Source organism: Bos mutus, chromosome 3, assembly GCF_027580195.1.
Source record: "Bos mutus isolate GX-2022 chromosome 3, NWIPB_WYAK_1.1, whole genome shotgun sequence".
Taxonomy (NCBI): domain Eukaryota; kingdom Metazoa; phylum Chordata; class Mammalia; order Artiodactyla; family Bovidae; genus Bos; species Bos mutus.
The window spans coordinates 9,566,865-9,688,760 of record NC_091619.1 but is presented as its reverse complement, the minus strand read 5'-3'; the positions used below and the strand labels follow the sequence as shown (position 1 = coordinate 9,688,760).

The following is a 121,896-nucleotide window of genomic DNA, read 5'->3' as shown; positions in this document are numbered from 1 at the left end:
TAGCCTCACAGATCTTAAACATTCTAACCTAAATACCCCTGGACTATTAGGTAAGTTGTAAATAAATTTCTATTGTGTTCAAGCTATTACATTTTGGATTTGTTTCATAAACTAATTTAGCATACGCTTCCCCAACCTTGGGTCAGATGGTAAAGAATCTGCCTGCAATGCGGGAGACCCAGGTTGGATCCCTGGGTTGGGAAGATCCCCTGGAGAAGGGAATGACAACCCACTCTAGTATTCTTGCCTGGAAAATCCCATGGAAAAAGAACCTGTCAGGTTACAGCCCATGGGGTCGCAAAGAGTTGGACATGACTGAGCGACTAACACACAATAGAGAAATCAGTACTTTGAAGTGGAGTGATAAACACCTAGGGAATTCCCTGGCAGTCCAGTGGTTAGGACTCCTTGCTTTCATTGCCAAGGGCCAGGGTTTGATCCCTGATCAGGTAACTAAAATGGTATGAGCTGCGCTGGTGTGACATAAAATAGAAAAATAAAAGACGGGCATTGGCTTAATAGATGCATAGCAGGAAGTTAGAGACTGGCATCACTGCCTGAGAATACAGGGGTTCCTCTTCTGCCATGGCAAAGCTTTTGATAGAACTGATGCTATGATAACTTGAAAGGCAGACACACTCCTTACAGTGCCAGTAGTGTGAGGGAAGGTGGTTGGAATTGTAACACTGAGCCATAACACTAATTTGTCTAAGAGCTATAACATGGTCCATTAGAGACCTGAGAGCTATAACACGGTCTGTCCAAGACCCGAGAGCTGTGACACGCTGAGGGGGCTTTAATGTCCATCACTCCAAGTCTCTGTTGTGACGAGACAAGAGCTGAGGACCATACACTTGCCTGACAGAATGATCCAGAATGCATGAGTTGCCCAAAGGTTTTAAATTTTTAAAAACTTGGAGTGTAATTGATTTACAATGTTGCGTTAGTTTCAGGTGTACAACACAATGATTAGGTTATTTTTTTTTCAGATTCTTTTCACTTATGGTTATTACAAAATATTGACTCTAGTTCCTTATGCTATACAGTAGGTCCTTTTGGTTATCTATTCTTATGTATAGTAGGGTGTTAACGGTTAATTCAAGCTCCTAATTTATATCTCCCTGCCCCCCTTTTCTCTTTGGGAACCGTAAGTTTGTTATGTCTGTGGGTCTACTTCTGTTTTGTATATAAGTTCCTTTGTATCTTTTTTTCGGCTACAGTGTACAGCTTGTGGGATCTTAGTTCCCCAGCTAGGGAGTCAATCAGGCCCCCTAGAGTGGAAGAATTGCAGAATCCTAACCACTAGATCACCAGGGAATTCCCTCTTTTGTGTTTTTTTTTAGATTCTACACATAGTGATATCATAAATATATGATAATCTGTATATCCATCCATGTTGCTACAAATGGCATTAATTCATCATTCTTTTTATGGTTGAATAGTATTCCATCCTATAAACATACTGCATCTTCTTTATCCATCCATCTCTGGACTCATGTTAACATTTAGCTTTCTTCTGTTTCTTGGCTATTGTGGATAGTGCTGCAATGAACACTGGGGTGCATGTACCTTTTGAAATGGTGATTTTCTCCATATATATGTCCAGAAGTAGGATTGCTGAATCACGTGGTAGCTCTTTTTGTTAGTTTTTAAAGGAAACGCCATGCTGTTCTCCATAGTGCCTGCATTAATTTACATTCCCATCAACAGCATAGGAAAGTTCCTTTTTCTCAACACCCTCTCCAGCATTTATTATTTGTAATGCTGCTTCCTGTTTTTATCTAGGCGTTACAAAATAGAAATGTGCTCACACCAGAATCTACTGGTTTGCAGGCAGAATAAGGGAATAAAGAACCTAGAAATTTTGGACCTTGTAGATATTAATAAGCCAACTGCTTCAGAACCATAAATAGCAAGAGACAAGACTTGCTGCTTAGAAGCCACTCATTAAGACATCTAGTCAGACAAAAAGCTCATTTAAATTTGCAGTTCTTTCAGATGGTTTCAAGGCAACTACCATTAACTTGAGAAAAAGAAGCTTGGGGGCAAGGAAGCAACGTGCTGAAACAGATTAAGGACTCTAAGAACTCTGAGTATGGCCCCTGGGACATGGAACTGAATGAAAGCAGATAGATTAAATGCTTTGTAATAACAACACAAGAAATGACTGTACACATGGACATCACCAGATGGTCAATACCGAAATCAGATTGATTATTTTCTTTGCAGCGAAAGATGGAGAAGCTCTATAGAGTCAGCAAAAACAAGACCGGGAGCTGACTGTGACATGATTATGACTCAGATCATGAACTCCTTATTGAAAATTTAGACTTATATTGAAGAAAGTAGGGAAAACCACTAGACCATTCAGGTGTGACCTAAATCAAATCCCTTATGATTATACAATGGAAGTGAGAAATAGATTCAAGGCATTAAATCTGACAGACAGAGTGCCTGAAGAACTATGTGTTCAGTTCAGTTCAGTCACTCAGTCATGTCCGACTCTTTGCGAACCCATGAATCCCAGCACGCCAGGCCTCCCTGTCCATCACCAACTCCTGGAGTTCACTCAGACTCACGTCCATCGAGTCAGTGATGCCATCCAGCCATGTCATCCTCTGTTGTCCCCTTCTCCTCCTGCCCCCAATTCCTCCCAGCATCAGAGTCTTTTCCAATGAGTCAACTCTTTGTACAAGGTGGCCAAAGTACTGGAGTTTCAGCTTCAGCATCATTCCTTGCAAAGAAATACCAGGGCTGATCTCCTTCAGAATGGACTGGTTGGATCTCCTTGCAGTCCAAGGGACTCTCAACAGTCTTCTCCAACACCACAGTTCAAAAGCATCAATTCTTCGGTTCTCAGCCTTCTTCACAGTCCAACTCTCACATCCATACACGACCACAGGAAAAACCATAGCCTTGATTAGATGGACCTTTGTTGGCAAAGTAATGTCTCTGCTTTTCAATATGCTATCTAGGTTGGTCATAACTTTCCTTCCAAGGAGTAAGCGTCTTTTAATTTCATGGCTGCAGTCACCATCTGCAGTGATTTTGGAGCCCAGAAAAATAAAGCCTGATGCTGTTTCCACTGTTTCCCCATCTATTTCCCATGAAGTAATGGGACCGGATGCCATGGTGTTCATTTTCTGAAGGTTGGGCTTTAAGCCAACTTTTTCACTCTCCTCTTTCACTTTCATCAAGAGGCTTTTTAGTTCCTCTTCACTTTCTGCCATAAGGGTGGTGTCATCTGCATATCTGAGGTTATTGATATTTCTCCCGGCAATCTTGATTCTAGCTTGTGTTTCTTCCAGTCCAGCGTTTCTTATGATGTACTCTGCATAGAAGTTAAATAAGCAGGGTGATAATATACAGCCTTGATGTACTCCTTTTCCTATTTGGAACCAGTCTGTTGTTCCATGTCCATTTCTAACTGTTGCTTCCTGATCTGCATACAGATTTCTCAAGAGGCAGGTCAGGTGGTCTGGTATTTCCATTTCTTTCAGAATTTTCCACAGTTTATTGTGATTCACACAGTCAAAGGCTTTGGCATAGTCAATAAAGCAGAAATAGATGTTTTTCTGGAACTCTCTTGCTTTTTCCATGATCCAACAGATGTTGGCAATTTGATCTCTGGTTCCTCTGCCTTTTCTAAAACCAGCTTGAACATCAGGAAGTTCATGGTTCATGTATTGCTGAAGCCTGGCTTGGAGAATTTTGACCATTACTTTACTAGCATGTGAGATGAGTGCAATTGTGCAGTAGTTTGAGCATTCTTTGGCATTGCCTTTCTTTGGGAATGGAATGAAAACTGATCTTTTCCAGTCCGTGGCCACTGCTGACTTTTCCAAATTTGCTGGCATATTGAGTGTATCACTTTCACAGCATCATCTTTCAGGACTTGAAATAGCTCAACTGGAATTCCATCACCTCCACTAGCTTTGTTTGTAGTGATGCTTTTAAGGCCCACTTGACTTCACATTCCAGGATGTCTGGCTCTAGGTCAGTGATCACACCATCGTGATTATCTGGGTCGTGAAGATCTTTTTTGTACAGTCCTTCTGTGGATTCTTGCCACCTCTTCTTAATATCTTCTGCTTCTGTTAGGTCCATACCATTTCTGTCCTTTATCGAGCTCATCTTTGCATGAAATGTCCCCTTGGTATCTCTAATTTTCTTGAAGAGATCTCTAGTCTTTCCCATTCTGTTGTTTTCCTGTATTTCTTTGCATTGATCACTGAGGAAGGCTTTCTTATCTCTTCTTGCTATTCTTTGGAACTCTGTGTTCAGATGCTTATATCTTTCCTTTTCTCCTTTGCTTTTTGCTTCTCTTCTTTTCACAGCTATTTGTAAGGCCTCCTCAGACAGCCATTTTGCTTTTTTGCATTTCTTTTCCATGGGGATGGTCTTGATCCCTGTCTCCTGTACAATGTCACGAACCTCATTCCATTGTTCATCAGGCACTCTATCTATCAGATCTAGGCCCTTAAATCTATTTCTCACTTCCACTGTATAATCATAAGGGATTTGATTTAGGTCATACCTGAATGGTCTAGTGGTTGTCCCTACTTTCTTCAACTTAAGTCTGAATTTGGTAATAAGAAGTTCATGATCTGAGCCACAGTCAGCTCCTGGCTTGTTTTTGTTGACTGTATAGAGCTTCTCCATCTTTGGCTGCAAAGAATATAATCAATCTGATTTCAGTGTTGACCATCTGGTGATGTCCATGTGTAGACTGTTCTTTTGTGTTGTTGGAAGAGAGTGTTTGCTATGACCAGTGCATTTTCTTGGCAAAACTCTATTAGTCTTTGCCCTGCTTCATTCCATATTCCAAGGCCAAATTTGCCTGTTACTCCAGGTGTTTCTTGACATCCTACTTTTGCATTCCAGTCCCCTATAATGAAAAGGACATCTTTTTGGGGTGTTAGTTCTAAAAGGTCTTGTAGGTCTTCATAGAACCATTCAACTTCAGCTTCTTCAGCGTTACTGATTGGGGCATAGACTTGGATTACTGTGATATTGAATGGTTTGCCTTGGAAATGAACAGAGATCATTCTGTCGTTTTTGAGACTGCATCCAAGTACTGCATTTAGGACTCTTTTGTTGACCATGATGGCTACTCCATTTCTTCTGAGGGATTCCTGCCTATTCTACCTATATATTCTATATATAGGTATATATATATTCTATATATTCTACATACTCTAACTATGTGTTAGGTAGGTAAAATAGGGAAAAGGAGTCCAAAATGGAGATGGCTAAAAGACAAGGAAGGGAAAAGGCCGCAAAAATAGAACAAAAGAAGGTCCGAGGACCGGAGTGAGGACCTCAGGTAAAACAAACAACACTCCTGGCTGGCCCAATTTACATAGGACAGGCCCAGGGAGAGATAAACATATAAATAGAGAAGCAAACGCTCTCTCTCTCTCTCTCCCACACACTGGGGCACTCTTCTCCTCGTGTCTTTGGATCGACGTGCCCTCACACCTCGAAGATGGATTTTCCTGCTATCTTCTAAATAAAATAGAGCTGTAACACTGAGCTGTAACACTGATTTGTCTAAGGGCTATAACATGGTCCATTGGAGACCTGAGAGCTATAACACAGTCTATCCAAGACCTGAGAGCTGTGACACGCCGAGGGGGCTTCAATGTCCATCACTCCAAATCTTTGTTGTGATGAGACAAAGAACCGAGGAACATACACTCACATGACATATGGAAGGAGGTTCATGACATTTTATAAGAGGCCATGATCAAAACCATCCCCACAAAAAAGAAATGCAAAAGGGCAAAATAGTTGTCTGAGGAGGCCTCACAAATAGCTGAGAAAAGAAGAGAGGCGAAAGGCAAAGGAGAAAAGAAAAGATATACCCATATGAATGCAGAGTTCCAAAGAATAGCAAGAAGAGATAAGAAAGCCTTCCTCAGTGATCAGTGCAAAGAAATAGAGGAAAACAATAGAATGGGAAAGACTAAGATCTCTTCCTTAAGTCTTTCTTAAGATTAAGAAAATTACAGATACCAATGGAATATTTCCTGCAAAGATGGGCTCAATAAAGAACAGAAATGGTATGGACCTAACAGAAGCAGAAGATATTAAGAGGAGGTGGCAAGAATACACACAAGAACTATATAAAAAAGATCTTCATGACCCAGATAACTACAATGGTGTGATCACTCACCTAGAGCCAGACATCTTGAAGAGTGAAGCCAAGTGGGCCTTAGGAAGCATCACGACAAACAAAGCTAGTGGAGGTGATGAAATTCCAGTTGCGCTATTTCAAATCCTAAAAGATGATGCTGTAAAAGTGCTGCACTCAATATGTCAGCAAATTGGGAAAACTCAGCAGTGGCCACAGAACTGGAAAAGGTCAGTTTTCATTCCAGTCCCAAAGAAAGTCAGTGCCAAAGAATGTTCAGACTACCACACAATTGCACTCATCTCACATGCTAGTAAAGTAATGCTGAAAATTCTCCAAGCTAGGCTTCAACAGTACCTGAACCAAGAACTTCCAGACATTCAAGCTGGATTTAGAAAAGTCAGAGGAACCAGAGATCAAATTACCAACATCCACTGGATCATAGAGAAAGTAAGAGAATTCCAGAAAAACATCTACTTCTGCTTCATTGACTATGCTAAAGCCTTTGACTGTGTGGATCACAACAAACTGTGGATAATTCTTCAAGAGATGAAAATACCAGACCACCTTACCTGCCTACTGAGAAATCTGTAGCAGGTCAAGAAGCAATAGTTAGAACTGGACATGGAACAACAGACTGCTTCCAATTGGGAAAGGAGTATGTCAAGGCTGCATATTGTCACCCTGCTTATTTAACTTATATGCAGAGTACATCATGCAAAATGCTGGGCTGGATGAAGCACAAGCTAGAATCAAGATTGCCGGGAGAAATATCAATAACCTCAGATATGCAGATGACACCACCCTTATGGCAGAAAGCAAAGAGGAACTAAAGAGCCTCTTGAAAGTGAAAGAGCTGGCTTAAGACTCAATATTCCAAAAGCTAAGATTATGGCATCCAGTCCCATCACTTCATGGCAAATAGATGGGGCAACAATGGAAACAGTGAAAGACTTTATATGGGTTCCAAAATTACTGCAGATGGTGACTGCAGCCATGAAATTAAAAGATGCTTACTCCTTGGAAGAAAAGCTGTCACCAACCTAGACAGCATATTAAAAAGCAGAGATATTATTTTGCTGACAAAGATCCGTCTAGTCAAAGCTATGTTTTTTCAAGTAGTCGAGTATGGATGTAAGAGTTGGACTATAAAGAAAGCTGAGTGCTAAAGAATTGATGCTTTTGGACTGTGGTGCTAGAGAAGCCTCTTGAAAGTCCTTTGGACTGCAAGGAGATCGAACCAGTCAATCCTAAAGGAAATCAGTCCTGAATATTCTTTGGAAGGATTGATGCTGAACTGAAGCTCCAATACTTTGGCCACCTAATGCAAAAAACAGACTCATTGAAAAAGACCCTGATGCTGGGAAAGATTGAAGGCAGGAGGAGAAGGGGATGACAGAGGATGAGATGGTTGGATGGCATCACTGACTCCATGGACATGATTTTGAGCAAGCTCTGGGAATTGGTGATGGACAGGGAAGCCTGGCGTGCTACAGTCCATGGGGTTGCAAAGTGTCACACATGATTGAGTGACTGAACTGAAAATTGTGAAGTGAGAGAATCCTGAAGAAACTGTGGAAAGCCTGGCCTAAAAAAGTTTTGTTAAAATAAACCCTCGGCTCCCTGATTGTGAAATAAGGCTGCAAAAGCTGAATAATCCTCGAAGAAGGACTCTGTAACACCTATTTTAGAACTTGTACTTATCAGAGTTTCCTAGAATTTTAGTTAGGATGTGTGTTGATGTACTTTTATTAGTATTTCTTCTGTTAGAGCTTGATTGAACTTCTTGGATTGGAAAATTTATAATTTTCATGAAATTTAGAAAAATGTGGGACTTCTCACAAGTAAATAATCTGCCTACAATGCAGGAGCCACAAGGATGTGGGTTCAATCCCTGAGTAGGGAAGATCCCCTGGAAGAGGGAATGGCAACCCACTCCAGTATTCTTGCCTGGAGAATCGCTATGGACATAGGAGCCTGTTGTGCTATCGTCCATGGGATTGCAAAGAATCGGACACAACAGAAGCAACTTAGCACATACTGCACTCGAAGACTCCTTACTAGCTAAACTTTAAGTCTCATCTCCCAACTTGACTTCAAAACATTTTCCAAAGTGTTTATCAGTGGTCACTTGAAAAATCAGTGCTGCATTCAAATAAGATTGGGAAATCATAGGTTATTACATTGAACAAATTTGTTTCTTCAATTATTATTTTTTATTGAAGTACAATCAACTTAAAATATTACTTTAGCTTCAGGTATACAGCAGAGTGATTCGATATTTCCCTACATTATAAAATGATCACCACTTTAAGACTGGTTACCATACAAAGTTATTGCAATATTATTGATTGTATTCCCTGTGTTGTATATTATACCCCTGTGACTCTTTTATTTTATAACTGGAAGTTTGTACTTCTAATCTCCCTCACTTGTTTTGAACAGATTTTTTTACTGCAGCACTTACTTGAGCTCTAAATGTGCTAATAATTATTGTTAATTTCCAGAAGAAGGGTATATTAAATAGAATTTTTTTTTTTTTATAAGGAACATCTTACAAAATCAGTGTTCCAAGAGTCATAATTTGGAAACAAACTTAGTTGTTTTGAGTGTGGTCCAAGGACTACATGAGTCACCTGCATCAGAACTGTCTGGATGCTTTTTGTGACATACAAGATGGTAGCTATGTCTCCGTATGTCTGAAGCTCCTCTATGAGAAGATAAGGGAGAGCGGTCTTTGAAAGAACATGGAGAAATTAACATGTGAGACTGTCAGAGCAGAAGAACCAAGGGGGCCCCTTCCTAACACTTTAGGGCCACTGTATTATTGCTGCACTGTTTAGCATGTTCTATGATAGAGAAATAAATGTCTTTCTCACATAAGCATCTGCTATCTTTGCCTTTGATAATACAACCAAGCATGTTGCTGCTGCTGCTGCTGCTTAGTCGCTTCAGTCGAGTCTATCTCTGTGCAACCCCGTGGACTGTAGTCTGCTCTTTGTCATGGGAGAATCTGTCCATGGGATTCTCCAGGCAAGAATACTGGAGTGGGTTGCCATGCCCGCCTCCAGGGAATCTTCCTGATCCAGGGATCGAACTCTGGTCTTCTGCATTGCAGGCAGATTCTTTACCAGTGCCACCACGGAAGCCCAACCAAACATGAAAGCTAATTAATTCAGAGGTAAAGAGAATTAATTCAGAAGTAAAATTAATTCACAAAGTCACTTTGTGACTAATTATGGTGTGACTAACTCTATTGTTTATCATATGGAGTAGATTTCTCTGTTGTGCTTTCCTGCCAAAGTAAAAAAAAAAAAAAAACTTTCTTTTCAAAGTCTGTGTTACCTATTTGAACTTAAAACTCTTGTTTTAAACACTGATCTGGAAGAAGAAAGAAATGTAAACCTCATTATCTGTATAAAGTTTGACGTTTGGGAGATGTGTACCAGATAATCTAAGAAAGTTATAACATGCTCAGCTAGGAGATATTGATAAATAGATAAATAAATATATACTTCCCTGGTTGCTCAGACGGTAAACAATCTGCCTGCAATTTAGGAGAGCTGGGTTCCATCCCTGGGTTGGGAAGATCCCTTGGAGGAGGGAATGGCTACCCACTCCAGTATTCTTGCCTGAAAAATCCCATGGACAGAGAAGCCAGGCGGACTACAGTCCTTGGGGTCGCAGAGTCAGACAGGTCTGAGCAATTAACACTTTCACTTTCTTTCATTATATACACACACACACTCACACACGCCCTGGCATGGCATGTGTGATCTTTTGATCTTAGTTCCTTCATCAGGGGTTCAACGGTGTCTAGTGCAGTGGAAATGGGTAATCCTAATCACTGGATCTAATCCTCCCCTTTCCTTAGACCGAATGATCAGAAGACCCTAGGCTGATTACATGTAGTGATGTACCTGAAAACTCTTGTTATAAATACTGAGCTTCTCTGGTGGCTCAGACGGTAAAGCGTCTGCCGTAGTGCGGGAGGCCTGGGGTTCGACCCCTGGGTTGGGAAGATCCCCTGGAGAAGGAAATGGCAACCTACTCCAGTACTCTTGCCTGGAGAATCCCATGGACAGAGGAGCCTGGTGGGCTACAGTCCATGTCGGACACGACTGAGCGATTTCACTTTCACTTTCTGGAGACAGTGAGGGGGAGAAAGTGAGTGCGTGGGCGTGCGTGCGTTTATGTGTAAGACTGATGTGCCACCCAGCCTCTAGGCTAAGCGAGGAGCCGACCTGGACCACCGACTAGCCAACTGACTGCACGAAGTCTTGCAAACTCCGCCCCGGAAGGCGGGCCCTTGTCTGGAGGCCCCTCAACTCTAGTCCGGGCGCGCCCCTCCCTCAGCTCGCGTCTTGCCTCGGTCCCGCCCCTCCGCACTGCCCCAGCCCTCGCCCGGCCCCGCCCCTCAGGCTTGGCCCTCTCCGCGGCTCCTGCTCCCCATGTTTCTCCGAGCTGGCCTGGCTGCACTGTGTACGCTTTCCCGCACCCTCAGGCCAGCTTCTGCTCGGATCGCCGCCATGAGCACTGGCACCTTCGTCGTGTCGCAGCCGCTCAATTACCGTGGCGGGGCCCGCGTGGAACCAGTGGATGCCTCCGGCACCGAGAAGGCTTTTGAGCCAGCAACCGGTAACGGGTCGGAGGGACGGCGCTGGGGCCGGGTCGAGGGGGCCAGGGTAGGGGCGAAGCTGTGGCGCGGGTGACGCTCCCCCGCCCCAGGGGTGAAACCTATTCTAACTTCCTGAAGCTTCGAGTAGTGCAATGAACAGACGTTTACTGAGCACGGGTAAGTGATGGTGTAGAGTATAAAGTTATCTGTGTAGGCAGCTAAGGATGCTGCGCAAACACGGGAGCTTCTGGACCGGGGCAGGAACGAGTCGTAGAAAAGGGGAGCAGCTCGTGAGTTGCGCGGTGGGGTCAAGGTTAATTTCACAACAGCCTGAACAGAGTCCACAGAGCCCCGGTGGGTAAGGTAGTGTCTTTGTGTTAATTATTAAATTTTAAAGGTAGGATCTCAGTAATGTCTTCAACGGTGGACTTAGAAGAATTCTAGGACAGGGTGAAAAGAAATACTTGTGCCAAAATGGAGGAGCATGCACAGATGGTTGTAATGAGCGTGAATGATTACTTTGTTGCCATCCCCTAGTGTTAAAAGTGTTTCCGGACACGAACCAGAGCTGGGAAAGGGATATAAAAAATTCTGCTTTTATCCAGTATTTAATGTGTGCCAAGCACTGTGCCAGGCCTTGGGAAGTCCAAAGATCACAAAGCAAATGAGGAAGAAGTTTTTTGTTTTTATTTTGTTTTGCTAGGTTTAATGTTTGCGAGGAGAGAAATATAAATGTTTGTGCAAACCGAATAGTATATCCCCAGACGGATAAAACTGAATTTCAAGAAACTGGAGAATTTAGGTGTGATCAATTACAGAAAACCACAGAGCAGCGACTTGTCAGAGCAGGAAGGGCCCACAGCCACCATCAGGCTCTCCTTTAGGCCTCTTGATTTCCCACTCCCATATTGATACAAAAGACAGAAAAATTGCTCTTTATTTTAACTGCCTACAGTGTGTTCTGTGTGATTCTTAGCCACTACCTCTATCAATTGGCTACTCAAATTTATAATACAGGTTTGTGAAATCTCTGGAAAAAGCAGAGTCCCAGATGTTCTTGTGGGAGGGAAGACCCTTAACTGACATCCTAGAGATTTCTTTTTAGTAGTGTCAGTCACAACCCTTAGGATTTGGGTCTAGAAAAACTGATCATTTTATATTTTGCCCAGTGTAGGGAATAGGATTGAAGTAAGAAAATGAAATGGGCTTCCGAGGTGGCCCAGTGGTAAAGAATGCACCTGCCAACATAGGAGATGTGGGTTCGATCCCTGGGTCTGAAGATCCCCTGGAGTTGGAAATGGCAACCCACTCCAGAATTCTTGCCTGGAAAATCCCATGGACAAAGGAGCCTGGCAGGCTACAGCCCATGGGGTCACAAAAAGTCAGACGTGACTTAGTAACTGAACAACAAAAACAAGAAGAAAATGAGAGATTGGGATTTTTTTCCCTCATATTTGAGAAAAAAATTTTCTTGCTTTTAGTAATATCTTTTCTTGATCCTCTATTTATTAACCATGTTCATCAAGTATCAGTAGTATTATATGACTTACATAGAACACAGACCAGTGATTTAAAATCAGAGTTCATAACCCAGGAGAGTGAATACTTTGATTTTGCAAGACCTCTGAGATTATAAAATACTGTTAAAGAGCATTGTGAAATAATTGATAGGAAGTTAACCTTAGTAAACCCAAGTGTGAAATAGAGGAGGGCAGGAGTTCTTACCCCAGAGTTCAAGGTGTGCTAGGCAAGAGACACAGTACATTTTTCTGAAGACAAGTGTTCAACTTTTATTAGATTCTTTAAAAGATAAGCTGTTGCTTTAGGGGTAGTCACTAAATCAGACTATACTTAAGAACAGGAAGAGGATCACTGAAAGGAAAATGGATACACAATACTTTATTTAAAATATGTGGCAAACATTTGAAATTAACACTGACTTTCCCTGTATTTATAGGTAGGGTGATAGCTACTTTCACATGTTCAGGAGAAAAGGAAGTAAATTTGGCTGTTCAGGATGCAAAGGCTGCCTTTAAAATATGGAGTCAAAAATCTGGCATGGAGCGTTGCCGAATCCTTTTGGAGGCTGCCAGGATAATAAGGGTATGTTTTAATTTAATCTCTTCCAGAAAAGTCCTCTTGCATTGCTCTGTGATTTTTTTGTGTGTGTGATGATTTGCAGTTAGACTGGTGCATTATTAAGTGATACCTTTTTGATGAGATCCAAAAACATTTCCATATGCTCACTTTGATATGTACAACAAGCTTTCCTTCAGTGATTTCTTTCTGGCTCTAGGCTCCTTGTGAAATCTCCCTGGGCAGGCTTTCTTTTCCTTCTTTGTTGTAATGATAATGTATCCTTTGTAGCTTGTCTCCTTTTCTTTTTAACTATATGTTTACTCTTTCCTCTGATGACTCTGAAGTTGACTTTTCTTTTTCAGGTTAATTTTCTGCCTTAGTTGCCTAGAAGATTTCATAGATTCATTCCTGTTTCCCTCTTATGAAATAAAGTTTAGCTTTTTACAGTCTTAAAAGGCAAAAGTACTAGATTGTCTTTACAGAAAATTAGAGGATTCAGAGGATATACACCAAAATATAAATCAGGGATATCTCTCAGTGTAGGACTGTGATGACTTTTTTCCTTATTAGTGTGTTATGTCAGAAACTGGGGGTCTGAGAGTTACCCTTTTTGCAAGGTTATATGGGTATTCTGACAAGAAACATAAAGTTTTCTGGATTAGAGAGAGAGTTTATTACTCACAGCAAAATACTTTAGTACTAGTTTTCTGAGCCCCAGTCCCCATGGGGTGATGCAGTAAGAGCTAGATGTTATCCTGTTGCATACAGTGGGTTGCACTGTAGGAGAGGAACCCCAAAATTAAGAGACTCAACTTATAAGGGGCACATCTGCCCATTCTCTCCTTTGGTGAAAGGTTACTTGTTAAGGTTAATGAGATGTTACTCACTGAGCAGATCTCCAAGGTTAAGGGGAAAGGTATCACTAGATTTATTACCCTGGAATGTAAGCAGAAGTCTCCAAGAACTGGAAGTAGAGAGCTTTTTATCTCCACATCTTTTCAGAGACCTCCGTCTTTAGGGAGATGCTGTCATTGCCTTCCAAGGCCTTTGCTTTTCAGTCAGCTTGCCGGTGGCCTTTGCTGAAAGCCTACACCATGCAGTAATGTCAAAATATTCCTGGAGAATTTTCTCCCAACAAGGTGTTTTCTTTTATCAAAATTTATTTTTAATTTGGTAGATTAAAAGTTGTAACTCAAAGCTGATAATTTATTATTCTAACTTGCCTCTCACTTTTGCTTGTGCATAAGCATTTGGTTTGTTTTACCTTCTTAAGAACTGGCTCTTTTATTATTATAAAATTATTTTTAAAATCCTGAGTAGTACCTATTTTTTTTTTGCTCTGAAATCGACTGTCTAATGTTAATTTTCTTTTTCTTTAAACTCTTCATTCCGTTTTCTTTAATATTTTATATAATTTTTTACAGTCAAAAATATATTACTGTCTTTCTCGAAAGCTCTTGTCTGATGATCATGGCCTGAATCTACCTTTGCTGTTGTTGTTTTTGTTCAGTTACTGAGTCCTGTTTGACTTTTTGCAATCCCATGGACTTTAGCTCTCCAGGCTTCTCTGTCCGTGGGATTTCCCAGGCAAGAATTCTAGAGTGGGTTGCCATTTCCTTCTCAAGGGGACCTTCCAGACTGATGATCAAACCTGCGCCTCCTGCATTGGCATTCAGATTCTTTAGCCCTGAAACACCAGGGAAGCCCTGGATCCACCTTTACCTGAAATTATTCTATGACTGAACAGATCCCACCCCCTGACCACAACCTACAGTTTAGCCCCTGGTTGTTTTCTTTCAGTGATTTTTGAATTTAATCATGATCTATAGTTCCTTGCCCTTTCCATTTTTAAACTACGCACAATTATCTTCTATAAGATAAAAATATTTATATTTACTCACATTTTTAACATAACTAGTGTTCTTCATCCCTTTGGGAAGGCCCAGATTTCTATGTTACCATTTTTATTTCTGCTTGAAGAAATTTCCTTAGCATGTTTCATGTGCAGGTTTGCTAGAGATGTTCTTTTAGCTTTTGTATGTCTGAAGTCTTTATTTCACTTTCATTATTCCTTTATTTATATTAGTTTTACACTTTTTACTTATCTGTTTTTGGCTGTGCTGTCTTCGCTGCTGTGTGGGCTTTCTGGAGCTGCTGCAGGCAGGGGCTGCCCTCTAGTTGCAGTGTGCAGGCTTCTCATTGCCGTGGTTGCCTGTGTTGCAAATCACGGGCTCTAGGGCTTGCAGGCTTCAGTCGTTGCTGTCGTTAGGGCTCAGTACTCGAAGCCTGTGGGCTCTGGAGTGGCGCATGGGCTTAGTTGCCCCGAGGCATATGGAATCTTCCTGGACCAGGGATCAAAGCCATATCCCCTGAACTGCAGGCAGATCCTTTACCACTGGACCACCAGGGATGTCCTTGCTTTCATTTTCAAAAAGAGTTCTAGATAAATAATTCTAGATTGACAGTTTTTTCTTTCAGTGCTTTAAAGATGTTGCATTGCTGTCTTCTGACTTGTTTTGTTTCAGAAGAGAAGTCTGCTGTCATTCTTATTTTTGCTCCCTTCTATTAAATATTTGTTATCTCTCTGGCTGCTTTTAAGATTTTCTTCTTGTCATCAGTTTTAAACAAGTTCATTGTCTTTTGATGCAGTTTTCTTTATATTTCTTTTGTTTGGAGTTTCTCTTGAATTTGTACATATATAGTTACATTTGGAAAAATTATGGCTATTATTTCTTTAGATATTTCTTCTGCCCCCACTCTTCTATTTCCTCTTCTTCAGAGCCTCCAATTACATATACCTTGGGCTACTTGAAACTGTTCTACAGCTCACTAATGATCTGTTCATTTTTTTCCGCAGTTTTTTCTCTCTGTGTTTCATTTTGGGTAATTTGCATTGTTACACGTAAAGTTCACCTACCTTTTCATCCATAGTATCTGATCTGCTGTTAATCCCGTCTGGTGTATTTTTCATCTCTAGACGTGCAACGTGAGTCTTTTTTGTTGTTGTTCCATGTTGCTCCTTAACATGTTCATGTTTTCCTCTACTTTCCTGAACACATGGAATATAGTCATAATAACTTTTAATATCCCCCTCTACTAATTGTGACATCTACCAGCTCTGGATCTCTTTCTATTGGTTGACTTTTTCCTCCTCTTTAGGTGTTATATAACTTTCCTGTTTTGGATGACTGGTTTTTTTCCTCCTGGTTAAATGTTATATAACTTTCCTATCTTTTGCCTGTCTAGTAATTTGTTATCACTAAACATTGTGATTTTTATGTGTTGGATGCTGAATATTCTTGTACTTTAAAACATTAATGAGCTTTGTTCTGGGACACAGTGAAGTTACTTGGAATTAGTTTGATCCTTGCAAGACTTGTTCCTGTTCTTTGTTAGGTGTGATCAGAACAGCTTATTTTCCCCCACTATTGAATACCCTTCTGAATACCTAGCTTGATGCTCTGTGTACTAGTGAGGTTTTTCTTAACATGACTGGTGGGAACATGAATTGTTCATGCCCCTGTGTGAGTTCTGGGGATTTTTTTTTTTTTTCCTTTTCACCTTCTTGGTTAGTTTTTTCCTAGCCTTGGGTAGGGTCCTCACACTGACCAGTTCTCAGATGAAGACTTAAGGGGGATCTCTGGGATTCTTCTGTGCAGCTCTCTTCTCTCCTATCCCTAGAATGCATACTGTAGCCATCACATAGTCCTTGAATGCCCAACCTGTTTCCTTAACTCAGGGTATCTGTTGGGTCCCACCTAAGGCCCTCTTACTGGCTCTCTGATAGAGACTTTTTCCAGGAAGCAGGCAAGAACATATGTAGGGCCCACCTCATTTGTTTCCTTCTCTCAGGGATCACTGTCCTGAGCTGTCCAATGTCCAGTGTCTGAAAATTGTTGTTTTGTAAAAATTGTTGTTTTGTGTATTTTATCTGGTATTTTTAGTTGCTTGAGGATGGAGCCTAAATCTGATCCGTATTACTCTATCTTAGCTGGAAGCCTATGGACTCCTAGTGAAATGAACAGTTTTTGGTATGTGTTAGTTACACATACCATTGTATGTGATGGTTTCAAAAAAAAGGGAAAAAAGTTTCCCTTTTCACTTTGAATTTTTTGATGCTTTTTATCAAATTATAAAGATCTTAATGGTAGGCGCCAATCATTTCTAAGTTGGAGCCTCCTTAGGAAAGTCGCTGTCATTTGGCTTTAAAAGGAGAGAGAAATGTATTTTAAAACTATAATGTATTTTACCACTATTTACACATAGAAAAGAGTGCGTGTGTAGCTTATGTACTTGCCTTCAGCCGTTCTTTTGCTCAGCTCTGCCTCTTGAAGCAAGCAGGGGCTCAGGCTTATTAGAGTTGAATGGGCATGTCTTTGCTCATGCTGTTCTCTTATAAAAAAGCTAGACACTTAATGCTTGCTTGGCGGTTTGAAATGAAGGAGGGGGATGGGGCTTTTCTTCTTCCCTTTCATCCAGTGGACCCGTGGTCAGGTCACAAGAGAAGCGGGGCGGCCAAGAGAGGGATAGGGGTAGATATGAAGCACATGCTTCCCAAGAGATGCTCATCGCAGTGCGTTGTCATGGTGGACAGTTTTGTTTTATGGTGGCTCTTGGAGCTAGTAGGGGCAGGAAGCTTACATTGTTTTCCCCTTTCCCTTCTGCCCTCCTTATCCCAGGAGGGCAAAGGAATCCCATTTCCCTGAATGCAGTATTAAGTGTTAGAGATTCCCTTGGACTGCTTGATAGTTTTCATCAGTGTCTTTTTTATGATCCTTGTAAGGAGAAGGCAATGGCACCCTACTCCAGTACTCTTGCCTGGAGACTCCCATGGACAGAGGAGCCTGGTAGGCTGCAGTCCATGGGGTCGATAAGAGTCGGACACGACTGAGCGACTTCACTTTCACTTTTCACTTTCATGTGTTGGAGAAGGAAATGGCAACTCCCTCCAATGTTCCTGCCTGGACAATCCCAGGGACGGGGGAGCCTGGTGGGCTGCCGTCTATGGCGTCGCACAGAGTCGGACGTGACTGAAGTGAGTTAGCAGCAGTAGCAGCAGCAAGGTATGTCAAAAGGCCCCATAATGGCTTTTTAGAAATAACCTTTTGCATGAGGATAGAGGATGCTGGAATAAGACAAGAAAAATTTCAAAAGACCAGCCAATAGATTGAATTTTCTCTTTGAGTTGAAACCTTGAAATAGTCCTCAAAACTAATTGCCTGTCCATTCTTTACCCAAAAAAAAAAATCTTAATGAAACTTCCTTTCTTAGTAAATATTCCAAGGCTTTTCAGCAGTAGTCATAGATTAATTCTTGTCTGTTCATGCTTGTATTAATGTGGAAGACAACAGCATTTCATTTTTGTCAGTTTAATATTTCTTCATGTGTTTGAAGTGTAACATACTGATTTCATCAGTGTGTTTATGCTGATTAGTGAACTGGTGCCTACTTCCTCTTTAGGGACTAGTTCCCTGCCTTTTGAAAATGTGTTTTACATTGATCATACTCAACACATCAAGAAGTGGGATGATTCACACCTGGTTAAAGAACTGTTCAGTCAGTTCAGTTCAGTTCAGTCGCTCAGTCGTGTGTGACTCTTTGCGACCCCATGAATTGCAGCATGCCAGGCCTCCCTGTCCATCACCAACTCCCGGAGTTCACTCAGACTCACGTCCATCGAGTCAGTGATGCCATCCAGCCGTCTCATCCTCTGTCGTCCCCTTCTCCTGCCCACAATCCCTCTCAGCATCAGAGTCTTTTCCAGTGAGTCAACTCTTTGCATGAGGTGGCCAAAGTATTAAGAGTTTCAAGAGTACAAAGAGTTTCAGCTTTAGCATCATTCCTTCCAAAGAACACCCAGGGCTGATCTCCTTCAGAATGGACTGGTTGGATCTCCTCACAGTCTAAAGGACTCTCAAGAGTCTTCTCCAGCACCACAGTTCAAAAGCATCAATTCTTCGGCACTCAGCCTTCTTCACAGTCCAACTCTCACATCCATACATGACCACTGGCAAAACCATAGCCTTGACTAGACGGACCTTTGTTGGCAAAGTAATGTCTCTGCTTTTGAATATGCTATCTAGGTTGGTCATAACTTTCCTTCCAAGGAGTAAGTGTCTTTTAATTCAAGAACTGTTACATCAGAACTAATGGCTGTTGTCTTCCTAAGTACCCTCTTTCTAGTATCAGTAACTGGGAAAAATTAATTAATTGTTAAAAAATTGTTTTGGTGAGTATAGAATCAGGAAAGAGAAGGTAAATTGTTGGTTTGAAAGGCAGTTTAATTTAGACTATATTTGGATGTAAACAAATCATCCTTTCTGAAGAAACATGTCTATTCAGTAATTGCAGAATTTTGTTTAGCACTTACTAACTTCCTTTTTAAGAAGTGAGCTCCTTGAAGGAAGAGACTGGATCTGTCCTTTTTCTTAGTAAAGAGTGTGAAATGATTGTCTAGCTCCACTTCACTTGGTTGTTGTTCTGGGGTTTTCTCCTGTTACTTCATCTGGAACATGTTTCTCTACTGTCTCCTCTATCTAACTCTCTGTGTTTGTGGTCTCCATCCTGTAGGCCGCAGGGGAGTTATTCCTCTTGTTCCTGGTATCTGCTGCCTCATGGATGAGGCTGGTTTAGAGGCTTTTGCAGGCCTCCTGGAGGGAGGGGCTGGTTCCTGCCTACTGGTATGTGGGTCTGGGTCTTAGCCCTCTGGTGGGCAGGGCCATGTCAAGCGATGAGTCTAGACGTGGCTTTAGTCTTTAAGAAGACTTTAGGCAGCCTGTCTGCTGGTGGATGGGGCTGTGTTTCCGCCCTGTTGGTTGTTTGGCCCGAGGCATCCCAGCACTGGGGCCTGTAGGCTGTTGGGGGAGCCAGGTCTTGGTGCCAAAATATCAGCCTTCAGGAGAGCTCATGCCAGTGAGTATTCTGTGGTTCCTCTGCCACTGATGTCCTTGTCCTCACTGTAAACCAAAGCCAGCCACCCTCTGCCTTCTCAGGACACACTCAGAGACCAGCAGGTAGGTCTGACCCAGGCTCCTATGGAGTCACTTGCTGCTTTTTCCTGGGGTTCTGGTGTGCATGAGATCTTCTGTGCATCCTCCAAGAGTGAAGTTTTTATCTCTTCCACTCCTGTGGAGTCCCTATAATTAAGACCCGCTGGTCTTCAAAGCCAAATGCTCTGGGGGCTCCTCCTCCTGATGCCAGTATTCCAGGCTGGGGTGCCTGATGTGGGGCTCAGAACTCTCACTCCTGTGGAAGAACCTCTGCAATATAATTATCTTCCAATTTGTGGGTCACCTACCTGGTGAGTGTGGGATTTGACTAGATTAGCAGTGTACCGCCCCGCACCATCTTGTTGACTTCTTCTTTGTCTTTGGATGCAGAATAGCTTTTTTGGGAGGTTCTGGTCTTTCTTGTTGATGGCTGTTCAGCAGTTAGTTGTGATTTTGGTGTTTTGATGAAAGGAGCTGAGCTCAAGTCCTACTCTGTCATCTTTTCTGGAATCCAACAAATGTGGAATGAACGAATCAAAGCACTTCATACCTCCAGTCTTTGTAGAAATAGACCATGTCCAATTATCATGATCAAAGTGCCGTTTCCTGTATTTCATCCTTCCGTGCTTTCTGAGATCTGTACTTGGTAGCTCTTGTGTTAGACACTTGTGTTAATTTCTGTTAATTTCATTTTGCTTCTGGTCAGCCATACTGATTGTCAGTTTTAGTAAGAGATGCATCTTTCTTGTCAATTGTTCAATTCATGTTTTATGTACAGATTTTGACCACAGTGTTTTTTTTTTAATGAAAATCAGATCTGTAATAGCAAATACCTATTTCTTACATATTCAGATTTTCTAAATAATTTTATTTATTTTTGGCTGTGCTACGTCTTTGTTGCCATGAGGACTTTGCTCTAGTTGCGGCGAGCAGGGGCTACTCTGCGTTGCAGCATGCCGTCTTCTTATTTCAGTGGCTTCTCTTGTTGCAGAGCGTGGGCTCTAGAGCACATGGGCTTCAGTAGTTGTGGCACATGGACACAGTAGTTCCAGCTCCCCAGCTCTAGACCATAGGTCAATAGTTGTGGCTCATAGGCTTAGTTGCTTCATGTGGCATCTTCCCAGATCAGGGATCGAACCTGTGTCTAGGAGACACAGATTGGTGCCAAAGTAATTGCAGTTTTGCATTGTTGAACTTTGCCATTTGATCCTGGATTACGTTCTTAAATGTGGTTATGTTACACATCATTTTAATGCACATTTCTCTTTTTTTTGCTAATGACTTGTTGCTTGCTGTTTATTTTGTATTTATTTTAGACTATAGAAATGATGTTAGACAAAAAGCAAATTCGAATGACTTTTTTATTAGCATTCAAAATAGGTCATAAGGAAGTGCAGACAGCTTGCAACAATGTGTTTGGCCCAGGAACTGCTAATGAATATACAGTGCAGCAGTGGTTCAAGAGGTTTTGCAAAGGAGATGAGAGTCTTGAGGATGAGGAACATAGTGGCCGGCCATCAGAAGTTGACAGTGACCAATTAAGAGCCATTATCGAAGCTGATCCTCTTACAACTACATGAGAAATTGCACAAGAACTCAGAGTTGATCATTCTATGATCATTTGGCGTTTGAAGCAAATTGGAAAGGTGAAAACACTTGATGAGTGGGTGCCTCATGAGCTAACCAAAAATTTTAAAAATCATCGTTTTGGAGTATTGTCCTCCCATATTCTGTGCAACAACAAACCATTTCTTGATCAGGACATGATATGTAATGAAAAGTGGATTTTATATGACAACCAGCAACAACCAGCACAGTGGTTGGACCAAGAAGAAGCTCCAGAGCACTTCCCAAAGCCAAATTTGCACCAAAAAAAGGTCATGGTCATTGTTAGGTGGTCTGCTGCTGGTCTGATCCACTATAGCTTTCTAAATCCTGGCAAAACCATTACATCTGAGAAGTATGCACAGCAAGCTGATGAGATACACTGAAAACTTCAATGCCTGCAGCCAGTACTGGTCAACAGAAAGGGCCCAGTTCTCCACAACAATGCCCGACTGCACATTGTACAACCAAAAGTTGTACAAGCTTTACAAATTGAGAGGATTGGGCTACAAAGTTTTGCTTCATCTGCCATATTCCACCCGACCTCTTGCCAACTGACGACCACTTCTTCAAGCATCTTGACAACTGTTTGCAGGGAAAATGCTTTCATAACCAGCAGGAAGCAGAAAATGCTTTCCAGGAGTTTGTTGAATCCTGAAGCATGAATTTTTATGCTATAAGAATAAACAAACTTATTTCTTGTTGGCAAAAATGTGTTGATTGTCATAGTTCCTATTTTGATTTAAAAAAATGTATTTGAGCCTAGTTACAATGATTTAAAATGCACAGTCCAAAATTGCAATACTTTTGTAGCAACCACTGAGCCACCAGGGAAACCCCCATATTCAAGTTTTTCATCTCCTTTGGGGACATTATTTATTTTTTCAGGTCTGATTTCCAAGATCTTTTTGTTCGTTTTTGGCCATCTGTAGTACGTTTAAGTTGTGTAAACCACATCTGGAAACAGAATTTGAAAAGACAATTGATGAGTAATGAGCATTAGAAAATAATTATCTTGTGATTTTGGCATGCTGCATTTCTTTGGGTGAATTAAACCCATTTGTGTTGATGTGTATCTGGCTGTTTTGTACAGTTCTCCTAAGGACTCTTTGTTCTTACTGTATACATGCAGTGTGTTAGTCACTCAGTCTTGTCTGACTTTTTGCGACCCCATGGACTGCAGTCCTCCAGGCTCCTCTGTCCATGGAATTCTCCAGGCAAGAATACTGGAGTGGGTTTCCGTTCACTTCTCCAGGGGATCTTCCTGACCCAGGGATCGAACTCGGGTGTCCTGTGTTGCAGGCAGATTCTTTACTGTCTGAGCCACCAGGAAAACCTGATGCACAAATATCTGTACATATTTGGTGCATGTGTACATATATAATATTTCTCAGAACAGTCCTTTTCTAACTAATCTTGGAATGAGGTGTTGGTCTTGTATCTGTGACAGTTACTTGATGGGGAGGACAGGGTGCTGTTTAGCAACAACTTTCATCTCTTCCAGATGTCCAGCCATTCCTTTCTTTTGGAAGTTCAAGCTGTTTCTGTTTTGAAAAATTAGGCAATGTATTCTGTTTTGATTGTTGAATATGTTGAGGTGTATGGTGATTTGTCTTCAGTCTAGTTCTCTGCTTTGCCCAAAGGAACGGAGGGATGAAATTGCCACTATGGAGACTATCAACAATGGGAAGTCCATCTTTGAGGCCCGCTGGGACATTGACACTTCCTGGCAGTGCCTGGAGTACTATGCAGGCTTGGCGGGATCCATGGCTGGTAAGCCCACACCTCGCCTTCTGTGACCAGCTTATAGGAAGCAGGGGAGCAGAGCCTAGTGGAGTAGGGTACAGGTTTTGGAATTAAGACAGACCTGAGTTAAAATCTTGGACTTAACACTCTCTACTTGGGTGTCACTGAGAATTACTTATCTTTATTTAAACGGGAGATCGTCCCTATCTTATTGGTTATTAGAGGGATTAGATGAGATGATGTATTGGGTTGTAGTTTTTCCATAACATTGTATGGAAAAATCTGAATAAACTTTTTGCCCAGCCCAGTATATAAAGCCCCTAACCTTGTAGCTGAGGCATAGACAAGGTTGTGCAAAAACCAGTTCTTACAAGACTCAGTGAGTGCATCATATTTATTAGTTTTACTTACTCAGCAAAAAATTTTCTTTTACTGTCTAGGAAGTGTCCAACAGTTCACATGTTGGCTGGGTTGGCCAGGCCCAGGAGGTCAGTGGGGGTGAGAAGGCTGAGGTTCAGGGTCCTGGGACTGTTTAGCTGCCAAGCCTCTCCCCATTTCTGTTCCATTTCCTGTGAGTTATGTGGTGGATGCTTGGTAAATTTTTAGAGGATTATATTGAGTTGAATGAACGTTAGCTTGAAGGATAATAAGGATTCTTTATGTGGAGAGAACATGCAGAAGCAATGTACGAATAACTAGAATGAACAAAAGACCAGAGCCCAGTGGCTGGGGGTGGGTGGTCTGGCTGGAGTCCAGAGTGAGTCCAGGCACTGGCGGACTCTTGGGGCAGGCGGCCTACACTGTTCTCTACCCTCTCTGTCCTCTTAGGCGAACACATCCAGCTCCCGGGTGGATCCTTTGGTTACACCAGAAGGGAACCACTAGGGGTGTGTGTTGGAATAGGAGCGTGGAACTACCCCTTTCAGATCGCCTGCTGGAAGTCGGCTCCAGCTCTGGCTTGTGGTAAGTATGGATTATTCTTCCGCCTGGGAGCTACCCTTTCTCCCTGGCATGATTTCACCCCTGCCCTGCCCCCTAGGGAGCTTTGAGATTATACATTATTCCCATTTTTATTTATTTTTGTTTGTGGGAAGGAAGAAAGTTAATTTTGGTCTTGGAGATTTTATTATTATTATTATTACTGTCAAATGAATTAGATTTGTGCACTTGAAAGTTCTCTTCCTTTATGGACAAGAATTCTGAGCATTCGTTTCTGTGTAGCAGGTAGCACTTGGGAATTTCACTTCATTTAGGAAGCAGAAGACAAACTTAATTTGTGTCTTAAGAGAAATGAAAGGCAAGGTTTCCATTAGAGAAGCGTTGGTTGATTAATAAAAAGATTTCTTGCACTATTTAAAGCGAAGAATCTGTGGGAAAAGAAGACATTATGTCTTAGAAAAAACTCTCAGGTTAAAAGAGTCTAGTATTAAGACATTGTATTGAAATGCAGCTTTTTTCTTGTTGCTGCCTCATGTTCGTTTTGCCCATTTCTCTGTGATAGAGGAGAAATATAATTAAGTTACTAGCCTTGCAGACTCGCATCAAATTAATTAACCTTTCTTATCTTCAGTTTCAGCTTTTATAAAATGGGTCTAATCATACCTACTTCATACTGCTGTTGCAAATGTTAAATGAGGTTAATATATGTAAAAAGCTGTAGATACATAAGGCATTACTGGTTGAGACATTGCAAGTGTGTGGCTTGGTCTGTTTCATGAGAGAAACTAAGGAGGGAAGAACAAGATAAGTTTACTTATTAATAATAATTTTTGGCCTAGCATTTGATGGGGAACAGGAAACAATTAGAGTTGTTTTTTTTTAATTTTTAATTTTATATTGCGTATAGCTGATTAACAATGTTGTGACAGTTTCAGGTGAACAGTGAAGGGACTCAGCCAATCACATATACATGTATCCATTCTACCCCAAACTCCCCTCCCATCCAGGCTGCCATATAGCATTGAGTAGAGTTCTGTGTGCTCTGCAGTAGGTTCTTGTTGGTTATCAGTTTGAAATACAGCAGTGTGTACATGTTGATCCCAAACTCCCTAACTATCCCTGCCCTCCATCCTTCCCCACTGGCAACCATAAGTTAGTTTTCTAAGTCTGTGAGTCTGTATCTGTTATTTTATAAATAAGTTCATTTGTATCATTTCTTTTTAGATTCTGCATATAAGGGATGTCATACAGTGTTTCTCAACTGGAGTTGTTCTTGATGTGTCCTCCTTGTCCTGTCTTCAGAGGATCTTCAGTCTTAAAAAATCTTTCTGTATTTTTGTCTTGGTAATGCAGGTAACGCCATGGTCTTTAAACCTTCACCCTTCACGCCCGTGTCCGTGTTGCTGCTGGCTGAAATCTATACTGAGGCTGGAGTCCCTCCTGGGCTGTTCAACGTGGTGCAGGGAGGGGCTGCCACAGGCCAGTTCCTGTGTCAGCATCGTGATGTGGCCAAAGTCTCCTTCACTGGAAGCGTGCCCACCGGCTCAAAGGTGAGAGTGAAACAGTAGGGGCATCTGGTTATGACATCTCGGTGTGGCTCTGTCAGGCCTCCCCAGAGCGTGTGGTGGAGGCTTAGCCTCTGATTTTACCTAGCTTGTATTGGCAGGGAGGCTGTACAGATTACTGGGCCAAGGTCTGAAGTGTACTTGAGAAGTGTGAAGGAGTAGTTAGAGCAGCTCGGTGTGTTAGGCCCGCTGGGGACGGGAGTCGTCTTCTGCCTGTGTCTGGGAGGTCAGACCCTGGGCTGCCACTCGTATCCTTCAGTGACTTACCTCATCTGTAGCTGCCGCCTCTGAATAAAGGGTGTTTTCCCAGTTTGTTCAGATTCATCGATTTGACCTTAATTTGTGCTCTGAGTTCTGTCAGCCTGGAACACAGTTAGAGCAATACAAAAGAATTTCTGCCCATGACAGATGAATTGACAGGTTGTCTTAAATGAACTCCCTCTTAAGAATATGCAATTCTGTAGATTCTCTTCAGTGTTCTGGAAAAGACTATTTCAAGTAGACTAAGGACAGAGTATATTGAGAACAAGGCTGCAGGTCACACGTAGTTCAACATGACTTTTCAGGGTCACGGTCGAGTTAACCTATAACATGTAATCTCATTGGTGTTAAACTTCTCGATGCTTTTGTTCTTGTTCTGTAAGATCATGGAGATGTCTGCTAAAGGAATCAAACCTGTCACCCTGGAACTCGGAGGCAAGTCTCCACTTATCATCTTCTCAGACTGTGACATGAAGAATGCTGTGAAGGGGGCGCTGATGGCCAACTTCCTTACTCAAGGCGAGGTGTGTACCTGACCCTGAAAGAGGTTTAGAGGGAGTCTTCACTTTTCATGTCACAGCATGTTTTTTTTTTTTTTTTTTTTTTTGAAGGATAATTGCTTTACAGAATTCTGTTGTTTTCTGTCAAACCTCAACATGCATCAGCCATAGGTATACACATATCCCCTCCCTTTTGAACCTCCCACAGCTTGTTTTAAAGCTTGTTATTTTGAAATAATTTCAGACTTACAGAAAAGTTGCACAGATAATACAAAGAATTCTCATATACCTTTGAACCAGGTTCTTCAATGTTAACATTTTATCACATTTACCATTCTGTCTGTCTTTTCATGGGTTTCCCTGATGGTTCAGACAATAAAGAATCTGCCTGCAATACAGGAGACCTGGGTTCAATCCCTGGATCAGGAAGACCCCCTGGACAAGGGAATGGCAACCCACTCCAGTATTCTTTCGGAGAATGCCATGGCAGAGGATCTTTGTGGGCTACAGTCCCTGGGGTTGCAAAGAGTTGGACACGACTGAGCAGCTAACACTTTGACTTTTCACTTACTGTCTGTGCATGCATATGCATGTTACTGTATTTTTCTGAACTGTTTGAAAGTTGCAGACAGAAGATCCGTAACCTCTCCATTCATATGTGTATTTCTCAAAAAAAGTGAAAGTGAAGTCGCTCAGTCGTGTCCAGTTCTTTGCGACCCCATGGACTGTAGCCTACCAGGCTCCTCCGTCCATGGGATTTTCCAGGCAAGAGTACTGGAGTGGGCTGCCATTTCCTTTTCCAGAGGATCTTCCCAACCCAGGGATCGAACCTGGGTCTCCTGCATGGCAAACAGATGCTTTACCACTCTGAGCCACCAGGGAAGCCTATTGCCTTCTCTTAAATAAGCACAATGGTTAGTAGAATCCGTAACTTGGTGTTAATGTAGTACTGTTATCCAATCATAGCCCTTATTCAGATTTCTGCATTTGTTTGACTAATGTCCTTTTAGAAACAACTTCTTTTTTGCTGGCTCAAGATCTAATCCAGGAAGATGTGTTGCATTTACTTGTGGTGTCTCTTTAATCTCATTTAATCTGGAATAGTTCTAAAGTCATTCTGATCTTTCAGTACGTTGACATTTTAGAAGAACCAACCCATTTATTTTGTAAAATGTTCCTCATTTTGGGTCTGTTGAGTTGTTTTTTTTTTTTTTTAATTGGATTTAGTTTATGGATTTTTGGCAAAAAATGGTATTTTACAGTGGTGTCGCTGACTTTGATCACCCGCTTAAGGTAGGTCTTTATCTTGAAATTGCTGTTTTTTCCTCTGAGGTTAATGAGTGTCTTGTAGGAGATCAAGTGAGACTACCTTGTTCCTTATCAAACTTGGATCTGCTGGTTTTAGCACCCTTTGATGTCCCCTAGAACATCTTTTTCTGGTGGTCACCAAGTGGTGATTTTCCAATTCTGTTATTCCTTCTGCATTTATTTAGTTTACTGCCTATTGAAAGAAAGAACTTTTTCCCCATCTCCCTAGTTTGTTTTTCATTCATTTACTTTTATCAGCATGAACCCATGGATTCTTACCTCATTCTGTGAGTTACTATTACTATTTGTTTTGATGCTCAAATAATTGAAGATTCTGCTGGCGGGAGCCTCTTTCTATGGCTTTTTGATATGTCCCCATTATTCTTTGAGCACTGTTTTACTTCCTGGCATAGCAAGGTGTTCTAAACACATCTTGTGCTTTCTGTGGTGGAACTCTGGAATGAGCTATTTCTCTAAGAAAACTTGGTTCCATTTAATGGTAAACGGTTTTTAGAAATGAAGATCTGGGTGCCAGATGTACTTGTTTCTGCTGGAGTATTATCGCTTCTATGTCCTCTCAAGAGTCCAGAGCCAGGAAATACATATTGATATTTGGCATATGTGTATGTAAGCACACATATATCTATTTATATCTGTCTATATTAATAACTATAAGTTTATACAGATATTTCCCATCATTCCAGTGTTGCAAGGTTTATTTTAGCCTCCTCCCTTCCATGTTCATAATTTCCTTCTCTGATAGTGAAACATTTAGCATCCATTACTCACAATACATGTAATTGCTCAGTCCTAGAATATGTTTATAATAGTTTCAGATTTGCACTTGCATTACTGTGAAAAACAAACCTTCTGACTAGCTTGCAACCTTCTTTCTATAGTTCTTTTTGGTTTTAGCCTAAGGGTATATAGTTAAAATCTGTGTTCAGAAATTAATGGGTCAGTTCTTCTTTCACCACCCCCTTCAATATGGTTATGATATTCACTTTATTTTAAATTGAGATCTTATTTTTAAATTTATTATTTTATTTTTTTGGCTGCACCACACAGGATGTAGGATCTTACTTAGTTTCCTGACCAGAGATTGAACCTGGGGCCCAGCAGTGAAATGGGGTCCTAACCACTGGACCACCAGGGCATTCCTAATTATTTGTGATTTTAAAGACAAACATTGACTATGAAATGCTCTAGATTTTTATTAGACTCAGGATCTCAGTTCTTGATCTGTTTGTACTCTTCAATTCCTTCTACTCTTAACCTCAAAATATACAACCAAATTGAACACCTGAGGTGAGAAAATAGGAGAAGTCTTATGAGACATGTAGATCTATTAATTGCCTTAAGGAAATTTAAACAAAAACAAAGGCTTAACTTTTATTTCAAGGGGCAGAGAGTTTGTATGTAGGGTAGCATGCCTTCAATTACATGTGTGATCCTGTTCAGTATGGTGATAATTTTTTAGAAATGGAACTAACTTTTAAACACGGTATACTGTTTCTTTAATTTTTTTTTTTTTGGCTGCACAGGGTGTTAGCTGCTGCATGTGGGATCTAGTTCCCCAACCAGGGATGGAACCTGTGTCCCTGAATTGGGAGCACAGAGCCTTAGCCACTGGACCACCAGGAAGTCCCCTGTTTCTTTTAAATTTAAAGCTGCTGGATTTTTTTCCCTTTTCCTTTTTCCCCCCTTTGTGGTGTGCTCAGTCATGTCTGACTCTTTGTGACCGCATGGACTGTAGCCCACCAGGCTCCTCTGCCCTTGGGATTTCCCAGGCAAGAATACTGGAATGAGTTGCCATTTCTTCCTCCAGGGGATCTTCCTGACCCAGGGATTGAATCCATGTCTCCTGTGTCTCCTGCATTGCATACAGATTGTTTACTGCTGAGCCACTGGGGAAGCTTTTTACCCCTTACTTACATATAATTTGTGTCTGTTTTTTAGGTTTGTTGTAATGGTACAAGGGTATTTGTGCAAAAGGAAATTCTTGATCAATTTACAGAGGAAGTGGTGAAACAGACGCAAAGGATAAAAATTGGAGATCCCCTTCTGGAAGATACAAGGATGGGTCCCCTCATCAACCGACCACATCTGGAGCGAGTCCTTGGGTTTGTTAAAGTGGCAAAGGAGCAGGTAAGAAACAAGTAGAGATGCGATGAGATGAGGGGAAGGGTAATTCCTCCTGGGTTACTTGCTCTGCGCGCTTCCCTGTGGTCATGTCCATCTGGGAGCCGTATTCTGCACTGCACTTGCAGTAGAGTGACTAAGTGTCCATTCGTTCAGGACACAGGTAGCATTTCCAGAATGCATATTGAGGTTGTGTGTTTAACATAAAGTATGCATTCTTCCTTTCTTTTTTGGCAGGGTGCTAAAGTGTTATGTGGTGGAGACGTCTTTGTACCTGAAGACCCCAAATTAAAGGATGGGTATTACATGAGACCTTGTGTGTTAAGTATGTCCTCTTCTTGTTTGCTTTTAAACAGTTTGAATTAAATGTTAGACACAAAAAAAAATTTATAAACTGTACATATGGTGTAAGGCAAGGGTCGGAACTGTGTGTCGCCGCTACTCAGATGTGAGAAGTAGAAGTTCTCTGTTGCCATGGAAGCCTCCTGTTTGCCCCTCCTCTTCTTGGATGGTGTTATCAGTTACCTGGGACTTAACTAGGCACACACCTGTTGTTCTAGAACCAAAATGAAAATTCATGTTTGATTAAAACTTAAGTAGTGAATTTCTTTTCTCAAGCAACTTGGTAAAGAGTGTGTTTTACTTTGAACTTTTAGATCATCAATATAATAAAACCAATTTGTCAGACAGTATACTAATATTAAAACTTAACTGATATAATAATTGTTAGCATTTCCTTTCAGTCTGAACAGTCTCCGGGTTTCGACAGTCAAGTGTGTGGTCATCCTGCTGTTCTCATCCGTCTCCTCCCCTCCTGCCTGCGGGGGACACTGTTTTAGACGGTGGTGGTGTTAGTATCTACTGTAAAAATACTGCCAGTCTTCTTGGCTTTAAAAAACTATATATAGATGAAATAATGCAGTATAATTCCTTACACCTTATCTTGAAGATAGATTCAGCTGACTTTGTTCCTGAGGTTGATAGTGGTGCCACTTTTCAACACTTGGTATTTGACTTGATGCAGTTTAACCTTTAGCCCTTGCTAGAAAAGCAACTACTGAGGCTTAAAGGCTGTGCATTTAGCATCCATACCATGAACTAGCTTGTAGCTGTTAAAGAAGAAGGAAAACTTACATTATGTTTTTAAATAGCAAATATAGGTTAAGCAATAGTATATGTGGTATTATCCCAAATCTGAAAAACCAGATATGTGCATGGGACAAAGAAGGAGCAGAGAACATGCATCATAATATTGATAGTGGGTTTACTTCTCTAGATGCTTGGAGTAAAGGTGATTTTTGTTAAACTTCATGCATTGCTGAATATTACAGATTTTCTGTAGATTATGTTTGTTTATTTAGTTGAAGGATAATTGCTTTACAGTGTTGTGTTGGTTTCTGCTATACAGTGTGAATCAGCTATAAGTATAGATCCGTGCCTTCCCTCTTGAGCCTCCTTCCCACGCCCCCCACCCCACCCATCCTGGCCGGCTCACCTCCCTGTTACACAGCAGCTCCCCTCTCGCTGTCTGTTTACACATGGTGGGTCAACGCTGGTCTCCCAACTCGTCCCACCCTCTCCTTCCTGCCGACCCTCGCTCTGTGTCCGCAACTCTGTACGTAAAGATGCCTGCCTCTATTCTTGCCCTGCAAATAGGATCCTCAGTACCTTTTGTAGATTCCATAAATATGCATTAGTATATGATATTTGTTTTCCTCTTTCTGACTTACTTCACTCTGTGTAACAAGTTCTAGGTTGATCCCTCTCACTACAACAGACTTAAATTGAGAATGTGTATTTTGCAATTAGGAAAAAAACATTTTTTTAAGCTGTGAACCTATGTAAAGAACAGGGAGCTAACTGCCTCCACTTCATCCTAGTGATTCTGAAAGCCCAATTTGTGGTCCACAGTGTCAGTATCTTGGAAAACTGGTCGAGGCAGATTTCTGTCCTCTGCCCTAGACCCCCAAATGTAACTCTGAGGGGCTAGAACCTCAAGACCTGCGTTTTGGGAGAATGGATACATGTACATGTATGGTCGAGTCCTTTCGCTCTCCACCTGGAACTGCACAGCATCGTTAATCGGCTATACTCCAATACAAAATAAAAAGTTCAAAAGGGAAAGAAAGTTCTCGGTTTGTTTTTGTGCACATTAAAGTTTGAGACTGACTCCAGAGGCTCAATCTTTAGATTCATTTACTAGATTTGGGGCTGAAGTACAGTGCAGGGACCTCTCTTTTCTCACATATGAGCTGCTGCTTTATCCCCTCATCTCTTGACTCTGGTGTAGAGCATACTGCACACAGCGCCACACTCTGTTATCAGCCTGCATAAGACGAACTGTATTCTGGGACAGTTGGGTAATGAACTGTCATGAATCATTTACTATTCTGACTAACACTTTCCCTAAACATGGTATATGGACTAGCAGTTTTCAGAGATTTAGATCATAGTAAACTATCCTTGCAGAGAAGGCGATGGCACCCCACTCCAGTACTCTTGCCTGGAAAATCCCACGGATGGAGGAGCCTGGTAGGCTGCAGTCCATGGGGTTGCAAAGAGTTGCACACGAGTGAGCGACTTCACTTTCATTTCACTTTCAAACTATCCTTAATCACCACCTAAAATTATTAAATATACCTTTGTAGATAATTTCAGTGTCCCCAAAGTACACTGTTACATACAGAGGAACAAAGAGCTGTTTTTACTTTGTATATACAAGCTCTGATCTATCTCTGAGGAGATTTTGGAGTCCTCATCTTTATAGATATGTGAGTAGTTGGTTTTTAGCTTTGGCTGGTGTAAAGCTGGTATTTATAGTAGGGCTCTAAGGCTGTTTTCCTGCCTCAGCATTTACATATATCACACAGCCTTACGGACGCATATCTCACTCCTTGCAATGGTTGCCAGCGCTGAGATGAGCTGTTTCTCAGCCACAGTGAGATAAAAGCACCATTCTCTTGAAGGTCACTGGGGTTCACTGTTGCACATCTAAATATATGAGCTTCTTTAGGTATACATGTGTATTTTAAAAAGTCAAGTGTGAATTTAATCATTTTAGGGAGTTAATCACTTAAGTACATTTTCATATTAATTGAACACCCATTCAGTTATTTCTGTTTATGTTTGTACATTGTATTTTCTCTTTAAAAATACTGTTTCTCCTTCTACTATCACAGTTATTAAGAAAAAGTGAAAAAGTGTAAAAAATATTAATCTTGTATGACATTTTAACAGAAATTGGGATATATGTACAGTTTGTATTTTTTTCAGTGACTCTTCATCATAAGCATTTGCTTATTAAATTTTCTTCAAAAACATTACTTTTCGCGGCTTTATGGAAGTTCATCATTGGGGTGTGTTTTGTTCATATGACCATCCCATCGATTTTAGATGCCTTGCTTGTTGCTTCTCGTTTTCATTGTCACAGGAGTGTTGTGATGGAAGTCCTTGTACATATATCCTTGTCCACCTCATTACCTATGTCCTTGAAAAGTGAAAGTGTTAGTTGCTCAGTTGTGTCCGACTCTTTGAGACACCATGAACTGTAGCCCACCAGGCTCCTCTGTCCATGGAATTTTCCAGGCAAGAATACTGGCATGGGGAGCCATTCCCTTCTCCAGGGGACCATCCTGACCCAGGGATTAAACTCGGGTCTCCTGCAGGCAGATTCTTTACCATCTGAGCCATCAGGGAAGCCCTAACTATGTCTTTATGATGAATATAAAAAAAAGTAGATGTAGAATGAACACAAAGGCCATGACTCCTTAATATGCAGTGTTCATGATCATGCAGGAAGGATGCTCTGATTTATAATCACACTGGAAATGTTGCATTGAAATTTCTCTAAAGCTGTGTATTTCACTGTTTACTATGAACAAGGAATTTTAACATGCCAGCATGTTAAAAGGAATTCAGATAATTCCTTCACTGATGTTTGATTTTTAAAATAATGTTTGCAGCTAATTGCCGAGATGACATGACCTGTGTAAAAGAAGAAATCTTTGGACCAGTTATGTCCATTTTATCATTTGACACTGAAGCTGAGGTTCTGGAAAGAGCCAACGACACCACTTTTGGACTAGCTGCTGGTGTCTTCACCAGGTAGGTGGGGAAGGACACTCCACACAGCTTTGAAGGAAGGGGGCTGCTATGTCTCCTTAGATATTCATCTTATTCCTCCACTGGCGTTTGCCCTCGTTGCATTTGCATCAGCATGTTCTATCTGCTTCAGGTAGAGTCAGAAGATGCCAACGTAGCAGCACAGCCGGAACCCTACTGTTGAGTTTAAATTAAGCCATTAACTTTATTGATACATCCTATTCTTTTTTTTATTCATTCATTGAATAAGTATTTAAGTTTCTGATCTATGTAAAGCATTGTGTTAGGTCCCTATTAAAAAATACATGTCAAGGAATTTAGAAACCTGTAAGCATATAAATACTGGCAGTAGTTTTTAAAGACATGATTTTTAATAGCTTTATAGTAGTCCCTAAATTGGGATGCATTGTAACACATGTAGGCCTTCTAGTGTGTATTTAGGGTGCTGTTTCCAATTTTAACTATTGCAAGTAATGTGATTACTATCTTGGTACATAAACTTAAACCGCTGAAAAGCAAACAGTGATTTGGGAGTAAAATTCTTTGAAAATGATTGCAGATTGTTTGATTATATACAAACTCTGATTTGTCTTTGGCAATAGTAGGCAGTTTTCTAAGACTGCTTTACAATTGAGAATATGCTGTTTCTTTAGTTATATACAAGTTTGGGGTTTTTTTTGTAGTTTTGTGGTGAGGAACTTGGGGAGGAAGACCCAAGTCTCCCTTGAGGACCTGACGAGTTGAGTTGTGAAGGAAAGAACGAGGAGCTCCTTTTTGTTGTTGTTTCTAACAGACTTTGTTTTTTTAGAGCAGTTTTAGGTGCAATGCAAAATTGAGTGGAAAGTACAGAGATTTCCCAGTCTCTCCGCCCCAACATGTGCACAGCCTCCCCGTGATCGACATCGCCCACCAGAGTGGTACAGTTGTTAGAACTGATGAGCCTCCATGAACACGTCATTATCACCCAAAGACCATGGTTCACGTGAGGGCTCACTCTTGGTGTGCGTTCTGTGCATTTGCACACGTATAACGCGGACCCAGTGCTGTCGTGTCAAACAAAGCAGTCTCACTGTCCTAAAAGCCCTCTCTGAGGAGCTGCTTGTGTTGATGTGAGGAGAGAGTGGATTACGTCCTTCCTGCTACTTTGCCGCACCACCAAAATACAAAGGCCAGTTACAGAGGACGGTAACTCCTTTTTAAAAAAAAAAAGACAGCTTTGTTAGGATAATTCACCTACCAAATAATTCACTCATTTAAAGTATACAATTCAGTAGTTTTTAGTGTATTTATAGATTGTACAACCGTCATTATAATCTAACTTTAGAACATTTTTGTCATCCCAAGAACATTAACAGGTACTCTGCATTCTCCCTCCCCCCACCCATGGCAACCACTAATCTGCTTTCTGTCTTTATAGATTTGCATATTTTGAAAATTCTGCATAAATGAAATCGTACAGTACGTGACCTTTCATGACTAGCTTCTTTCACTTAGTTCATTTACTAGGTTCTTTTCAAAGTTCATTTACGTTGTAGTCTGTATCACTACTTTATTCCTTTCTGCTACTGTGTGTGTGAAAGTCGCTCAGTTATGTCTGACTCTTTGTGACCCAATGGACTGTAGCCCACCAAGCTTCTCTCTCCATGGGATTCTCCAGGCAAAAATACTGGAGTGGGTTGCCATGCCCTTCTCCAGGGGATCTTCCCAACCCAGGGATCGAATCCAGGTCTCCCACATTGCAGGCGGATTCTTTACCATCTGAGCCACCAGGGAAGCCCTTTTCTATACTGAGTAATATTCTGTTGTATGAATATATCACACTTTGTTTATTCATTCACAAATTGATAGACATTAGGGCTATTTCTACTTTTTGGCTGTTATGAATAGTGCTCCAATGAGCATTCATCTATGAGTTTTTGTGTGAAAATTTCTTTGTGTGCATGTTTCATTTTGCTTGGTATAAACCCAGGAGTAGAATTGCTGGATCATATGGAAACTCTCTGTTTAACTTTTTGAGGAAATGCCAAACTGTTTTCCAAAGTGGCAGCAGTACTTTACTTTCCCATCAGCAGTGTTTAAGGATTCCAGTTTCTCCACATCCTCACTAGCAACTGCTATTATCTGTTCTTTTGATTTTAGCCATCCTAGTGATGGCAACCCACTCCAGTGTTCTTGCCTGGAGAATCCCAGGGACGGCGGAGCCTGGTGGGCTGCCGTCTATGGGGTCACACAGAGTCAGACACGATTGAAGTGACTTAGCAGCAGCAGTGGATATGCAGCAGTGTCTTGTAGTTTTGATTTGCATTTCTGTGAGTTGCCTTCTTACTTTTCTGATAATCTCACTTGCGATACAAAATTGAAAAATTTTTATAGATCAAAATTATTCTATTTTTTTTAATCTGTTACTTTTGGTGTCTTGTCTAAGAAGGTTGTGTCTAATGGAAGGTCATGGAGATTTATTCCTGTATTCTTTGAAGAGTTTTATGGTTTTCAGTCTGATACTTTAGTTAAGTGATCCATGTGAGTTAATTTTTGTGCACTGTGTGAGAAGGGGCTGGCTCTTCATTCCTTTGCATGTGGACATCCGGTTGCTCCAGCATTGTTTGCTGAAAAGATTATTTTCCCCCATTGAATTGTTTTTAGCACCCTTGTTGCTGCTACATATTTTATAGATGCTTTTGGATGAGACTACAAAATTCAAATTCTTACCTATTTTGCCTGGATGGTATAAGATTTTAAAACACATTGTGAAGAAATAAGAATTTGTCAATGTTTTGAAACCCTTAGAAGTGACGGTCTCACTTTTCCTGTTAAAGTTGTAGCAAAAGAAACTACGACTAACCAATGCAATTTATTTCTTCATAGGGACATCCAGCGCGCCCACAGAGTGGTGGCGGAGCTCCAGGCTGGAATGTGCTTCATTAACAACTACAATGTCAGTCCAGTGGAGCTGCCGTTTGGTGGATATAAGAAGTCAGGTGAGGAGTTGGGAATTGTGAAAAATTCTTGTCTCTGGAAACACTGGTCATAACAGATCAGGTTCCTAAACTTGTATGTGTATCAGAATTACCAAAATGTATATGAATTCCTCGTCCTCCCCAGGCCCACTGTATCCATGAGAATGGAAGCCAAGCATCTTTATTTTTTCCAGAAGTTCTCCAGAAGGTTCTGATGTATAAGTTGGCTTGTGAACAGTAGCATTACTTTTTCCTCACAGTCGATAATTGCTGTAAGCATAAAACCACTCCGAGATGTCCTAAACATAGCAAGTTTATAGTAGTCTGTTAGGAGATTTGAGGCATCAGGAACATAGCCATTACTTTGAGGTTCTTTTCTTTGGCACTTGTTGCTAATTACACCAGTTTTGTGAAATGGGCTTCCCTGGTGGCTCAGATGGTAAAGAATCTGCCTGGAATGCAGGAGATCTGGGTTTAATCCTTAGGTCAGGAGGATCCCCTGGAGAAGGGAATGGCTATCACTCCAGTATTCTTGCCTGGAGAATTCCATGGACAGAGGAGCTTGGTGGGCTATAGTCCATGGGGAAGCTAAGAGTCGGACATGACTGAGCGACTAACACTGACTATATGAAAATCGGTTTGGACTTTGTAGACGTACCTTTCTAAGAGTCTGACCCCTAGTCTCTTGGCAGGTATTTATAGCCGTCGCAGTGTTGGCAAACACATAAATACCGACAAATAATGGTGAGATTGTGGGTGTTTATTTGACAGTTTTATTGGTATTGTGTTTGGTATCACCCTGGAATTCTCTACTCATACATCTCTAGATTCTTGTCCCTGTGGAATTACGCAGGGAAGGTGTCACACAGACTCAAATGCAGGGAAGGAATCAGGACTCTGTTTTGTTCATTCTTAACCCTCAGATTGTTTGGAATCTGTAGCTGTGGCCTCAGTGGGGCCTCTGCACCCAGCTCTCCCTTCCTAATCTGCATCTTTGCATCAGTGCCCATGGATAGTTCTACGTGAGATGAGAGGACAGAAAGCTGGCCTAACGTGCCTGGTGAGCTCCACGCTGAGAGGCTCTGAAAAGGAACAAAAGCTAGAGAAGGCCCTCCCGGCCTTTGAGTGTGTCGCCTTTGGAATGGTGCCCCCTGGAGACACGCAGTTTTGGAGGCTGGGCCTAGGCCTTAGGATGCAGAGCCTGCCTCAGCCTGGGGCAGGAGCACAAGGAAGGCTGTCCTTGTAGCACGCAGCCTCATCTACAAGTGATTGCGTGGTGTCTTGGCTTTGAGTAGCCTGAGGGCCTATAGGGTCCACTCCCCACATGAGTGGGCAGAGTCTAAATAGTTGGTGCTCCTAAAGATTCAATATAAGAGGAGGTTACTAAGTGTGTTATGTAGAGTTAGGTTTTAAGTTAGCACTGACCTTTAAAGGCATCAGGTTGATAATTGTAGAGAATGCTCTAATGTTTGATGAGGAAATCTGAACATTTTAGACCTTAGCCCAGAAAAGTAAATACTGGAAGTTAAGGTTCATACTGGTAAGAAATGAAGCCTAAGGGTTTCCCCGTCCCTGTCCTTGATGGCCAGCAGGTCACTTTCCACACGTCTGGCTCCACAACCACAGCCTGCGGGGAGGACGGGCTCCCGGAAGCTGTGCCACTGCGCTCTCCCCAGCCCGGGAGCAGGCCCTGCGCGTCTCTGCAGGCCGCCGTGGCTGGGGCCCGCCAGTGGCACATCCTCACCCTGTCTCTCTCTTTCAGGATTCGGCAGAGAGAACGGCCGGGTGACAATTGAGTACTATTCACAGCTGAAGACCGTGTGTGTGGAGATGGGTGACGTGGAGTCTGCTTTTTGAACACGCAGTGACACCAGTGAATAACGAGAGCCAGCTGCACGACTGTGGCAGTGCGGCCGCCTGCTGGTTCAGACCCAGAGTATTGGTCATTCAGGATAAGAAAATGGTTCAGTGATGCTCTTCATGGCTCAGTCATTTTCCTAAGTGAAAATGTGCTTAAGTGTCTTTTATATACTAATCAGGAAAGCTTGATTTTCCTCAAAGCTGATTTCTCTAAATAATCTTTGAGAGTCACTAACAACTTTCCAGAGAACAGGGGAGGACCAGGATTGTTCATCTTCCATGGAGCCCACCCACTCATGGGTTCATTTTAGCATACTTTAAAGAATACTTGCCTTTAGAGGTTCCTGGGCATATCAGAAGAGATTTCTGCTCCTTGGCGTTTTTAAGTCCACGGTCCCTTGTCATCCCACAGAGAAGGCTGATAGTGGGGACAGCGGGCTTGGCTAACAGGCGGATCAGTGGGGTGTGGACGCTGATTGGCCAGAGCCAGCGCTGTGGTGGTGGTGGTGGTGGTGGTGGTTGGGGAAGGGGGGAATCAGCTCCAATCCTTGAGTTACAGCTTGTTCTCTTACGATGGAAGGGTTTCCTTTTAAATGTACAGATCCTTTTTATGCCACTGCAGTATGCTAAAACTAAATAAATCACACCGACAGCCTTTTCAGTGTCGTGTTTTGAAGCTAAACACATCTTAGGGCTATAGAGGGACACAGGATAGGCTAAAGTTCAAAACAGAGGATTTGACATTCTTTGCAGTGAGTACACGCAGGCAGGCTTCTGCTGCTGTAACGAACTATCAATGGCCCACGCAGACTTCTGGGCTCCGTTTTCTTCCCAGCCCCAAAGAACAGGGCCTGCCTTTGAAGGGCTGTCAGTTCACAGTGACTGCTCAGACTGTTGCAGCAATCCTTACCTTGCTGCCTTACCAGCCTTTCAGGGGAGTAATTTAGGTTTAATAGTATTAGGGTTCTCCAGAGAAACAGAACCAATAGAGTAGAACAGGTGAGTGTAAGCAAAGATTTCTTACAGGAGTTGGCTCATGTGATTATTACGGCAGCTGAGAGAGAAGGCCCATGGTCTTCTGGCTGCAAGCTGGAACCCAGGAAAGATAGTGGTGTAATTCAGTCCATGTCCTGAGGCCTGAGAACCTGGAGTGCTGCCGGCGTCTAAGGGCAGAAGACGGACACTCGGCTCCAGCAGAGGCTGGATCTGCCGCTCTTCTGCCTTTGTTCTGGTTGGGGTGTTTAATGGTTGGATGAGGCCCACCCACAGTGGGGAGGGCCATCTGCTTTGCTTATTTATTAGTTCACCAGTTCAAACGCTGATCTCTTCTGGAAACACCCTCATAGACACATTGGGGCACCATATAGCCCAGTCTGATCGACACATAAACATCACAGTAGCTAATAGGCGAGGGATGATTCTTGTTACTGGGCCTGCATCTGTTTATGTACTGTGGTGGGCAAACACTGTAATTAGAGGATGAGAACAGTTGAATCAGCCTTTCTTGATAGATAATTGCACAGAGGGTCCTCTCGATGGATACTTGTACACAGGGTCCTCTCTTGACAGATACTTGCACAGAGGGTCCTCTCTTGGTGGATACTTGCACACAGGGTCCTCTCTGGGTGGATACTTGCACACAGGGTCCTCTCTTGGTGGATACTTACACACAGGGTCCTCTCTTGGTGCATACTTACACACGGGGTCCTCTCTTGATGGATACTTACACACGTGGTCCTCTCTTGGTGGATACTTACACACAGGGTCCTCTTTTGATGGATACTTGCACACAGGGTCATGGATACTGAGCAAGGCCAACAGGGATCTCACTCCATGTCTCGGGATCCTGGTGTGACTTCAGCAGTGGCAGCTGCCTGGATAAGACAGGTTTCTAGTAATCCCTTTGAAGAGAAAGCAGCTAGGGTGTTCTGTCTGCTACTTCCCTTCTCATCGAATACTCACACTGAACATGAGGAAGTTCTTAGCCCTAGTTTTTAGATGAAGAAACTCAGAATTGGAAAAGTCTTGACCACAGTCGAGTCATAGGTTGAGGAGCGGGGTTCCAACCCAGGAATGTGGGGTGGTTATTCTTGTGCTTTCTGCTCCTTCCACGCTTCCTAGTCCTTAGTTCTGTGTATTCATTTCCTATGACAGTTTACCACAAACGTGGGGACTTTAAAACAACACCTTTATTATTTCATGTTTCTGGAAGTCAGAAGTCCACAATGGTTTTACTGGGCAGATCAGGGTGTTGGCGGGGCCCAGCTCCCTCTGTAGGCTCTAGGAGAGACTCCTCCTGACTTTTCCAGTCTCCAGAGTGCATTCTGTGGCTCATGGCCCCTCTGTCTTCAGCACCAACAGCTTAGCATCAGGTCTCTCCCTGCTTCCCTTGCCCTCCTCTGTGTAGGCAGATCTCCCTCTGTTTCTGGACAATTATGACAGCATTGGGGACCGACCAGACGGTCCATAATTATCTCTCATCTCAAGACCCTTAACTTAGTCATATTGTAAAGACTCCTTTTGCCATATAAAGTAATATTCAAAGGTCCCAAAAATTAGGAAGTGGGCATACCTGATGAGGAGCATTATTCCAGCTGCCACCCCAGCCTTGTCCAATGTGTTCTGGACGTTAACAGCTATTGTATTTCACAAATTGGCCTGAACAAAGATTCTTAGCTGTTAATGAAGCATCTTAGGACAATAATATATATATATATATAAAATGCATTTAAGGAAACATGATTTAGCCTAGGGGCCAGGCCTTCCTTTGGTTTAGAAGAAGTTGTGTCATCTAGTTAAATTCTGGAATCTTTTTTTCTCCACTAGTATTTTGATTCACTTTTGAAAGTTAAGCAGAAGGTATCCTTCTTTCTCCCTCCTCCCATCTAATCTGATCTTCCGGAGGTAACTACTGTTAATGTTTGGGTGCATATCTTTCCCAAGATTTTCTTAGAAGTAATAACTATTAACCCTGTATCTTGATGAAGCCATGTGTAAATGTATTCAGCTCATGTTCCTTCGTATGCATTGTAGGATTTCTTTGGTTGACAAATTCCTGTGGGAAAGCATCATTTAACTGCTATTGATAGAAACTGTCTTGGTGTTGTATTGATGGGAAAGAGGAAAACCAAGACTCATGTTGGCTCACTCCTTTGCAGTAGCTCAGAGTGCTGATCTCTGGTCTGGCTTTTCATTCCATATAGAAGCAGTCTCTCACTTGGGCAGGTCTTTTTCAGATAAAAGGTAGCCACTGGGCCCCTTCTTTCCACCTGCTCCTCTATTTCTTACCTTGGAGTCTTTTGCTGCCTAAGGCAAGAATCTGGCAGAATGAAAGTTGGTTACAGTTTACTGACAGCAGCGTGGAAGCCATCCTACCAGGAGCTTCCAGAGATGGGGGTTTGGACAGCCCCGAGCCCTTGCTTGCTTCTTACAATGGCAGTTTCCACCTTGGCTTCTCCAAAGTGCCTAGTTCTGAATTTGGCTTTCATTTGAAGTGAATATAATTCCTTGGTTTTTTTTTAATACCTAAAGACCTATGTTTTTCTTTCTAGGGTATTGAGGGGAAAAAATCTGCAAAGGGGAAAAAGGAGACTAAGCCTTAGCAGTTAAGAGATGCTGTGAAAAACTATCAAGTCAGATCAGCAGTGAGCAGTCTCTCACTGTGAACTAGAGTTCCTCATGCTTTGCTTAAGGCCGACTGTGGCTTCAGTTAGAACACAATCCACGTTCCTTACTGTGTCCACCGTGTCCTGCGATCTCACTTCCTCTGTTCACCTGTGCGTTACTCTGCCAGACTCGTTCTTGCCTCAGGAACCTCATGTTCACTGTCCCTCTTCCCCAGAGAGCATGTTTTCCCAGATTTCCCATGGTCTCCCTATAAGCTGAAAGCCCAAAAGTAAACATTTACCTCCTTAAATCTACGGTACACACCCTCATCCCACTGTGCTATTTTATTTACTTCAAAACATTTATCACTATTTGAGATTACATGCTTGGCTAGAATGGAAACTCTAAAAGCCAGAACTGCCGTGCCACTGGGCTCACAGGAAGTACTCAGTGTTTGTTTAGGTGAACGGATTAGAAGGGTTGGGTAGAGCCCTGGTACACAGTATGGTCCCAGGGCAGCAGGCCTATGAATCAAGAGTCTGTATTTTCACAAGATCCTCAGGAGATTCTTATGCACAATAGTTTGCCAAACACTGTATTTAGAGCAGTGGTTCTCAACTTTGGCCACATGTCTGAAATACCCAGAGAAAGCTTTGAAAATAGATTCTAATTTAATTGATTTGGGATTTGGCCTAACTTGTCTGTATTCTTAAAATGTTCCTGCCAGGGTGAATTTAGGGGACAGTCAAGGTTGAGAGCCACTGCTCTACTGCTGTGCTATCACTAGCCACATGTAGCTATTTAAACACAAAACTAAATGCAAACTCAGCCTTTTAGTTGCTCTCACCGCATTTCAAGTATTCCATGGCACACGTGGGTCGTGGTTCCTGTAGTGGACAGTGGAGATGAATATTTCCATCATATCAGAAAGTTCTATTGGACAGCGCGGCTTAAGAGAGGAAACTGAGAGAGCTGTTTTCGATTGAGTTAGGAGAGCATCTTTGGAAACAAATGCTATAGCGGAGAAAAGGAAACGGGGCCAACTCTGGGTGGGTGGGGTCCTTGGAACACGAGTAGATACTCTGGTTGCTGACGTTTGATGAAGTTTCACCAGCAGGTGGCGCTCATGCTTTCTCCCGCACCTCGTGCTGGAGCCTGAGCTGGCCCTTAGCCCTGGTGGGGACAGAGCTGGGCACTGCACGCACCGTTGTTTGATTCTTCAGAGCCTCATACAGCAAGGGTGGGCAGAGGTCAAGATGATGGACCAGAAGGATGTGGCAGTCTCCTCCTCCCACAGATACATCTAAAACAGTCAACGTGTGGAACAGTTCTCATGGAATACCTGCTGAACGCTGGCAGATCTCATACAACCAGAGCTGTAGGAAAGATGGCTGGGTAGGACAAAAGAAAAATGTAACTGGGATGGGACATGTGGCCCTGGGAGGGAGCTGTGAGAGAGGAAATGTTCCCCCATTCTGGGAAGCCCCTTCAGTGGCTGGGGGATCAGCCAGGACACAAAGGGAGCTTCAGAGGCTTGGAGGAGAGTGCAGCGGCTGCACTGTGGCAGGCGGAACAGAGACCTGCACCGACGGTCCTGGCCATGGGCAAACTGAATAATGCAGAAGAGTGAATAAGTGATCTGGAAGATAAAATAATGGAACTCGCCCTATCAGAACATCAGACAAATTTTAAAAATGAAACCAATATTTGAGACCTATGGGAGAACATGAAGTGAGCCAATCTACACATAATAGGGATCCCAGAAGGAGAAGAGAAAAGGGGGTCAAACATGTATCTGAAAGAAATTAGCTGAAAACTTCCCAAACCTAAAGAAGGAAACACATATCCAAGTATAGGAAGCTGAGACAGTCCCAAACAAGATGAACCCAAACAGACCTCCCCCAAGACATAATTGAAATGACAAAAGTTAAAGTGAGGGTCCTAGAGGCAGCAAGAGAAAAGCAGTTACAAGGGATCCTCCGTAAGACTATCAGCCAGAAGGGAGTGGGAAGATATAAAGGTCCTGGAAGATAAAAATCTACAACCTACGATACTCTACCCAGTTAGAGTATCGCTTAGAAACATTGGGCAGCACCCCACGGGCCCACAAGCCCTGTACTTGCCCATCCTTGAGACCAAAAATGAGCCTGGAGTCAGTGACTGACATCGGTGGTTTAATGGATGGGGGATCTTACGTGTCTAAAGCAAGCTCCCACTGTGTACAGCAGTAAGGGGGCAGGACATGGTGGCAATCTTTGCTCCCGAGGGGAGGTTACCAGTTATGGGGGGATTGAGGTTAGGTTAGGTTGTCTTATCTGTTACCAGGGAAACTGGCAGAGGGTCATGCTCCTCACCGCTGCTTTGATAAGTGATCACAGAGGAGATACACTGATCTAAAGATTAGAACAGTCACTAGCTGATGTGGGGGCAAGTGTACAGGAAGGTCAGTCATGTGAGTAGGGTGCAGGCCCTTGTCAAGCAGGGGATGTACAGGAAGCAGGAGAACAGCCATCCTGGGGACCTGCTCGTACACTCACACCTACATCCCCTGCATGACCCTCACAGTCTTTGTCCACCTCTCTTCCATGATCCTGGGGACAGGTGTGTAGGGGGGCACTGCAACCAACCAAATACCACAAATAGAGATGGCAGCAGCCAAAGAGTATCAACAGTAAGATACCTCGTGTGCCAAGAACAATCATTTGCCAGAATGGGACAGATTTTGGAGCCAAGCACTAACTGGGTTAATAGAGAGGAAGCCAATAGGAGCAGCAATGCCCTGTCTGCTTACAAGGAAGGTAAGGCCACCCCTGGCATTCACAAACCCAGAGCCACCCGCATGGGGCAGGGAAGACCCTAGCTCTGAAGGAAACATTCTAGTGCTCTAGCCAGAAGTGTTTTGTTAGCAGTGCACACATTGCTGCTGCTGCTAAGTTGCGTCAGTCATGTCCGATTCTGCGCGATCCCATAGACGGCAGCCCAACAGGCTCCCCCGTCCCTGGGATTCTCCAGGCAAGAACACTGGAGTGGGTTGCCGTTTCCTTCTCCAATGCATGAAAGTGAAAAGTGAAAGTGAAGTCGCTCAGTCGTGTCTGACTCTTCGAAACCCCATGGACTGCAGCCTACCAGGCTTCTCCATCCATGGTATTTTCCAGGCAAGAGTACTGGAATGGGGTGCCATCGCCTTCTCCGAGCGCACACATTAGGTCTTCCCAAATGAAAAACAGTTAATTCTCCCAGTTGGACTTGTATGTGCAGCCCTATTCCAGCCCACAGAGCATAGCCTGGGATAAGGAGCTCATGGGCAGTCACCTGGCAAAGTGTGAGCGCTATTGTGTGGTAACGTTTGCTGACAGGTCCTTGTGGCATATTGGCATGTGGGAGCAGAAGCTGGTAAGAGTTTTTCCCCTCCCCCATGGTCAGTCCTCCCCTATGTGGTCTCATGAGCCAGATCAAGTTTTCACAGAAGTCCAGAGGAAGACAACAGTGGCCTCTTGCAATGCCCCTAGCAATCTGATTCATTTCTCAGTGAGGTTCTCAGACGTCCTCTGCTCAGGCTAGGGATGAAATGTAAGACGTCTGACAGGCACAGCGCTAGGAAAAGAGGACTGTTAAGCAAAACACAAGCAATGTCCACATTCTGAGAGGATACCACAGCTGTCCTGGTCTTTGCTGCGGTTCAGAAAACTCGGGTTTCCAGTAATATACAAGAACATGTCCAAAATCACATCTCCAATGGCCACCTAGCTTTACCTTAGATGTCTGAACCACAGCTCCTCCATCTGGACTTTCAAATGTATTCCCCTCCACAATGGCCAGAGCAGCTGTGCCATGCAGGTTCCTCCAGTCAGTAAAGTTTAAGTTAAACCATATGTTAAGTCAGAATGACTTCTCCATATATCTGTATGTGAAGATTTCCCCATCCTTTCCCTTTTTGATTGCAGTTTTTTGATAGATCAAAGTATATGTCCTTCAAAGCAAGGGCGAATGCTGCCTGCACTGTGTCCAGACCATGTTCCTCCAGCCAGGCTTCCTTTATATTTGCCTATTTTGCTACATTGTGGGAAAACTGATCAGACACTGTTGATAAGCTCTGAGGTATGTTAATGGGGAAATATTTTAGAGGCTACATACTTTGTCAGTTACACCAGATTGTTACAAACATGGTACATGTGCTTTTAGCAATAGAGGTAAAGCAAGCAGTGTTACATATCCTGAGTATTTATACTCCATGACAGCTTCACTAGAGAATTTTCATTTCCTCCTGAACATCAAGGCAAAAGTGTGGCTAACAGAGTAACTTTCATAAATCCAGACTTCAGTTAACAGTACTAGAATTTAGTATCCACTGAAACGTATTTTTCTCTCCAAAATTACCCTCATTTCCACTAAACACAGCCAAATCAAGACTGATTTGTCAATTGACTGCATAGGCCCCTCGAAACTGGCTGTGGTGGAACTCCTCAGGCGTCTCAGACTGAATTCCCAAAAGGCCTTTCGAGGCCAGGAAAGCCAAGCCAGGGTCCGCCATCAGTCTCTGCCTCAGTGGAATCCCCTCTTACAGCAGGCCCCCAAATACTGAGATTCCTGAACATGCCAAGAGAGAGTCTTACCCATTCACCTGATAAGGTTGCTTGGAACCCAAGAATCTCCAATTTCTAAAGGGACCAGGCAGAAAAGAAGAATGTTTCAGTTCTACCCACAGGTATAGTTTACCAAATTGCTGTTAAGTCATAATTAACTTCAAGGAAGGGCTTCTCTATATCTGGAAAACACAGATCATACTCCAGACCAAAAAAAAAAAACAAACCCAAAAAACAAAAAAAACACACAAAAATTATAACCATATTCACCAGTTAACTCAGCTACCAGTCCTTTCAACTTTTTATGAAGTCATCAGGTTTTCCATTAGCATTCTCTGGTTACTTACCCAGTTCAGCAATATGATTTGAGATTTAACAGAAACCTGTACTTGTCAAAAAGTCCTTCCTCTGAATCTTCTTGAAGTACTTTTTGCAAAAGCATCAGAGTACAACAATAACTGCCTGCAAATGACAGAAGACTTTAAAAGGCCCAGTTAAACTTGATTATAATGTAATCAATACAGAAACTCAGTTACAATAACTAGAATTATGACTGATTATAATCTTGTGCTTTAAAAACCTTAGTCTCTAGCAAAAACCAAGGATCAAGTAATTGTGAACTGTTTCTCATTCTAGAATTTCCTGATTGGAAAACTTATGCTTTAGTCTTCCTCTCCTAAGAAGGCAAAGGTAGGTAAACTTAGACCCAGCTAGCAATTAATGTTCCAAAACTTTTTCCTATTTGAAATGACCCTGATAGTTAATGAATTCTCTTCATTTAACTTAAATTGTCAAAACCTGGAGAGACTGTTTTAGATAGGCATTCACAAAACATAGTTATTCCTAGGGAGTTTATCCAAAAGCTCTTATCTCATGTACATTTCCTTAAAGTTTCATCATATTAAGTTGTCTTCCTTGCAGACAGATTTGCAACAGACATAATAAGGTCTTATTTGATCTCTAGTAAACCTAGGTATACAACAGAAGTGCAAGTATCACATTTATCATTGATGACTCTAAAGACTGCTGCTGCTAAGTCGCTTCAGTCGTGTCCAACTCTGTGCGACCCCATAGACGGCAGCCCACCAGGCTCCCCCGTCCCTGGGATTCTCCAGGCAAGAACACTGGAGTGGGTTGCCATTTCCTTCTCCAATGCATGAAAGTGAAAAGTGAAAGTGAAGTCACTCAGTCAGGTCCGACTCTTCGTGACCCCATGGACTGCAGCCCACCAGGCTCCTCCGTCCATTGGAGTTTCCAGGCAAGAGTACTGGAGTGGGGTGCCATTGCCTCCTCTGGACTCTAAAGACATATCTGTATTAATCAAACCAACAAGCTTAAGTAGCTTCAGTACCAGATATCGATTCAGTACTGAATATTTCCTAGGTCATGTGAACCTGAAACTGAAATTCATTCTAGCCAGTTTCTTTTATACTTTCTGAAAATTTATTTAAGTGCTTAATTTCTTTTAAGCCAGTTAAACAGAGCTCATCCAGAAACCAATCTCAGCCATGCCATTTGGAGACAAAGACATGCCAAAACCAGTTTTAGAATGTCAAGAGTCCCATCTTGGGCATCTTCAGGGTTTTTTCTCCCCCCTAGTTTCTAAACAGCCAATTCAGTTAAAACAAATAACAGTAATAATAATACATATCACTCACATTCAGGGCATCAGTTTCAGAGGAACATGAATCATCATTCAAGTTACTAGGACCTCCAACAAGGGTCAAAACCAGGGAGAGACAACAGGGCTTAGACTCAGGTACTGGGGACTCATGCACACACCCAAAGTGAAAACCAAACCAGTTACAAAAGGTTCAGTTGGATACAATAGCCGAGCCATTAGGGGCCATTACTCTCCATGCTCTCTTGGTGGCTCTCATTCATCAAAGACAGCCACTCCCAGGATTGCCCCACAACTTTCAGGATTACCCCCTGCAACTTTTGGTCCCCACACACTAGTGGACAGTCCCCCCAACTTTCCACCACTCATCCTTATCTCCCAATGTCTGTGTTCACGGGAGTTTCCTTGGTCTCCTTGCTGGCTCTGACACTTGTTGGGCTGTATTTTGCAGGCCTCCAAGCCCTACCTACCCATCCTGAGACTGAAGAAAGAGCCGGGAGTCAGCAACAGAGACCTCAGTGTCTTAATGGGTACGGGGATCTTACGTGTTTGAAGCAAGGTCCTGGAGTGATACCCCACTGTGTGTGGTAGATGGCAGGCAGGACATGGTGTCATGGGAAATTCTACCAGGCAAAAAAGAACTTATATCAATCCTTCTTAAACTCTTCCAAAAGACTGAAGAGGAGGGAAAATTCCCAGAGTCATTCTTTGAAGCCATCATCACCCTGATACCAAAACCAAACAAAGACACTACCAAAACAGAAAATTAGAGGCCAATATCTTTGATGAATATAGATGCACAAAACTCTCAACAAAATATTAGCAAACCATATCCAATAGTACATAAAAAGGACCACACACTGTGATCTAGCTGTATTAATCCCAGGGTCCCAAGGATGGCTCAACATGTGCAAATCAGTCCTTGTTTGATACACCACATCAACAAAAGACAAAAACTACATACCATTTCAATAGATGCAAAACAGCATTTGATAAAATTCAGCGTACATTTATGATAAAAACTCTTACCAAAGTGGGTATACAGGGAATATATCTCAACATAGTAAAAGCCATTTATGACAAACAGCTAACATGATACTCTAGTGAAAAGCTGAAAGCCTTCCTGCTAAAATATGGAACAAGGGAAGGATGCCTATTCTCACCATTTCTGTTCACAACAGTACTGGAAATCCTAGCCACAGCCATTAGAAAACAAAAGGTATCCAAATTGGAAGGTAAGAGGTAAATTTGTCATTATTTGCAAATGGTATGATAATAGATGTAGAAAATCCTAAAGATTCCACATGAAAAGTACTAGAACTGATAGATGAATTCAGCAAGGTAGCAGGACAGAAGATTAACATACAGAAATGAGTTGCATTTCTTTACAGCAACAGTGAAATAATAGAAAGTTTTTTTTTTTTAAACATCCCTCTTAAAATCACATTAAAAAAATAGTTGGAAATACATGTGACCAAGAAGGTGTAAGATTTATATGCTGAGAACTATAAAACATTGATAAAGGAAACTGAAGATGATTAAAAGAAATACAAAGATATCCCATGCTCTTGGATTGGAAGAATTAATATTGTTAAAACACTAGGCCATTGTACCCAAAGCAATCTACAGATTTAATGTGATACCTATCAAATTACCCATGATATTTTTCACAGAAATAGAACATATAATCCTATAATTTATATGGAACCACAAAAGACCCTGAATTGCTGAAGCAATCCTGAGGAAAAAGAACAAAGCTGGAGGGATAACCCTTTCAGCATTCAGACAATACTATAAAGCTACAATAATCAAGACAGTCAGACATCCTGGAGTGTACAGTCAAGTGGGCCTTAGGAAGAATCACTATGAACAAAGCTAGTGGAGGTGATAGAATTCCAGTTGAGCTATTTCAAACCCTAAAAGAAGATGCTGTGACAGTGCTGCATTCAATATGCCAGCACATTTGGAAAACTCAGCAGTGGCCACAGGACTGGAAAAGGTCAGTTTTCATTCCAATCCCAAAGAAAGGCAATGCCAAAGAATGCTCAAACTACCGCACAATTGTACTCTCTCACATGCTAGCAAAGTAATGCTCAAAATTCTTCAAGTGAGGATTAAACAGTACATGAACCAAGAACTTCCAGATGTTCAAGCTGGATTTTAAAAAGGCAGAAGAACCAGATATCAAATTGCCAACATCCGCTGCATCATAGGAAAAGCAAGTTCAGTTCAGTTCAGTTCATTTCAGTCACTCAGTCGTGTCCGACTCTTTATGACCCCGTGAACCGCAGCACACCAGGCCTCTCTGTCCATCACCAACTGCCAGAGTCGACCCAAATCCATATCCATTGAGTTGGTGATGCCATCCAATCATCTCATCCTCTGTCGTCCCCTTCTCCTGCCCTCAGTCTTCCCCAGCATCAGGGTCTTTTCAAATGAGTCAGCTCTTCGCATCAGGTGGCCAAAGGATTGGAGTTTCAGCTTCAACATCAGTCCTTCCAATGAACACCTAGGACTGGTTTCCTTTAGGATGGACTGGTTGGATCTCCTTACAGTCCAAGGGACTCTCAAGAGTCTTCTTCAACACCACAGTTCAAAAGCATCAATTCTTTGGCACTCAGCTTTCTTTATAGTCCAACTCTCACATCCATACATGACTACTGGAAAAACCATAGCCTTGTCTAGACAGTCCTTTGTTGACAAAGTAATGTCTCTACTTTTTAATATGCTGTTTAGGTTGGTCATAACTTTCCTTCCAAGGAATAAGTGTCTTTTAATTTCATGGCTGCAATCACCATCTGCAGTGATTTTGGAGCCCAGAAAAATAAAGTCAGCCACTGTTTGCACTGTCTCCCCTTCTATTTGCCATGAAGTAATGGGACTGGATGCCATGATCTTAGTTTTCTGAATGCTGAGCTTTAAGCCAAATTTTTACTCTCCTCTTTCATCAAGAGGCTGTTTATTTCTTCTTCACTTTCTGCCATAAGGGTGGTGTCATCTGCATATCTGAGGTTATTGATATTTCTCCCAGCAGTCTTGATCCAGCTTGTGCTTCCTCCAGCCCAGCATTTCTCATGATGTACTCTGCATAGAAGTTAAATAAGCAGGGTGACAATATACAGCCTTGACATACTCCTTTTCCTATTTGGAACCAGTCTGTTGTTCCATGTCCAGTTCTAACTGTTGCTTCCTGACCTGCATACAGATTTCTCAAGAGGCAGGTAAGGTGGTCTGATATTCCCATCTCTTTCAGAATTTTCTACAGTTTATTGTGATCCACACAGTCAAAGGCTTTGGCATAGTCAATGAAGCAGAAATAGATGTCTTTCTGGAACTCTCTTGCTTTTTCCATGATCCAGCAGATATTGGCAATTTGACCTCTGGTTCCTCTGCCTTTTCTAAAACCAGCTTGACCATCTGGAAGTTCATGGTTCACATATTGCTGAAGCCTGGCTTGGAGAATTTTGAGCATTACTTTACTAGCATGTGAGATGAGTGCAATTGTGCGGTAGTTTGAGCATTCTTTGGCATTGCTTTTCTTTGGGATTGGAATAAAAAATGCTGACACATTGAGTGCAGCACTTTCACAGCATCATCATTTAGGATTTGAAATAGCTCAACTGGAATTCCATCACCTCCACTAGCTTTGTTCGTAGTGATGCTTCCTAAGGCCCTTGACTTCACATTCCAGGATATCTGGCTCTGGGTGAGTATGATTAATCACAGCATTGTGATTATCTGAGTTGTGAAGATCTTTTTTTGTATAGTTCTTCTGTGTATTCTTGCCACCTCTTCTTAATATCTTCTGCTTCTCTTAGGTCCAAACCACTTCTGTCCTTTATTGAGCCCATCTTTGCATGAAGTGTTCCCTTGGTATCTCTAATTTTCTTGAAGAGATCTTTAGTCTTTCCTATTCTATTTTTTCCCTCTATTTCTTTGCATTGATCACTGAGGAAGGCTTTCTTATCTCTCCTTGCTGTTCTTTGGAACTCTCATTCAAACGGGTATATCTTTCCTTTTCTCCTTTGTTTTTCACTTCCCTTTTCATAGCTATTTGTAAGGCCTCCTCAGACAGCCATTTTGCTTTTTTGTATTTCTTTTTCTTGGGGATGGTCTTGATCCATCTCCTGTACAATGTCACAGATCTCTGTCCACATTTCACTAGGCACTCTGTCTATCAGATCTAGTCCCTTAAATCTATTTCTCATAAGGGATTTTATTTAGGTCATACCTGAATGGTCTAGTGGTTTTCCCCACTTTATTCAATTTAAGTCTGAATTTGGCAATAAGGAGTTCATGATCTGAGCCACAGTCAGCTCTTGGTCTTGTTTTTGCTGACTGTATAGAGCTTCTCCATCCTTGGTTGCAAAGGATATAATCAATCTGATTTTGGTGTTGACCATCTGGTGATGTCCATGCGTAGAGTCTTCTCTTGTGTTGTTGAAGAGTGTGTTTGCTATGACCAGTGTGTTCTCTTGGCAAAACTCTATTAGCCTTTGCCCTGCTTCATTCTGTACTCCAAGGCCAAATTTGCATGTTACTTCAGGTGTTTCTTGACTTCCTACTTTTGCATTCCAGTCCCCTATAATGAAAAGGACATCTTTTGGGGGTGTTCTAGAAAGTCTTGTAGGTCTTCATAGAACCAATCAAATTCAGCTTCTTCAGCATTACTGGTTGGGGCATGCTGCTTCTGCTGCTGCTAAGTCACTTCAGTTTTGTCCGACTCTGTGCAACCCCACAGATGGCAGCCCACCAGGCTCCCCGTCCCTGAGATTCTCAAGGCAAGAACACTGGAGTGGGTTGCCATCTCCTTCTCCAGTACATGAAAGTGAAAAGTGAAAGTGAAGTTGCTCAGTCGTGTCCAACTCTTAGCGACCCCATGGGTTGGGGCATAGACTTGGATTATTCTGATACTGAATGGTTTGCCTTGGAAACAAACAGAGATCATTCTGTCATTTTTGAGACTGCATCCAAGTACTGCATTTCGGACTCTTGTTGACTATGATGGCTATTCCATTTCTTCTAAGGGATTCCTGCCCGCAGTAGTAGATATCATGGTCATCTGAGTTAGATTCACCCATTCCAGTCCATGTTAGTTCGCTGATTCCTAGAATGTCGACATTCACTCTTGCCGCTTCTGTTTGACCACTTCCAGTTTGCCTTGATTCATGGACCTAACATTCCAGGTTTCTATGCAATATTGCTATTTACATCATCGGACCCTGCTTCTAACGCCAGTCCCATTCACAACTGAGTGTTGTTTTTGCTTTGGCTCCATCCCTTCATTCTTTCTGGAGTTATTGCTCCACTGATCTCCAGTAGCACGTTGGGCACGTCCAAGGTCAGGGGCAGCAGCCAAGAAGAGCTACCCCACCTCCAGGGTCAGGGGAGGCAGCCATGAAGAGATACCCCCCCCCCCTCCCCGTCTAAGGTAAGGAGCAGTGGCTGCGCTTTGCTGGAGCAGCCGTGAAGAGATACCCCATGTCCAAGGCAAGAGAAACCCAAGGCAGCAAAGCTGCTTAAGTCTACTGTATTTTTGTTGCTAAGGATGTCCTCCATTTGTACCTATGCAAGCAGATATTAGCATACACATGCAGAAAATTAGATTCATCTTTATTAACTTTCATAATCTTCAATTTAGTCTGTCACTTGGTGGTTCAGACTGTAAAGTGTCTGTCTACAACGTGAGAGACCCGGGTTCAATCCCTTGGTTGGGAAGATCTCCTGGAGAAGGAAATGGCACCCCACTCCAGTACTCTTGCCTGAAAAATCCCATGGATGGAGGAACCTGGTAGGCTACAGTCCATGGGGTCGCTAAGAGTAAGACATAACTGAGAAACTTCACTTTCAGTTTTTAACTATTAGAATCAGTCTTCAGTAGAGATTAAAAAAAAAAAAATCCTATTGTCATTCTATATATTAGCAAGTGATAAGAGAATCTCATATCCCAACTAGCACAAAAAGACTTTCCGTCAAGCCTCAGGTGTTTACTGCCATGGCATGATTGTGGGGGGCCTTCTTAGGTGGCTCAGTGGGCATGATTACAAATATTTTCACAATTAGACATTTTCTCAGTTCACACCTTAAGTAAAGATCCTCTGGCAGGGTAGAAGGGGTGCTTAATACCTGTGGCCCCTCACTCATGTAGTAGGAACAGGATACTTATATTTTAGATAAAGACTCAAAAAGAATTAAATGATAGAGTCAGGGTTAGGTATGAGGCTCACGCCAGCTAAGATTTTATTCAAGAAAAAAAATGTAACTGAAAATAAAAGTCACTCGAATGAGAGTTTCAAAAAACCCTATAATTCTTCAATGGCAGCTCTTGCACCCGCTGTTCAAGCCGGTTCTAACCCAACCAAGATGCTGGAAGGCAGAGCACACAGTGGTGCCCATCAGGCCAATGAGGGCGATGAAGCTCAGGGCTCCCCGCTGCCGCTTTCTGGGTTCTAAAAGAAAGAGGAAGGAACAGAAGTTACTGGGGACGCTCCACAATTACAATGCTGTCAACATCCACCAGCCATTCTATCAAGGCACTTGGGGTTGTACGTTAGACCATTTGGTCTTAAGAGGTCAGCCAACTCTTTAGCCTATGCTGGCAATTGTCAGATACTGCATGGGAAGTTGTGTGTCACAATAGTATTGGACTTTAAAGCAAATTATAGGATAATAATTAGAGCACCTTTGCTTTAGGATCTTTGGGAACTTCTTTCCTCTTCCAAAAGGTAAGCACAGCCAGAAGAGTCTCTTCCCCACTTGTCTCTCAGAAACACCATTTATAGTACAGCTGAGGAGCAGATCTGAAGTCTGACTGCCTGGGTTTGAATCCTGGCTTTCTAGTTTACACTTAGTAGCTCTGAGACCTGGAGTCTTAATCTTTCTAAGCCTCAGTTTCCTCATCTATATATTAATACTATCTATGTCATGGAACTGTTATAGGGTTAAACAACATATGCTGAGGTCTTAGAACAGCAATAGACACATTGAAAATGTTCAATAAACATGAGCTTTGTTATTAAATTCTATTCAAAGGTTAACAAAAGGAAAGACGATAACCAATCTTTTACCTTGGTTATCAAGTTACTTTGATAGCTACAACTGGGTTATCAAGTTACAGAAAGACAAAGTAAATTAAGTTACTTTGCTTTTTGAAAAGCCTTGCTAAACAGGAAAGTACAGTAGCAGAAGATTTTAAATTTGTTTCCTTGGCAGACAGCAGCGTGTCCTTACCTCCTGTGTAATAGCCGTAAGCATAAAGGACTCGTCCAACGATCCAGGCCAAGCCCAAGCCAGAAACTATACGCTAAAATAGAAGGGCTCTGTCAGTGTTTTCATTCAAGAAACAGGCAGATGTTTATTAACATCTAGGATTGATGACATACTTTAATAACAAGTTAACAATTTCATAGATATGGTAAAATACTCCCTACCAAATGAGGGTAGAATGAAATTGTTTTCAGTCAGGAAAATCAAAGCACTGTGATCCTTCTATGAACTGCTCGCAGACCTGAGAGGTGATTGCTGGCCTGCCTTCTCCTCGGGAGGTGGGATGGCAGGAACCGCCGGGCTTGCCTTGGAGGGGTCAGGGTGCTAGAGCACAGTGATTCTGCTCTGGGAGAGGCAGGCCTAGGGGTTGCAGAGCAACAGGAGAGGAAACCAATGGAAAGGCAGGACTGGGGGAGGAGCGCTGTGAGCAGTGGCCTGGGCATTCCGTGCTGAGGGCTGCTTCATCAGTGAGGGCCTCCAGAGGGCTCCGAGGGGCTACGCTGCGCCCTATGCCCAAGTGTGGGGCTCTCCCAGAAAAAGCCAGAGGGGGTGCTATGTTGTGAACCCCAGGATATGCAGTCTTGGGAGGGGACAGTCTCCCCGTTTCCAACACCCTTCAGAAGACAGAGGAAAAACTCATGTGAGATGGAAAAATCCTTCCATTTGGCCGCCCTCCTGGGGTGACAACCCCTCTGGTCCAAAGGAGGCCAGGGAGAAAGAGAGAGAAGAGGTGTGACGACGTGAGTCACGGAGTGCCACTGTCCTCGAGCATCTTTCCAACTCAGCACTGTCATCAGTGGGGTGAGGTTCCTACTTCAGGGTTTTTGTTTGTTTGTTTCCATGATTTTAGGGAGTGTTAAATATCGGTAGGGTATGAAACAACCATAAATAAACACCCAGGCACATATGTCTCTATCTAGGAGGTCTGTAGTCTCATTAGGTTGCTCTGTAAACCCAGGAGCTACGTTAGGTGCTTGTCCTCAGAGCAATCTTAGGGTATTTTTAAAGAACTAAGCTCAAGGAACGGGATCCCCGGGTGCGGGACAGAAGCAGGGTTTGGGTGCAGAGCAGAGGCTTATGGAAGTCTCAGAGCCCTAAATGTGAGGTACCAGTCCTCTGGTCACAACCCAATGGAGGGGAAATCTGGCCCCTTGAAAGGAAAGTTTCTGTCCAAAGCAAGACCCAAACAGCAACTAACCAGAGAACCTTGCTTTATGTAGGTAAGGTGCAGTGCAGACCAAATCCAGGGCTCACAGGGCCACAGCAGCCTACAAGGTGCCGAGGTGCCCCCTCGGCCCTGCCGTCACCCCCTGCCCACCACTGAAGCCATGCTGCTCACTGCACACCAGGCAGACCAGACAGGCTCCTGCTCCAGGGCCTCCCCTGCCCACCTCCCGCCCTGGGGGTGTCTGGAGGCATGTGCTCCCTACCAACTGCCCAAGTGTCTCCTTCGCAGCAGGGAACGCCTCCTGACTGCGCCCCTCAGCACTGGTCCCCCAGCATTCCCTTTCCATCGTGCCCACTTGTGTTTCCTCTGTGGGGTGCACCACTTTCTAACATACTACACGATGCATGAAGCTGAAACGCCAATACTTTGGCCACCTGATGTGAAGAACTGACTCATTGGAAAAGACCTGATGCTGGCAAAGATTGAAGGCGGGAGGAGAAGGGGATGACAGAGGATGAGATGGTTGGATGGCATCACCGACTCAATGGACATGGGTTTGGGTGGACTCTGGGAGTTGGTGATGGACAGGGAGGCCTGGCGTGCTGCGGTTCATGGAGTCGCAAAGAGTCGGACATGACTGAGCGACTGAATTGAATTGACATAATGTATTGGGTTGGCCAAAAAGTCTGTTAGGGATTTTCTATAAGACGTGGAAAAACACAAATGAACTCTTTGGCCAACCCAATACTTGCATTACTTTTTCATCTGTAACCCCAACTAAGAGTCAGTGCATGAGACCTGGAGTCTGTGCCTGTTTTGGTCACTGCAGTAACCTCAGGTGTCCAGGAAATTTCTGTTGCCTGAATAAATACAGCAAAGGAAAACTCGATAAACATGAGCCTTCTAGGAGCAGACAGTCCTGGGTTCAAATTATGACTTTTTTACTCTAGTTATTTGATCTTGAGAAAGTTATACAATATTCAAGAGGTTTTTTATCTGTTAAAAAAAAAAAAAAAAAACCAGGAAAAATTCTACCTGCTTTAAGAAACTGTAAGAAGTAACAGAATTTAATTCTTTAAAATATACGGTGCCTAGACATCAAAGATGTTCATTGAATGTTCATTTCCTCTTCCCTCCCCAAAGACTCAGTGAATTAAATCTATTAAATCTAATCAGATGCCTCCCTTCTCCACCCCCCCACCCCCCAAAAAAACCACTTGTGCTGTGCGTGCTCAGTACTTACTGGGTGGTAAACACCTCCGACAGCTAGAAAAAATAAGAAGGGAGGGTACACTTCCAACCTGGAATAGAAAGAAAACAACTTTTTTTTAAGAAAAGCACCCTACTTAAGTATGTCTCTGTAAAACTAAGAACTTTACATTCTTACTTGCCAAGTTAGAAATTTGAGAGTAAAAATAATCATTGAGTAGAGGTGGAAGGCCGGACCACTAAGATCATCCACCTTCTTTTGCTTTGCTTGGGATTAGAGGTAACTCAGAAGACAGTGAGTCCAAGACCTCAAAGCTAACAAAGTGAAGAGGTGAATTAGAGTCAACCTGCTTACAGAGCTCAAAGCCTCTCACCCCTAGGCTGGGACATTCAGCATCACTTTAGAGTGGACTTGTTGCAAATACTGCAGAAGAGTACCATAGCATTAAAGACATGTTGGGGGAGGGATGGAGTGGGAGGTTAGGGTTAGCAGATGTCAGCTATTATATGCAGAATGGATAAACAACAAGGTCCTATTATATAGCACAGGGAATTGTATTCAATAGCCTGTAAAAAAACTGTCATGAAAAAGAACATAAAAAAAGAATGTAGGTATAACTGAATCACTTTGCTGAAAGTAACACAGCAGAAATTAACACAAGGTAAATCAAGTTCAATTTAAAAAAAGAAATGGAAAGAAAAGGTTATCCAGTCTCTCACCATCCTAACAACTCTTAATTTTGGTTAATATTATTTTAATCTGTTCATAAACACATTTTACAATACTTTTAATGAGTATCCATGATCATCATCCCAATTACTCAGCAAACCAAGGGTTGAGGTGTAGGACAGAAAGCTCCCACTCTGCAGATGTCTCAGGGGCCCAGCAGGGCCAGCACTCACGTGTTCTGGTGAGCTCGCTGAATGCAGTTGAAGATGTGCCCGTTTTCAGGGTCAGTGCTGTACATGGTAGGATACTGTTAAAACAAAATGTGTGTGATCATATGGTTAAGTGTAGCATTCAATGTTGAGAGTTAAAATCAGCCCTAAAGACAATGTATCCCAAAGCATCTTCTGTCATAACTTTGGTAGATGATCATTCAATTTCTGCTTAAATACATGCAGTGAGAGAGGTCTCATTCTCAGAGGCAGATTCAATCTGGGTCTATTAATATCCAGAACAAGGACGTATGTCTGTGCCATTCAAGGGGTGGAGGCAGCGTGAGCCAAATTCAGCGCTCTTGTTGACATTATGCCGTCACTGGTGGCTTTGATATGCACTACGAGCAGTAATTGGGAAACAGCTCCGTCCCCAAGAGTCAATCAGATACCACAGCCTTTAAGGTTCCCTTACTGGGGGAATGGAAACTGTGTGTGAGAATGTTAATGGATGTGTGCATTGAAAAAAAGAAACTGGACATGAGAACTTTAAAAGGAGTTCTGCTTAGGGAGCCTAATTATAATTATTCAACAGAGTAGACATTTAAAATTGCTTGCCAGGGACAGCTTCAGTAATTATCCCTTCTAGATTAGCTGGAACTAAAGGAAGCACTCAGCAGACCTGCCCCCTACGTCTAATGTCCAAGCACGGGATAACTGTGGCACCACGTGCTTCTTTTCTACTAGGGAGACAGGAAAATCACCAGAAGACATCATTTTAAATGGGCACCCCAGAAAACAACTGCTATTTAACCCCCCCTTTTAAAATTTTATTTATCTTTGGCCACACCTCAAAGGTTGTGGGATCTTAGTTACCTAACCAGGGATTGAACCTGGGCCCTCAGCAGTGAAAGCATGGAGTCCTGACCACTGCTCCACCAGGGTGTTCCCTGTTTAACCTCCTTTAGAAAATAACTCTCTTCCCAGCAAAGAGCTCCAGACAAAAGCACACCTGGTTTTTCTACAGAAGAGACAAAAGAGAAACAAGACTGAAGAGACCCTCTAGCAGGGGCCTGTACTTCTTTCTCTCCTCCCCCAGACAGGGGCAGAGTTTCTAACAGGAACGTCACTAGCATCACTAGCATCTCACCTCTGCCTCTGTGGCTGAAAACGGGTTCCTGCCCCCGACACGCCTATAAGGGCACCATGTGTTCCCACTCACCTCCACTTTGTACTTCTTGCGGGCCTTAGAAACATTGATGGCTAGATGAGTTACCATCAAGAAGCTGGCAGCACCAGTTAGAATCACGAAACCATATTCCTTAGAGAGGACGGCCATCCTGACTCTGTGGGAGAAAGAACACATTAGGGTGCAGCCCGGCACTATGGGCGCTGTGCCACAGGAGGTCTCAGGAGTGCGATGCTCTGTAACCAGCAAGTGTATCCCTACAGATCAAAAAGAGGTGTGAGTGATCTGATGGTTCTAAGAGGTAGTCAGAGATGTTAACCACCCAACAGAATCTTTAAAAAAATGACTGAAGTCTGCAATATACGCACAGAAAAGTTCACGATCACATTCTCTTCTGTGCTGGAGTTCCTTTGATCAACACTGCATTTATGAGATTTATCTAAACCACTGCAGTGGTCATTGCCATAGGATGGTCTGGCCACTAAAAAACACAATTCAAATAAATATTTCATAAGGCAAAATGCTACAAGATTACCAGAAGGAGATGGACAGACAAAAAGGGAAAAACAGAAAGAGAGAGAGAAGAGGGTATAAACCAGTAAGTGCACAATGACTCCAGGCTTTCGTTTGTCTGGTGGCATGGGGGACACTGAGGGCAGGGACCTCTAGGCCTCGCTTGGACCCTGAGGCACGTGCTAGTGTGGCAGCAGGAACATGACACTGGAAGGGAAGGGATGGTTTTTAGTGCTTCGAAAGCAGAATGGGGCTCTGAGCAGCTCTTGGAGAACCCAAGCTGCTACTGCTGCTAAGTCGCTTCAGTCATGTCCGACTCTGCGACCCCATAGACGGCAGCCCACCAGGCTCCCCTACCCCTGGGATTCTCCAAGCAAGAACCCTGGAGTGGGTTGCTATTTCCTTCTCCATGAGAACCCAAGGTGTTCATCAAATCAATACTTCAAAACTAACCCCATGATGTGTCCTGGTGCCTGCAATGCCACTTACTTTGAAATGCATCAAAAATGATGATATAAGCTAATATAGCAAAATATTAATTCTAGAACCTGTGTTAAATATATATATGATAAATGTACAATTCTTTCAACTTTTCTGCATGTTTCAAAAATTTCTTAATAAAATGTTTGGAGAAAAAAAAAAGCTCATCTCAGCATTTTTCAGTGTTCGGCAGTTTCAGCTCTTTGAGTTCCTGTCCTGCCCCAGGAGGGAAAGAAGGAACGCCAAGGAGAAGAAAACTTGGTGGTTGTGAAGAAGCCCTAATAATCTCAAAGTAGTTAGTGCTGCCTCCAACCTCTCTGAGCTTTATCACCAGATGTCCAAAGAGCACAGCAACATAAAGAGAAATAGCTACAAGGCTTCCCGAGCTCTCAGCTGCTGGCCCGCCACATGCACGGATGCTGCAGGCCGACAGCTCATGTGTGTTCTGCCTTCAGCTTAGAGCTTCCATCCCTGCTAACTGTCTGGCTACATCTCTCCCGTAAGCCTGGGAGGGCTACCCTGCTCCAAAATGTTTCCAGTCATCCTCACTAACAACCCTACCAGATAGTATTCTCCCCATCTTCCAAAGAATGCCCAGAGGTTAAGTAATGTTCCAAAGGTCTAAAAGAGAAAGTAGCAGAGTTGGGATTTAAATTTAGATTCTGATTAGGTTCCGATGTCCCCTTTCAATTCCACTTGACGATTCAGAGCTGACTTGACACTGGAGTCACAGCATCTTTCTCAGTGTGGAATCTGGGGCCTGTAAACAGCTCAGCTCTTTAAAAGTTTAAGTTTCCCTTACATCTGCAAAATAACATTTGAAAACAAAATCCTAAAATCTGCTCACCCCTCACCATGTTTCACAATAATTTCCATCAGTTTCCCTTGCTATAGTCTTTCTTCACCTGGAGCTGCTCACTGAGGGGTACCCACCACACTCTTCTTTGGGACCGAGGACACATTCTGGAAAGGGCCATTCCCATGACTCAGCACCAAAGTCACCACCAGGTCAGCCTCTCCTGGGCCATCACGTGTGGCTGCAGAGAGCAAGGAGTCTCTGGTTCCCCTCCAAGCTCCCCTGCCCTCATTCTCTTCTACAGTTAGTCATTTTCAGAGTTTAGAAAATCAGCTTGGGGAGAAAGCTTTAGTAGTAGATAGCAAAACAAAAATACAGAGTGAATACCAAACACCTCTTTGAAAATTAAATAAACACGACTACCTAATTACCCTGGAGTTCAACACATCTAGGCCAAACAGGCTATTGAAAATGAAGCTGTCTCTGACTTTGCCAAAAGCTGCCTGTTTAAGAATTAAACGGTCAGGCTCAGCTGGTAAAGAATCCACCTGCAATGCGGGAGACCTAAGTTTGATCCCTGGGTTGGAAAGATCTCCTGGAGAAGGGAAAGGCTACCCATTCCAGTAATCTGGTCTATAGAATTGCATGGACTGTATAGTCCATGGGGTCGCAAAGAGCGACTTAATGACTTTTACTTCACTATCTGGTTTAGATCCAAGTTTCCAAGCTGAAAGTCCATTCAGACCTCAGCTTTGGACAGCAGGCTGGGCTCCCTCACAGCCTGGGGTCACCTGGTGACTTTTCAGCATGCTTGTAATCTTCCCCCAAATCCCGTAAGTTCCATTTTACAGAAAAGGAAATAGAGGCACAGGTAGCGAGGTGAAGGCAGAGCTAAGACCAGAACAGTCTATAGAACTTTCCCCCAAATACTCCAACTAGCCCTAGCAAAACATTAGAATTCGTGGCCAAGTCACTGGCCTCTGTTTTTCTGGCCTGTAAGGGTTTGGGTAGAAGAAGGTAGGTGGCAGGACAGAGAAGTGCCTTTTGAGGATATGTTTCTACTGCAGGCAATGAACTTGGAAAGGCAACTGCTCAAAAATCTGCAATTTTGGGCTTCCCTGGTGGTCCACTGGCTAAGACTCCATGCTCCTAGTGCAAGGGACCCAGGTTCGATCCCTGGTCAGGGAACTAGATTTCACATACTGCAACTAAGAGTTCTAATGCTGCAACTAAAGATCCTGTATGCCGCAACTAAGACTCAGTGCAGTCAAATAAATAACTAATACATGAATATTTAAGAAAATCTGCAATTAGAAATTAATGTTTACTACTGTGTTCCTCTTCCACAATATAAATGCAGTTTCGGAGGACATGCTCAGGCAGTCACACCCTAATGAAAATGTGTCTCCTCATACGCTGCTGTGGTGATAGGTACTGGGGGAAAAGGAATCGGGGTGGGGACAAGCAGAAGCAGGAGCAAGACCTTTGCAGGGCAGAGAAGTTACATGAAGGGGGACTTAGAGTCCGATGCTAAAGTAGGTGGTTTGCAAAAGATGGTGTAATGGGTCAGGAAACTGTAAATGTGCCAGGGGCAGGAAGAGAGAGGAGGCCTTCCCTGAGGCTCTCCCTGCAGGGGCCATGGACACGCCTGCACAAGTGCAGGAGCCAAGCCTGTTCAGCCCGCCCAGACGCCGCCATGCACTTTTACCCAGTGAGGAGTCCTGCTTCACAGGCACTGCAGCCAGCACTTCCCAGCTGGTGTGATCAGGGCTAGAATAGAGAGAGCGGCCAATTGTATCAGCTACTAAGCTCCCATGAGGGAGGGACCATGTTTGTCCAGCATCCTCCATGCCAAGCACAGAGTGTGTGCTTATAGAAAGCTGTAGAATAAACGAAACAAGCTGTAAGTCCAGGTGGCTTTCAAAATCATCCCTCCTCTTGGCACAGTGCCTGGCATAAAGTATGTGCCTAACCCATGTCAGTTTCCTTTTTATCCCCCTTAAGATATCTACTGAAACAATGGAAGCAATTGGGTGTATGAATTCCTGGAGAAAGAAATCAGAGCACAGAGAAAAGCTCTGTCACTATAGCTGATGAAGACACAAATCCCATGCGGATTGACAATGCTTACAGCTTGTCCTTTAAGAAAAGAATCCGTTTAATTCACTTAGGAGTCAAAAAAAAAATATCTTCATTTGACAAATCCCTATTTTCTGAGGAATCCAGGACAGAGAGCTGGACACTCCCAACCTGTCGTGGGTTTGGGTGTGTGCACTGGGAAAGGGGAGGCACTTCAGCTCACAGCAGCCACACCCAAGGCGGGGCCACCCGCAGCTAGTAGATAGGTCCCACGGCACAGGCTTGCGAAGCTGATATGTGGAACATAAACCTCTCTTTGACAGGAGCACTCATTCGGACTGCACACCATGGTTCGTTGATTACATACCTGCTCTGTGTCTCCAGCAACCCGTATATCCACCCAGCAAGATAAGGTTCTTGGGGTGGGAACTCTGCCCTAGACTTTGCCTTCTACATGGTGACAGACACATATCGGTCCTTTTGGAACTGAACTTTCACGACCAGTGTAGATTACTCTGTAACTATCTTGGTTGTACAATAGCACTTGTTAATTTTCATGCAGTTTTCAAGGTTAGTCACACACCAGCTGTAAAGATTAAAATTTATGATCTGTACAAATAAAAATTTATTTAGTTACTTCGCAGTGTTACATGCTTCTGGGGGACATGTAAAACAGAACCATCTGGAGAACAGCCTGAAAGCAAGGTAGTATACTTTATACTGTTCGTATTTTAAAAATGCTCAATAATTCTACTGGGAATCTATCCTAGGGTAGTAATCAGGAAGGCAAACAGATATGGTTCAAAGACTTCAGCACTGCTTATAACAGCAAAAACAGAAATGGTACAGATGTCCAAACAAAGAGGACTACCTAAATAAATAACATGGCCATAAAATAGAATAGAATAGAATCATCAAAAATAGTGAAATATTTCAGATGGTGAAACAGATTTAAAATATAGTGTTAGGTTAAAAAAAGACAACGAAGTGTATATCTTAGTTTTCTCAATGATAGAAAAAATTAAAGAAGAAAATATCAAAATCATAAGCATAGTTATTTTTAGATGGCTGAATTAGATTTTCCTTTGTACCTTCTAGAATGTCTAGCAGAGAAGGGAATGGCACCCCACTCCAGTACTCTTGCCTGGAAAATCCCATGGATGGAGGAGCCTGGTAGGCTGCAGTCCATGGGGTTGCTAAGAGTCAAACACGACTGAGTGACTTCACTTTCACTTTCATGCATTGGAGAAGGAAATGGCAACACACTCCAGTGTTCTTGCCTGGAGAATCCCAGGGATGGGGGAGCCTGGTGGGCTGCCGTCTATGCGGTTGCACAGAGTCGGACACGACTGAAGCGACTTAGCAGCAGCAGCAGAATGTCTAAAGTGAGCAAATATATGCCAAAAAGTTATATGAAAAATGGCCTAACAAAGACCTAAGCAGACATTTCTCCAAAGAAGACATACAGATGGCTAAGAAACACATGGAAAAATGCTCAATATCACTTATTAGAGAAATGCAAATCAAAACTACAATGAGGTTTCACTTCATACCGATCAGAATGGCCATGATCAAAAAATCTACAAACAATAAATGCTAGACAGAATGAGGATAAAAAAGGAACCCTCTTGTACTGTTCATGGGAATGTAAACTGATAAAGTCACTCACTATGGAGAACAGTATGGAGATTTCTTTAAAAACTAGGAAACTACCATATGACCCAGCAATCCCATTATTGGGCACATACCCTGAGAAAACCACAATTCTAACAGACACATGTACCCCAGCGTTCACTGCAGCACTGTTTACAATAGCCAGGACACGGAAGCAGCCTAGATGTCCATCGGCAGAGGAATGGCTAAGAAAGCTGTGGTACATATACACAGTGGAATATTACTCAGCCATAAGAATGAACAAATCTGAGTCAGTTCTAGTGAGGTAAATGAACCTAGAGCCTGTTATACAGAGTGAGGTAAGTCAGAAAGAGAAAAATATCATGTATTCGTGAATATATATGGAATCTAGAAAAATGGTACTGATGAATCTATATGTAGGGCAGCAACAGAGATGCAGATGTAGAGAATATGCTTGTGGACTCAGTGCGGGAAGGATAGGGTGGAATGAACTGAGGAAGTAGCACTAAAACATATACATTGCCATATGTAAAAGGGATAGGCAGCGGGACTCTGCTGGCTGGCGCAGGGAGCTCGACCGGTGCCCTGTGACAACCTAGAGGGGTGGGGTGGGGAGGTTCACGATGGGGGGGGACATATGTATACCTATAGCTGATTCATGTTGATGTATAGCAGAAACCAACACAACATTGTAAAGAAATTATCTTCCAGTTAAAAATAAGTAAATTAAAAAAAGAAACCAGCAAAAAAAAACGGCTGACAATAATTAGTAATTGAGGAGACAGAGGAACAGGCAGTATGTTATAATGGAGCCAAAGAGTCAGACCTGACTTTTAGCTTGAACCCTGTTACTCACCCACTGAGTGCAGTACACAGCCTTGCAGGTAAGGGTGCAGTTCTGAAATCAAATTGGCTGGGTTTGGAACCTGGATCTCATACCCCTAGCTGTGGGTCCTCAAGAAAATTACTCAGTGTTTTTCAGCAGCCTCGACCTCCTCACCTGTTAACTGGAGATGATCATGGCACCTACCCCACATCATATAATAGTTGTAAAGCTAAATAGGGACACTGTCTCTAAACACCCATCAAGCTACCTGCCACACAGTAAGTACTCAGTGAATGTTATTTATCAGGTCACATTGTGTGTGCTAATGTTCCGTTAACTGTCTTTACCCTGATTCAGTGATAAAAGGCGATGTTTGAATATATGATGATAGGATACATTTAAGAATTTATAATTTTAAACTACCATTTTAAGAGAGCAAACATAGCTTATAGCTACACACATGCCCCTTTTCCCCAAACTCTTACTAGCCAGCATGTTATAACAGGTCATCTGACAAGCAGGAGTATCCAGAAGGAAGCAGGCTTCTAGTACAGACCATGGAAATCAGCAAACTCTAGTCCTGCAAGCCCTCCCTGTAGCCAGACGCCCTCATACTGCACGGGGCTGAGTGCGTGTTCATTTACTTGTCGGGTATATTGCGTGCCTACTACGGCTGCTCCATGGGCTGGTGTAAGAGAGAAGATGATAAGCTGGATTTGGCCCGTGCCCTCAGGAAGCTCATGTTCTATTGCAGGAAGTAGGCAAATAAGAAAACAAATAGTCAATTCCAGATTTTTCCTTCATAGCAATGGTCAGAAGCCAAGTACAAAAACTGCCCACCAGGGACGTCCCTGGTGGTCCGTTGGTTAAGAATCTACCTCTCAATCAATGGGATGTGGGTTTGATCCCTGGCTGGGGAACTAAGATCCCACATGCCGAGGGGCACCTAAGCCCGCACTACAACAAAAGATGCTATAACTAGGACCTGATGCAGCCAAAACAAATATTTTTAAAAACTCCTCTCAAAAATGAAACTAAACGGGTTGGGGAAAGGCAGAAATAGGACAGAAGTGTTTCTATTCTCTCCTCACTTAGTAACTATAGAGGTATTTGTTTCTAGTTAACTACTTCCTGGCACACTTAAGTCAAAACAGTTGAGAGAACATTAAACTGAAGGTTTAAAAAGAATTAGTTTTTCTTTTTATTTACAAAATTCTTGTCTCTTATTTAATTGCAGAAATCCTTTTGGGAATGTTTTTATTCCTAGCAGACTTGAATACCGTTTATGATTTGTCTTCTGCCATGGGAAAATCTAAGGAAGCACAGACAGTGAGAATTCTGGAGATAAACTCATGTTCAGACCCCACCTCTGGGAGCTTGTAAATGTCATTTAATTTCTCTGCCAAATTGGAGAATACTATTTACTTCACAGGATGGTTTGAGGAGTTAAATGAGATAAGCTAGACTAAGCATCTGGTACAAACACTTATTAAATGCTGATCCAAACACAAAGACATATTGTACATCCTGGCAAGTACACGTATCTGTCCATCTATGTGAATACCTCCTAAATAAGGAGGATATTGACTTTTCTACAAATCAGTTATGTGCTCTGACTTAGGAATTAATTCTGATAGTTTGGGATAGATTCAAATTCGGCAAAAGGGCGGGTCTATTAGATTCCGGATGTGGACAGCATACTGACAGAAGAACTTAATTTCCTAGTGTGGACAGCATGAGAACATTTAATTCATTTATTCAACCACGATATACAAAGTGTCTACTCTATGCCAGGCACTGCTTAGGTGTGCGAATATAGCAGTGGACAAGATGCAGTCCCTGATCTCAACGCACGGACATTCTAATGTCAGAAGACTGACAAGAAATATGCCAAGTCAATCTGAGCGAGCAATGACTTTGTGTGTGTGTGTGTGCGTGGGGCTGCATCAGGTCAGAGTTGCATCATGCAGGATCCTTCATTGTGGTGCACAGATTCTCTAGTTGCGGCATGCAGGCTTAGCTGCTCCATAGCATGTGGGATCTTAGTTCCCCAACCAGGAATTGAACCTGCATCACCTGCACTGCAAAGCAGATTCTTAACCACTGGACCGCCAGGGAAGTCCTCAGGAATGACGATTATGGAGAACATACAAGGCAGTGGTGAAAGGGGATGGGTAGGGGAGGGGGCTACTACAGCAGGATCGTCTGGGAAAGGTCGCTTTTCTGCAGCCAACATCTGCACTGACAGATGGATGTAGAAGAAACAGCCATGCAACACTGAGGAAAAGAACATTCCAGTCAGAGGCAAAAGCAAGTGCGAAGAAAGGCTCTGGGTGAGGAAAGGCCTGGACTCCAGTGAATGGTGAGAGTGCTGCTTCTCCTGCTTCTCCCTCAAGGGACTAAAATGAGATGAGCAGAAGAAAGGGTATGGAATTGTTAAGTGTTAGCAGAGGAAGCATCACTTTCCAAAGGGAAAGGTGTTTGATTAAGCAAACATGACCATCTTTAACCACGTGAGCCTTGGGGCGGATTCAACTCCAACACATGGAAAGAGTTTTCCAGGTATGAAAATGGAGCAGGAGTAGTACAGACCCTAAAGGTAAGGAAGAAAGAATTCTGAAAAGAAGTGGACCCCTCTGTGAAGAATCATGAACAGAATATGCTCTTGGCTTTGGTGAGGGGGACCCTGTGCAGCCAGGCTTTAGGGGAATAGTAGAAAGTGGAGTCCATGTGTCGAAGGTCAAGAGACAAGTGGGCTGTAAGGGAATACATCTCGGGCAGCGCTCCCTCCTGAATTCACTCCCACTGTCCAATCCCACCAATACGGCCTGTGCGAGTCCTACCCCTTCCCAGGCAGCTGTTCTTCCCCACGGACCCTCACCAGCCTCAGGTTCTACCTTTGGATGTTTGCATATTTTGAGAATACCTTAGAAACCAAATTAATCCTGTAATATACATATTGAAACAGCAGAATTTCTGCTTGTAACTTTTTTATTTATCAAAATGTTTATTACTGGCCAAACACAACTTTCTGAGCACATATCAGGTTGGAGGGAAAAAAACTAGGAAGCGTAGCTAAGCAGGTGGGGCATGGGACCAGACCAGTGGGTTTCTAGGGGGAGATCAGAAAGCACTGGTGCCCTGGTGACTGGTGGGGCCTTGAAGTCTGCGGTGGAAGGAGCAGTACTTGGAGCAACAGGTCTTTGGTACAGCCAGTGAATAGGCAGTGGATTTTTAAAAAGCCACAAGGCACCACTGTCAAGTCTCACTTTAGGAGTGATCAAGCTTGGACTTAAAATGAGGCTGTGTTGTCTCACCCCTAGAAGATATGCTCTTCTGCAGTGCCTGAGTTCATGGGGTTCATTATGCTATCTGGCTAAGGCACTCTCCTCCAGGAATGACTGACTGATTCTCCTAGAAACACCACCACTGAAGTCCTTTACTTCACTTACTATTTCCTCCGATTCCCGCTTCTGCCACCACTCCCCTTATCTCACTGGGGCAGGGGTTCCTTCAGTTACAAAAGGATTAATCAGAGAACTTCCTGAACTACACCCAGCAGAGTACTCCTGGGGTAAAGCTCTCCTTCACTATTCACTGCACTCCCTCTGAGCTGCCAATAGACATTCCCCAGGCACAATCAGCAGTGCACAAAGGGAGCAAAAGGCAAGCTGGAGCACTGGGCAACGGTCTCAAATAATTTATGACTTTTGAGCCATGAAGTTAAAACAACTTATCTTTTACTAAATGTAAATCAAGCAAATATTTCAAGGGAGAGAGGATTTCAACTTTCAACTCTCTCTCTGCCCTCAAACAAATAAATAAAAGCCAGAGTGGGCAATGGTAACCCCTACTTCCATTTGCAAGATTGCTCTTCTCCATCGGTACAGCAATTTCTCCACAGCTTTATTATTATTATTATTATTGTTAATGCATCAGGACTGGGACAAGGCTAGAGCACTGACAGCTGACTTGGCGCCATTCCCCAGTATTTCATTAAAATCCTTATTTGGCTGCCTGTGCTATTAATCCAATCTTCCTTACTTTACATTTTACATGGTATTTTTTCATGAGAATACTACAAAGATGGTAACTTAAAGGGCTTCATCTGACCATATCAAATGGACTTCTATGAGTACCCAGCACTGGGAGGTGGTTCCAAAAACTCGGAAGTTGTGGCAGAGGTCTACTCAGCCTATACCCTTTCAATGAAGTAGTTGTCCAGCCTCGTTTCTGCCTCCAAATATATCTACAAAGGAAAAGGCCTCAAAATTACTTCCAGGCAAGATAGCTGTGCCCATATAAAGCTACATGGAGAAAGTTAAGAGCCTGGAGAGAAGTAGCACAAAAGTAATTCCCTATTTCCATGATGGGAGAGGAAAAAAAGAGAGTTTCTTTGGGCTCATCCTACATTTTCGAAATGCCAGTCTGGTAACTTCTATGCTAAACAGATGGTAAAATCTGTTTGAGAGTCAACATTTCAAATGGCAGCTACATTTTAAAAGGAAGACATGGACAGTTAAGAGAAGGAAAGCAAAACTATTCTCCACAATTGCTTTGCATATTCAGTAGACATTTCTCCAAGGGCTAAAAATGAAAAGTCAGTTGAATAGGCAGGCCATCACATCTCCAGCCTCAATTATTAATTCAAGTGAGGCAAACAGCAGAGGCAGATCACAAAGTGGTTCTCTCCCAGTTTCTCACATTCTTTAATTCCTCATCAACACTGCTAGCAGAACACTCAGAAGGTGGACGTCAGCTGTCAGGGGAATGGAAGAGCTGTCTTTTTAAGACATACATGTCCTACAATCCAAATCTATTCCATTGAAGATTAAGTAGCCAGAGCTTGGAATATAAAATATTCAAGTTCCACATGTCACTAAAAACCAAAATACTTATTTATCTTTTTTAGCTGTGCTGGTCTTCGTTGCTCTGCAGGCTTTCCCTAGTTGTGGCAGGCAGGGGGCTACGCTATAGTTGCAGTGTACAGACTTCTCGTTGCAGTGACTTCTCTTGTTGAGGAGCATCAACAGTTACGACATGTGGGCTCAGTAGCTGCAGCTCCTGGGCTCTAGAGCTCAGGCTCAGTAGTTGTGGGGCAGTGGGTTTAGTTGCTCTGCAGTCATGTGGGATCCTCCTGGATCAGGGATCGAACCCATGTTTCCTGCATTGGCAGGCAGATTCTTTACCGCTGGGCCATAAGGAAGCCTCACATATGTCATTTTAATTCCAATGTTTTGGTGAACTGTCAGTGCTGAGGACAAATGGCTATACCACTATATTCGCTGGGAGCAGGAGAGGGGCTGGTGAAGGACCAGCTTGATGCTGACGCCTGAGTGAATGCTTCCTGGTTATGTTGGATGAGCCTGCACTGACAGTCATACTCTGTTAAGGTCAAAGCAAATTACTTGCTCTCTTCTTCTCTGGACTCTGACTTCAGCGTGAAAACACACTGAACACACATGCCGAGTGGAATTGCTCTTGGGAAGAACCGCTAAGTCAGCTCTTCAGGAATCGAAAATACTAGATTGTAAGACTGAACAAATCCTGGGTTCCCTTGTTTGTGCAATGATGAGTTCTCCCAAACAGAGTCTTGACCCAAGAATTCTTGACCCTATGGGTGAGAGTTCCTTGATGCGCTGACCTAGAGGCCTTGAGCCACCATGGACCATCTGGAGCCCAGCCTCCAGGGAGGCGTGATCCCAGGGAGAGGCTGCAGAACACGTCCCATGGTCTAAGGGCACCAACCTCAGAGGACAGGGGGAGAACAGGGAGAACGCAGAAGAGAATAAAACTCTTGTAACAACGCATTCCCCTGATGCTGGGAGAGGCAAAGAGAGAAGAGGGCGGCAGAGGATGAGATGGTTAGATAGAATCACTGACTCAATGGACATGAACTTGAGAAAACTTCAGGAGATAGTGGAGGACAGGGAGACCTGGTGTGCTGCAGTCCATGGGGTTACAAAGACTGAACAACAACAATTCATTCAAGGGGGCTGATTTGATACAATCTATTCAGAACAAACCATTTCATCAGATGGAATGCTCACTTTAACGAAGGCCACACCTACCACCTTCCTCAGTATGGCCTCAAGATGAGGCCTTCCCCGTGTTATCCCCTACTGAATGCTGGGTAGCACGTGCAGTGCAGGATCACAGTGGTCATCAAGACAGAAAAAGGAGGTCCTGACATGCCAGAAAATGGAGTCAAAAGGAGGAAGACAACTTGGGAGGACCATAGAACAGGAGGGGAAGAGACTGAACTAAGGTCTCTGAAGGATGTGATGTGAGATGTGAGAACATAGTAGAGAAAACAGCAAGTACACAGGCACAAAGGAAAGGGCTTCACTTGTATAAGGGAGAAAAAGGAGACCAGTGTTGGCTGGAGGGTAGTGATATAGACTAGATGAAGAGTGGTAGGAAAAATCAACGATTATTAATAACAGTATTAGTAGTACATATATTATTTACTATGTGTCAAACACGGTTCTAAGTGGTTCATCAGTATTAACTCATCTAAATCCTTACAGCATCCCTATGATATATTATTATTCCATTTTGCAGATGAGGAAACTGAACATGAGAAGGTTAAGTCATTTGCCCAGGACACGCAGCTATCACGGAGAAAGCCTGGATTCACACACAGCCAGGCAGTCTGGCTTGAGAGTCGTGCTCTAAACCCTTGACTATATATCCTTTCTCAACAAGGTTGGGGAGCAAGTTTGATCACACTTAACCTCTTCAGAACTTTGCTACTTCCCCAGACCCTCTCCTGAGGATAAACTATATTAACGAGAATAGAAAGCTAATAATTAACTCCAAGCCTGTGACTGATTAAAGCCCAAGAGCTTTCTAATTGGAAGAAGAAAAAAACTTGGAAAAGGTCCAAGTTTGGGGGTTTTTTTTTCCTTTCTTTTTAATGAGTGTTAGCACTGCAGTTGGAGAAGGCAATGGCACCCCACTCTAGTACTCTTGCCTGGAAAATCCCATGGACCGAGGAGCTTGGTAGGCTCCAGTCCATGGGGTCGCTAAGAGTCAGACACGACTGAGTGACTTCATTTTGACTTTTCACTTTCATGCATTGGAGAAGGAAATGGCAACCCACTCCAGTGTTCTTGCTTGGAGAATCCCAGGGACTCGGGAGCCTGGTGGGCTGCCGTCTATGGGGTCGCACAAAGTCGGACACGACTGAAGCAACTTAGCAGCAGCAGCAACTATGTATGACAAGAGAGATATTACATAAAACAAAAAACAAAAAAAAACAAACCTCTAATCTTTCAGGTGTACAGGTTTGTAAGGAGCAAAGCAGCACAGAAATTAGCACTTCTTTTTTATATCATGATTCCCATACAACCTGTCCCTTAATTAGCATTATATAGGAATGGAGGGGCAGAATGAAACTAAACTCTGACTTCCTGAAGAGGAAAAAAAAAAACCTCTAATGAGTCACACTGACACCACTTGGACTTTCCATCACAAGAAATGTGGGTGGACTGTAGTTAATTCTTAGTAGCTGCTGAGTTCCCGTGAGTCTCCATTCAGAGTGATTCTGAATGGAGGAACCGCACAGGCGGCAGCGCTTGTCTGAAACAAGAGTCTAACTCTTCAGGCCTGTCTGTACTTAGAAGGAAGCTGTGTCACAATCCTTCACATTTCTTAGGCTGGAGAAGTAAAAAAAGCATATAGATAAAAATAAATTTCTTTGGCTGTTAAATAAAACAGATTGAATTAAGGCACCAAAATATTAGAATACAAGTTCCAGTTAATGAGTAGGTGGACTCAAGAAAGAACTCAGAGGGTAACAGAGGATTGATGATTCTAAATGCTGAAATCCTTAAAGGTATTTGCAAATATATTTGGAAGGTAGTATAACTTCCCCATGGAAAATAGGTAGACAACATAAGAGACAGGGCAATACAAAAATTCTATTTTACATAGTAGTAACCTACCTGGTAACTTCTGAATTCTTCTTTTTCAAAAGGATGGTATACTCATAGGTAGTATTATAAGTATACTCATAAGTAGTATTAATGAAACCAGTTGCAAAAAACCATAGCAGTATATTCTTTTAAACAAATATTGCTTTAAAAAAAGGTAAATGGTTCATGATCAATTGTGCTTGGCCAGGCTGTTCTGAATACAGATTCAGAATATTTAAATAGAAATAAAGGTTCCAAAAAGGACAAGGAGTACGTCAAGGCTGTATATTGTCACTCTGCTTATTTAACTTCTATGCAGAGTACACCATGAGAAACGCTGGGCTGGAAGAAGCACAAGCTGGAATCAAGATTGCCGGAAGAAATATCAATAACCTCAGATATGCAGATGACACCATGCTTATGGCAGAAAGTGAAGAGGAACTAAAAAGCCTCTTGATGAAAGTGGAGAGTGAAAAAGTTGGCTTAAAGCTCAACATTCAGAAAACGAAGATCATGGCATCTGGTCCCATCACTTCATGGGAAATAGACGGGGAAACAGTGTCAGACTTTTTTGGGGGGGGGGCTCCAAAATCACTGCAGATGGTGACTGCAGCCATGAAATTAAAAGACGCTTACTCCTTGGAAGAAAAGTTATGACCAACCTAGATAGCATATTCAAAAGCAGAGATATTCCTTTGCCAACAAAGGTCCATCTAGTCAAGGCTATGGTTTTTCCTGTGGTCATGTATGGATGTGAGAGTTGGACTGTGAAGAAGGCTGAGTGCTGAAGAATTGATGCTTTGAACTGTGGTGTAGGAGAAGACTCTTGAGAGTCCCTTGGACTGCAAGGAGATCCAACCACTCCATTCTAAAGGAGATCAGCCCTGGGTGTTCTTTGGAAGGAATGATGCTAAAGCTGAAACTCCAATACTTTGGCCACCTCATGTGAAGAGTTGATTCATTGGAAAAGACTCTGATGCTGGGAGGGATTGGGGGCAGGAGGAGAAGGGGACGACAGAGGATGAGATGGCTGGATGGCATCACCGACTCGATGGACATGAGTTTAAGTGAACTGTGGGAGTTGGTGATGGACAGGGAGGCCTGGGGTGCTGTGATTCATGAGGTCGCAAAGAGTCGGACAGGACTGAGTGACTGAACTGAACTGAACTGATAGGGAATATAGATTCCCTGGTGGCTCAGATGGTAAAGTGTCTGCCTGCAAAAGGGGAGACCCGGGTTCGATCCCTGGGTTGGGAAGATCTCCTGGAGAAGGAAATGGCAACCCACTCCAGTATTCCTGCCTGGAGAATCCCAGGGACGGAGGAGCCTGGTAGGCTACAGTCCATGGGGTCGCAAAGAGTCAGACACAACTGAGCGACTTGACTTCACTTCATAGGGAATATATTTAGATATTGCTATCTGTGCAGCTAGCACTAAATGACTTTTTCACAGATTGATTTGTCATTCACTTCATTCCAGATTTCCCCAGGTAGGTTCAGCTCCTTTACTATTCTCCAGCTTAAGAGGTTCTCCTTCACGGACTGCATCTCTGCAGAACCCTAAACTGGCAGGATTAAGTCTAAATAAGGGGTAAGACTGCCCTTCTCCAGTTTTGTTCCTTATGTATGGAAAGTGAAGTGAAGTGAAGTGAAGTTGCTCAGTCGTGTTGGACTCTTTGCGACCCTATGGACTGTAGCCTACCAGGCTCCTCCCTCCATGGGATTCTCCAGGCAAGAGTACTGGAGTGGGTGGGTTGCCATTTCCTTCTCCAGGGGATCTTCCCGACCCAGGGATCGAACCCAGGTCTCCCTCATTTCAGGCAAACGCTTTAACCTCTGAGCCACCAGGGAAGCCCCAAAGGGTGTGTTGCCTCCCCGTCGCGGAATCGAATCCTGGTCTCCCGCGTGACAGGCGGGGATATTCACCACTATACTAACGAGGACGGCGGCTATGTAAGCCCCCGAAATGCGGTTTCTATGATTAGACACAGTACCTCTACCAGTATCTGTTTTATATATAGTAACATCATTTGGGAGTGGGGTGGGGAATGGCTTGACAAAGTTTTCTATTTCTGTAACACTGTGTCAGGAGGGAAGCTTAACAGAATGTCTTCTCTGGCAGAAAGCATTTGTTTGGATTTTAGATATAAACGTATTAAATTCAGTTAAATTTAACTCCTGTGAGAATAAACAATTCCCTGACTCGGGTACTATATGCTCATTACTGAATTGGTTGACTTAAATTAAGCACAGACTGTAATTTTGACCAGTAACCTTGGGTGCTTCCCAGAAACTGTAGACTCCCAATGATCTACAGATTTCCCATGGGGTGCCCTTGCTTCAGCTCCCACGGACAGAGAAATCTAACATCTGCGGCAATTCCACACGACCACGCCCAGGTCTACAGCACCTGCAAAGAGCCACACATCTGCAGGGCAGTTGGGAGTCCTTCCCTCCAGAACCCCTTTTCTCTGTTAGGGGATTAAAGCCACAAGCCCGAGGCTCTTCTCCTACCCACCCTCTTTGTCTCTGCTTTTCTTTCATCTCCTTTCCCACACTCTGGTCCCCGAAGCGGTAAACTTCGTGAGGAAAGTGTTAGCAGAAGCCCGAACATCGGGGAATAAGCTACCAATCAGCCCCCAGCCCCTTCCACCGCCCTGCAGCTGCCCCACCGCTGGGGCCCTAGGGCTCCCTGCAGCCACATCAGATGAAGGGCTCCTCTGAAATTCAAGACAGAATCTAAACGAAGATTCCGCCTCCACTCTTGCTTTAAGGCGGCGGTAGGAAGTGACCCACTCGTAGGTTCCAATACAAACATACGGAAAAACGTTTCTATGAGGCCGGAGGAAAATAAACACAATTCCCTTGGAGGCCCTCCCGGAAACTTCCTAGCAACACATGCACATCCGCAGCTGGCGCAGCGCTCTCAGGCCACTTTAAAAACCTGTGTCACCCATCAGGCCTGCACTGCCAGCTGCTCCTGCAGTGCCCTGCGCGCCCATCCTGTGCACCAGAGATGCAGTTGGCAAGGTCGGGTGGGCTCCGGAAGGCAGAAAGAAAGCGCCCGGGGTCCACACAGCTCAGGGAACGGGGGAGAGAAAAGGAAGTAACCGAGGAAGCGTTGACCTTGAGAATCTCCCTGAGTTTTAGATAGCGAGGCTAGTCTGACTTAGACGCTCCAAACTCACTACATCATAGGGAGGATGGAGGGCAAAGGGGATGCAAAGGTAGAAAAAAGAAGGGAGCCAGCGAGCGAGCTTCTATTCAGCTAGGGATGGCAGAGATATGGGCAGTGCCCAGAGCAGAAGCTTAAGTGCCCCCGAGGCCCACCCTCTTCGCTGCCCACAAGGGCCGGGACTCACCTGGATCACCTTCGCTCGCCCGGTGCAGAACGCAGTGCGCAGCGGAAGTGTAGGTGCGGCGTCCTTGGCCTCTATCAGAGTGGGGCGTGGCCCGGGGCAGTCCCGCCCCAACCCCGGGCAGCACGAGGCCACACCCCCAAGGCAGGGCTCTGGGTGCCCGAGAGGGACTTCAGAGTACCACCCCCGGGCCCCAGGTTTTGAGCCAGAGTCTAAATTTTCTTCCTCCTTACTGTTGTCTTCCTCTGTCCATGGAATTTTCCAGGCAAGAATACTGGAATGGACTGCCATTTCATTCTCCAGGGAGATTTAACCCTCCCACCCCCAAATACATTTATCTGTTTCTGCAAATGCCATCGTGGCCGCCTCCCTAAACTCTCCCAGCCAGTTCATATTTCTCGGGTTGCATTTGCTGCATGAAGTGAAGTGAAGTCGCTCAGTTGTGTTCGACTCTTTGCGACTCCATGGAGTGTAGCCTACTGGGCTCCTCTGTCCATGGGATATTCCAGGCAAGAATATTGGAGTGGGTTGCCATTTTCTTTTCCAGGGGAACTTCCCGACCCAGGCTGCACGGTAGGACCTTGATAATTTATCCCCAGCAGAGCCACCGTAGTCCGCTTCTAGGCGCTCTGCGGTGAGGGCGGAACCACAGGTTTGCACGGCGCCTGCGCGAAGTGGGAGGACACCCAAGCAGAGGTTGCCCGGGAGGGGTGCGTGTGTTCTGGCCGCGTTTAGTTTGGTGTAGACGCTCACGGTCCCAGATTGCTGCATTCACCAGATGAAGGGTTTAGGGATGTTCGAGCCTGTGTGTTTCTCTAATATTGTTAGGTTTTCCAAAATCCGGCACCTAGCACTTCGAGCGTGATGGCCGCACCCATTCGCCCCCATCTTCACACACGCTGCCCGCTCGCCCGCTCCAGCTCTCCGGAAACGAGACCGCACTGCCTCAGGGACCCATAGATCCTTGATAGCGAATTTCTGCCCCAGTTAGGCCCTCTAGTCTAGGCATGGTGCGGTGAGATTTTAAGTGAGGGTTGCAGGCTGGGTCAAGCTGGAAAGAATGGAATTTACTTATAAGTGTTGTAAGCTCAGCTCCGGAACAGTCCACTGCAGAAAGCACCAGAGTTTCCAGTTTTCACGTATCTTTTTTTATTATTATTATTATTCTTATCTAGTTTTCACGTATCTTAAGTGGGCCCGTCACCCCTTTACTCTGGACACTCCACATCCTACTAGGGATCACCGCATGTGGGCCAACCCTAGTGTCTCTTATGTAGGGGTACTTCCTCTCTCAATGAGAGCCTGTGCTTCTAGGTCGAGGTGTAGAAAGGTTGGAATCTTGATCTTGGAAAGGCTCTGCTGCTGCTGCTAGGTCACTTCAGTCGTGTCCGACTCTGTGCGACCCCATAGACGGCAGCCCACCAGGCTCCCGAGTCCCTGGGATTCTCCAGGCAAGAACACTGGAGTGGGTTGCCATTTCCTTCTCCAATGCGTGAAAGTGAAAATGAAAGTGAAGTGGCTCAGCGACCCCATGGACTGCAGCCTACCAGGCTCCTCCATCTATGGGATTTTCTGGGCAAGAGTACTCGAGTGGTGTGCCATTGCCTTCTCCGTGGAAAGGCTCTAGGGTGGGTGTTTTAGTAATTTGTCGTATTCACGTACCTGGAAGTATTTTGAGACCCCATGGACTCATGTCCATCGAGTCAGTGATGCCATCCAACCATTCATGAGGGTGGGCCCTGCACAAATGGGATAAATGTCCCTGTAAAAGAGACCCCAGAGCGCTCCCTTGGCCCTTCTGTTGTGTGAGGACACAGCCAAGACAGCCGTCTATGAACCAGGAAGAAGGTTCTCATCAGACACTAAATCTTCTAGCACCTTGATCTTCACCTTCCCAGGCTCCAGAATTTAGAGAAATAAATGTTCACTGTTTAAGTCACGCATACTATGGTATTTTGGTTATTGCAGCAGACCAGCAGTAAGACACTTAGTGACTGTTCTATATGAGAAGGCAGCCTGAGGTGGTAGAAGGAATGACTGAAGAGTCGAGAGTAATTCTGGCCATTCCTTTCCCAGTTATCCCTGTTGGACACAAATACGTACTTAATCACACAGATTGTTGTTGTTCAATTGCTAAGTTGTGTCTGACTCTTAGAGACCCCATGGACTGCAGGACCCCCCAGGCTCCTTTGTCCTCCAGTATCTCCCAGAGTTTGCTCAAATTTATGTCCATTGAATCAGTGATGGTATCTATATATCTCATCCTCTGTTCCCTTCTTATCCTTTTGCCTTCAATCTTTCCCATCATTGGGGTCTTTTTTCCAATGAATTGGCTCTTTGCGTCAGGTGGCCAAAGTATTGTAACTTTAGCAGCAGTCCTTCCAATGAATATTCAGGGTTGATTTCCTTTAGGATTAACTGGTTTGATCTCCTTGCAGTCCAAGGGACTCTCCAGCACCATAATTCAAAGGCATCAATTCTTCCATCCTCAACCTTCTTTATGGTCCAACTCTCACATCCATACATAACTACTGGAAAAACCATAGCTTTGACTAAATGGACCTTTGTTGGCAAAGTAATGTCTCTGTATTTTAATATGCTGTCTTGGTTTGTCATAACTTTTTTTCCAAGGAGCAAGTATCTTTTAATTTCATTGCTGCAGTCACCATCTGCAGTGATTTTGGAGCCCCCCAAAATAAAGTCTATCACTGTTTCCATTGTTTCCCCATCTTTTTGCCATTAAGTGATGGGACCGGATGCCATGATTTTGGTTTTTTTGAATGTTGAGTTCTAAGCCAGCTTTTTCACTCTCCTCTTTGACTTTGATTGAGAGGCTCTTTAGTTCCTCTTTGCTTTCTGTCATAAGGGTGGTGTCATCTGCATATCTGGGGTTATTGAAATTTCTCCCTGCAGTCTTGATTCCAGCTTGTGCTTCATCCAGTATGGCATTTTGGATGATGTATTCTGCATATAAGTTAAATAAGCAAGATGACAATATACAGCCTTGAAATACTCCTTTCTCAATTTGGAACCAGTCCATTGTTTCATGTCCAGTTGCTGTTTCAGCAACAGTTCTAACTGATGCTTATTGACCTGCATACAGATTTCTCATGAGGAAGGTAAGGTGGTCTGCTATTCCCATATCTTTAAGAATTTCCCACAGTTTGTTGTGATTCACACAGTCAAAGGCTTTAGCATAGTCAATGAAGCAGAACTAGATGTTTTTCTGGAATTCGCTTGATTTTTTATATGATCCAGTGGATGTTGGCAATTTGATCTCTGGTTCCTCTGCCTTTTCTAAATCCAGCTTGATCATCTGGAAGTTAGTTCATGTACCGTTGAAGCCTGGCTTGGAGAATTTTGAGCATTACTTTGCTAGTGTGTGAGATGAGTACAATCGTGTGGTAGTTTGAACATTCTTTGGCATTGCATTTCTTTGGGATTGGAATGAAAATTGACCTTTTCCAGTCCTGTGGCCACTGCTGAGTTTTCCCAATTTGCTGGCATATTGAGTGCAGCACTTTAACAGCATTATCTTTGAGGACTTGAAATAGCTCAGCTGGAATTCCATCACCTCCACTAGCGTTGTTCATAGTGATGCTTCCTAAGTCCCATTTGACTTTGAATTCCAGGATGTCTGGCTCTAGGTGAGCAATCACACCATCATGGTTATCTGGGTCATTAAGATCTTTATTGTATAGTTCTTCTGTGTATTCTTGACACCTCTTATTAATATATTCTGCTTCTGTTAGGTCCATAGTGTTTCTGTCCTTTATTTTGCCCATTTTTGCCTGAAATATTCCCTTGGTATCTCTAATTTTCTTGGAGAGATCTGTATTAACAGTATATATAAACAATATTTGTTTTATGAAAGTAGTATTTGTTTATTGCAGACATTTTGGAAAATGTGGCAGGAAACCATAAGAAGCAAAAATGGAATCATACTCTATATACTTTTTGTTGTCTCTGCTTTTTCTGCTTCATAAATTGTAAACCATTTCCTCTTTTTTTTCTTGAATAGTTCATTCTTCAACATTCATTTGGTACTGACTGCACGTTATTTCACAGCATGGACATACCAATCCCCTCGTGTTGGAACTAGCTTGTTTTCAATTCTTTACTATTACAGCCAGTGTACAACCTTGTAGATAAATCTGTGTGCATGCTTTTGATTATTCCTTTTGGCTAAATTCCTTTAAAGAGGAAGGGTCAGAAAATACATGCGTTTAAGGTCTTTTGCTATCTATTGACAAGATGTACTCCAGGAAAAGGTTTATAATCTCCAACACTGGGTATTCGATATCATTTTCCTCCATCTCCAAGTGAGGATAAGCTCTTTCTCACAAGGTTACTGTGAAGTTCAGTGAAGTGAGGGCAGAAGTCCTACACTCCTTTTGACACAGGATAGTGTAATTTTCAAGTTCCTTTACAGCAGCATGAATTATGGAACACTTTGGTTCAGAGGTTACTTTATCCCCATTTCATTCACTGTTGGTTCTTTTCTCCATTTACAGTGTCTTCTTCCAAGCTTCTCCATAAGGTTGCCTTTGACCTCTCAAGCTCTCTGTCATTGGATTCTCAAACACTGCTCCCTCCAGATGCTTTTCTTCCTGCTTTCCTTTACTGGTTCCTCTTCATCAACTTGAATCTTAAAACTTATCCAGGATTCTCTAAAGCACTGTCCTTTATTTCATTCTCATTCTTCTCTTTGACGAATCTCATCTTTGACTCTGCCTTATTGATTACATCCACTCCTGTGGTTATTTGGGTGGTTTAGAGTCCAAATCCTCTTCTCTTTGGGGAAAAGCTCTCATTTTCTGTATGTTCTTTGGAGATAGTGCTTATTAAAATATTGGAGTTGAAGGGCAATTCTTCCTCTGCCTCATTTCAGAGGAGCTAAGCTCAACATTCAGAAAACAAAGATCATGGCATCTGGTCCCATCACTTCATGGGAAATAGATGGGAAACAGTGGAAACAGTGTCAGACTTTATTTTTTTGGGGTTCCAAAATCACTGCAGATGGTGACTTTAGCCATGAAATTAAAAGACGCTTACTCCTTGGAAGAAAAGTTATGACCAACCTAGATAGCATATTGAAAAGCAGAGACGTTACTTTGCCAACAAAGGTCCGTCTGGTCAAGGCTATGGTTTTTCCAATGGTCATGTATGGACGTGAGAGTTGGACTGTGAAGAAAGCTGAGCACCGAAGAATTGATGCTTTTGAACTGTGGTGTTGGAGAAGACTCTTGAGAGTCCCTTGGACTGCAAGGGGATCCAACCAGTCCATTCTGAAGGAGATCAGCCCTGGGATTTCTTTGGAAGGAATGATGCTAAAGCTGAAACTCCAGTACTTTGGCCACCTCATGCGAAGAGTTGACTCATTGGAAAAGACTCTGATGCTGGGAGGGATTGGGGGAAGGAGGAGAAGGGGACGACAGAGGATGAGATGGCTGGATGGCATCACCGACTCGATGGATGTGAGTCTGAGTGAACTCCGGGAGTTGGTGATGGACAGGGATGCCTGGCGTGCTGTGATTCATGGGGTCGCAAAGAGTCGGACATGACTGAGCGACTGAACTGAACTGAACTGAAGGGGTTGGGCACATGTCTTCATCTCTGCCAGTCAAATATTACTCTAAGACTCTGACACTCAAGAGAATGAGCAGCAACAAGGGGACACTTGGAATTCTCATTCATTCATGTGTCTGTAGCAGTGGATGGACCAGAACTCTTGGAGAGGTTTTTCTGACCACTCCATTGAAAACTGCAACTTCTCTCTCCTCATGGCACTCTTTATCCCCCTTCCTTGTTTTATTTTCTACCATCTGACATATTTTTGGATTTAATCAATTGCTTTATTTATGACCCAAGTCCCTCATTTGAATGAAAATTGCATGAAGGTGAGGATGCTTCTGGAATTTTCGCAGCTGTGTCCCCAGGGCTCTGAGGTGCCTGATACGGGGTACTCACTCAATAACCATCTGTTTCATGAATATATAGATGGCTAGTTCTTGTTGCCTCATTGTCTGGAACTCCCTGGGTTCATGACATTTTCATGGAGCCTGTGCCTCCAGCCTACCACTGATTCTGTGAGTCCCCATAGCCTTTCAGGAAATATCCTGGTCAGTGAGTTAACAAGAGTCAGTTTCTGTTTCAGGCAGAACAGTTTACTGTATCACAGGCTTCTAAGCTACAGGGTAGCCAAAACCACGCTCATTACCTTCCCAGCAAACTTGTATGTATATTAGCAAAGGACATCATCTGAACAATTATCTTGGCTGGATAACTGTCTTCCACTCCTTGTCCTTGGAAATCAGATACTCCTGCAATGGAATTCCAGAATAGTGTTTTATTTAGCAGTGTGATTCTGGGTGGGGTGGGGGGGGGATTGTATAAGTTCTCTGAAGCTTTTTTTTTTTTTAATGCAAAGTTAGCATACTAATAACTATTTTGCTTGGCTCCTGTAAAGATAGCATGAAGCCTGAGCCTACTAAGGGCACTTAACTAATGCTATTACTAACTGATTTTTGTTGATGACACCTCAAAGCAGTCACCTTTCTAATCCCTCTGCCCTAGTTTAGGCTTCAAGTCTCCTCTAATCTAGACAATGACTGTAACCTTTTAACTGGATTCTTTTTAAACATTCATCACCCAGAAACCATTATAGTTACCTTTTCAAAGCAGACCTCTCCTTTGGTGACTGATGTATAGCTTTAGAATGAAGTCCAGACTTTCCTACACAATATTCCAAGATTCTTTAATAGTCTAGCCTTAAACTGCTTTTCCAGAATCTTCTCATTTAACATTAGTTTCGTAAGCATTCGTTGAGTATCTACTAGATGCCAGGAAGTAATAGCCAGTAAAAACAAGATAAGTCACAGATTGTGACTGAGATTTTAATCTGAAGCTTTAGGAGGCAGGAACAACTTCTGTTGTCTCTTTTGTGCTTCTGTCATCCACCATGAAAAGAACATTTTTCAGGAAGCATTGCTTCTTCACTCAGAGTCCCAGAATGGGATACATGGCTTGCAGACCCAAACCTGATTTGCAATATGGAGCCAAACTTGGCTGAAAACAAACAAGGTCAGCCAAGCCTAGCACAAGCACAACCAGCTTGCCAACTTCTGCATGAGACATAAATATTTACTGTATCTCGCTGCAAGTCTGAGTTTGTAAGTTACTTCAGCAAAACTGGAATAATACAGAGATAGAACCAAGAGAGCTTGCTTGTAGGCTGGATGTGTGGATAAGGAAAAGGAAGAAATCAAGGCTTTTGTCTTGCAGCAGAATGGAGAAAGAAATCAATTATCCAGGAATTATCAAGTTGGTAGGGGAAAGAATTTGGGTAAGGGAGTCAAGCTCAGCTTTTGACATCTCTAATAGTCTGGGTAAGCTAATTGCTGTTGAACAAGTAACCTCCAAATAGCAATGGCAGAACACAATAGATTTTTCTTTTCTTGTTGATAAAACAGTTCAATGTGGGTATTCAGTGGGTAATGTTTTGTGTACTGACTCATGAATCTAAGCTCTATCTTGTGACCCTGTCCTGCTCTAGAGCTACATCTGGCTGCACGGGAAGCTAGGAAATGCTTGGCTGGGAGCTCAAGGGACTTCCCTGGTGGTCCAGTGGCTAAGACGCCACGCTCCCAGTGCAGGGGGCCCAGGTTTGTTTCCTCATCAGGGAAGTAGATCCACATGCCACAACTAAAAATCCCACCTGCCACAGCAAAGATGGGAGATCCTACATGCTGCAACTAAGGCCTGGTGCAGCCAATAAATAAACACGTATTAAAAAGGACTTGGTGACCAACCAGCTGATCCCTTCCACTGCATCTTACTTTAAGATACCTCTTAGATATCCAGGAGAAGATAGTTACCATAAGAGTCTGGCTCCCAGTCTGAGCTTGAGGCACACTTTAGAAGTGAAAGACACGTGGATGGTATTTAAAGTCACACATGGATGGAATAGAATGGGGTCAGGATAGAGATCCCTACTGTTGGGCTCCTCAGCATTTGGAGGTTGGTCAAGCAGGAAGAACTGGCATAGGAAAACAAGGAGGTAAGAGTTCATTACCAATGAGGTCAGAGGGAAACCAGGAGAGAATGACATTACCAAGATGAGAGAGAGGAGGAAGGAGTGGTCAGCTGGCAAATATCGCCAAGAGGTCAAGTAAAGTTTGGAAAGAGAAGTGACATGAATAAGGACAGCTTCAGAGGAGAGATGGGGAAGGAAGGAAGTTTGACTGAAGGTAGATTGAAAAGAGAATTGCAGATGAGGAAGCAGAGATAACAGTGTATAGACAACTCTTTGATAATGTTTGGCTGTGAGGGGAAGTAGGAAAATAAAGGGGCACAGGCTCTTCGTTATAAAAAGAAAAATATGTATGTAAATGTATATAATTTATTATAAAAATGAGGAGAAAATCTGATGCTGTAAGAAATGGTATGACTAAAGAAGGCAATCTTTGGCCAGCCAGGGGTAGATGGAAGAAGTGGAGAGACTGTTTAATATACATATATATAAACAAGAAGGGAGATAAAAAATGAAAATGATATCTTTTACTAGGGAAATAGTACTAGGAAAGCACATCTATCTCCATGCTCCTTTCCTTCCAGGTGGAGAGAGCTCGACTACTGCAACTCCTGGCTCCCCTCTTTGCCCCTGCGCGTGCTCTCCCCAGGGAGGTAGAATGACTTAACCTGGTTGGTGACTCTGGGAAGAATAAACTGAACACAGCTGGCTCAACTTCTCTCTTCTTTCTCTTGGGAAAGAGGAAAAATATGTATTTATCAGTCAGGCAAATAAATGTGAGTGACCTCCCATATTTTTATGTGTTTATATATGTAAATATATATTTATATGATCTCTTTGGACTGCTGCAACAAAATACCACAGACTGGTGCCTTACATAAACAACAGAAATTTAGTTCTCACCATTCTGGAGGCTAGATGTCCAAACTCAAGGTGCCAGCATGGTCGGGGAGGGCTCTCTTCTGGGTCTCAGATTTCTCACTTTATTCTTTCTGCCCTCATGACCTAATCACTTCCCAAAGGCCCCATCACCTAATACCATCAACTTGGAGTGAAAATTTCAACCCATGAATTTGAAGTTCAGTTCAGTTGCTCAGTTGTGTCCAACTCTTTGTGACCCCATGAACTGCAGCACGCCAGGCCTCCCTGTCCATCACCAACTCCCAGAGTTCACCCAAACCCATGTCCATCCAGTAGGTGATGCCATCTCATCCTCTGTCGTCCCCTTCTCTTCCTGCCCTCAATCTTTCCCAGCATCAGGGTCTTTTCAAATGAGTCAGCTCTTCGCATCAAGTGGCCAAAGTATTGGAGTTTCAGCTTCAGCATCAGTCCTTCCAATGAAAACCCAGGACTGATCTCCTTTAGGATGGACTGGTTGGATCTCCTTGCAGTCCAAGGGACTTTCAAGAGTCTTCTCCAACACCACAGTTCAAAAGCATCAATTCTTCAGTGCTTAGCTTTCTTTATAGTCCAACTCTCACACCCATACATGACCAGCGGAAAAACCGTAGCCTTGACTATATGGACCTTTGTTGGCAAAGCAATGTTTCTGCTTTTTAACATGGTGCCTAGGCTGGTCATAACTTTCCTTCCAAGGAGTAAGTGTCTTTTAATTTCATGGCTGCAATCACCATCTGCAGTGATTTTGGAGCCCAGAAAAATAAAGTCAGCCACTGTTTCCACTGTTTCCCCATCTGTTTGCCATGAAGTGATGGGACCAGATGCCATGATCTTAGTTTTCTGAATGTTGAGCTTTAAGCCAACATTTTCACTCTCCTCTTTCACTTTCATGAAAAGGCTCTTTAGTTCTTCTTCACTTTCTGCCATAAGTAGAAAGTGTCATAAGTAGTGTCATCTGCCTATCTGAGGTAATTGATATTTCTCCCGGCAATCTTGATTCCAGCTTGTGCTTCCTCCAGCCCAGCATTTCTCATGATGTACTCTGCATATAAGTTAAATAAGCAGGGTGAATTTGAGGAGGGTACCCAAATATTCAGATCATAGTATATGTGTGTATGTATATAAATATATATATACAAATATTTATAACTTTGTCTGCTGAAAGGGTAATGACATCTAAGTAGCAAGGAACACAACTAGGACCCAGATCTTGATTACTTTGATTTCTAAATACCATTCCTGGGCTTTTCTGGTGGTACAGTGGATAAGAATTCACTTGCGAATGCAGGGGACATGGGTTCGATCCCTGATACAGGAAGATTCTGTGCACCATGGAGCAGCTAAGCCCATGCGCCGCAGCTGCTGAACCCCTGATCTAGAGCTGGAGAGCCAGACCTTCTGAGCCCACGCGCTGCATTTAAAGAAGCCCCTGAGCCCTAGAGCCTGCGTTCCACAGCCGCTGAGCCCCTGCACCTAGAGTCTGTGCTCTGCAACTAGAGAAAGCCTCTGCCTAGCAACCAAGACCTGGTGCAGCCAAAAAGAAATTAAATACATAAATGCCATTCCCCACAGGGAGAACCCAGGGATTCTTGGGAAAATGGCTGAAAACCAGGGCCGCCTAGAAAATTTTTGTTGTGCTAAAAAGTAAAGATGTGGTAAGAAATTTTGATTTTTAACATAAATAAAGACAGTAATAAGCTACAGTTCATTAAATAAGACTGTGAGCGATACTGATAATATATAGATAATATGTAATATATACTTATATATGTACATAGGAGGCATATGGGAGTTCTCTGTAATATTCTTAAAACTTTTCTGTAAGTTTGGAATTGTTATAAATTTAAAGTTGGAAAAAATGCAACTACCATTATCCTTACCCTGTTAAAAATATTTTTTAAATATAAAATTTATATATGTACATTCAAATAAGTATAACTCCCATCTTATCCCCGCTAACACTTTTCAACATCTATCACACTCTGTAATTCATATATTCATCATGTCATTTGTTATTGTTTGTCTTCCCTCCCCTACTGTTTCTTTAAGAACGCAAGCTCCACTGCTCACTGACACACACTGGAGGGCCTGGAGCATAGTCTGGCGTGCAGTAGGTGCTCAATACATACCTGTTGAATGAATGAAGAGGTTAGGACTCTCTGGGTCTGGTAGGTCATTATGGCTGACTCTCTGTGGGCCTTTCTCCTGGCTTCTCCAGCAGCATCTCTGCTGGCTCTTCTCATGATACAGGTTATGTACATCATTCTCTCAGCCTCTGGTTTTCCTGTGGTGTCTTTGGTCAGCCTTTCAGTAGGCTTCCCACCATCCTTCGAGGAGACCCTTGCTAGTCAGAATTCAGATGGGCTGCAGCTCCCTGTGGTGGCCTCCATGTGGTCCTCAGCAGCGCTCGTTCACCATTTACCCTCATCAGGGAGGCAAGCTGGCTTCCAGTGCAATCTGCTCTTTCATCTATTCAACTTATCGCTCTCCACACCAATAAACACACAGCCCTCCCTCCAGGGAACCTCTAATAAGCTCTTAAAGCAGTGTCCTTAAAGGTGCTCCCACCATGCTTGAGGTACACGGAAGCACCACTCGCTTATACATACCCCTTGGGGTAGGCTGGAACTTCAGTACAGAAGCCTTTCCCTAAGTCCTTTCTGATCTTCAACCCCTCAAACCCTTTTGTACCTTTGATAGGCATTACTCATTTAATTGGGTTTTGGAAGCCTGCTCACACCTTTCTGCACGATATTCTGTCTCTCTTTTTACTTTGGTATCTCATACATGGTGTCTCAATCAAAACTTCCAGTTTAGCATCTTATTGCACATGTAAATCTATGACCCATCATGGCTTCAAGTTGTGTTGCTACCAAATAAATAACTCATTAGTCAAAAAGCAATTTCAAAATTATTCAGGTTCTTTTTTGCATTTTTCCTGAATACCACAAAGTGGACTTAAGTTTACAGTGTGACTCTGAAAAGCTTCATTTCCAACTGTGTTTATATTCCTTATATGTCACAGATGTTCGCATTCATTCCTCTCTTCCAGATTTCTCCCAAATTCTTCCCCTGGCCTTCTTCCCTTCCCCAGGGATCACTAGCCCCTCCTTTTCCATTTCTGCCATATTTTGCATCCCTAAAAATCCCAAAGAATAACCTAGCCAAGCTCATCCTTGGCTAGAACAGGTGTGATCAGGAATGTTTGGTTGTACATAAATGGTAGCCGGCAAAGATTGTCCAGCTCCTTTTAATTTATTTTTATTTATTTTTTGGCCATGCCATGTGGTCTGTGGGATCTTAGTCCCCCGACCATGGATTAAACTCATGCCCTTGACAGTGAAAGCACAGCGTCCTGACTACCGGGCCACCAGGGAATTCCCTGTACTTCATTTCTTAATCTCTCTTGTAGGCAGGTGTGGCTGTGTGAGTAATGCAGTGTAAACAAAAGTGGAGGTCTGCTGTTTCCAGACCTGACCCAGAAGACTACTTGCACTTTCCTTTCTCGCTTCTCCTGAGATAGAATGGCAATGACCAGAGTAGCCTTGGATGGTAGAGCTGCTATCAGCCTTGGGCCCTGCGTGATTCTATGAAGAGAGCTGCTTGCCAACCTGGAATAGCTTTCCCAGGATGTTACATGAGTGAGAAATAATGGTTTATTTTGATTAAGCCATTTCACTTTGGTATTCTATTTTATTGCAGCAGTTCAGACTACTCTAAAAATATAGAAATTAGAATTAGGAGGAGGTGCTGCTGTAATAAAAGTCAAAAATATGTAGCACTGACTTAGCAGTTTGGGAGCATGCAGTGAGGGAATGGAGAGCTTTAGATCATTGTCATCTGAGGGAAATGCAGTTGGTACAACACTTTCTGATATAACCCGGAAGGCAGTTACAGGTTTCTCCTGAGCCTGTAGTTATGGAAGAAGCAGTTGGAAAGAGCCAGAATTTTAGGGTGAGTTGGCTGCCACTTGCTCCTTTTAGCAAAGTGTAGATCTACAAACTTTGGAGCCAGATGTGTTTGAGAATTCAGAATTTTTTGAAGTTTAGAAAGTTAGTAGTACATGTATTGTGTAGTATAAAACACCCTAGCAGAGTTGGGGGCAGCACCCCATAATCAAATACATTTCTAGTTCTGCAGTTAGATGTATGATCATTCATGTTAAGCAGGATAAATAAAAACTGTATATAATCTACATCAATTTAGGTCAAGTTTCACCATTATAAAGTTATAGAAATGAGCCATAGAAAACCTTGGTTTTCAGAGTTTTTTTGGTTTCAGAATTGTGAATGAGACATTATGGACTAAATGATAAGAAAGATGGGACTTTGGGATAAGACGGTAGAGCAGGACTTGAGCTCACCTCTGCTCATAAGCTCATCAAAATTACAATTAACTGCTGGATAACCATTGATAAAAAGACTGGAACTTACCAGAAAAGGTATTCTACCCCCAAAGATATATAATAGAGACCACACGAGATGGTAAATAGGGGTGCACTTGTGATATAACCAGAATGCCGTAACACCCAGGCGGGCAACCCACAAACTAGAGAATAGTTAAAGTACAGAAGTTCTCCATGGGAGTGAGAGTTCTAAGGACCATGTTAGGCTCTGCAGCCTGGAGGTCCAGCATCAGAAGGAGCCACCAGCACATTTGGTTTTGAAGGTCAGTGGGGCTTGAGCACAGGAGCTCCATAGGACTGGGGGAATAGAGATTCCACTCCTGGAGGGTGCGTATATGGTCTTGTGTGCATCAGGACCTAAGGCAAAAGCAGTGACTTCATAGGAACCTGGATCAGACCTCCTTCTGTTCTTGGAGGGTCTCCTGAGGAGGCAGAGGGTGACTATCATGTACCCTTGGGACATGGGCACTGATGATGGAGATGTTACAAAGTGTTCATCTGCCTAAGCTATCATGGAAGCAGACATCTTGTGGGACATTAGCACCAAGACCTGGCCCCAGCCATCAGCAGACAGTCTACCTAAAGAATTCTGGAGCCCACAGCCACCTATAGACTTGCTCCTTGACACAGCCCTGCCCACCAGAGGGCCAAGACCCAGCTTCACCCACCAATGGGCAGGCACCAACCTATCACACCGGAAAGCCTGCAGAAGCCTCTGGACCAGGGCCAGATACCAGAAGCAAGAGAACTAGGACCTTACAGCCTGAGTAATGAGTCCACAAACACAGGTCTGAACTTACCCAGATCAGCTGGTCCTTGGCCCTTGGGTGATGAGAGGGGAGTGTATTGCTGAGATAGATAGAACATCCCCATACAGAGGGCCACTTCTTCAAGGTTGGGTAATGTAACTAACCTACCACATACATGAAAATATAACTAGAAATTTAAAGCAAATGAGATGGCAAAAGAATATGTTCCAAATGAAGGAACAAGATAAAACCCGGGAATAACAAGAAATCTACCTAAGAAAAAGTTCAGAATAATGATCATAAAGATGAGCCACAATTTTAGGAGAAGAATAGATGCACAGAGCAAAAATTTACAAGAAGTTTTTTAGCAAAGAATTAGAAAATGTAAAGAACAATCAAATAGAGTTGAACAATATAACTGAAATGATAAACACTAGAAGGAATCAATAGCAGAATAAATGAAGCAGCAAAATGGATCAGTGAGCTGGAAGAGTGGTGGAAATCATTGCCATGGAATAGAATAAAGAAAAAAGGAATAAATAGATATAAAGGCAGTTTAAGAGACCTCTGGAACAACATCAAATGGCCCCAAATTCACATTATACACATCTCAGAAAGAGAAGAAAGAAGGGGCCTAGGAAAGTGTTTGATGAGATAATAGCTGGAAACTTCCCCAACATGGAAAGGAAACAGTCACCCAAGTCTCACACAGGATTAACACAGTGTCCCATACAGAATTAAGCCAAAGAGAAACACACCAAGACACATAGTAATCAAGTTTATAAAAATTAAAGATAGAGAAAACACTAAAAAATAAAAAGAGAAATGCAATGAATAACATACAAGAAAATCCCTATAAAGCTATCAGCTGAGTTTTTCAGTAGAAATTCTGCAGATCAGAAGGCACTGGCATGATATATTTAACGTGATTAAAGGGGAAAACCTTCAATGAAGAAAACTCTAAGAGTAAGGTCTTTCAGATTTGATGGGGAAATAGAAAGTTTTACAGACAAGTAAAAGCAAAAGAATTCAGCATCATCAAATTAACTTTATGACAAATGCTAATGGAAATTTCTAAGCAGAAAAAAAGGCCACAGCTGGAAACAAAAAAAAAAATTACAAAATGGAAAAGCTCACCAGTAAAGGCAAACCTACATACAGTAAAGGTAGGAAATCAACACTCACAACCTAGTAGAGAGGTTCAGAGGCAAAAGTAGTAGAAACCACCTGTATCCACAGTAAGCAGTAAAGGGACACAAAACAATTAGATGTAAAATATGATATCAGGACCAGTAATCATGTGGGGTTGTTGTTTAGTCACTAAGCCATGTCTGCTGCTGCTGCTGCTGCTGCTGCTGCATCGCTTCAGTCATGTCCAACTCTGTGTGACCCCATAGACGGCAGCCTACCAGGCTCCCTGTCCCTGGGATTCTCCAGGCAAGAACACTAGAGCAGGTTGCCATTTCCTTCTCCAATGCATGAAAGTGAAAAGTGAAAGTGAAGTCACTCAGTCATGTCCAACTCTTAGAAACCCCATGGACTGCAGCCTACCAGGCTCCTTCCTCCACGGGATTTTCCATGCAAGAGTACTTGCATGGAAAAGGAGTGGGTTGCCATTGCCTTCTCCAAGTCATGTCTGACTCTTTGCAAACTCATGGACTACAGCACACCAGGCTTCCTGTCCTTCACTGTCTCCCAGAATTTGCTCAAACTCATGTCGGTTGAGTTGGTGATGCCATCCAAACAACTCATCCTCTGTGGCCCCCTTCTCCTCCTGCCCTCAATCTATCCCAGCATCAGGATCTTTTCCAATGAATTGTTTCTTTGCATTAGGTAGGAGGGTACAAATGCAGGATATTTAAAATGCATTTGAAATTTGAAGATCAGCAACTTAAAACAATCATGCGTGTGTGTGTGTTTGTGTGTGTACAAATAGATTGCTATAACCAAACCTCATGGTTTTGCAAACCAAAAATTTATAGTAGATACACATATACTCTCTTGAGAGTCTCTTGGACAGTGAAAAGATCAAGTCCTAAAGGAAATCTCTTGAGAGTCTCTGGGACAGTAAAAAGATCAAATCCTAAAGGAAATCAGCCCTGGATATTCGTTGGAAGGACTGATACTGAAGGTGAAGCTCCAGTACATTGCCCACCTGATATGAACAGCTGACTCACTGGAAAAGATCCTGGTGCTAGGAAACATTGAAGGCGGGAGGAGAAGGGGATGACAGAGGATAAGATGTTTGGATGACATCGCTAACTCAGTGGACATGAATTTGAGCAAACTCTGGGAGACAGATAAGGACAGGGAAGCCTGGCATGCTGCAGTCCATGGGGTCACAAAGAGTCGGACATGACTGAGTGACTAAACAACAACAACAATAACAACAACAACACACACAAAAGGATTTCAAACACTAAAGATTATCATCAAATCAGAAGAGAAGAGAACAAAAGAGGAAAGCGGGGGCGGGGGGGGGAAAGACCTAAAGAATCCTAAGCAATTAACAAAATGATAATAGAAACATACATATCAATAATTACCTCAAATGTAAATGGATTCAACGGTCCAGTGAAAATACACAGACAGGATGAATGAATACAAAAGCAAGACCTGTATATTTGCTATCTATGAGACCTGCTTTAGATCTAGAGACACACACAGAAACTAAAGGGATGGGATATGGTACTCCACATAACGGAAAACAAAAGAAAGCAGGAGTAGCAATTCTTATACCAGAAAAAAACAGACTTTAGGGTAAAGACGGCTAAAAGAGATAAGAAAGACACTACAAAATGATCATGAGATTAATCCAAAAAGATGCAAATTGTAACACTGTAACTCATTGTAACTGACTGTAACTCACTGTAACTCATTGTAACACTGTAACACTGTAACTCATTCACTGAGGCCACCATCACTCTGATACCAAACCAGACAAGGATATCACAAAAAAGAAAATTACAGGCCAATGTCATTGATGAACACAGATACAAAAATCCTCAACAAAATGCTAGGAAACTGAATCCAAAATGCATTAAAAGAATCATATACCATGATCAAGGGTGATATATCCCAGGGATCCAAGGATTTTTCAATATCCACAAATCAATCAGTGTGATTCCCTACATTAACAAATTAAAGAATAAAAACCATATGGTCATCTCAATTGATGCAGAAAAGTCTTTTGATAAAATTCCACATACATTTATGATAAAAACTCTACAGAAAGTAGGCACAGAGGGAACATACCTCAACATAATAAAAGCCATATAAACCAAACCCAAAGCTAACATCATACTCAACAATGAAAAGGTTAAAGCATTTTCTCTGAGATCAGGAACAAGACAAGGGTATTTACTCTCACCACTATTATTCAACATAGTTTTGGAAGTCCTAGCCACAGCAATCAGAGAAGAAAAAGAGATAAGAGGAATTCAGATTGGAAAAGAATAAGTAGATCTCTCGCCATTTTCAGACAACATGATACTATACCTATAAAATCCTAAAGATGCTATAAGAAAACTACTAGAGCTCACCAATGAAATCGGTAAAGTTTCAGGATACAAGATTAATGCACAGAAATTAGTGACATTTCTATACAGTAACAATGAAAGATGAGAAAGAGAAATTAAAGAAACAATCCCATTCACCACCACATCAAAAAGAATAAAATACCTAGGAACAAAACTACCTAAGGAGGCAAGAGACCTACCGTTACTCGGAAAACTATAAGAAACTGATGAAAGAAACTGAAGACGACACAAACAGATGAAAAGATATAACATGTTCCTGGATGAGAAGAATCAATATCTTAAAAATGGCTATTTATCCCAAGGTTCAGTCACTCAGTCATGTCTGGTTTTTTGTGACTCCATGGACTGCAGCGCTCCAGGCTTCCCTGTCCTTCACTATCTCCCAGAGATCACTCAAACTCATGCCCATTGAGTTGATGATGCCATCCAACTAGCTCATCCTCTGTCATTCCCTTCTCCTCCTGCCTTCAATCTTTCCCAGCATCAGGGTTTTGTCCAATGAGTTGGCTCTTTGCACCAGGTGGCCAAAGTATTAGAGCTTCAGCTTCAGCATCAGTCCTTCCAATGAATATTCAAGGTTGATTTTCTTTAGGATTCACTGGTTTGATCTCCTTGCAGACTGAGGGACTCTCAAGAATCTTCTTCAGCACCACAGTTTGAAAGCATCAATTCTTCAGTGCTCAGCTTTCTTTATGGTCCAACTCTCACATTCATACACGACTACTGGAAAAACCATAGCTTTGACTGCTGCTGCTGCTAATTCGCTTCAGTCGTGTCTGACTCTGTGCAACCCCATAGATGGCAGCCCACCAGGCTTCCCTGTCCCTGGGATTCTCCAGGCAAGAACACTGGAGTGGGTTGCCATTTCCTTCTCCAATGCATGAAAGTGAAAAGTGAAAGTGAAGTCACTCAGTCGTGTCCGACCCTTAGCGACCCCATGGACTGCAGCCTACCAGGTTCTTCTGTCCATGGGAGTTTCCAGGCAAGAGTACTGGAGTGGGGTGCCATTTCCTTCTCCATAGCTTTGACTGGACAGACCTTTGTTGGCAAAGCTATAGTCATCAAAACAATATGATACTAACATCAAAACAGTTATATAGATCAATGGAACAGGACAGGAAGCACAGAAATAAACCCATGCATTGTGGTCAATTAATCTATGACAAACGAGGCAAAAATATAAATGGAGCAAAGAACATCTCGTCAGTAACTTCTGGGAAAACTGAACAGCTACATATAAAAGAATAAAATTAGAACATTCTCTTACACCATATACAAAAGTAAAACACAAGATGAATTAAAGACCTAAACGTAAGACTGGATACTATAAAACTTTTAGAAGAAAACAGACAGAATGCTCTGACATAAATTGAATTAATACATTTTTATCTTATCTGCTAGAGTAATGGGAATAAAAGCAAAAATAAACAAATGAAATATAAACTTAAAATTGCATAGCAATTTTGCATAGCAAAGGGAATCATAAATAAAATGAAAAGGCAACCTACAGAATGGAAGGAAATATTTTCAAAGGATGTGACAGACAAGGAATTGATTTCCAAAATATATAAACAACTCTACAGTTCAATATCAAAGCAATAAACAATTCAAGAAATTGTTGAAGATCTCAAGGAATGGGCAGAAGATCTAAATAAACATTTCTCTAAAGAAGACATATAGATGGCCAAGAGATACATGAAAAAAATGCTCAATATCAATAATTATTAGAGAAATGCAAATCAGTACCACAATGAATGATCAATTCACACCAGTCATAATGGCCATTATCAAAAAGTCTACAAATAATAAATGCTGGAGAGGGTATGGAGAAAAGAGAAGCTCCTATGCTGTTGATAGAAATGTGAATTGGTGCAGCCACTATGGAGAACAGTTTCTTAAAAGACTAAAAATATTACCAAACAATCTAATAATATCACTTTTTGGCATACATCCAGAGAAAAATCTATTTAGAAAAGATTATGCACCCTAGTGTTCATAGCAGTACTATTTACAATAGCCAAGACATGGAAGTGACCTGAATGTCCGCCAATAGATGAATGGATAAAGTAGATATAGTTGCACACACAGACAAACACACACACACACACATATATATATATATATACATACATATGTCTACATATGTATAAGAGGTTATCGCTCAGTCATCAAAAAGAATGAAATAATGGCATTTGTGGCAATATGGATGGACCTAGAGATTATCATTTTAAATGATGTAAGTCAGACAAAGGCAAATATATAATATTGCTTATTGGTGGAATCTAAAAAAGGACACAAATGAACTTATTTACAAAACAGAAATAGATCCATAGATACAGAAAACAAACTTATGGTTACAAAAAGGGAAAGTGGGGCAGGGATAAATTAGGAGTTTGGGATTAACAGATATATACTACTGCATATAGATAACCAACAAAGACCTACTATATAGCACAGGAAATTATACTCAATATTTTGTAATAGCTGATAAGGGAAAAGAATCTGAAAATAAAATATGTATCTATCTGAATCACTGCGCTGTACACCTGAAACTAACATGACATTGTAAATCAAGTAAACTCAAAGTAAAAAAAAAAAACTATTTTATAAAACTATTTTATTTTGTAAAAATAAAAACATATATATGTATATAAATATAAATAAATAAATAAATAAATATATATATATATATATTTTTTGGACTGCACTGCATGGCATGCAGAATCTTAGTTCCCTGACAAGGGACTGAACTTGCACCTCCTGCAGTGGAAGTGCAGAGTCTTAATCACTGGACCACCAGGGAAGTCCCTATATTTTTAAAAATAAAATTACAAGAGAGAGATGAGTCCAAGCAAGAACTGACCTGTTTTCAAGTAGAAAATGACTAGATAGAGTAGATAGAGCCCAGAAGTGGGGGCATTTCTTAAATGTATCTCAGACTGCAAGAGATCAAACTGTTCTTGTTCAGAGACCCCCTGTTGGGCTTTCTCTGTCAAAAAGAAGCTAGCTCTAAGGTCATTATCCGAATAAGGCTATTGCTTTCCTGCTATGCCTTTGTTTCAGAGGGACTTAAAAAAAATCTTTTCATAGCTGCATGTCTATATTCATCTCTCAATATAAATATTTTTGTTTGTACAAGAAGGGTTCTACTAAATTTATGTTATTTGTTTTGCTTTTTTTTAACATAATACAAAAACATCAGAAATCTTTTCATATCAGCACTGAGAACACATTTTCTTTAAATTGTGGCATTTTTAATGCAGCAGTTGAATGCACTTATACTTTGTTTAACCAGCCCATTATGGTAGACAATTTCATTGGTTCCATTATTTTTCCTCTATTTTGTGAAAAAGGCTGCAGTGAATATCCTTGAAAAGTTGAAAAGATACTCTGGCATAGTTTGCCAGTATATCCTTAGGGTAAGCACCTAGCGGTGGGATTGTAGGGTTAATGAGTCTGTACATTTTAAATATTGAAATCAACTATCAAAAGTTTTCTCCAGGAGGTGTCGACAAATTTACCCTTCAACAACATTTCAGGACAATGTATGAGAATGACTGTATTTCATGTTCAACAACTCCAGAGGGAGTTATGGGTGTTCACAACCTCCATGGATCCATGAAGCCTTCCTGCCAGTCTCATGGGAGAAATACTGTATTCCATCATCTTGGTTCTCATTTCTTTGCCTTTGTGTAAGGCTGAAGATCCCATCTATACTTTTATTTATTTTTTAACTTCTTGTAAAATCCTTTGTTTATTTATCTGTTTAGCTTTTGTTATTTGAATTTATTTTCTCTACTTGTATAACTTTTTACACAAATTAAGGATATCTGTTGTTTATTTTCCTGTACTTCAAATATCTTTCCCCAATTTGTTAATGAGTTTTAGGATTTATTTATTAATGTATTTATTTATTTATCAAGGAGAAATTTATAAATTTGGTATGGTTAAATTTATCAAACTTTTGCCTTATGTCTCAGTGCCTTGATATCTTTCTTGGAAAGGTCTTTTCCCACTCCAGAACCTATTGTAAATTCACTCATGCTTTATGTAGGAATTGTACAGATTTATTTTATGTAAAATCTTTGATACATCTGTAATCAATTTTGTTATAAACAGTGACATATGAATCCACCTTATTTTTCCTAATATTCTTCAATTCCCCCAATACTATTTTATTTACCCCATTGACTAGATTGCATATAAATTCACTGATCAGAAATGATATCTTTATTATGAACAAAAACACTATGCATATTTAGGTCTCTTTCTGGATTCTCTCTTCTGTTCCACTGATATCTTTTTTTTTTAGTTTAATTTAAATTTTTAACTTTACAATATTGTATTGGTTTTGCCATATATCAACATGAATCCGCCACAGGTATATACGTGTTCCCTATCCTGAACCCTCCTCCCTCCTCCCTCCCTGTACCATCCCTCTGGGTCATCCCAGTGCACTAGCCCCAAGCATCCAGTATCGTGCATTGAACCTGGACTGGCGACTCATTTCATATATGATATTATACATGTTTCAATGCCATTCTCCCAAATCATCCCACCCTCTCCCTCTCCCACAGAGTCCAAAAGACTGTTCTATACATCTGTGTCTCTTTTGCTGTCTCGTATACAGGGTTATTGTTACCATCGTTCTAAATTCCATATGTATACGTTAGTATACTGTATTGGTGTTTTTCTTTCTGGCTTACTTCACTCTGTATAATAGGCTCCAGTTTCATCCACCTCATTAGAACTGATTCATATGTATTCTTTTTAATGGCTGAGTAATACTCCATTGTGTATGTGTACCATAGCTTTCTTATCCATTCATCTGCTGATGGACATCTAGGTTGCTTCCATGTCCTGGATATTATAACCAGTGCTGCAATGAACACTGGGGTACACGTGTCTCTTTCATTTCTGGTTTCCTCTGTGTGTATGCCCAGCAGTGGGATTGCTGGGTCATAAGGCAGTTCTATTTCCAGTTTTTTAAGGAATCTCCACACTGTTCTCCATAGTGGCTGTACTAGTTTGCATTCCCACCAACAGTGTAAAAGGGTTCCCTTTTCTCTATACCCTCTACAGCATTTATAGCTTGTAGACTTTTGGATCGCAGCCATTCTGACTGGCGTGAAATGATACCTCATAGTGGTTTTGATTTGCATTTCTCTGATAATGAGTGATGCTGAGCATCTTTTCATGTGTTTGTTAGCTATCTGTATGTCTTCTTTGGAGAAATGTCTATTTAGTTGTTTGACCCATTTTTTGATTGGTTTGTTTATTTTTTCTGGAATTGAGCTGTAGGAGTTGCTTGTATATTTTTGAGATTAGTTGTTTGTCAGTTGCTTCATTTGTTATTATTTTCTCTCATTCTGAGGGCTGTCTTTTCACCTTGCTTATAGTTTCCTTTGTTGTGCATAAGCTTTTAAGTTTAATTAGGTTCCATTTGTTTATTTTTGCTTTTATTTGCAGTATTCTGGGAGGTGCGTCATAGAGGATCCTGCTGTGATGTATGTTGGAGAGTGTTTTGCTTATGTTCTTCTCTAGGAGTTTTATAGTTTCTGGTCTTACGTTTAGAACTTAAATCCATTTTGAGTTTATTTTTGTGTATGGTGTTAGAAAGTGTTCTAGTTTCATTCTTTTACAAGTGGTTGACCAGTTTTCCCAGCACCACTTGTTAAAGAGATTGTCTTTAATCCATTGTATATTCTTGCCTCCTTTGTCAAAGATAAGGTGTCCATATGTGCGTGGATTTATCTCTGGGCTTTCTATTTTGTTCCATTGATCTATATTTCTGTCTTTGTGCCAGTACCATACTGTCTTGATGACTGTGGCTTTGTAGTAGAGCCTGAAGTCAGGCAGGTTGATTCCTCCAGTTCCATTCTTTTTCTCAAGATTGCTTTGGCTATTCGAGGTTTTTTGCATTTCCATACAAATTGTGAAATTATTTGTTCTAGCTCTGTGAAGAATACTGTTGGTAGCTTGATAGGGATTGCATTGAATCTATAAATTGCTTTGGGTAGTATACTCATTTTCACTATATTGATTCTTCCAATCCATGAACATGGTATATTTCTCCATCTGTTAGTGTCCTCTTTGATTTCTTTCACCAGTGTTTTATAGTTTTCTGTATATAGGTCTTTAGTTTCTTTAGGTAGATATATTCCTAAGTATTTTATTCTTTTCATTGCAATGGTGAATGGAATTGTTTCCTTAATTTCTCTTTCTATTTTCTCATTATTAGTGTATAGGAATGCAAGGGATTTCTGTGTGTTGATTTTATATCCTGCAACTTTACTATATTCATTGATTAGTTCTAGTAATTTTCTGGTGGAGTCTTTAGGGTTTTCTATGTAGAGGATCATGTCATCTGCAAACAGTGAGAGTTTTACTTCTTCTTTTCCAATTTGGATTCCTTTTATTTCTTTTTCTGCTCTGATTGCTGTGGCCAAAGCTTCCAAAACTATGTTGAATAGTAGTGGTGAAAGTGGGCACCCTTGTCTTGTTCCTGACTTTAGGGGAAACGCTTTCAATTTTTCACCATTGAAGATAATGTTTGTTGTGGGTTTGTCGTATATAGCTTTTAATATGTTGAGGTATGTTCCTTCTATTCCTGCTTTCTGGAGAGTTTTTATCATAAATGGATGTTGAATTCTGTCAAAGGCTTTCTCTGCATATATTGAGATAATCATATGGTTTTTATTTTTCAATTTGTTAATGTGGTGTATTACATTGATTGATTTGCGGATATTGAAGAATCCTTGCATCCCTGGGATAAAGCCCACTTGGTCATGGTGTATGATCTTTTTAATGTGTTGTTGGATTCTGATTGCTAGAATTTTGTTAAGGATTTTTGCATCTGTGTTCATCCCACTGATATCTTTTAAACAATTTTAAGCATGGGATCACTACTTAGACTTAAAAAAATTTATCTTTTTGATTGGTGCAATTAATATGATTAATAGATTTGGGGATGAAGACTTGGCTGCTGAATGGTTGTAGCAATACTAAAGAACTAACCAGCTGAGGATTTTACCTTTGTGGTTGCTGTGTTGGGAGGGACTGGGGCCAAAGGCTCAGCCAGCATGGTTGGGGCTGCCAAGGCCAGGGCCAAGAAGACAGCCCGAATGGTCACAAGATTGCTTACACACTTGGGAACTGACTGAAGAGCAAATGTGTTGGGAATAATGCAATCCAAGTTTCTCATAATCTGAGAAAGACATTACAATTATGGAAAAGCAGAGGTTAGAAAAACTCTGTGGTGTTAGTTTGGAATTGGAAATATTGGTGTGAACTCATTGTTTTGAATATGAACAAGTAGAATGATATAAAAATAGATTTATATGTTATAGATGTATATTCATATATTTCTGGCTCTATTTCCTATAAGGAACTAAAAGCAATAATATTCCAGTAACAATGACTATAATTAGTGCCCAGATCTTGGCTTCTAAATACTTTTTTTCCACTAAAAGTAATGATCCTTGGATACATGGTTGATTCTGGATGTGGGGGGAAAAGTATAAGATGAGCCTTGAAGATCATTTTTGTGCCTGGCAGTTAAAGTTGCTCAAAGAATAATAAGTGAGATGCCATAGAGACATAAGAATCAGCTTAAAAACATGTTCCTTTGGTTAAATCTGGGACAAATCAAGCATCAAAACATAATAATAATAACAAATGCAGTCCTCCCAATAAAATAGAAATCCATGAGTCCTCACTGTTATAAATAAATGCATAAATAAAGAAAAATAATTGGGGGAGAAAGGAAAACTGTGCTTTAGAGTAAGATGCCAACTTATAAATGTAGAGGGAATGATGACTTGTTAATAGAAACATTTTGCAATCACTGTAGTAATATTGTCACCCTGTTTATTTAACTTCTATGCAGAGTATATTATGCGAAAGGCTGAGTGCTAAAGAATTGATGCTTTTGAATTATGGTGCTGGAGGAGACTCTTGAGAGTCCCTTGGACAGCAAGGAGATCAAACCAATCAGTTGTAAAGGAAATCTACCCTGATATTCATTGAAAGGACTATTGCTAAAGCTGAAGCTCCGATACTATGGACACCTGGTGTGAAGAGTCAACTCACTGGAAAAGACCCTGATGCTGGGAAAGATTGGAGGCAAAAGGAGAAGAGTGTGGTAGAGGATAAGATGGTTAGACAGCATCACCTACTAAACAATTTTGAGTGAACTCCGGGAGATAGTGAAGGATAGGGAAGCCTGGTGTGCTGTGGTTCATGGGGTCTCAAAGAGCAGATACGACTTAGCGACTGAACAATAACAACAAGAAAGTAACTGGCTTGCTCTCTTTAGAAATGTCAAGGTCATGAACGTTGGGAAGGTTTGAAGAACTTGAGATCAAAGAGACATGACAATTAAATATTGTATATGATCTTGGATGAGATCCTGAACCTATAATAGGTATTATTGGGATAATTGACAACATTTGAATGTGATCTGTGGATTAGATTCAAATGAGCCCTTTAAAAGGTGAAACACCATCGAGACATTTTCCTGTTAGCCTGGAAGAAGATAAACAGCCATGTGGTGAACTGTTAACAGAGGGGCCAAATGGCTAAAACCCAAGGAAGACTTGGAGTCGAGGGTGACCCCCAGCTGACAGTCAACAACAACCTCAGCCTTACAACAGAAAGGAACTGAATTCTGCCAAAACCGAGATAAACTTGGAAGAGGATCCAAAGCTCCAGATGGGACCATAGCAGGACACCTTGGTTCAGCCTCATGAGACCCAGAACAGAGAACCAAGCTATGTTGTGCCAGACTTCTAACCTACAGGAACTATGAGACTGAAAATGCAAGTTGTTTTAAGCTGCTAAATTTGCGGTAATTTGTTATACAGCAATGGAAAACAAATACAGACACTCAGGATGCAATTGAACTGCTGGGAAAGTTTCTTGATGAATGGGAAAACTGTCAACCCTCTGAAACCTGGGAAAAATGCTACTAGATTACTTGTGTGGTTTGAAGTTTCTGCTGAAGCTAAATTGGAAAGGAACACTTTGCATACAGATAATGTACAACATAGAAAGTTAGCAACTAGTATGTTAGAGCTGTTATCCTGGGGAGGAGGTTTGATTTTTATTAAAAAATAGTAGTTGCCATATAAAACTCCTAGAAGAGAACATAGGCAAAACATTCTCGACATAAATTGTACCAGTGGTTCAGGTCAGTCTCTGAAGGCAATTGAAATAAAAGCAAATAATTTAAATGGGATATAATCAAACTTATAAGCTTTTGTACAACAAGGGAAACCATAAACAAAATGAAAAGACAACTCACAGATTGGGAGAAAATTTTTTCAAATGATGTGACTGACAAGTGCTTAATTTCCAAAATATGGTAACAGCTTATAAAACTGAAAAACGATGACAACAGCAACAATAACAACAAACCCAGTTGAAAAAATCAGCAGACCTAAATAGACATTTCTCCAAAGAAAACATACAGATGACCAACAGGCACATGAAAAGATGCTCAACGTTGCTAATTATGAGAGAAATGTAAATCAAACTGCAGTGAGGTACCACCTCACACCTGTCAGAATGGCCATCATGAAAAAGTCTACAAATAAAAATGGTCAGTATGATGAGTTGACCTGTGTGCCCACCCCACACCACCCTCATTTCTATGCTGAAGTTCTAATCTGTAATGTGACTATATTTGGAGATAAGGTATTAAGAGCAATAACTAAGGTTCAAGGAAGTGCTGAGGGTGGAGGTGTGATCCTTAGAAAAAGAGGAAGAGACACCACAGATCTCCCTTTCCCCATGCACTTGTGGTGAAGAGGCCATGTGGAAGCCTGGTGAGAAGGTGACTGTCTATAGAACCAGGAAGAGAGCCCCCACCAGAAACTAACCCTGACAATACCTTGGTCTCAGACTTCTCGCCTCCAGTATTGTGAGAAAATAAATTTCTGTTCTTTAAGTCACTCAGTCCATGATGTTTTCTTAAAAGCAGCCCTCGCCAACTAATACAGTAGCTGGCTCATTAGTCAGTCTTATCTAAATAAAGTGGAATCAAGGTATGAGGATCCAGTTTTCAGCAGCTATATTGATAGTGGCCCAGGTTCTGAATGGAGAAGGAACTGGTTTGATTTTATTACTCACTCAAAAATGAGTCACTACCAATAGCTCAGTTTTCTGAAAAGCTGAATGCCTTTAAGTACTGAAATTTTAATCATTTCTATTTTTTCCTGTGATGGCGATTGCCACATTTCTCAACAATAACCTTATACCATTTTAAAAACTGATCTTTACACCTTGCCATTCTATGATGAGCAAAGTTTTATTTCACCTCCATTAATTACAATTTCTCCACCCTTTGAAAGGGTCCTACCACTAGTCTCAGTTGCTCAAAACATATATTTAAACCTCCGCTTCATTTTCCATAAACAAGAGATAGTATTTAATTTCACACTTTGGATCTTGGTAATTCCACTACTTTTTGCCTCTCTTTACCTCATTTTCACTCCCTTTCTTTTGATAGCTATTGATCTATTTTGACAATATTCAGATTAATAGCATTTATACTTTGTTCTGAAACTATGGTTAATTTCCCCATAATTTGTCTATTCTATAATTTGAAAGCCAATAGTCAGTGTTAATATTATTATGATGGTATAAATATCATCATAGAATAATAGAATGCTGTATTTATGATAGAATCAAATATTGTGTTGGGCGTCTCTCTTTATTTTGTGTCATGTTACCTGTACCTCTCAGTGGATAATGATGCTAAAGAGAAATATGATAAATATAAGTTAATGTTCCTTTGTAACTCTGGATCATAACTGTGAACTCCAAAAAATTTGCTTGCCATATGCTAGTGGTGTCCTTAGGGTTTAATGAGGTATACAAGATGGTTTTCTCCTAATATTATCATTTATTGAATAACCACTAAATGTCATGCATTCTGATGTACAATATTTTTGTTTATCTTATAACAACCCTGTATTACTCATATTTTTGCAGATGAGAAAGAACAAGATATTACCTGGAAAGACTGGATTTGAATAAAAGACTGATACCACATTGGGTTAATTTCCCACATTGAGCATGAATTCTGCATCTTGAGATTTGCCTCTATTTCAGGGAAACTGGGGTTGGTGGTCACCCTATAAATCGACTATTTCCTAGAAATTTAAAAAATTATTAGAAACAACACAATAAGAATAATTATCATTTCCATGGCTTGGAATTCATTGTTGTTCTGCTAGCCAGTTATTTCATTTGCTAGTATGTCATTTAAATTGGGAGCTCTTACCAAAGCCTGGACTGAGGTGAAAACTGTGTACATCTGCAGTGCTGAATGCTGCTTATACTTCAATATATTAAAGGATATTTTTCTCAGTTGGTTTTTATTGGACGGTAATTTTTCTATATGTTGCATGCATCAGGAGCCTTCCTTTGCTGCTTCCCCCTCATATTCTGCCTCTACTGTAGAGCACCCTCAGAACTCAGACCTTGAACCTCTTTTCTCTGTACACTTGTATGGTGATTCATTTACTCCCATGACATTAAATGTTATCCATTTGAGCTCATTACTCCTAAATACATATTGTCAATGCAGATTTTCCCTGGAACTCTCAATGTAGATACTCAATTACCTATTGGATATCTCCTTTTAGATGTGAAATAGCTCAAATTTAAAATGTCTAAAGTGAATTCCTCCAGTTTTCTGGAAAACTTACTTCTCCCACAACCTTCTATATTTATTCCAAAAATGACAACTCTATCCTTCTAGTTGCTCAGGCCAACTTTAGAGCCACCCTTGATTCTTATTTCAATCTCTGACCCTAAATGAAATCAGGCGAATCCTCCAAGACACATCCAGAATCGAACCACCTCTCAGCACCTTCACTCTAACAACATGTCCAAGCCATGTCTTTCTCGGATTACCGCTGTAGCCTCTTAATGGTATCCTCAGTTCTGTTTTTGCCCATCTATAATCTATGCTCAATGGAAATCCAGAGCTATTCTTTTACAAAACCTGTTGTGTCACTCCACTGCTGAAACTCCACAATTTTTTTTTTCCATCCCACCCAGAGGATGACTTCACATTATGTGTCACATCATCACCCATCACTGTCCTGCCTTCATCTCTAGTCTCTCTGACCTCCTTGCTTCTTGAAAACTCCAGATATGCTCTTTGTGATTCCTCTTTCCTGCAAAGCTTATCCCCAATTATCTGAAAGTAGGATCCCCCATATAACATGCAGGGCCAATACAATGAAAATCTGGGATTTCTTGTTAAAAACTGTTTTGTTGTTCAGTTGCTCAGTTATGTCTGACTCTTTGCGACCCCATGAACTGCAGCATGCCAGGCTTCCCTGTCCATCATCATCTCCCAGCATTTGCTCAAACTCATGTCCATTGAGTCAGTGATGTCACTCACTCATCTCACCCTCTGTCATCCCCTTCTCCTCCTGCCTTCAATCTTTCCCAGCATCAAGGTCTTTTCCAATGAGTTGGCTCTTTGCATCAGGTGGCCAAAGTATTGGAGTTTCAGCTTCAACATCAGGCCCTCCAGTAAACATTTAGTGTTGATTTCCTTCAGGATTGACTAATTTGATCTTTTTGTTGTCCAAGGGAATCTCAAGTCTTCTCCAGCACCACAGTTTGAAAGCATCAGTTCTTTGATGCTCAGCCTTCTTTATGGCCCAACTCTCACATCCATACATGACTACTGGGAAAACCATAGCTTTGACTAGATGGACCTTTGTTGGCAAAGTAATGTATCTGCTTTTTAATATGCTGTCTAGATTGGTCATAAACTTTTCTTTCAAGGAGCAAGCATCTTTTAATTTCATGTGTGCAGTCATCATCTGCAATGATTTTGGAGCCCAAGAAAATAAAGTCTGTTACTGTTTCCATTGTTTCCCCATCTGTTTGCCATGAAGTGAAAGGTCTGTCTAGTCAAGGCTATGGTTTTTCCAGTGGTCATGTATGGACGTCAGAGTTGGACTGTGAAGAAAGCTGAGTGCTAAAGAATTGATGCTTTTGAACTGTGGTGTTGAAGAAGACTCTTGAAAGTCCCTTGGACTGCAAGGAGATCCAACCAGTCCATCCTAAAGGAGATCAGTCCTAGGTATTCATTGGAAGGACTGATGCTAAAGCTGAAACTCCAATACTTTGACTCATTGGAAAAGACCCTGATGCTGGGAGGGATTGGGGGCAGGGGGAGAAGGGGACAACAGAGGATGAGATGGCTGGATGGCATCACCGACTCAATGGACATGAGTTTGAGTGAACTCCAGGAGTTGGTGATGGACAGGGAGGCCTGGCATGCTGTGATTCATGGGGTCACAAAGAGTTGGACACGACTGAGCAACTGAACTGAGCTGAACTGAACTGATGGGACCAGATGCCATGATCTTAGTGTTTTGAATGTTGAGTTTTAAGCAGTGTTTTCACTTTCTTTTTATTAAGGGTTTCAAAACCCTTAATAGGTAGTTAGTGTGTCAAAACAAGTATGGGCCCTTCTGAGCATGTGACCCTGTGTGAAAGTCTGAAAATCTGCCCAATCCCACAGTCATCTTCTCATTGAATTCTTCTCTGACCACCGTATTTAAAATGTCAGTACATGACCCCCACCTGAACTCCTTATTTGTCCTCTACAATTTCCTTTTTCTCTTTAGCACTTCTCACTCTTTGATACTTTATAATTTACTTACTTTTATTTTACATTTTCTGACCTCTCCTTGCTTTAGAATATATGAGAGCGGGGGTTTTGTTTTGGTCAGTCCTGTATACTTAGCACTTAGAACAGTGCCTGACACATAACAGGCACTCAAATACTTGTTGAAAGAAAGGATGAATAAATACATTGATTTTGTAGCCTCATGGTGGAAATAGTTAAGCTTTTAAATCCATCCTTTAGAGGGAACATTCTGTGAACTTGCAATTGTATAAAAATTGCACAAGTTGCTTTCATTGACTTCATTTTAACCCCAGAGCATGCTTGGAGTTAGAACAGAACCCACAGAATAATTGGGCCATCTTGCATTCCCAGAATTTAGCCTCTCCATGTGTGTTTTTCCTCATGCAATCCTGCCTCCCCTTAAAAGGTTCTAAAAAAAATTTTTTTTAAACTCTTTGCTCTTTTCCTTTTTAAAAGAAACTTTATAGATAATAATATGGTTTAGAATTCAAGATACACAAAAATGGAGAGTTTTGTCTTTTCTTGTCCCATCACCTAGTTCCTTTCCTCAGAAAAAATAGACACTATCTTTCAATTCTTTGTGAACTTTCCCAGAGATATTCTATGCAGAGAACGTACTATTAACAGTAAATGAGTGTGATGTACACATATGCTCCTTTTTTTCCCTCCAAAAATAACTTGATAATAGCTTATGAGAATGGGGCTATGCTATCTCAGTTTTGACTGAGGTTTTAGGACTCTGGGTTTCAAATACTCCCATGTTTTTCAAGGAGAGGCCAGGGGACCTTTGTAGTACTTGGAGAAGTACTGAAAACTGGTGTTGCAAGCCCTGAACCTTCACCACTTAGGGTGTGACTCTTTCCTAGCAAAGGCCGAGGTGGAGTCTGAAGTTGATTCAGAGAGCTGTTGCCTTGAGTTTTGCAAGTCACACTGTATTCCCACAGGAAAGCATGCTTCCCCTTCACCTGCAGCCTAGGACTAAAATTGATTCTCAACTGTGGGGATTTTTCTCCACAGGGAATATCGGCAATGTCTGGAGACATTTTGGATGGTCATGACAGGAGGGATGCTGCTGGTATTTGGAGGCCAGAGATTCTGTTGAACATGCTGCAATGCAGAGGATAGTCCCCCACAACATGCAAAAAATGTGTAGCCTCAAATGTCAGTAGTGTCGAGATTGAGGAACACCAGCCTAAGGATAGGGTCTTCTTCAGGACCACTCAAGAACTAGTTAAATGTCTCTTACAATTATGGACACAGGGAACCGATGTCTGGCCCACGTTGAGAGGCTAAGACTGGCTGACTATGCTAATGGTGGAGAGGTGAGCTTGCTGAATGGGGGGCAGCCTGCACTCCCAGAGGATTTGATAAGAGGACGCTTGAGTGATTCTTGTAAACCGGAATCATAATTGTGAGAGCGAGAGCAGGAAGCACTACAAGGAGAGAAGAGGTGAGCTTACAGAATGAAGCTGGAGGGATACTGCCAGAAGCTCTGGAATGAAGAAGCACTCATAAGCAATAAACTATGCCAGGGACCTGCAGGGTAGATACCTCCAGTCAGTGGAAGGTATGGTGAGTGAGTTATCACTGAAAAACTTCCCAGAATGCTTCAGGAGAAAATGCATTTGTATCAAACAACTGGAAAACCCAGCGACCTTATGACAGTGGAAACAGTATTAGTTAAGATCTTGGCTGACACTCCAATGGCACAGAAAATAATATCCAGAGCTCACAAGATCCTACTTGATTTGGCCTCTTCTGACTCTCTCACTTCATCTTTTATAATTTTTCTCAAGCCACAGTGGACATCAGACAATTTCTCAAACACACTGATATTGCTCTGACCTCAGAGCCTTTGCTTTCCTCACTACATGGCATGTACTTTCCCAATATCCTTGCCTCACTGTTTTCTTTCTTCACTCGAGTCTCTGCCCAAATTTTACCATCTCAGAAAGGTCTTTCCTGACCAACCCATCTAAAATAGACAAGTTGCTTGCTATATGTCTCTTCAATGAACTTAATACCTATAACTTTTTATTATAACTAGCTATGCTTACTCCTTGGAAGAAAAGTTATGACCAACCTAGATAGCATATTGAAAAGCAAAACATTACTTTGCCAACAAAGGTCCGTCTAGTCAAGGCTATGGTTTTTCCAGTGGTCATGTATGGATGTGAGAGATGGACTGTGAAGAAGGCTGAGTGCCGAAGAATTGATGCTTTTGAACTGTGGTGTTGGAGAAGACTCTTGAGAGTCCTCTGGACTGCAAGGAGATCCAACCAGTCCATTCTAAAGGAGATCAGCCCTGGGATTTCTTTGGAAGGAATGATGTTAAAGCTGAAACTCCAATACTTTGGCCACCTCATGTGAAGAGTTGACTCATTGGAAAAGACTCTGATGCTAGGAGGGATTGAGGGCAGGAGGAGAAGGGGACGACAGAGGATGAGATGGCTGGATGGCATCACTGACTCGATGGATGTGAGTCTGAGTGAACTGTGGGAGTTGGTGATGGACAGGGAGGCCTGGTGTGCTGTGATTCATGGGGTCGCAAAGAGCCAGACATGAATGAGCGACTGAACTGAACTGAATGTTTCTCTTCACGGAACTTAATACCTATAATTTTTTATTAGTAATCACATGATTGTTTCTCTCCTCCATTATAATACAATATTCTTGCGGGGAAACTCTTCATATTTATGTTCCCAGGCTCTGGGGTCATTTCAGCATTTGGTAGATGTCCAATAAACATTTGTGTAAGTGAATAAATGTTTGTAGGTAAGTGAATGAATGAATGAGCAATGTGGTTCTGATTTGCTGGGCTGTTAGATTTGGCTTCAGGTTTGTGAGTGACTGAAGGCTTAGCTCTGCCTGAAAGCAGAGTGCCTTCCCTGACTCTGAGCCTGCCATATTCTCTGACACATTCTCACCTATCAAATGGACCTTGAAGCAAAAGACACCCATGCAGATGGTAGTGGGACCAGTTGACCCCCCTCACACAGCCTTTCAGATAAAAAGCTCACTAGAACATTTGCTGAAGTCACCTCTCTCTGTAAATAAAGTGAGTAATGACTCCAGTGTCCTTTTATTTTTTAAAGTCAAGTATGTCTGTGCTTTATTTGTATTGTCATTTAAGAAAGAGATATATGAATATTTAAAAATTAAAAATAGGAACTTATGGTTGAAATGTTGAGAAATTGAAATAAGGGGCAAAATGGAATAAGATCATCCTTAATTCTATTACTAGGCATTATTAATTTTAACATTTTGTGTACATTCTTATCATCTTTTGCCTATATATATATATAAAATATTTTAATATGTGTGCCTTTCCCAGCTTAGTTGTGTCTGACTCTTTGTGACACTATAGACTGTAGCCCACAGGTTTCCACTGTCCGTGGGATTTTCCAAGCAAGAATACAGGAGTGGGTTGCCATTTTCTACTCCAGGGGATATTCTAGGTTCAGGGTCGGACACGCATCTCCTTATTGGCAGGTGGATTCTTTTCAACTGAGCCACTTGGGAAGCCCACTTCAATATGGCTTCATGTTAAAAAATAAATCAAAATGTCATATACTAAAAAATAATTCTACATATTTTATGGCTGTTTCCATATAAAGTTTCCTATAATTCCCTCCCAAACTCCCCAAATCTATATACATGCATTTTATTTATCATTTATATATCTTAATCATCATTTCTGCATCTATGTAACTGAGTTAATTTATCTATTATTATATATCTCTATATCATACTTCTGTGTACCTCTCTTCCTGTCTATATGTAATTCTTGTATGTAATCTAGGTATCTATGTATCCATTCACCTAGCAATCTATTGTCTATGATCTATCTATGTACAGCTCTCTCTCTCTCCCTGTGCAATCATCTAGGTATCTATTTAGGTATCTTGGGATCAATGTATCTATCTTTCTTTCTATTTATGCATCTGTCATATGTCTATGTTGTATTTATCTACCAATGATTTATTTCTCAATCTACCATCTTTGTTTTAATCTATATATCTACCTATGTATCTATTCATCTATTTATATATGAGTGTATACACTTAGGCACGCATGCATCCATGTATCTATCATTTATGTATCTTTAACTTTAATTTACACAAAATATGTCTGGTTTTTAAAAATTTGGCACTTTGTTTCTTTCACGTAATATCTCAGAGACCTTCAGTTGAGTTCAGTTCGGTTGCTCAGTCGTGTCAGACTCTTTGTGACTCTCTGTGAATGTTGAGTTTTAAGTCAACTTTTTCACTCTCCTCTTTCACTTTCCTCATAAAGAGGCTCTTTAGTTCTTCTTTGCTTTCTGCCATAAGGGTGGTGTCATCTGCATGTCTGAGGTTACTGATACTTCTCCCAGCCATCTTGATTCCAGCTTCTGCTTGATCCAGCCCAGCGTTTCTCAGGATGTACTCTGCATAGAAGTTAAATAAGCAGGGTGACAATATACAGCCTTGATGTACTCCTTTCCTGATTTGAAACCAGTCTGTTGTTCCATGTCCAGTTCTAACTGTTGCTTCCTGACCTGCATACAAATTTCTCAAGAGGCAGGTCAGGTGGTCTGGTATTCCCATCTCTTTCAGAATTCTCCACAGTTTGTTGTGCTCCACAAGTCAGAGGCTTTGGCATAGTCAATAAAGCAGAAGTAGGTGTTTTTCTGGAACTCTCTTGCTTTTTCAATGATCCAGCAGATGTTGGCAATTTGATCTCTGGTTCCTCTGCCTTTTCTAAATCCAGATTGAACATCTGGAAGTTCGTGGTTCACGTATTGCTAAAGCCTGGCTTGGAGAATTTTGAGCATTACTTTACTAGTGTGTGAGATGAGTGCAATTGTGTGATAGTTTGAGCATTCTTTGGCATTGCCTTTCTTTGAGATTGGAATGAAAACTGACCTTTTCAAGTCCTGTGGCCATTGCTGAATTTTCCCAATTTGCTGGCATATTGAGTGCAGCACTTTAACAGCATCATCTTTTAGGGTTTGAAATAGCTCAACTGGAATTCCATCACTTCCACTAGCTTTGTTTGTAGTGATGCTTTCTAAGGCCCACTTGACTTCACATTCCAGGATGTCTGGCTCCAGGTGAGTGATCACACCATTGTGATTATCTGGGTCCTGAAGATCTTTTTTGTATAGTTCTTCTATGTATTCTTGTCACCTCTTCTTAATATCTTCTGCTTCTGAACAGCATAATAAGATGGCAATAAGAACATAGAGACGTTATACAGGAATATTTCAAGAGCTATCTCATGCTGCTAAACTGAAAAAAAAAAAACGAGGATAGTTTAAGAGACTTCTGGGACAACAACAAGCACACTAATATTCACATTACAGGGGTCCTGGAAAGAGAAGAGAGATAAAGACTTGAGAAAATATTTGAAGAGAAAAATAGCTGAAAACCTCCCTAACTTGGTAAATTAAATAGTAACACAAGTCCAGGAAGTTCAGAGTTCCATACAGGATTAACCCAAAGAGAAATACACGAAGATAATTGTAATCAATATGACAAAAATTAAAGATAAAGAGAAAACAGTAAAATCAGCAAGGGAAAAGCAAGCAACAAATAACATACAATGGAATTCCCACAAGGCTATCAGCTGATTTTTCAGCAGAAACTCTGCAAGCCATAAGGGAGTAGCATGATATATATAAAGCGATAAAAAAGGAAAAAGCTACAACCAAGAATATTTTACCTAGTAAGACTCTCATACAGTTTTGATGAAAGAATCAAAAGCTTTATGGACAAGCAAAATCTAAAAGAATTCAGCATTACCAAACCAGCTTTACAAGAAATACTAAAAGGAACTTCTCTAGGCTGAAAATAAAAGGCCACAAATAGAAAAAAAAATTAAGAAATGGAAAAGCTCACCAGTAAAGACAAACAAATAGTAAATGTAGGAAAACACACACACACAAACCAATAAGGAGGTTCAAATAAAAAAGTAGCAAAATCATCTGTATACAAAATAAGCAGTTAAGGGATACAAAAAATAGTTATATGTGAAATATATCAAAACCAGTAACTATGAGGAGAGGAGAGTACAAATGCAGGGTATTTAAAATGCATTTGAAATTCAGAGACCAGCAATTTAAAATAATCTTGTATATACTGGGTTGGCCATAAAGTTCATTCAGGTTTTGTGTAAACTGTTAAGGAAAAACCCAAATGAACTTTTTGGCTAACCCAGTATATAGATTGCTATGCTAAAACTTCAAAGTAACTGCAAACCAAAATCTACAATAGATATACACACAAAAAAGAAAGAAAGGAATCCAAACATAACACATCAGAAGAGAACAAAAGAAGGGGAGAAAATGGTCTACAAAAACAAATCCAAAAATAATTAACAAGAACATAGAAGTTGATAATTACCTTACATGTAAACAAACAAATACTCCAACCAAAAGACAGACTAACTGAATGGATTAAAAAAAGAGGCCGATATATTTGCTGCCTATAAGAGACTCATTTCAGATCTATAGACACACACAGACTGAAAGTGAGGGGACAGAAAAAGCTATTCCATGCACATGGGGAAAAAAGCTGAAGTAGCAATACTTATATCAGACAAAATGTGCTTTAACAACTTACTGACTAGAGATATATTAATACATCTTTTGTTACCCAAATGCTATCAACTGGAGACGTTTAAATATTTGCTTACATAACAAATCACTGGCCAGAGGCATTAGTTTCTGCAAAAATCCCCTGCTCAATAACATGTTAAAATAAAGACTGTTACAAGAGACAAAAAAGATACTACCTTTTTGATCAAGGGATCAATCCAAGATGATATAAAAATTGTAAATATAAATACACCTAACATAGGAGCAGCTGAATATATAAGGCAAATATTAATAGACATAGAAGGAGAAATTTACAGTAACACAATAATAGTGGGGGACTTTAAGACCCCACTCACATCAATGGATGTGATCAATGGATCATTCAGACAGAAAATCAATAAGGAAGCACAGACCTTAAATGATACATCAGACCAGATAGACTTAACTGATATTTATAGAGCATTCCCAGAGAAGGCGATGGCACCCCACTCCAGTACTCTTGCCTGGAAAATCCCATGGACGGAGGAGCCTGGTAGGCTGCAGTCCATGGGGTTGCGAAGAGTCGAACTCAACTGAGCCACTTCCCTTTCACTTTTCACTTTCATGCATTGGAGAAGGAAATGGCAACCCACTCCAGTGTTCTTGCCTGGAGAATCCCAGGGACGGGGGAGCCTGGTAGGCTGCCGTCTATGGGGTCACATAGTCGGACACGACTGAAGTGACTTAGCAGCATAGAGCATTCCAGCTGAAAGCAGCAGAATACATATTCTTTTCAAGTGCACATAAAACATTTTGTAGGATAGATCACATGCTAGGCTACAAATCAAGCTTTGGTAAGTTTAAGAAAATTGCAATCATAGCAAACATCTTTTGTTATCACAATGCCATAAGATTGGAAATAAACTACAATAAAAAGCTGCAAAAAACACAAACATATGGAGGCTGGACAATATGCTATTAAACAACCAATAGATCACTGAAGAAATCAAAGAATAAATATATGGTAGTAAAATGGACAATCTAGAAGAAATGGACAAATTCCCAGAAAGGTAAAATTTCCCGAGACTGAACTAGGAATAAATAGAAAGCATAAAGAGAATGATCATAAGTATTGAAATTGAATCCATAATTTGAAAACTCCCAACAGACAAGAGTCCAGGACCAGATGACTTCACAGGCAAATTCCACCAAACATTTAAAGAAGAGTTAATACCTCTCCTTCTGAAACTATTCCAAAAATTGCAGAGGAAAGGACACTTCTAAACTCATTCTATGAAGCTACAATTACCGTGACACCAAAACCAGACTAAAGATACCAAAATACAGGTCACTATCACTAACAAAATTACAGATCAATATTACTAATAAATGTAGATGCAAAGATCCTAAAAGAAATATTAGTGAACCAAATCCAACAATACATTAAAAGGATTATACATTGTGATCAAGTGGGACTTAATCCCACGGATCCAAGGATTTTTCAGTATATGCAAATCAATCCATGTGATATACCATATTAACAAACTGAAGAATAAAAGAATGCAGAAAAAACTTTTGATAAAATCCAATATCCATTTATGATAAAAATTCTCCAGAAAGTGGGCATAGAGGAAACACCTCAACATAATAAAGGCCACATATGTCAAACCCACAGCTAACCTCATACTCCATGGTGAAAAGCTGAAAGCATTTCCTCTAAGATCAGCAACAAGACAAGGATGCCCATTCTCACCACTTCTCTTCAACAGTTTTAGAAGTCCTAGCTATAGAAATCAGAGAAAAAGGAAAAATAAAAGGAATCCAAATTGGAAAAGTGACTGTAAAACTGTCACTATTTGCAGATGACATGATACTATACATAAAACATCTTAAAAGACGCTACCAGAAAACTACTAGACCTTATCAATGAATTCAGTAAAGTTGCAGAACACTAATAACAGAAATGCTATTTACATACACTAACATTGCTTTATTTACGTACACTAACAATGAGAGATCAGAGAGAGAAATTAAAGAAACAATTCCCTTTATCATCACATCAAAACAAAAAACAAAAAACACCTAAGAATAAACCACCCTAATGAGACAAAAGACATACTGCAAAAGCTACAAGGTGCTGATGAATGAAGTCGAAGCTCACACAGATGGAAAGATACACCGTGTTCTTGTATTGGAAGAATCAATATTGTGAAAATGACCGTAATACCCAAAGCAATCTACAGATTCAATGCAATCTCCATCAAAGGACCAATGGCATTTTTGGCAGAACTGGAACAAATAATTTAAAAACTTGTGTGAAAACACAATGTGATGTGATGACCCTAAATAGCCAAAGTATCTTGAGAAAGAAGAACAGAGCCAAAGGAATCAGGTTCCCTGACTTCAGACTGTACTACAGATCTACAGTCATCAAAACTGCACAGTACTTGCACAAAAACAAAGATGTAGATCAGTGGAACTGGATAGAAATCCAAGAAATAAACTCATGTACTTATGGGTAATTAATCTATAACAAGGGAAGCAAGACTATACAGTGGAGAAAAGAGTCTCTTCAATAGGTGGAGTTGGGAAAATTAGACAATTACATAGAAAAGAATAAAATTAGAACATTCGATAGCACTGTATACAAAAAACTCCAGGTGAATTACAGATCAAAATGTAAGACTCTTCAACTCCTAGAGAAAATAATAGCCAGAACACCTTTTGACTTAAATAATTGCAATATTTTTTGGAACCATTTCCTAGAGTAATATGAATAAAAGCAAAAATAAACAAATGGCATCTAATTAAACTTAAAAGCCTTTGCCTATCAAAGGAACCCACAAGCAAAATGAAAAGACAACCTGCATAATGGGAGAAAATATTTGCAGAAGATGTGACCAAAAAGGGATTAATTTCCAAAACATATAAACAGCCCCACAGCTCAATATCAAAAAAAAACAAACAACCCAATCAAAAAATAGGCAGAAGATCTAGATAGACATTTCCCTAAAGAAGATGTCCATTTGGCCAACAGCAACATGAAAAGATGCTCAACATTGCTAATTATTAGAAAAATTCAAATCAAAACTACAATGAGGTATTACCTCACACTGGTTAGAATAGCCATTATCAAGAAGCGTACAAATTATAAATGCTGGAGAGGGTATGGAGAAATGGGAACCCTCCTATACTGTTAGTGGGAACGTAAATTTGTGCAACCACTATGCAGAACAGTATGGAGGTTCCTTCACAAACTGAAAACAGAGTTACCATATGATCCAGCAATCCCACTCTTAGGCATATATCTGGAGAAAAGTATAATTCAAAGAGATAAATGCATCTCAATGTTCATTGCAGCTCTATTTACAATAGACAAGACACAGAAGTAACCTAAATGTCCATTGAGAGATGAATAAATAAAGAAGATGTGACCACATACATATGTGTGTGTATATATATGTATAGATGTGACATATATGCATACATACATATATAATGAAATACTACTCAGTCATAAAAAAGAATGGAATAATGTCATTTGCAGCAACATGGATGGACCTAGAGATTATTATTCTAAGTGAAGTGACTCAGGTAGAAAGACAAATACCATATGGTATTACTTATGTGTGGAATCTAAAATATGTTACACACGAGTTTATGTGAAAAATAGAAACAGACTCACAGACATACGTAACAGACTTATGGTTACCACAGGGGAAAAGGGCTTGAGGAGGGATAAAGAGGAAGTTTGTGATTAGCAGATACAAAGTTCTATAGATAAACAACAAGATTCTACTATATAACAAGGAACTATATTCAATACCTTACACAAAACCATCATGGAAAAGAAAGTGTGTGTGTGTGTGTATCTGAAATACATATATCTGAATCACTTTTTGGTATACTTGAAACACATTTTTAAAAGAATTTTATGGATTTACAGCGGTGCTGGGTCTCTGTTGCTGCACGTCTTTTCTCTAGTGGTGGGGAGCAGGGGCTCCTCTCCAGCTGCAGCGTGTGGGCTTCTCCTTGTGGCGGCTTCTCTTGTCGCAGAGCACGGGCTCCAGGGCGCACTGGCTTTGGCAGTTGCAGCTCTCGGGCTCCAGAGTGCAGGCTCAATAGCTGTGGCTCATGGGTTCAGTTTCTCCGTGGCACGTGGGATCTTCCTGGATCAGGGATTGAACCTGTGTCTCCTGCATTGGTAGGCAGATTCTTTATCACTGAGCCACCAGGAAAGCCCAATATTGTATTTTAAATCAATTATACTTCAAAAAAATCTAAAGGAAGCTAGAGTTATCTCATTCTTTTCTTTGATGAGGGTATTGTAATCATCTAAGGATATCCCAATAGTAGATTTAGAATTTCATTTGCTCTTATTTTACTGTTGCATATAAAATATATAATATGTACACATGCATGTACACACACTCATATACACACTATTTAGATATGACTCAGGTCAAGAAATAGAGCACTGCTACCACCTAAAGATGCCCAGTGGACTCCTACTCAATTACAGCATTATTTCTATCTATTAGAACTTGAACTCAAACTATCTTGACTTTTGTGATAATTTGTTTGCATTTAAAAAATTCTTACCTTCAGGGATGCATTTCTTAATAGTACAGTTTATTTTTCTGTTTATAAACTGTATTTAGATGGAACCACATTTTATGAATTTTGCTTCTTGCTTCTTTTTTCCTGCATTATATTTATGAGAGTCATCCATATTGTGGCATGTGCATGCATGTGTCATAAGTCATTCAGTCGTGTTCAACTCTTTGCAACGCCACGGACTGTGGCCTACCAGGCTCCTCTGTCTGTGAATTCTCCAGGAAAGAATACTGGAGTGGATTGCCATGATCTCCTCCAGGCGATCTTCCCAACCCAGGGATGAACCCACATCTCCTGCACTGGCAGGCAGGTTCTTTACCACTAGCGCCACTTAGGAAGCCCTGGTGGCCTGTAGCTGAGTTGATTTATTTTATTACTGAATGATAGTTGTTGTTGTTCAGTTGCTAAGTCATGTGTGACTCTCTGTGACTCCATGAACTGAAGCATGCCAGGCTTCCCTTGCCTTCACTATCTCCCTGAGTTTGCTCAAACTCATGTCCATTGAGTCAGTGATGCCATCCAACCATCTCAACCTTTGTTGTCCTCTTATCCTCTTTCCCTCAATCTTTCCTAGTATCAGGGTCTTTTCCAGAGTTGGTTCTTTGTATCAGGTGGCCAAAGTATTGCAGCTTCAGCATTAATCCTTCCAGTGAATATTCAGGGTTGATTTCCTTTAGGATTGACTGGTTTGATCTCCTTGCTATCCAAGGGACTCTCAAGAGTCTTCTTCAGCACCACAGTTTGGAAGCATCAATTCTTCAACACTCAGCCTTCCTTATGGTTCAGCTCTCACATGACTATTGGCAAAACCATTGCTTTGACTATATGGATCTTCGTTGGCAAAGTGACGTCTCTGCTTTTCAATATGCTGTCTAGGTCTGTCATAGTTTTTCTTCCAAGGAGCAAGCATCTTTTCATTTCATGGCTGCAGTCACCGTCTGCAGTTATCTTGGAGCCCAAGAAAATAAAATCTGTCACTGTTTCCACTTTTTCCCCATCTATTTGCCATGATGTGATAGGGCCAGATTCCATGATCTTCATTTTTTGAATGTTGAGTTATTCCATTGTATAACTAAATCTCACTAAAAAAGTCAGTTCTAATATTTATGGATATATGGATTGTTTCCAGTTTGTGCTTATTGTAGAAAATGTTTTTATGAACATATAGATGTATTTTGATTCTCATATGCATCAATTTTTAAAGATTATATTTCTAGGACTGGAATTTCTAGGTCACAGAATCTCAGTTTCACCAGGAAATGCCAAACTGTCTGTATGTAGCACCCATCCCTCCCCACATCCCTGAACAGAAGAAACCATTTCTCGGAAAACTTGCCAACACCTGGTGCTGCCAGACTATTAAATTATAATTTTTTTTTTACAAATTTCCTGCTGATAATTTATTTGTAGCTCTTTCTCTTTCTCTCCCTCCTTAAAAATTTTTTGCTATTACAAATATTCTAAGGAATCTAATCTCA

General features: G+C 41.7%; 2 protein-coding genes and 1 non-coding gene across 3 annotated transcripts; 1 reads left to right on the top strand and 2 right to left on the bottom strand.

Annotated features, from left to right (window-relative positions):
* The first annotated feature begins 10,552 nt into the window (after positions 1 to 10,552).
* Positions 10,553 to 39,437, top strand: ALDH9A1 (aldehyde dehydrogenase 9 family member A1). The gene is made up of 11 exons (XM_005888646.2): positions 10,553 to 10,774; positions 12,712 to 12,857; positions 23,071 to 23,200; positions 24,002 to 24,136; positions 25,466 to 25,662; positions 26,322 to 26,462; positions 29,706 to 29,894; positions 30,126 to 30,213; positions 33,851 to 33,992; positions 36,855 to 36,967; positions 38,709 to 39,437. The coding sequence occupies exons 1-11, from the start codon at positions 10,588 to 10,590 to the stop codon at positions 38,801 to 38,803; spliced, it is 1,563 nt and encodes a 520-aa protein (XP_005888708.1). The 5' UTR covers positions 10,553 to 10,587; the 3' UTR covers positions 38,804 to 39,437.
* On the bottom strand, positions 27,248 to 27,320 carry TRNAG-GCC (transfer RNA glycine (anticodon GCC)). The gene has a single exon. It is a non-coding gene; the product is annotated as a tRNA-Gly (tRNA).
* A 15,389-nt stretch (positions 39,438 to 54,826) lies between the features above and the next one.
* Positions 54,827 to 78,459, bottom strand: MGST3 (microsomal glutathione S-transferase 3). The gene is made up of 6 exons (XM_005888644.3): positions 77,937 to 78,459; positions 60,361 to 60,484; positions 59,163 to 59,236; positions 58,294 to 58,351; positions 55,847 to 55,919; positions 54,827 to 55,065 (listed from the first exon to the last, which is right to left on the bottom strand). The coding sequence occupies exons 2-6, from the start codon at positions 60,475 to 60,477 to the stop codon at positions 54,929 to 54,931; spliced, it is 459 nt and encodes a 152-aa protein (XP_005888706.1). The 5' UTR covers positions 60,478 to 60,484; positions 77,937 to 78,459; the 3' UTR covers positions 54,827 to 54,928.
* Positions 78,460 to 121,896: the final 43,437 nt, after the last annotated feature.

What these genes read in the sequence shown, in the direction of transcription:
- ALDH9A1 (XM_005888646.2), top strand. Translation starts at nt 10,588, where the DNA reads ATGTTTCTCCGAGCTGGCCTGGCTGCACTGTGTACGCTTTCCCGCACC. An exon ending in CTTGGCGGGATCCATGGCTG is followed by an intron (nt 23,201 to 24,001) that starts GTAAGCCCACAC and finishes CTGTCCTCTTAG; the next exon opens with GCGAACACATCCAGCTCCCG. An exon ending in TTAAAGTGGCAAAGGAGCAG is followed by an intron (nt 29,895 to 30,125) that starts GTAAGAAACAAG and finishes CTTTTTTGGCAG; the next exon opens with GGTGCTAAAGTGTTATGTGG.
- MGST3 (XM_005888644.3), bottom strand. Translation starts at nt 60,477, where the DNA reads ATGGCCGTCCTCTCTAAGGAATATGGTTTCGTGATTCTAACTGGTGCT. An exon ending in TCGGAGGTGTTTACCACCCA is followed by an intron (nt 55,920 to 58,293) that starts GTAAGTACTGAG and finishes CTTCTATTTTAG; the next exon opens with CGTATAGTTTCTGGCTTGGG. An exon ending in TTACGGCTATTACACAGGAG is followed by an intron (nt 55,066 to 55,846) that starts GTAAGGACACGC and finishes TCTTTCTTTTAG; the next exon opens with AACCCAGAAAGCGGCAGCGG.